Here is a 105794-nt window from a genome sequence, read left to right as displayed (position 1 = left end):
CTCCTGAAAGAACGTGTTACGTACAGTGAAAGAATTTATTCTCAGGTGAATAATTTTTATATCAGCTATTCTTATAAGGTAAAAGTTTACTTATTTTTTATTCATGATGTGATATATGTAATTCTCAGTGCTACTCTTTTAAGAAAAATAAATACTATCAATAATAAGCTTTAAGAACTGAAAATTTAAGATAACCTTTCATTTTGTATACTAAAATGGATTTTTTGTCATTTCGTGTTGATAAATGAATGAGTGACTCATTAAAAATGAAGGAAAAAAACTGGCACTAAAGTTGTTAGCAATTATTTTTTGAGTATCTGTTGGGAGTTTTCAAGTACAGAAGGAAGATTGACAGTTACTTGTGTTTTAATTCACATTCCTATATTTTTTTAATGTTTGAGAGAGAGAGTGTGTATGTGAGCTGGGGAGGGGCAGAGAGAGAGAGAGAGGAAGAGAGAATCCCAAGCAGGCTCTGTGCTGTTAGTACAGAGCCTGACAGGCTCGAACTCACAAAACCTTGAGATCATGACCTGAGCTGAGATTAAGAGTTGGACGCTTGACCAATTGAGCCACCCAGGCGCCTCAGTTCACATTCATATTTTAAGTGTAAACTAGGTATTCTTGTAGATCTTTTCATCTCAAACCTATTTTGTAAAAATACAAGGCAATCACTTTCACTTATGTTTTATTACATTGAACAGACTGAGTTATTCCCACATACTTGACACTGCTTATATATTTATCAGTTTCCTAAGAATTTTTGAATAACTTTGGTTCTCCCAAACACAGACAAGATTTTAAATGTAATGGACAACTTCTTCCCAAGAACCTAAGCTTGCAAATCGAATTAATCGCCTTTTTTAAAATTAAGCAAATAAACTTAATTTCAAGCATCTTAAAAATGGACAGTATACACAAAACTACATGATTAGGTTTGTTCCCCCACGTACATAAATAAATGCAGGATTCCAAAAAGTATCAACACAATAACTTGTAATTTTTTTTTTTCACCATCTCTACACATGTCTGCCCAGGGTTACACATTTACCAGCAAAAGGGTTGTCTCAGGGCACCAAAGTTCACCTCCTGATAACTTGAAATTAAGATGTGGATGCTGGTTAGGTTACTCATTTAATGATTGGAACGGATAACGGGCTATCCATTTAGAAGTCAACTAAATGCTAGTATGAACATAAAATCTGGATCTACCTTCAAAGAGTAAGCCGGCAACTGTCCAGGTGGCCCTTCGTTTATGTTCAAGCTTTGACCTTGAGCTTTCAGCTGTGCCCTAAGTTTCAGGTTTTTGCAACCCAATATTTTTCTCTAAGACAAGATGTCACTTAAGTTTTATCGTTAGTTTTCCCTGAAATTCATAATAGGATTTTTCAAGTTCCATGTTGTGACTGTACTGTGCCCTTCTCAGAGACTAGCTAAATGAATCCCTCACTCGGGTTGCCATTTTATTTTCCCTTTCGGTTTGTAATTCTCTACTAACAGGATGACATCCTTATTTTGGATCCGTTTATCCAATTCTTACCTATTAATATGAAGTCTTTCACATAGTTGTAAGAGAAGATACTGAATGCTAATTCTCTTGTTTATGTATTGGCTAGTAATGTTTTTTCACCAAACTATTCTTCCTGGTAATTATTATGTAGTTGATATTTTCTTTTTGTTGACTACAACCGACAAGGTTAAGTCATAAAATTACTTGGCCAGATTGTGCTGGGCTTGCTGAGAGGGGAAAGGGGCAGTGCCACACGGGAGCCGTAGTACTTGGCCACATACACCCACAGGAGCTAGGAGAGCGTACATTGGACTGGATTCTGAGGATACTTGAAGGAGTGGTGCTGAACATAAAGTTAGATAAGAAAGACTACTTGGGAGCACTGTTCGGGCATGCAGCGTTTTTGACTCCCTGGCAAGAACCCCAGGCGGGGTGAACATGCTGCTAAGATAGCTCCTAGAAACGTTAAAAAAAGCAGCGGCCCATACAATGTCACGTATAAATGTTAAGAAGCCATGGTACGTGATGGAAAAGGAGTGAAAAGATTCAGAAAACTGGGCATGCTTGAGTAGGTTTACGAGACTGAAGACCATGGTAGAGGGTGAAACTGAAAGCAACAGGGAATGTGCTGGTGAGGGGCACACCAACGTTGTTCTGAAGTTAGTGGAGGCTGTCCCGGGAGCTGATGGTCGGCCAGCAGTCACGGCACTACTGGGCACCCAGGTGGCAATATCATGGCAAGTGTACATGGTATCTATCCCCCTAGATCTCCAGAGGGATCTGTGGCCATTAATCCAGGTAACTACACTGGAAAAAGGGGAATGCTCAAATATTTTAGGGTGTATTGGCCACAGGATAGAAGTTGACACAGAGACCCAAAGCATCACGGCACCTGTGGCATAGTTGGGAGGCCCTGGAGGGCCAAGTAATCAATAAAATCCTGGCCTAGATCCAGTTCATAGTCTACTAATCTGTAGGTCCGTCTGGTGTTGATGTCTCTAGTCTCTGAATATATAATTGGAATAGGAGAGCTGGCATAACTCACACATTTCCTTGGCTTGGATAAGAACTATTCTAATGCGTAGTATTTGTTTCCTAAGGCTACCATGACAAAGTGCCACAAATTGAGATGTTTAAAACAACGGAAATTTGTTCTCAACAGTTCTGGAGGCCAGAAGTCCACATTCAAGGTGTTGGTGGGGTTGATTCTCACTCTCCCTCTCTCTCTGCCCCTCACTCACTCGCACTCTCTCTCAAAAATAAGTAAAAAGTGAAATAAGCATTCAGAATTTGATACACTATCTGCAGACTTATTCTTAAGGTCTTTGTGCATATATGAAGTTTTCACTCTGTGCTATTTTGAGTTAATCTTTGATTTTGATTATTTTGTGATTTTTCTTAGTACGTGTTAAGGTGTTTATCTGCTATTCTTAGCCTACTTCTTAATAAGTTCCCAGTTTAGGACTTTATTTTAGGGGGCCATCCCTATTTTCAGGCCTACATTATGAATATTAGGAATGGGTACCAGAGATGAACATAGAAATCGATGAAGACAGAATGACAGATCCTCATATCAGTATAGCTTTGCTTACATTTTCAACTACAAGGTTAGAACTGTTAAAGTTCTGTTTGACTTATGGCCATTAGAATCATATATATTGTTATATGTTGTCTATATAAGATGCAAACCCAGGGTCTGGTCTTGGCCCTCATGCAGTTGAAGATAAAAAGCCTATCCAGCAGACCACTGAGAGAAAAAAGATGAGAACTGAGTTGTATAAAAAGCCACCGAAAGTTTCTTGGTCATTTTAGTCTAACGGAAAGTGAATTTAGGTAACAATTTACAATTTAAACGCAGAGCTCTGAGCTGGGGAAGAATGAATCTCACGTTGGAAATGTGGCAATGCTGAGGGTTTTTTTTTTAATTCAAAACCATTTTATCTCAAACTTTACAATTCAGGTCCAGTCCCCCACCCACCCCCTCCCTCCAGAGGCCATGAAACACAGTTTCTAATCCCGCCAGGTGTGCCTGCTGAGACCAGCACAAAACAAGCTGCGAAATCCTGAACTGCTGAACCCCTCTGGCCGCCAGATGGCAGCGGGGGGCTGTGCCGAAGGGGAGTTTCCCCAGACCCAGGGCAATGGCCAAAGGAGAGTCCAAGTTGGAGCCAGCAAGGCACTGGGAAGTCTGAGGCTGGACTCTACTGAGGCCAGTGGTCATCCCTGTGCTGGTCCATTTGGGAAATAGTGAGGAGACCGCAGGACTCAAGATGTCTGAACAAAGAACAAGAAGTGAAAGGTGAGCTAGAGGACAGTCCTGGCCATCCGTCAAATGGAAGAAGGCAGAGCAGCCAAAGGTTAGAAAGGACAGGAAGTGTGTGCTAGACAGAGACTGAGGCTGGATTGTAAAATCCCTCCTTTTGTTCCTTTTAAGGAGCCACGAAATACGAAATTTTTCAGGTACTCTCCAGAAGGTGGACAAGGAATCCCATGTTATCTCTTCTCTTGGAAGTAGATGTTATGAATAATTGGGAGGGAGATGGGCAGAGATGGTAAAAAGAAACTGCCAGAAAAGGTGTTTGGGGGTGTCATTGTTAATAAAGATACCCAGCCTCTAATCTGATTTTTACCTCTAATTTTGTTTCAAATAGTAAAATTCACGATAGTCACCTATTTGAAAAAATTAAGCTTATTTTTCCCCCCATATAAACAATTAAGAATTTCAATGATGATTCTCAGGTGGGAGAAAGCATCAACATGTGTCAAGACTAAAGTGTCATTTTTTATAGGAGTATTTTAAAAGTAAAACAACTCCTAGGGCATCTGGGTGGCTCAGTCGGTTAAGCGTCCAACTCTTGATTTCGGCTCAGGTCATGATCTCACGGTCCGTGGGTTCCAGCCCCACATCAGTCTCTGTGCTGGTGGCAGATCCTGCTTGGGATTCTCTCCCTCCCTCTCTCTCTACCCCTCCCCCACTCATGTTCTCTCTCCCTCTCTCTCTCTCTCTCTCTCTCTCTCCCCCCTTCCCTCAGAATAAATAAACTTTAAAAAAAAAGCAAAACAACTCTTGCTGTTAGAAGAGACTTGATAGGTTAAGAACTAAGCTTTAGAATTACTAATTGCTAACACATATCGTGGGCTTACTGTGCAGGGCACCGTTCAGTTGTTCTATGCATTTTTTATAGACCACTGGTTTTCTGATCGGCCATGCCAGAATCTGCTGGGCAGCGCAAATTCTCAGGTCATCCCAGATCTACCGGATCAGAAACTCCAAGAGTGGGGTCCAGCCATCTGTGCATTAATTGCACAGAGTTTGCATTAATTGCAAACTCTCCAGGTGATCCTGACACTTGCAAAAGTTTGAGTGTGTATTCACGGGTATTGGATACTGTATTTAATCCTTGCAGCAACCCTAAGAAATAAGGATCTTTATTTTCACCCTCCACTTTATAGCTGGAGAATCTGAGGCCAGAGGTGTTAAATGATTTTCCCAACAACACTGAGTTTCTAAGTAGCACAGATGGGATTTGAATCCAGGCCGTGTGACTTCAGAAGTTGTGTTCCTGATGTCTTCCTTTCAGAGAGAATGGCGCTAAGCCTTTTGTAGGATCTGGCTTCTGCTCTAAGGCACTTACTTATATTGAATGCACTGGTTAAAAGCAATGTCTGTAGAGGGACACCTGGATGGCTCAGTTGGTTAAGTGTCGGACACTTGATTGCGGCTCAGGTCACGATCTCATGATCGTGAGATCAAGCCCCGCATCTAGCTCAGCACGGGGTGTGGAACCTGCTTGGGATTCTCTCTCTCTTCCTCTCTCTCTCTCTGTCCCTCCCCTGCTTGCCCACTCTCTCTCTCTTTCAAAGTAAAGAAATAAACAAAAATAAGTAAAGGCAATGTGTGTAATAGGTAGATCTCTCTGGATGTGCACACACCCCCCACACGCATGTGAGGGTGTGTGTTGCCAAAGGTGGCCGGTAGTGACTGAAGGTTTATTATTTGTCTTGTCTTCCTGCCAAGTCACTGGAGGATAACCTGTCAAAAGTGGTCAGTTGTGAAAAAAGCATAGAGACATGGGATTTTGCCTTAGCTAAACAGTGGTTTTTCAAACTTAAATGGGTATCAGAATCACCTGATTTGAGAAGATCCTGAACTCAGTGAAGCCTGAGGGGTCTGCACAAAAGTTGTGAGTGGTCTAAGGAAGGAGGCAGTTCAGGAACAGACTTTGGAGGGTTGAGCACCTTTCCCTGAGGGGCTTCTGAAAATTAACCCTACCTGATTTCCACTCTAAAGCTATTTAGTCATTTACACCAGAAAAGACAAATCGGTGAAGAGTGCATCATTAGAAGATTGACTTCTTGTGGCAAAGGAGTTTTACATTCTGAGATGTGTGTTATGTTGGGAGAAGGAGGCTGCTACATAGCAGAATGCCCCCGGACTGCCCTGATATTCAGCCGCACACTTAGTGGTCAGTGATTAAAGTCAACATCTTCATTTCTTTTTAAATTCCTGCATTGGCCCAAACACTAGGTTAGGAGTGTGGGTCCAAGGTAAACAATAAAGTCTTGACTTAAAAGGGCTTCTAGTATATTAGAAGATAACAGAGAAATAGATGGGTTGTATTGGTTATCTATTGCCGTGTAACAAATCACCCCAAAACTTAGCATCTTAAAATGTCATACATTCAACGACTCACAGTGTCTGTAGGCCAGGAATCTGAGTGTAGCTTAGCTGTGTGCTTTTAAAATTAACGGCCAAACAAACAGGACAAAAGGCAATTTGGAGGAAAGGGAGACTGTAGAAGGAAATACGAGCTACAAAAGACTTAATTCAGCACCAGAAAAAGAAGCAGGGTGCTATAAAAGAGAACAGTCAGAGGATGAGCTTATATTAGAAACAAGTGGGTTTTATGCCAGGAATTCAACTTCAGAGAGTTGTAAAGATGGTTACAAAACCGATATTGTAAAACTCATTAGTAGCAGATAAATGTGTTGTTTAGAAAATTTTTAAAATTTATAGTTAGAATAAATAATAGTTCAGCAAAGTTCAAATTAACAGGCAGAATTTATAGTGCTTCTGTATACAAGCAACAATTAAGTAGAAAATATATTTAAAAATAGATCCTATTAAGTTAGTAATGGAAATTCTATGCTATGGCCAAAAAAAAAAAAAATTTTACAAAAGACATGAAAGACATTTAAGGTAAAACATACACATTTTACTGAAGGATGTAGAAGGGACCCAGATAAACAGTTTCATCATGTTGGGGAGGGGGGTATTCAACATGATGAAGAAATTCTTTCTCTTAAAATTAAGCTACAAATGCAAAAATCAGATATTCTTGGTGGAGGAGGTCATCGGAAGGATGTGATGACCAGTTGACCTGCTGGCTGACCTCAGGCAATCAGAGGCTCTGCACACCCTCCTCCGTCCTTTGTATGTTCCTCCCCAAACTTTGTGTGTTCCATCAGCTGCCCCCCTGCCCGAGCGGTCTTCAAGGATGCAGCCTTGAGAAAGCTATGTGTTGAGACCCTCTGGAGGGTGTCCACGTCAGAACCTCGTTAAGGCCTCTATATGAACATTCAAGATTCTGGTAGCAGGTTCAGAGATCTGGTCTTGAGGCGCCCAGAACAAGCCTGGTAAGTAAGCTCTCTTCTTAATACTGCCTCCTGCCCATCTGGAGTGGCCTGCCTCTGTCTTCAGTCTCTCCTTGCCTTCCTTCTGTCCACCACACCAGTTTCAAATTTCACCTGGGAAGCTCCCGAGTTTGCAAACCAACAATTATTTCACATACGATTTTTCAAAATTTTAATAATTCATCTAGTGGAAGGTGTTCGAGGAGTTAGGGAAATGGGAACTTTCATATGGTGTCGGTTAAAAGCTGTATTTAAAAATTTTGGATGGCAGGTTGATGATATGAATAAAGATAAAGCTGTACACACGTCATGACCAAGAAATCCCACATCCAGAGCATTGTTCCTACATCTGAGAATTTTACTTCTTTTTTTTTCTTAAGTAGGCCCATGCCCAATGTGGGGCTTGAACTCACAATCCTCGGATCAAGAGTCTGATGCCCTACCAGCTGAAACAGCCAGGTGCCCTCAGGACCTTATACTCTATTAGTAAAATGACTTTGTATCATGCGCTCTTAATGTATGTGTTTCAATTTAATTTTTTAAAGCCTTTTAAAAAAATGTTTTAAGTTTATTTTTAAGAGAGAGAGAGAGTGAGTGGGGCAGGGGCAGAGAGAGTGGGGAAAGAGCATCTGAAGCAGGCTCTGTGCTGACAGTAGAGAGCCCGATGTGAGGCTCGAACTCACAAACTGTGAGATGATGACCTGAGCTGAAGGCAGATGCTTAACCAGCGGAGCCACCCAGGCGCTCTGTAAATTTAATTTTTTAAACTATCAACACTGTGTACGTATTTTATTGTGTTAATATTATTAAAATGTTCACAACAATGAACTACAAACTCGATAGGGTTAGATAAAGATGAAAGCATTCTCGTCAATTACGAATATGTGGTCACACTTTTTACCTTGTAATATGGTATCTAAGAAACTCATACTTGAAGTGCAATGTTCCTATTTTTCACCTGTTTGTGCATTATTAAAAAATTTTGCAATACACGTTTTATGGCTTTTTGTTTTGTTTTTGCAGAAATCCTTTTAAGTCCTGTTGAGGCTAAATTGAGATAGTATAACGTGTAAAGCTATGTAATCGCCCAACCTTATGCGATTCAAATGCTGAGAAATGAATAGATAAATGGATCACCATCAATGCCTCAGCCTTGTAGGGCTTCCCCTCATATTTCAGAAACTTCGTGTAGGCTCCACGAGACATTTCCGATTTACAGGTATACTGATTAAAAGCACCATTTTCAATCCATATATCAAATAGTAGTAAGTCAATATTTTTGGTGAAAAATAAATGCAAACAAGTTCTAATATTTTCTTACTTCACATTAATGCATCTCTGGGATGTGCTCTCTGTACTCTGTTGACCATCACAGAAGGAGGCAGGTGCCAGGAAGTCACAACAGCCTGTTTATAAGAATGAAAAACTATGCAGCCTCAATGACCAACAATAGGTAAGTTTTATTTGAAAAAAATTTTTAATGTTTGTTTATTTTTAAGAGAGTGAGACAGTGAGAAAGAGAGAGCACACAAGCATGAGTAGGAGGGGCAGAGAGAGAGAGAGAGAGAGAGAGAGAATCCCAAGCAGGCTCTGTGCTGTCACCGCAGAACCTGATGTGGGGCTTTGAACTCACAAACCGTGAGATCATGATCTGAGCTGAAATCAAGAGTCGGATACTTAACCAACTGAGCCACCCAGGTGCCCCACTAGGTAAGTTTTAAATTATTGTATTTTATTCATTTTTTTAAAAATTTAAAAAATTAATTAGATCATCATGGATCAACATGGACGTATAAAATAAAAGTAAAATCAAGTAAAAAGGCAAGTTGCGGAATGACGTATACAGCATTATATTATTTTTGTAATTTAAACACCCATAAAATAATGGCATATTCTGTTTAGAAATTCATATATAACTCGTAAAGCAAAAATGAGTGGGAAAAGATGTGCTGGGCTGAAGGAACAGATTAAGATTAGGGAGTTTACTTTTTTTTTTTTTACAAAGGATACTTTAAATGTACATGTAATTCTTTTTCTTTAACTTAAACAGTTTTATTTTTTATTTTGTTTTAAAAAATAAATAAATAGGAGCGCCTGGATGGCTTAGTCAGTTAAGTGCCTGCCTCTTGATTTTGGCTCAGGTCATGATTTCAAAGTTCGTGGAATAGGCGCCTTGTTGGACTCTGTACTGACAGCGTGGAGCCTGCTTGGGATTGATTCTCTCTCTCTCCATCTCTCTCTGCTCCTCCCTCCTCAAAAATAAATAAATAAACTTAAAAATCAATCAATCAATCAAGTAAACCAAATGTGACAAAATACTATTTAAGTTTGAGGAACATATCTATGTATCTGGGATTTTGTTACATTCTGCTGTGTTATCCTATATGTTTAAGATATTTCATAATAAAGTAGAGGAGATAATAATGATGAAAGTAAAAACAAATGAGTGAAAATAAAATAACAGTTTCGATCATTAAAACTAAAGCTGTTCTTTTTGAAAAGATCAAATAAGACGGGGAAGATGGCGGCGTAGGAGGACGCTGGGCTCACCGCATCCCGCGGATCACTTAGATTCCACCTACACCTGCCTAAATAACCCAGAAAACTGCCAGAGGACTAGCAGAACGGAGTCTCTGGAGCCAAGCGCAGACGAGAGGCCCACGGAAGAGGGTAGGAAGGGCGGCGAGGTGGAGTGCGCTCCACGGACTGGCGGGAGGGAGCCGGGGCGGAGAGGCGGCCTGCCGGCCAAGCAGAGCCCCCGAGTCTGGCTGGCAAAAGCGGAGGGGCCGGACGGAGTGTGTTCTGACAGTGAGTGGGACTTAACATCTGGAAAGTTATAAGCTAACAGCTCTGCTCGGAGAACGGGAGGGCTGGAGGACAACGGGAGGCAGAGTTGTTGAGCCCCGCGGATGACAGAGCGCAGCTTGGCGGGGAACAAAGGCACTCGCCAGCGCCATCTCCCTCACCCATCCCCAGCCAAGATCCCAAAGGGAATCAGTTCCTGCCAGGGAACTTGCTCGCACTGCACAAACACCCAACGCTGTGCTTCTGTGGATCCATCCCTCCGGTGGTGGGTCTGACTCCCTCCTGGTGCCGCAGGGCCCCTCCCAAAGCGGATCTCCGAAGGAAAAGCGAGCTGAGCCTGCCCCTCCCGCCCCTGTGCATCTTGCCGATCCACTCCAGCTAATACGCCAGATCCCCAGCACCACAAGCCTGGCAGTGTGCAAGTAGCCCAGACGGGCCACGCCACCCCACAGTGAATCCTGCCCCTAGGAGAGGGGAAGAGAAGGCACACACCAGTATGACTGTGGCCCCAGCGGTGGGTTGGGGGCAGACATCAGATCTGACTGCAACCCTGCCCACCAACGCAAGTTATTCAAGACAGCACAGGGGAAGTGCCCCGCAGTTCCGCACCACTCCAGGGACTATCCAAAATGATGAAACAGAAGAATTCCCCTCAAAAAAACCTCCAGGAAATAACGACAGCTAACGAACTGATCAAAAACAATTTAAAAATATAACAGAAAGTGAATTTAGAATAATAGTCATAAAATTAATCACTGGGCTTGAAAACTGTAAAGGACAGCAGAGAATCTATTGCTACAGAGATCAAGGGACTAAGGAACAGCCAGGAGGAGCTAAAAAATGCTATTAATGAGCTGCAAAATAAAATGGAGACGACCACGGCTCGGATTGAAGATGCAGAGGAGAGAATAGGTGAACTAGAAGATAAAATTATGGAAAAAGAAGCAGCTGAGAAAAAGAGAGATAAAAAAAATCCAGGAGTATGAGGGGAAAATTAGAGAACTAAGTGATGCACTAAAGAGAAATAATCTATGCATAATTGGTATTCCAGAGGAGGAAGAGAGAGGGAAAGGTGCTGAAGGTGTACTTGAAGAAATAATAGCTGGGAACTTCCCTGATCTGGGGAAGGAAAAAGGCATTGAAATACAAGAGGCACAGAGAACTCCCTTCAGACGTAACTTGAATTGATCTGCACGACATATCATAGTGAAACTGGCAAAATACAAGGATAAAGAGAAAATTCTGAAAGCAGCTAGGGATAAACGTGCTCTAACATATAAAGGGAGACCTATAAGACTCGTGACCAATCTCTCTACTGAAACTTGGCAAGCCAGAAAGGAATGGCACGATATCTTCAGTGTGCTAAACAGAAAAAATATGCAGCCGAGAATCCTTTATCCAGCAAGTCTGTCATTTAGAATAGAAGGAGAGATAAAGGTCTTCCCAAACAAACAAAAACTGAAGGAATTCGTCACCACTAAACCAGCCCTACAAGAGATCCTAAGGGGGATCCTGTGAGACAAAGTACCAGAGACATCGCTACAAGCATGAAACCTACAGACATCACAATGACTCTAAACCCATATCTTTCTATAATAACACTGAATGTAAATGGACTAAATGCACCAACCAAAAGACATAGAGTATCAGAATGGATTAAAAAACAAGACCCATCTATTTGCTGTCTACAAGAGACTCATTTTAGATCTGAGGACACCTTCAGATTGAGAGTGAGGGGATGGAGAACTATTTATCATTGCCACTGGAAGTCAAAAGAAAGCTGGAGTAGCCATACTTATATCAGACAAACTAGACTTTAAATTAAAGGCTGTAACAAGAAATGAAGAAGGGCATTATATAATAATCACAGGGTCTATCCATCAGGAAGAGCTAACAATTATAAATGTCTATGCGCTGAATACAGGAGCCCCCAAATATATAAAACAATTACTCACAAGCATAAGCAACCTTATTGATAAGAATGTGGTAATTGCAGGGGACTTTAACACTCCACTTACAGAAATGGATAGATCATCTAGACACACGGTCAGTAAAGAAACAAGGGCCCTGAATGATACATTGGATCAGATGGACTTGACAGATATATTTAGAACTCTGCATCCCAAAGCAACAGAATATACTTTCTTCTCGAGTGCGCATGGAACATTCTCCAAGATAGATCACATACTGGGTCACAAAACAGCTCTTCATAAGTATACAAGAATTGAGGTCATACCATGCATACTTTCAGACCACGATGCTATGAAGCTTGAAATCAACCACAGGAAAAAGTCTGGAAAACCTCCAAAAGCATGAAGGTTAAATACTAAAGAAGAGTGGGTCAACCAGGCAATTAGAGAAGAAATTTAAAAATATATGGAAACAAACGAAAATGAAAATACAACAATCCAAACGCTTTGAGATGCAGCGAAGGCAGTCCTGAGAGGAAAATACATTGCAATCCAGGCCTATCTCAAGAAACAAGAAAAATCCCAAATACAAAATCTAACAGCACACCTAAAGGAAATAGAAGCAGAACAGCAAAGACAGCCTAAACCCAGCAGAAGAAGAGAAGTAATAAAGATCAGAGCAGAAATAAACAATATAGAATCTAAAAAAACTGTAGAGCAGATCAACGAAACCAAGAGTTGGTTTTTTGAAAAAATAAACAAAATTGATAAACCTCTAGCCAGGCTTCTCAAAAAGAAAAGGGAGATGACCCAAAGAGATAAAATCATGAATGAAAATGGAATTGTTACAACCAATCCCTCAGAGATACAAGCAATTACCAGGGAATACTATGAAAAATTATATGCCAACAAACTGGACAACCTGGAAGAAATGGACAAATTCCTAAACACCCACACACTTCCAAAACTCAATCAGGAGGAAGTAGAAAGCTTGAACAGGCCCATAACCAGCGAAGAAATTGAATCAGTTATCAAAAATCTCCCAACAAATAAGAGTCCAGGACCAGATGGCTTCCCAGGGGAGTTCTACCAGACGTTTAAAGCAGAGATAATACCTATCCTTCTCAAGCTATTCCAAAAAATAGAAAGGGAAGGAAAACTTCCAGACTCATTCTATGAAGCCAGTATTACTTTGATTCCTAAACCAGACAGAGACCCAGTAAAAAAAAGAGACCTACGGGCCAATATCCCTGATGAATATGGATGCACAAATTCTCAATAAGATACTAGCAAATCGAATTCAATGGCATATAAAAAGAATTATTCACCATGATCAAGTGGGATTCATTCCTGGGATGCAGGGCTGGTTCAACATTTGCAAATCAATCAACGTGATACATCACATTAAGAAAAGAAAAGATAAGAACCATATGATCCTGTCAATCGATGCAGAAAAGGCATTTGACAAAATTCAGCAACCTTTCTTAATAAAAACCCTCAAGAAAGTCGGGATAGAAGGAACATACTTAAAGATCATAAAAGCCATTTATGAAAAGCCCACAGCTAATATCATCCTCAATGGGGAAAAACTGAGAGCTTTTTCTCTGAGATCAGGAACACAACAGGATGTCCACTCTCACCGCTGTTGTTTAACATAGTGTTGGACGTTCTAGCATCAGCAATCAGACAACAAAAGGAAATCAAAGGCATCAAAATTGGCAAAGATGAAGTCAAGCTTTCACTTTTTGCAGATGACATGATATTATACGTGGAAAATCTGATAGACTCCACCAAAAGTCTGCTAGAACTGATACACGAATTTAGCAAAGTTGCAGGATACAAAATCAATGTACAGAAATCAGTTGCATTCTTATACACTAATAATGAAGTAACAGAAAGACAAATAAAGAAACTGATCCCATTCACAATTGCACCAAGAAGCATAAAATACCTGGGGATAAATCTAACCAAAGATGTAAAAGATCTGTATGCTGAAAACTATAGAAAGCTTATGAAGGAAATTGAAGAAGATATAAAGAAATGGAAAAACATTCTGTGCTCATGGATTGGAAGAATAAATATTGTCAAAAGTCAATACTACCCAAAGCCATCTACACATTCAATGCAATCCCAATCAAAATTGCACCAGCATTCTTCTCGAAACTAGAACAAGCAATTCTAAAATTCATATGGAACCACAAAAGGCCCCGAATAGCCAAAGTAATTTTGAAGAAGAAGACCGAAGCAGGAGGCATCACAGTCCCAGACTTTAGCCTCTACTACAAAGCTGTAATCATCAAGACAGCATGGTATTGGCACAAAAACAGACACATAGACCAATGGAATAGAATAGAAACCCCAGAACTAGACCCACAAACGTATGGCCAACTCATCTTTGACAAAGCAGGAAAGAACATCCAATGGAAAAAAGACAGTCTCTTTAACAAATGGTGCTGGGAGAACTGGACAGCAACATGCAGAAGGTTGAAACTAGACCACTTTCTCAACCATTCACAAAAATAAACTCAAAATGGATAAAGGACCTGAATGTGAGACAGGAAACCATCAAAACCCTACAGGAGAAAGCAGGAAAAGACCTCTCTGACCTCAGCCGTAGCAATTTCTTACTCGACACATCCCCAAAGGAAATGGAATTAAAAGCAAAAATGAACTACTGGGACCTTATGAAGATAAAAAGCTTCTGCACAGCAAAGGAAACAACCAACAAAACTAAAAGGCAACCAATGGAATGGGAAAAGATATTTGCAAATGACATATCGGACAAAGGGCTAGTATCCAAAATCTATAAAGAGCTCACCAAACTCCACACCCGAAAAACAAATAACCCAGTGAAGAAATGGGCAGAAAACATGAATAGACACTTCTCTAAAGAAGACATCCGGATGGCCAACAGGCACATGAAAAGATGCTCAATGTCGCTCCTCATCAGGGAAATACAAATCAAAACCACACTCAGATACCACCTCACGCCAGTCAGAGTGGCCAAAATGAACAAATCAGGAGACTATAGATGCTGGAGAGGTTGTGGAGAAACGGGAACCCTCTTGCACTGTTGGTGGGAATGCAAATTGGTGCAGCCGCTCTGGAAAACAGTGTGGAGGTTCCTCAAAAAATTGAAAACAGATCTACCCTATGACCCAGCAGTAGCACTGCTAGGAATTTACCCAAAGGATACAGGAGTACTGATGCATAGGGGCACTTGTACCCCAATGTTTATAGCAGCACTCTCAACAATAGCCAGATTATGGAAAGAGCCTAAATGTCCATCAACTGATGAATGGATAAAGAAATTGTGGTTTATATACACAATGGAGTACTACGTGGCAATGAGAAAGAATGAAATATGGCCCTTTGTAGCAACGTGGATGGAACTGGAGAGTGTTATGCTAAGTGAAATAAGCCATCCAGAGAAAGACAGATACCATATGTTTTCACTCTTATGTGGATCCTGAGAAACTTAACAGAAACCCATGGGGGAGGGGAAGAAAAAAAAAAAAGAGGTTAGAGTGGGAGACAGCCAAAGCATAAGAGACTCTTAAAAACTGAAAACAAACTAAGGGTTAATGGGGGGTGGGAGGGAGGGGAGGGTGGGTGATGGGTATTGAAGAGGGCACCTTTTGGGATGAGCACTGGGTGTTGTATGGAAACCAATCTGACAATAAATTTCATATATTGAAAAAAAAAGAAAGAAAAGATCAAACAATAACAAGTCATATAATCCATATTAGGGAACAAGAGAGAAGGGAAATGAATTTTTAAAAATATAGGTACTTTTCTAAAGAAATTTGAATGACTCTTCCTTATGCAAGAAATAACCCTGGGATGCACAATGGAAATTAAAAACCTAAACATTGACCAACCCACAAAAGAAGACAATTCAAGAAGCTAACTTTTGGTGTAACCATAAAAGATGAATCTGAGAAGACAGCCAGTTCATCTCTCCAGCTCTACAGTTCAGGAAAAGAACTAAATTCAAGACAAAAATAATGCCCTTCCTAGAGATATACATAAGCCCCTAATTGCCAGTAGGGCTGGGTGATTAAATTGATACTGATGGGGAAGGAGTGAGAGAGATACCACAACAAATGTTAAAGTCTGGACTGTGTATCTAGTGAGAGATGAGAAGATCAAGGGAGCCAAGTATGTTAGGAAGATAAATAGATAGACTTGAGTTTCGACGCGTTGAAATGAAATAGATCAAGTACAAGGAGGTCGTGGGTAGAAACATAGATCTAAGATAAGGCTGAAAGGGTGGATATGTTTATTAAAGGAAAGGCCAAAACTTGAAGTACAAAATGCCAAGGGACATAAATATATTGGGGACTGTTGGAAAAAGAGCAGTCAGCGAAGAAAACAGTACATTGTCTCACAGAGTTCCTAGCACAGAGTCAACAGTGCCAAATGCTGCAGAAAAGTGAAAAAAAAACAAAAAAAACAAAAAAACAAAAAAAACAAAAAACAACAATGAGAGATTGTTATTGAATATAATGATGTCAAGATGTCAGAAGCCATTGGCAAGAGCTGATTTGAGAGCTGTTTCGTGGGAATGAATAGATGGCAAGGAAAACCGTAGAATGGCCCTGAGATGTAAACATTGAGGTGCTGACTGTATCGCAACCGTGGTTGTTATGGGTTAAATTGTATGCCTCCAAAAGATGTGTTGAAGTCCCAACCCCTGTGAATATGATTGCATTTGGAAAATAGGGTCTTTGAGGGTGTAATTAATATCATGATGGAGTAGGGTGGGCACTTAATCCAGTATGACCGGACGCCGTGTGTAAGAAATGGGAACAAAACAGACACAGGAAACCCCACGCGATAATGGAGGCAGGGAAGGTGTTAAATAGCAAAGCCAAGGGAACCACCAGGAGCTAGGAAGACGACACCTGATTTCAGACGTCCAGCCTCTGGAACTGTGAAAGAATAAATTTCTGTTGTTTTAACGCACCCAGTTTGTGATACCTTGTTACAGCGCCCCGAGAAACTAATATCATTGGGATTTGGGCAGTGAATGTGAGATGAGCTAGTTTATGAAGTTTATATGATTAGGTAGCTTAAGAAAGGAGGCAGTGGAAAATATTTCCCTGTATTTAATTATCAGGGGTGTCTTAAAAAAGGAGGGAGGAGAGGGGCGCCTGGGTGGCTCAGTCGGTTAAGCGGCCGACTTCGGCTCAGGTCATGATCTCACGGTCTGTGAGTTCGAGCCCCGCGTCGGGCTCTGTGCTGACAGCTCAGAGCATGGAGCCTGTTTCAGATTCTGTCTCCCTCTCTCTCTGCCCCTCCCCTGTTCACGCTCTGTCTCTCTCTGTCTCAAAAATAAATAAACATTAAAAAAAAAAAAAAAGAGGGAGGAGAGAAGATAACTATGTTAGAAGTCATAAAATAAAGAGGGGGCTGGATTTTAGAGTAGGTTGTAAGACTAGGTTGAGAGACTGTGCGGTGGGATTGAGTTTAGCAAAGACTGGCCCACTTTCCTCTGGGACGTTCACAGGCAGTAGAGACAGTGAGAGGGAAGCTAGTATCCTGTGGTCTCTGAGTTTTCAGCAAAACGGTTAAGTTTACGTACTGAAAAGGCTAAAGTGCAGAAGTAGGGCTGAGGACCCCAGGAGAGCAGGAAGACAAAGAAGTAGATGAAAAGATCCGTGAAGTGTGTGAAGAGGGCCGGGTTGATGTGTGGGCACTTGCAAATCCAAGTTTGGAGGAATTGGGAGCTCAAAGAGGTACTACCCAAGCACGTATCAAGTGCAGAGGTTTGGAACAGAAAAGGTCCAGCCCCCATAATACATGTGGAACAGAGACCCAGGGATTTCATGTCACCTGCCAAGCTGATGAGTGACAGATTTGGAATGTAGGTCTCAGACTCCTAACCTTGTAAACACTTCACTGCACCATATTTTAGATTAAAATCCCTAAAACTGTGGAAATAAATTATCTTTTAAACGGAGTTACTAAGAAGGTGTATGATAGTCTCAGCTTCACTGTTTTCTCTGTCCTTATTTTACATTTTTTTTAATGTTTATTTATTTTTGAGAGAGAGAGAGAGGCACAGTGTGAGTGGGGGAGGGGCAGAGAGGGAGGGAGACACAGAATCTGGAACAGGCTCCAGGCTCTGAGCTGTCAGCACAGAGCCTGACGTGGGGGCCTGAACTCACAAACTGTGAGATCATGACCTGAGCCGAAGTCAGAGGCTTAACCAAATGAGCCGCCCAGGTGCCCCCTCTGTCCTTGTCTCTCATGAATGGTTATTAACTCCTGTATACATCCCAGGAAATGTATCGATGACAGTAAAAAATCATGGAATGAGATTTTCAGGATTGATAAACAAGGATTATTTACAATCTGAGAATGTCCAATTTATGTGCAGCTGGAAAAAAAAAGTAACTCACTCATTCAAGGTCCACCATCTTGCCTAAACTATTAAATTATGAAAACAGGTATTCGATATTTCGATTAACATAATTTTCATAGTGGTAGTTGAGAGTGAGGGGCTGGGATCCAAACCCTGCTGTAGACTCATGTGTTGGCTCTGCCTGTATTTGAACATCTGCAAATAACTTCCACCCTTAAGCCCCACTTTTCAAATCTGTAAAAGGGTTGTAAATATAATACTTCATACTTCATAGGTTTACTTTCAATAGTAAATAAGGAAATTTACTATTCACATACTTTCTAGCACATAGGAAACCAGTCAGTACAAGGAGCCATTTAGCTGAAGTGCAAAAGTTAAGTTTTAGGTGAAGACTCATCATGTGAATTATGCCGATTTCTGAGATGATCGTCCCTCATCTACCCTCTATCTGCCCAACTTCTATTCTTTTTTGACTTGGGTGTCTAATTTTCAATCCTTAAAAGCTCATAGAGACTAACTCAGCACTGTGGGTTTTTCTTCCTTTTAGAATCTGATCATTTTTTTTGTGTGTGTGTGAATGCCAGAAAGAACAATAAACAAATACCACGTGCCATGCTTAGCCAACCATCCATAACTACATACTCCCCACTGAGTAATTGGGCAAGAAACACATGGGAGGAAAAAAAAAAAAAACAACCTATCAAGTAAAAAACATTTGGCAGGATTTTTCCACATAGGCTGTGACCTGTTTTCAGAGGCCAAATGGAATAAAAACAGTTTTAAAACAGGCAAACATTTGCAGAAGAGCTTTTGAAGGATTCTTAGCTGTTCTTCTAGACAAAAAGAGAACAGTGAATCAGAGGTGCTTCTAAGCTCCTCACTCATTGTCCTGACAGTAAGTCAGATTACATTCCACTTTGCATAAGGTAAGTAAGGCGTAAAGTGTACATATAGCCAATGCCAAACATTTTGATTGACATTGTTAAAATTATTTTATTGTTCTGATATTTCTAAATTATTGTATGTTTTATATGGTAGACCTGATGAGTGATTTAATTTTTTAAACTCAGTTATATAGTGTTTTAGTATGATAGTAAAATGGAAGAGAGACTCAGAAGTGTGTACGAATATAATTAATTTTCAGGGGGTCAGCTTCATATGTCTCTGGTTAGCCTTTTGAGAATTTGCTGAGTTTTACTTCTTGGGAGTGTGTTGGCATTAGGACAGGTTATTTTTCCCCGTGGCTTCTTTTTTCTTTTAAAATGTCCTTGTGGGTAGCTTATTGAGCTATTCAAACAGACCTCGAAGATAAATGTTTTGACTTAGAAACTTTCTCAAGTTAGAATTTATAGATTATTTTGATATTTATAGCTTTACCTTTTCTTTCATCAAAAAAAAAAAAAAAAAAGAAACAGAGGAGGTTCTCTGAACACTGTTATTATGTATAACATCAACATTTATTCAAATTAATTTAAACGACCAGAGTTCTGATACTGGCCAAATTCCAATCTCTGGAATTTCACATTGAAAATACAGAAGGATCCCTATTATACATCATGGTGATCTACAAATCAATTACTTCAATAATATCCACTGACATGTTTTTGGTTTCCCTTTGTATTTGTCTTACATTCTTACTACATAAAAGAGGACTCATGAATTTAAGAGGAGAAATTAGCTCTTTGGGTTCTAAGAATGACTATCATTGTTATTCGACTTTGCTTTTCTCAGTGGTTACCTAGATATTAAATAAGCATGCAAAAGTGTGCCATTCGATGTGCAGACTGCTGGTGGGCAATTCTCTGACCAAAAAAAAGAAAAGAAACGCAACCCCCCCCCCCAAAAAAAAAACCACCAAAACTGGATATGGTTTTATTTATTCTTTTTTTTCTTTAAGTAAAGAGCAAAGTGTTTTTTGGATTCTAAACATCTCTAACATCCTATTCCCTGATATACTTTAGATTGTTGTAATGTTGAGATTTGGCAGAAAAAAGTTACTTCTGAGACAAGAGAGGAAAGACCTCCTATACTGCCACCATCATCACTCATTGCCATGAGAGCCTGGAGAGAAATACTTAACCGCTGACAAGATAATTTACGTTTGTTAATACTTAATACTTAAAAACAAACCAAAAACCTGCTGAATGTTTTTCTGCAGTCAAATAAGGCATCAAGTTAATGCACTTGAAGCTATGTTTTCAAAGTGGTCAGAAGCTTTTCTGTAATTGGGGTTATTTTGGTCTTTTTTTTTTTTTTCCTTCTAGTTACTGCTGTGCAATATTTACTTCACCCTCTCTTTCCATGAACAGAAGAAAATGATTAAAAAAAAGATAAGCGTGTATCAACAAACTCAGGCCCTTTTATACAAGAATTTCCTTAAAAAATGGAGAATGAAAAAAGAGAGCTTATCGGTATGGGTCACAATGTCTATTTTCCCATATTTAGTGAATGAAAACCATCATTTAGTATTATGCTGTTTGTGTTGCTTTTTTATGTTCACATTCCACAGGCTAGTTGATTTGGAGTTCTAAATAAAACATTTTGCAAATATTGCAGAATAAGATATAAGATATATTGCAGAAAAGGATAATACTTATGGTGAATTGATGAGATTTAACTGAAGGACTCAGATGATAGCTCCTGAAAAACAAAGTAACGTTTCATTTACTTTGATTTACTTCATTACTTTGATTTATGTTTCTGATTTACTTTGAGCCAACTTCAGTGTTAGGAGGAATAAAATGAAACAAGTTAGGCAAAATGAGATAGATTTTAAATGAGTAAACCATTGTACTCTACGGGGATGTTTGGATTAAGATTCTATTAATTAGGAGGGCTGAGCGAAAAAAATCTATGAGGAAAAATTAGGGAACTCTTTTGGGATCTTTTCAAGACTATGCTTTTTGTAAACACAGAGTGGTTTCAGGGAGCAGCCAGATCGATCTCTGTCAGTATCTTTGCATTCTGTTGAGTTCCTCGCATAAGGGCATAGACATTAGGGTGAAGACATTTGCTAAATGTTACCTTGAGATGTATCTGGGGCTGCCTTGGTCACGTTGAGGCTGTATTCTGTTTAAAAATAGCAAATAACATTTCACCGGGAGTTGGCAGAGTTCAGATCGTTGTTTGCTTTCTCTGTGAGTGCTCTTGAAACAATTCAGTTCTAATATTTCAGCTGCTGTATCGATGAGGGGTACATTTTTGGTAATCACGTCACCAGAATTTTAAAGGCAACTTATCAAAAATGTTTTAAATTTCAAAATGTAGAAATAAAGCCACATCCTATCCTATTGACCCGCAACCCAGAGTTGACGAGGGTTGACCTCTTGGCAACTTTGCCTTCTTTATCTTTGTGTCTCTCCTCTTCAAGATATGGGGCGCCTGGATGGCTCAGTGGTTTGGGCTTCTGACTTCGGCTCAGGTCATATACTCTCACAGTCTGTGAGTTCAGGCCCTGCATTGAGCTCTGTGCTGACAGCTCGGAGCCTGGAGCCTGCTTCCAATTCTGTGTCTCCCTCTCTCTCTGTCCCTCCCCAGCTTGTGCGCTCTCTCTCTCTCTCTCTCTCTCTCTCTCTCTCTCAAAAAATAATAAATAAACATTTAAAAAATCCTTCAGCTAGAACCTACAAGAATTAAAAACCTATTCTACATAACTACTAATACACTTCACAAAATTAGCCAAAATTGCATACGATCATCTCAAGTTCAATTTTCTAAAATTTCCTGAAAAATTCTTTTATAGTTAGTTTCGATAAGCCAGGAATCAATGAGACCATCTCATACCTTGTTGAATATTCATGTTCTGGATCTATCTGATTGCCACTCATGCTGTCATTTAATTCATTCCTTTGCCTTCTACGTTTCTTTAAACAGAAAATTAGGTTGAAAGATGGGATTAGCTTCAGGCTGAGCATTTTTGGCAGGAATATCTCATATGTGATGCTACGCACTTATATTGCATCACGTATGAGGGCATACACTCAATAGTGGCTCACTACTGGGGATGCTGTGTTAGTGGGTTAAGATCAATGGGCGTGTTTGATATGATTTCAAAGTTGTGTATTTTTGAAATTGGTATTTGGGGAAGGCAAAAGTCGGAGAGAGAAATGAAACTCAATGCTCAATGATAGTACTTTCTGTCCTCAAATGTGTTTGCATGTTTCTTGGTATCTGGACCACATCATAACTTGACTCGTTTTTTCTTTTGTGTACTGGAGGAATGGACAATAACATTGCTTCTTGGGCTATATTTTTGCATCTTTTCGGAATTCTTCAGAGCGACCCATCTTCCTGAACAGCCTCCTCGTGTCCTGGGACGTGTGGATGAATTTAATGACTCTGATCTGGTGGTGGCATATACCCCAGTCACTAATATGACACAGAGGATAATCGATAAGATGTCTTCGGCTTCGTTTATGAACGGTGTGTTGCCCAATGACCAGTGTTTCATTATTATGCAATCTGCACATGTTTAACTTGAAGTTTATTGTGCAAATTGAATTTATTTGCCTAGCCTATGGGTCAGTATTTCTCAACTGGGGCAAGGACCTTTATTCTATATGCCATGTGGGGGTTGGTGTAGGGTTACAGGTGAGGGTAGGTGGGTGAGAAGTGAAATCGGCTTAACCTGGGGTTTTTCAAATCACACACACTCCCTTCAGCCCTCTCATCCTTGAAATCTGTGCTGTTGTGGGTCATCATTAGTGTATGTTCTGTACTCCAAAAAGTAAGGTGGGAATAGGAAAACAAGTTTGAAGCATATTCTAGATGATTTCACTTTTTATCCCCGACCACTTTCTTCCGTTTTTTTGTGATTCTTCATGGCAGCTTCTGGATCTCTGACTTCTGCCTGTCTCCCTTACCCACATCGGCCATGTGCTCTGACTGAACAGGGTTCATTCTACCCTGATCTGGTTTTCCATGCCTCCCCTATTTGGTCATTTACCACATCTCTTTTTAACTTGGGAAGCATTTCCAAAAGCCACAGGGATTAGTCTCCCCGCCTGCACAGTGTAGGCTCTTTGCTGCCTTTTTAAAAAATGTTTATTTACTTATTTTGAGACAGAGTGTGTGAGTTAGGAGGGGCAAAGAGAGAGGGAGAGAGAGAGAATCCCAAGCAGGCTCCCCACTGTCACGGGCTCGATCTCACAAACTGCAAGATCATGACCTGAACCAAAATTCAGAGTCAGGCACTTAACTGACTGAGCCACCCAGGCGCCCCAGCTCTCTGCTGCTTTTAGTCCTTGGAGTCTCATGGCCCACTGGGTCCATCTATCCTTTTCTAATAGAAGCCCGCAACTCAGCTGTCGTGCCAGCCTGTTCTGGTCATAGCTCCTCTCATGACACCTCATTCTACATTTGTCTGACTCGTGCTGTTCAGCCCAAATACTCATGTTTGGACCTTGGCATTATTTGTATACCTCTAGAGAAAAGCAGTGAAATTAGCATTGTTCTCATAAAAATTCCACAGCCTTGAGGTACCTGCCTGGGTGGCTCAGTCAGTTAAGCGTTGACCTCGGCTCAGGTCATGATCTCATGGCTCATGAGTTCAAGCCTCACGTTGGGCTCTGTGCCAACAGCTCAGAGCCTGGAACGTGTTTTGGATTCTGTGTCTCCCTCTCTCTCTGCCCCTCCCCTGCTCTCACTCTTTCTCTCTCTCTCAAAGGTAAATAAACATTAAAAAAAAATTTTTTTAATTTCACAACCTTGCTTCATGTTTGGAAAGATGAGTAGTTTTGAAAGATATAGCTACACTATGAAATTGAGTATGTTCTCCTCTTCATGCAGACATCATCCTGAGTGAGCTCTAAGTACTGTGTTAAAATTAGAGAAAATTTTAGAACATGATACATGAAAGTATAAAAAAGTATTTAAATAGGAGATCATAAATTGGACATCAGAGGTTTCCAAATCTTCCACTAGTAATGGATTAATTATCCACCTATTGGATGGATTACTTCTACAGATTATAAACTCATCCCTTATGAACGTTCTGAGCTTAATTCTTACAAACGGTTCTTAACTCCAAAGAACCTGTAGGTGGACTGTAACTACTGGTTTTGAAAAGACATTATGTCATTTACCTCTTTTCACATATTTACGGAGCGTAAAACAATAGGAAAGACTTTCAGTAGGTACTTTGCACCTACTCAGGGATGGTATGTGACGCCTAATAAACAATTACAACTTGGTTTTGTGTTCTCTAGTGACGAGCTGATACGATCCTTTATATTTTTTCATGTGCGGCAGGAAGAAAAACCATTGGGGTTGCTGATAAAGAAATGATGGATACAGTACTTTTAGAAAGCCATCATGAAATGGTGGGAGTTGTGTTTAACGATACTTTTTCATATCAGCTGAAGTTGAATTGGGCATATGGATTTTCAATTGCAGAACACTCTGAATACTCAGGTAACTATAGAAGAATTATACAATCTGTTTTGCAACTTCATCAAATCCCCAGTTGGTAACGAATGATAGAAACATTGATCAAATAAAAAAAAAAAGTAATGTACTTTTTATTCCTGCACTTAGTGATCAGTCTTTCCTGTAGGAGGAGTCCAATGATTGTGGCCACCGTGCACTAATACGCTTCTTTCTGCCAGTTTTGCAGAAATGCTTTAAACATGCTCTAGACTGTATATCCATGGGCTCTGAGTGGGCCTGTAGACATTTCACTCTAGAGCCAAAGTGAAAGGTCTTAATCCCCATGTATTGATGGCATTGCACAACGATGGCATGTTTTTGTCTTTCCTTCAAGAACACTGTTGGGATATGCATGATGACATTTTTTGTTACGTGGCGAGATACTGGCAAAATGGGTTTGTGGCTTTTCAAACTGCGATTAATGCTGCAATTATAGAAGTAAGTGTCAAACTTAAGCGATCTGCTTTATATCTTCGGTATTTTCTATCTGCTTTATATCTTCAGTATATCTTCAGTATTTCCCTATCTTCTTCTGCCTCGCCCCCACACTCTTAAGGGATTGTTCTCTGCTTCTTATTCCCAGAGAAAAAGAAGCTGACGGATGGGAATATCCCCAACTTCCCGACGCAAAGCCTGTTCAACTACAGACCCGCTACTCACAACACCCATCCTTTTCCTTCTACCTCCTCTCTAATGTCTCTCCTCAATTCACAGGCTGAATCCTGTTCCTTCCAACATTATCAGGAAGGCTGCTCAATGGCTTTTCCCTTCTGTCTCCTCTTTCTTCAACTTCCCCCTTTCCTCTAGAGTCTTCTCTTTGGGATCTAAAATTATTAATTTCTCCAAGTATTATCAGGACCTTTCCTTATTTCCTCCTCAGGCAAGTACTCTCTAGCTCCCTCCTCTTAACAGCTAAGTTTCTTGAAAGAGTTGTTTTCATGTAGGCCCGACTCAACTCAGAATGACTTCTGTCTCACACCATACCACCCAAATGGCATTTTCTTAGGTTGGTAACAACTCCCATGTTGATTAATGGCTGACATTTTTCATCCCTTATCTTAATTGATCTTTTAACTAAATAACATAGCCTTTACCTGGTCTTCGTGTACTTTTCTAGCCCTTCCTTTTCAGTCTTCTTGCCAGTGTATCCAACTTCATACTCATGCTTCTTTATATCTGTAGTTCCACACGGTTCTAACCTAGGCCATCTTTCTCCAACCTCTGTCCTTTCTCTAAACAATGTTATTCATTTCCATAACTTTAATTACAGTTTACATGCTGATTAAGTCGACTTGCAAACCAACAAACTTGTTCTAAATTTTTTTTAATGTTTATTTATTTTTGAGAGAGAGAGAGAGAGAAACACAGAGAGAGAGAGGGAGACACAGAATCCGAAACAGGCTCCAGACTCTGAGCTGTCAGCACAGAGCCCGACGCGGGGCTCAAACCCACGAACCATGAGATCATGACCTGAGCTGAAGTCAGACACTTAACTGACTGAGCCACGCAGGTGCCCCATAAACTTGTTCTGTAAGGGGCCAGATCATAAATACTGTAGGCTCTGGGGCCCAACGTTTACTATGGCACGTATTGAACTCAGCTGTTGTAATGTGAAAGCAGCCATAGACAATAGGGAAATGAGCATGGCTCCGTTCCAATAAAACTTTATTTACAAAAACAAGTGGTGGACCAGATTTGGTCCATGGACCATAGTTGGCTAACCTCTGCTCTCGTTCTGTGTATCTGCTTACAGAATATCTCTACTTTGATGCTTCCTAAACAATTCAGACTAGTATGTTCAAAGCTGAATATGAGTGTTTTTCTCTTAATGTGGCCGAGCCTTTCAAAAGTTTTCCTATCTCAGTGAATGCCAAAGCTACCCACCTGGGTGACCAACTAGAAACTGGGCAATTAGAGAAAATTTCCTCTGCCTCACCCATTACATCCAATCTGCCATCTAGCCCTGTTCATTCTAAGCTGAAATCCGTGTACTTAACTCCACCACCAGCACTAGTCGAAGCCATTTTTTGGCTTTCGCCGTCTTTTATCTTTTATCACCTTTTGCCTGCCCTATGGGAGTAGTTTATTTCTTTGGCCCCATCTTCTTTCTCTTTCCATCTTTCTCTCTCCCTCCCTCCCTCTCTCTTGCCATCAGCTTTGCTTCAAGGACCTGTCTCCTGTGCCTCTGACATTCTACACTCCTTTCCTTTGCACATGCTGTTTCCTCTGCCCAGATTTTCTTCTCTATCTTCAACTCTCCCCACGCCCCCCAGCTTTATTTAGGTAAGATCATTATATATATAAATGTCATTTGTTCAGGGAAGCCTTGCCTGTGTTTCATCTCACGGCGCACTCTGCTTCTCTGTTAAGGCAATTGCTCAAGTATCATCAAACAATTGATTGTGCAGTGAGTTATCTGATATCTCCCCTTCCTTCTCGCCCCCCCCCCCATGAAATATAAAGCTTCATGAGAGTGAGGAGTGTTCCTGTGGATCCCTGCTATCACTCCATCACCGATCATAGTATACTATCATAGCATGATAGACATCCAAGCAACTTCTAGAACAGCTCTTAGAAGTAATGTCAACTAATCCCAAAAGTCATCAAGACCGTTCTCATGATATTCATAGTTCACCATATCTTAAACAATGGAAATATGCAAATACTGAAGATGGAAAGAAGGAAAATGTGTCTGGTTTTCTAAGATATTTTTCTTTTTTGCTAATGTATCTTTCTATAGTTAAGGTAATGCATCTGTTTAACATCCCAATTTAGCTCACAACAAATCATTCTGTGATGGAGACGCTGACATCAGTTACTGGAATAAATATGAGGATGCCATCTTTCGTTTCTAAGGGAGAAGTTATAAATACGTGGTTTATTTTTATTTGTATAGTTTATTTCTCCCCTTTTGTATACTCCACATCATTAAACGTTACAAAGGAAAGAAAGAAGCATAAGAAGCTAATGGCAGTGATGGGTCTCCGGGAGTCAGCATTCTGGTGAGTTATGTTGCTTCTTTGCCTGTGTATCACCCCTTAAAAAAACAGAGAAACCCATTAGGTTATAAAAGAAAGTTAGATGTAGTCAGGAATTTTTGTTGTGTGCATTCAATTAAGCAATTCGCTCAGTTCTATTGCATTTTAAGATGCTGGCAGTTGAAAATAAGTAAGGACTGTGCTTATGTTTCCCAGAGTTGAAGAATAGGAAATAGGGTGCTTGTTATCAATTAGCTATTGCCAGAAAAATGCCGTATAACGAAACACCCTAAGGGGCGCCTGGGTGGCTCAGTCGGTTAAGTGTCCAACTTCAGCTCAGGTCGCGATCTTGCATTTTGTGGGTTCAAGCCCCACCTCAGACTCCGTAAGTGCAGAGCCTGCCTGGGATACTCTCTCCTTCTCTCTCTGCCCCTCCCCAGCACACGCATGTGCACTCTCTGTCAACGTAAATACATAAACTAAAAAAAAGCACCCCAAAACCCAGTAACCTCAAACACCAATCATTCATTCCTTCTCATTTGTCTGTGGCATGGCTGGAGGCTGGCAGATCTCGTCTGGGCCTGGCTGGGTGTGGATCCACATTTAGGTCTCACCCAAGTCTTCCCACGTGCCTCTCAACCTCCATGGGTCAGCAGTACAGCGACATATTCTCCTCTAATCGCAAAAGTGCAAGAGAGCAAATCTCACTGCACACGCACATTTCAGGCTCCTGCTCGAGTCATATTTGATAAGATTCCATCCATCAAAGCAAGTCATGTGGACAAATCCAAAGTCAAGAGGCAAAGAAGTATATTCTGCCCACTCCAAAACCAAAACAGGCCAAATAGCCAAGCCCAAGATCAGTGATACAGGTAATATATCCCTTCATGGAAGTGAAACAGGGAAGAAGGGAGTGAAAAATTTGAACAGCAAACTAATTTACCACAATGTTATTAAAACCAATTCATATAGGTGGTCAATAAAGATATTCTTTGGGTGGGACAAAGGATTAGATGAGACAATATGTTTAAAGTACTTAGCACAGGAGCACCTGGGTGGCTCAGTCGGTTAAGTGTTCGACTTCGGCTCAGGTAGTGATAGCACAGTTTGTCGGTTCAAGCCCTGTGTCAGGCTCTGTGCTGATAGCTCACAGCCTGGAGCTTCAGATTCTGTGTCTCCCTCTCTCTCTGTCCCTCCCCCCATTCATGACCTGTCTCTCTCTCTCTCTCTCTCCCCAAAATAAACATTAGAAAAAACTTTAAAAGGGGCGCCTGGGTGGCTCAGTTGGTTGAGCGTCCGACTTTGGCTCAGGTCATGATCTCCCAGTTTGGGAGTTTAAGCCCCGCGTCAGGCTCTGTGCTATCAGCACAGAACCTGCTTTGGATCCTCTGTCCCACTCTCTCTCTCTGCCCCTACCCCACTTGCACTCTCTCTCTGTCTCTCTCCTTCTCAAAAAATGAATAAACATTAAAAAAGTTTAAAAAATAATTAAGTACCTAGCACAGACAGTGTTGGTGCTTATAAGGCACAAGGCGCATAGTAAAATGACTCTCTGTCTCCATTTATCTATTGACCCTTTTCCCATACACTTTGAGATAGCGTATAATACAAACAGTCATAGCAGCAAACATTGAACTTAACATATTCCAGGGATCACTCACAGTTCATAGTGCTATGATCCTTATTCACAAGTAAGAAGACCAAGGCACAGAAAGGTAAGATTTTTACCTAAGAAAAATCCCTTCTTTTAGCCACTATGCTACATAAGTCAAAAAGATTAATAAAAGGAAATTAGTGACAAGGTGATATTTTTCCCTTGATAGAAAAAGCTGTTAGTGAAATGTGCCAACAGAAATGCATATCATATTGTCTTTAGTGTTTTTGAAAAAAGAAAAAGAAAAACGTTACGTATGGATCCAACTTTCTAAGTGCCTCAAATGGAGAAAAAACACAGCAGAAGGTTTTCCTGATATAGAACTGTCCAGGTTAGCAGGATTTACATTGGCTAGAGATTTTTAAAAATTGGCTACTCTTGTGTGCTATTGGGGAGAATGTTTGTGAATATGCTCTTCACCCTGGTTCTCATCAAAGATAAGGAAAAGAGATTTTTAAAATGAAATATTATGAATTAAAAAGTATGGCTTTGACAATCTAACTTCCAAGAGAATACCATTACCAAATGCAGGCATCCCAGTTATTGGAGTAAAACTGATTTATTTCTTATAAAGTCCCCACATTCTTGTATATTTTACACTCTTACGTTTTCTCCCTGATTACACACAAAATTTGCTATAATCTACTTAACCCAAATAAGGCTCAAGAATGCAGATTTTTCAAAATATGTGCAGAAATTTCAAAGGATCTCCAGAGTAATTTCTTCTATAAAACACTGTGAATAGATCATGAGAATTATTTACAGCACTCTCTTTATAACCATACATATCTGTTATATGAAATTCTAGCAATTTCAGTTCTATGAGCCATAATTATCTTAACAATTAAGAGAATTTGGTTTAAATAATACATGAATTATGATTAGCTCCTATTGGGACTAATTTTTTTTAAGAGGGTAGAACAGGGAAACAAAGGGATAAAACAAATGATTGAAAACAGAATTTTTTGCTTGATTTTTTTCCTTTATTAGATAATAATTAGCTGTTCCCCTAACATTCTTCAAAGATGACTGATTTTTTAAATACCATTAAAAACTCATGGATCTGAATATGCCTAATAGGATTCAAGCCACTATAATTATTATTCTTATTGAACCCTAAATTGTCCCATCTTTGGCCAAAGAGAGTCAAAGGTTAGTTTCAGATTCTTTTTGACAAGATTCCAAGTGGATTTTTTAAAAAATAAATTTCTTGCTACTTTGTGTGGCAAGATTTCTTTTAGTTGGCAAAAGTATGTCAAGAACGTTGCATACTGGGAGCGCCTGGGTGGCTCAGTCAGTTAAGCGGCCGACTTCGGCTCAGGTCATGATCTCACGGTCCGTGAGTTCAAGCCCCGCATCAGGCTCTGAGCTGTCAGCACAGCTGACACAGCACAGCTGAGCCTGCTTCAGATTCTGTGTCTCCCTCTCTCTGATCCTCCCCCGTTCATGCTCTATTTCTCTCTGTCTCAAAAATAAACGTTAAAAAAAAAAAAAAAAAAAGAACATTGCATACTAGAAATATTTTTTGGATATTTATTGGATTGGTCATTGTTTCTAGCCTTTGTCAACAGAAGAGATAGAATAATGATATGTATTCTACATTTTCATATAGAATAACACACACACAATTAAAGATAAGTGTCTTATGAATTCATACTGATAATTACAAGTCAAATATAGTTGAAAAGCATTTACTTAACCTCTCCCGTATTTCTACTAGGTCTCCTTTCCTTTGCACTGAGACATACAGAGAAGGTGAGAATTAGAATATCCCTAATTATTCATTTGTTTTATCCAGAAATATATATATATAATGGGTCTAACCATACGAATAGTATTACTTCAATACACTAACTGAAAACAAAGTACTGTTTTCCAACAGTCTCTCCCAATCCCCCCCCAATTGTTTATAGTTTATGCATCTATACTGACAGAATACAAAACACACTTTCTCCTTTTAAAACATCGTGTAGGGGTGCCTGGGTGGCTCAGTCGGTTGAGCGTCTGACTTTAACTCAGGTCATGATCTCGCGGTCTGTGAGTTCGAGCCCCGCGTCGGGCTCTGTGCTGACAGCTCAGAGCTTGGAGCCTGCTTCGGATTCTGTGTCTCCCTCTCTCTCTGCCCCTCCCCTGCTCATGCTCTGTCTCTCTCTGTCTCAAAAATAAATAAAAACATTAAAAAATAAATAAAACATCGTGTAGTCTTAGTTCTACAAGTAACTACAATTTTTTCTAATTAAACATTTCATTTGGAGTGGATTCATACTCAGTTTTTTCCAATTTTATTGTAGAGAGAGAGAGAGTGAGCAGGAGAGAAGGGGAGAGAGAGAGAGAGAGAGAGAGAGAGAGAGAATCTTAAGCAGTCTCCATGCTCAGCTCAGAGCCTGTTGGGAGGCTCAGTCCCATGACCCTGAGATCATGACCTGAGCAGAAATCAAGAGTCAGACACTCAATTGACTGAGTCACCCAGGTGCCCCGATTCATACAAAGTTTTAAAGAAATTTGTAATGTATATTTATTTTTGAGAGAGGGGGAGAGGGGCAGAGAGAGACAGAAACACAGAATCTGAAGCAGGCTCCAGGCTGTGAGCTGTCAGCACAGAGCCCGACACGGGGCTCAAACTCATAAACCGTGAGATCATGACCTGAGCTGAAGTCAGACACTTAACCAACTGAGCCACGCAAGTGCCCCCATACTCAGTTTTAAGAAACACATTGCATGTCCTCTTTACCCAGTTTCCCCTAAGGATAACATCTTGCAAAACTATCGTATCATATCATAATACAGTTAAATTATGGACATTGATATAGTTAAGATACAGAACAGTTCCATTGTTCCATTATTATAGCCACATTCAACTCTCTTCTTTATCCCCCAACCCCTAACCCCTGCTAACCACTAATCTGTTCACCATTTCTATAATTTTGACATTTCAAGAATGCTGCATAAATGGAATCACATGGTTCATCACCTTTTGGGGCCTTTTTTCCACCCACTAAGTCCAATTTCCAAGTACAATTTCCAAGCACTTCATCCAAGTTTGTATTTATCAATGGTTCACTCCTTTTTCTTGCCGAGGACTATTCCATTGTAGCAATATCTCTGTTTGTTTGGCCATACCTCTGTGTAGCTGTTCAACCTTTGAAAAAGAGAGGAGTTGTTTCCGGTTTGGGAGTATTACAAATAAAGCTGCTATGAACCTTGATGTCCAGCTATTTATATGAACATAAGTTTTCATTTCTCTGAGGTAAATGCCCGGTGGTATGATTTCTGGCTTGCATGGTAATTTAGTTTTATAAGAAACTGCCGAACTGGTTTCCAGAGTGGATATACTATGTTATATTCCCACTCGCGATTTATAAATGACAAAAGCATGTATTATAGGAAATAATTGTATTTGAGTTGGTTCATGCTTTTATACATGTATTGGAATTTACATACATCTAATATTCTTATTAACTCATTGAACGTAATATTGTCCATTGTCTCTCATTTCTTTTCTTTTTAACTAATCGTCATGTTTCACGTTCTCTTTACCCCAATCTATGACCAGCTCTTTAAAAAAAAACAAATACTCTTAAGTATTAGGAGTAGATGTTTCCATGTATGAAGATTTACCCTGTCTTCAAAACTTAATTGAATAAGATTGTTAGGTGTTTAGTCTTATAAAAGATTTTTAAAATTTCAAAGCAAGTAATGAGAGCATGAGAGGAAGACTATGATCTTGTTTATTGAGATATAATTGATATTTAATATTATATTAGTTTCATGTGCAAAACATAATGATTCAATGTTTGTATATATTGTGAAATGATCACACAGTATGTCTAGTTACCATCTATCCCCCACACAGGTTTACAATCTCTTTCTTGTGATGAGAACTTTAAAGATCCACTCACTTAGCAACTTTCAAGTAGATAATAGCATGTTATTAACTATAGTCACTAAGCTGTGTATTACAGTCCCATGACTTACTTTATAACTTGTCCGTCCTTTTTGGTCACCTTCACCCATCTCGCCTGCTCCCCACCCCCACCTCTGGCAACCACCAATCTGTTCTCTCTGTATCTATGAGTTTGTTTTTTGTTATGTGTGTGTTTCTTCTTTTAGATTCTACATATAAGCGAGACTATGTAAGATTTCTCTTTCTCTGTCTGACTTACTTTACTTAACATAATGCCCTCAAGATCCATCCATGCTGTCGCAAATGGCAAGATTTCCTTCTTCTTTCTGGCTGAATAATATTCTGTTGTGCGTATCTCTGTATGCCTATATAGATATCTCTCTTACCTATCACATTTTTTTGTCCTTTCATCCATTGATGGACAGTTAGGCTTCCACAGCTTGGCTATTGTAAATAATGCTGCAATAAATGGGGGTGCAGATCTCTTTTTGAGTTAGGGTTTTAATTTCCTTCAGATAAGTATCCAGAACTAGAATTGCTAGATCATTTGGTAGTTCTGTTGTTAGTTTTCTGAGGAACTTCCTTGCCGGGAAAGCTATAATCATTTTTTTCCCTCAGATGGTATTTAATATTAAGTCATGTTCTTTATATGTTTTGGATATTTTTTTTAAATATAAGTTATTATCAAGTTGGCTGACATACAGTATATAAAGTGTGCTCTTGGTTTGGGGGGTAGATTCCCGTGATTCATCACTTACATACAACACCCAGTGCTCATCCCAACAAGCACCCTCCTCAATGCCCATCGCCCATTTTCCCCTCTCCCTCACCACCCATCAACCCTTAGTTTGTTCTCTGTATTTAAGAGTCTCTTATGGTTTGCCTTCCTCTCTGTTTGAAGCTATTTTTTCCCCTTCCCTTTACCCATGGTCTTCTGTTAAGTTTCTCAAGTTCCACATATGAGTGAAAACATGATATGTCTTTCTCTGACTGACATATTCACTCAGCATAATACCCTCCAGTTCCATCCATGTTGTTGCAAATGGCAGGATTTCATTCTTTCTCATTGCCAAATAGTATTCCATTGTATACATAAACCACATCTTCTTTATCCATTCATCCGTTGATGGACATTTGAGCTCTTTCCATGATTTGGCTATTGTTGAAAGCACTGCTATAAACATTGGGGTCCATGTGCCCCTATGGATTAGCACTCCTGTATCCTTTGGATAAAAGTCTATAATCATTCAAGCTTACCTTTCGTATACATGAAAATGCTATTCACCAGTGATAGTAACAACTTAATTTATGTACTACACAAGATTATAAAAAAGGATTTCAAATACATTATTTATACAAAGTGCTGAAAGGTCTATGTAAATATAAAAGGTACTTGGCAGTTTATTAGTATTTCATGAAAGGCCAGTTTTCAAAAGCGAGAGCTATTTTCGTGTTTAAACATACCTTTCCATTTTTTTCCACAAATTTTCACAAACAACCATGCTTTGGCTACGGTGATATAGGATCACCATTGTACAGCGCTAATGCCCGTGAGACCTTTTGCCTTATTTTAGTTCTGTGCTTCCTAGGTGCACTGTGGTCTTCTAATTCGTAAAAGCAATGTGCTGACTGGTTAATGTCAAAAGTCACAGGAGGACAAAAGAAAATGATTAAAAAATGAGCTTTACTTAAATATGAGAGATTTCAATTAAACATTAAGAAAAGTTTTATACCAAAAGGAAGTTTAGTATAAGGAAGTTTAAATGTGAGATTAATGTATTTCCATTTCATATTTCTTTAGTCACTTGACTGCAAGAATCAGATTATACATCGTTATATGAATGTTTCAATTCGTTCAACAGTTGGGAAGTAATTATAATAACAGCGAAGCTTAAGGGTTCATGCGCAGTATCTTGTTTAATCCTCGAACGGCCCTTATGAGGCAGCTTCCATGTTTCACTCCCTTTCATAGATGAGGATGAGAAAGGAAAAGTCACTTGCCCATAATCACATGGTTAGAGAGTGCACAACCACAGTTTTGGAGTGAATTTGACCTTGGTGTGTTTGCTCTCAGAACTTGAACTCACAACCACTGCGCATGTTCTATTGCCTCTTCAAACATTTGTATGTGTGTGATATTCTGAATTAACAACTTGTTTCTACCGTAGGCTCTCCTGGGGATTAATGTATGCAGGCTTCGTATTTATCCTGTCCATTGCTATGGCTCTGATCATAACGCTGAGCAAAACTGTAGTGATTGTTGGCTTCCTGGTGATCGTCACACTCTTTGTCCTATATGGCCTGTCCTTGGTGAGTGGACAACACGTATCTCTTTACCCGCTTCGCGTCTCAGATATGTGAACAAATGACATTTCTTCAGGATGTTGGTATGGCATAGTCACTAATTTGATATCATGTTTTCTATATGTTTTGAGAGAGTTTGTTGACAATGGGAGCAACTGATTAATCGAAATGATTCCCAAAGGGAAAAAAAAATACCAATTGGCACTCTTCTTTCTTCCTTCAGATAGCATTGGCTTTCCTCCTGAGCGTGTTGATAAAGAAACCTGTCCTTACCAGTTTGGTCGGGTTTCTCTTCACTACATTTTGGGGATGTCTGGGATTCACTGTATTGTACAGACAACTTCCTTCATCTCTGGGATGGATCTTAAGTCTTTTTAGCCCCTTTGCCTTCACTGCCGGAATGGCTCAGGTAAAGAACACAATGATTTTACGGTTTTACTTATTAGATTTTCAAAATGGAAGAGTTTGGTACTTCATGAAACTTAGTGACCAGTCACCCTCTATTTCAAGAAGTTCTGCTGTATTCTGTTGTCAGTTCTCATCAAAGTAATAAACAAGGCACATGGATCATTTGTAAAATCCTAGAAAATATAAAGTAGAAAAATAATTGCCTGGTATCCGACCACGCAGTTTTACTGATGTATGTCCCCATTTAAATTTTTTTAAATGTTTTTATTTATTTTTGAGAGAGAGAGCTAGTGAGGGAGGGGCAGAGAGAGAGGGAGACAGAGAATCCCGAGCAGGCTCCGCACTGTCAGCACAGAGCCCGTCGCGGGGCTCAAACTCACCAACTGTGAGATCATGACCTGAGCCGAAGTCGGGCGCTCAACTGACTAAGCCACGCAGACGCCCCTGATTTGTGTGCCCATTTTAAAGAGGCAGTTAAGTGTGGAGGTTATGAGTAATAATGAGTAATAAGTGGAGACCGAGTGCAGGAATCAGGCTCAGCTCTGCCCACGTACCAGCTGGGTAACCTTGCTTTCCGTAGCTTCCCTTTCTTCATCTGTAGAATGGGGATGTGAGTAGAAGGCACCTCGATCTGTAGAATGGGGATGTGAGTAGAAGTCACCTTTATACATGGGGGTAAATGTGAGGGCTGAGCGTGTTATTGTACACGCATAATGCTAGAGCAGTCCCTGACACATGCTGTGGGAATGCGAGCTATTATCTTTATTATCTTCAAAATTAGTCTCTTCGAGTCTTCAATATTTGTTTGATCCTATAATGTTTCCACAATATCTTATCCTCAGCATTTTTATATTTCCTTTAAATGTCTTCTAATTTCACTGCCCACTCTGAGTTTCTCTTCCTAGAATATGTTAGTTTTGTCCACTTCTCTAAATCTCCTTCTTCAAACCTTCTGTGATAATCAATTAGTCCGTCAAGTTTCTATTCTTCGGTTGTTTGACTTTCTTCTATAGCATTTCCCACTCTTGTGACAATTTTATTTGTAAAAAGCAACACTACTAACAAGTTCACTGTGCGTGTTTGAAAAAAAGGCTATTAAGATATGAATTATATTTGTCTAGGCAGCACCATTTAATTAAAAAAACCTTTAGCTTTATGGGTTCATCTAACTGTTATTTTATTGTTTTTAATGTCAGATTTCACACATGGATTATTACCTGATGGGCATTACTTTTCCTGATCCGTCTGGAGAGTCACACGTAATGATGGTTACTTTCTTCATTTTGGCACTTGATACTCTTCTCTATCTGATACTAATGTTATATTTTGAGCGAGCTTTGCCTGGTAAGTAATATTGTGGTTAAAGCTGAATTTAGAGCAATTTTGCTTCTTGTAAGGCAATGTCTTAATATTTGTCTACTTGTGATTTAAGAAGCCTTTCTGATGGCAGAGAAAAGGAAAAAGTTTCAAAAGAATAACATCTCCTCGCTTTCATCCCACTATTTAATGGTCTGACCAGAATTAGTTGGTTAAAACATTTTGGTTAAAAATAACTTGTATTTGTTTTGGGTTTTAATTTTTATAAAGGTAGGGTGTGTGTGTGTGTGTGTGTGTGTGTGTGTGTGTGTGTTGTAGGTGGGAAAGAGAAAGAAATAACTATAACAGCTATTGATTATGATGATGCTTTTTAGTGCCTGAATTGAACTAATGGACGATAAGATAGTTCATTAAACAACTCTTGCTAATATTTGGCTCTAGGAAACGTGTTCTTCTGCATCTCAAGAATATGAAGGAAAAAACACAGTTAAATAAAGTTAATGGATGACCTCTTCTTTTCCTTCTTTTCATGACCTTTTTAATGTTTATTTTTAATGTTTCTTTATTCTCGAGAGAAAAACAGAGCATGAGCAGGGGAGAGCCAGAGAGAGAGAGGGAGACACAGAATCTTCAGGCTCCAGGCTCTGAGCTGTCAGCGCAGAGCCTGACATGAGGCTTGAACTCATGAACTATGAGATCATGACCTGAGCCGAAGTCGGACACTTAACCGACTGAGCCACCCAGTCAGTTTGATTTTGTTTTAATGTTTATTTATTTTTGAAAGAGAGAGAGGGAAAGCATGAGCAGGGGAGGGGCAGAGAGAGAGACACACACAGAATCTGAAGCAGGCTCCAGGCTCTGAGCTGTCAGCACAGAGCCTGATGTGGGGCTTGAACTCACTGAAGCTGGAGATGATGACCTGAGCTGAAGTCAGATACTCAACTGACTGAACCACCCAGGCACACCTCTTTTTATGATCTTTTACAATCAGGCTAATGAGAATGCTTTTAATGGTGTTACAAAAATTAGTAAAATAAACTCTACAAATGACTTTTAAATTATTATCAAATTATTACCAAATTCCTACATAGAATGCATATATAATCCCAGGAACTAATATACTTCTATTCCCTTTTGCCCACATAAAATCCACAAACTGTAGTCATCCATAATTCCTTCTCATGTGTCAGAGTATGAATAGGTCTGTCCTTTTCAAACCCTATTATTATTTTTTTTAAGTTTATTTATTCATTTATTTAGGGAGAGAGAGAGAGTGCCCAAGCAGGGGAGGGGCAGAGAGAGAGGAAGAGAGAATCCCAAGCAGGCTTCACACTGTCAGCGCTGAGCCTGATGTGGGGCTCGAACTCACCAACTGTGAGATCATGACCTGAGACGAAACCAAGAGCCAGAGCCTTAACTGACTGAGCCACCCAGGTGCCCCTCAAACCCTATTATTTTGGTGTCTTTCTTTACCTCGTTTCTAATCCAGGTATTCTATTTTTAAAATATTTATAGATTCCTTTCAGACTTTTATTTTTCCTGTTCTTCACCTCTATTGCACTATTATTTTAGGATTTTATCCCCTATGCCTTTTATTCGTGCCATTAGTATAATTTCATTTTAAAATTTCATCATCTATCATTTTGAAATACTGTATTTCTTATGCATTCAGCAAATTGCCTTTGAAATTATTTGGCAAAATTATCCTTGTAAATAAACAAGTTCTTAAAATTAAATGAGATTTCTTCTTTGAACTAAAAGTAGCATATAGCATATGGAACCCCTGAAAACCAAGGTAATATGTGCCCTTGCCTTGTGCAGGTCACAGTCAAAAATTGGCTGATTCTAGTGTCAAAATAATTGGAGGGGCACCTGGGTGGCTCAGTCGGTTAAGCATCCGACTTCAGCTCCGGTCATGATCTCATGGTTCCTGGGTTTGAGCCCCGTGTGGGGCTCTGTGCTGATAGCTTGGAGCCTGCTTCGATTCTGGGTCTCCCTCTCTCTCTGCTCCTTTCCTGCTCATACTGTCTCTCTCTCTCTCTCTCAAAAATAAACAAACATTTAAAGAAAAGAGTAATTAGAAAAATTTACTGTCATTTCAAGCCTGCAAAATGGACCTTAAACTCCCAGATCTGCTCTCCTGATGTCTACACTCATGACAGTGGTTTTAAAAATTCCTTTCTGCGGAACTCTTCAAAGCCCCAGCTAAACTGGGGCTAGGCTCTTCTCCATTTTCTCATCATCTTTTCTCCTTTGGAATTTCTTATTTTCTCCTTTACCCATTGTTTATCGAGTCAATTTGTTTTTAGCCTGCCAGGCCCAGGAGCCTCGTAGATAAAGTCGGAACTCCGTCTTGTGAATCCAGGGAGACATCGTTGTTAATGCTCTGAAGTTAATTATCCTGTCACAACTCTGTGCCGTATTACCTATTTGTCCTCAATTTTTGTGTTTTTTCTACATTTAAAATAATTTTGGGGGTGCCTGGGTGGTTCAGTTGGTTAAGCATCTGACTCTTTGGCTCAGGTCAGGATCTCAAGGTTCGTGGGCTCGAGGCCTTCCTAGGGCTCTGTGCTGACAGTGTGGAGCCTGCTTGAGATTCTCTCTCTCCCTCTCTCTCTCTGCCCCTCTCCTGTTCATGCTCTCTGTCTCTCTGTCTCTGAAAATAAATAAACTTAAAAAAATACTTTTTTCTCTGATATTTCCATCTAGAATTTAATTTGTATTTTAATAGGTAAATATCTACTTTTTTCTTATTAAGTTCTCTATGCATTCATAATTAGCTTACTTTTTCTTTTCAGGTACTCCCCTAGCCTCCATCTTCCACTACGGGAAGGCACAATAAGTAGGATTTATGTCCAGGAAAATGGAATTCAATTTTTTCCCTTTCCTATGTATTAACATAACCAGAAATTTTTAGCAGTCAGTATTTAGTTCAGCATTTGGAACAGGCCTCACATCTTAGAGAATGCCAGAACAGTGGTCGGGAGAGGTTCTATGACTGGTCCAAGAACAGAGTTAGCAGGACTTGGATTAAAACTTTGAAATTGACTGAACACCCCCCTTTGATTTTTTGGTTTTGCTTGGTGTTTGGTTTTGTTTTACCAAAATTCAATATTCATTATGTTTATTGTTTACTTCCTGTCTTTTGTGTCTAGAATGTAAGTCCTCTGAGGAAAAAAAAAAATGTTTGCTTTTCATTACACTGGTATCTCCAAGCGTCTAGAGTAGTCTTTGTCACATAGTAGGTACTCAATAAATTTCTGGTGAAATAAATAAATGCATATGTTTGTCTTCCTATTTTAACTTTCTTCAGGATAAACAATGTGTTTTTCCTTCTAGAGACCAGCTCGTGCATAAGAAGTTCTCAATAAACATAAGATGAAGGAATACGGGAATGTCCTCTTTTTTTTTCCTTCAGCTTCCAATGAAAAACCTATTTCCTCTTTTCCTTCTTCTCCTTCTCCCCACCCCCCCATCCGCTTCTCCTCAGCCTCTTCCTCTACCTCCTCCTTCTCTTCCTCCTTTTTTTGCCCCATAAATTTGATTCAATCTCACTTCCCTTTATTTGGGTACTCTATGTTTCCTTTACTCCAAATTTCTATCAACATCTTTCAAACCCACACTTTGAGAGGAGGTTATATTTAAATGTTTTTACACTTATACTTCTTTTCCTATGCCCAAATATCCCGTGAAATCGAAACGAATGAGATATCAGGTTTCATCTGTGTACCTGTTTAGCACATAACTGCTTATTAAAATTTATGTGGGTCAGCAGTCTTTCACAGTTAGCGCTGGAAACGCTTCTGTAAATTAGTAAGTAAAAGTAGCGTAGGAAGCGTGATAGGAGAGGATAACACAAGGTTCTCTGATGGGGTAAGTTCTAAGGTTGGTGGGTCACGAAAAGGTTGGAGGAAAGAATTTCAGTTGCGCTTCAAGGATAAGAAAGTTTACCTGGTGGACAAGAGCGCACAAAATTTTGTGGAGCCTAAAGGAATAGTATGTGTGCCCGGCAATGGGAGACAGCCGTAGTGGAGGGGAAATTAAAAATCGTTAGGTAGAGCCAGTGCATAGATTGGCTGTGAGATGTGGTTTTAGGGTAGGGATTAATAGCCAGCTAACAAGAAATTGGAAGCGGAGATTTTCTCCAAATACACACGTCTGTGCACAGCTATACACAGGGCGATATGACACGTAAAGATCCCGAAGATGCTGAGGGTAACCTCCGAGGAAGTCCCTCTGTAGGTGTCTGTTCCTGCCACCTCGAGAGGTCCTGTGCAGAATTTGGGATTTGGTTCTCCAGAGCAGTTCCGGTATTGGTGGTCATGCCTGACCATGTTTTCTCTTGTTTTTGTTGAAATGAGAAATCATGCGAAACTTATTTTTGTCCCTTAATTCTTCCTTTGGAAGTTGTCTTCCGCGTGGTGAGATTATAGCCTTTAAATATCCATATTTTTGCAGTGAAAATAGGTTTTTCTCTTTTGCAGTGGCGATCATAGCAAGATAGAAGGTTTGTAACTGTCCTTAATGAATGCAATATATTTACTTAAAAAATATTATTTGCCCAGGAAATCCAAGAGCCTTAGAACCTCTGGTGCAGGCAATAGATTGATCTAATTTCTATAGGACCTTTCACTGATAAGATTTGTGTTTTAGGAAGATCACTCTGGCAGCTGTGTGGAGAATGGGCTCAAAGCAGGTGGACATCGTAATAATCTGTGTTAGAGAGAGAGGGAGACCAAAAGGGAGACCAGTGTAATATAGAGGGGAGGACAGATTCAGGAGATGCTTAGGAGAGAGAAACAATCTGATGTGGTAGTTAATCCTGTATGAGCTGGAGGAAGTGAGAAAGGGAGGAGATCAGGGTGGCTCTTGTTTCTGGTCTTGGCTACTGGGGGAGTGGAGAGAATGCCACTTAATTAGGACAGCAAAGCAGGAGTACCCAAAATTCATGCAACTACGGACGTATTCCTTTTAAATGCCATGATTTCTATGAATAACATGAACTTATTTCTCAGTTTTGGTTCCCCGCATCTTGAAAATGTTTCCTTTGCTTTTCCACAGTATAATTTCCCTTTCTGGCTACTTCTGCTCTAGATGTTTCCACATATTTTCACTCTTGAGCATTTCTGCTTTCCCACATTATATCTCTAGAACCACAGCATGTGATTCTTTTCATTTCTCTTTTTGAGGACGTTCAAGTTTCTAGAGGTACCTTCCCCATGTATTTTTCTGTATGTCTCCAACATTGTCTGTTTTCACACTTCTAGAAGTTGTGTCTTGTATCTCCTCCCCCCTAGCTTTTCTTTCCAGTGGTAGGTGCTCAAGTTTATCCCCTTACATTTGCCTCTAGTAATAGCTTGTCGTGTAACATGATGTGAAGATTCTCTTCTGTTTAAATTATCCTGTAGTCTCTGAGAAATCAATTACATTTCCTCCTTCTATCACGAATAAGTTCCCATCTTGTGGCGACATCATTAAAATGCCATCTCATTTTATTTACTTCGAATCTTTAGATCCAGAGCTGAAATTCCTATTAATTATTGCTCTATTCTTCTTTCTTACCATTAAAATGTAAGTCCATTTGAATGTCCAACAATTTTTAGTCAATTATACATAAAATCCATTTTGCCTTGGAATGATATGAACCGCCTTGATGAAAATCCTTGTGTAATTTCATGAGGCCATTAAAAACTTTAAGGATTCTCTTTCTGGTTGCAAAAAGATTTTTTTCTATAAAATCAAATAAATGAAACATGTTGCTTTGTATTTCTTTCATTTTCCTCATAGGTTTTTAATATTTCCCATCTTTCCACTTCTTATCCCTTAATTTTAATTTTCTTCCTCTTTACCATTTTCCTATATGCCAGCAAATATCCAGGCTTTGGTCTACCTCTCTGTTCTTAATAACTATTTTTTCTGTTTTGTTTTATTCTTCAGGCTTTGAAAAGATTGGCTTTGGATTTATAGTGACTAATATACTCATTATTTTCAATGTTCATTTTTCTATGTTATAAAAATACTTCTTCATATACTATGGCAGGAATCAGTTTACACAACTTCTCTTTATAAACACCCAAGTGTCTGGAAATCCCGAGAATGAGGAAGTCCTTGATGTTTCATATGATTTCCAACAGCTACCACTTTATCTTCTTTGACAAGCTTTTTTATTTTGATGAACTAGAGCTGAGACTTCATCAAAAGCCAAGACACTGTCGTAACTTAAAATCCTTATAACACTTTAGGGGTGCCTGGGTGGCTCAGTTGGTTAAGCAGCCAACTTTGGCTCAGGTCATGATCTCACTGTTCATGGGTTCAAGCCCCGTGTTGGACTATGTGCTGACAGCCCAGAGCCTGGAGCCTGCTTCGGATTCTGTCTCCCTCTCTCTCTGCCCCTCCTCTGCTTGTGCTCTGTCTCTCTCTGCCTCTCAAAAATGAATAAATGTTTTAAAAAAATTTTTTTTTTAAGCCCGGAAAAAATAAATCATTAATGTATAGAAAAAACTGGCATCAGGCTTCACTAGGACAAATGTCTTTCTTTACTGATGTAGATGATTGATTCAGTGTATAACAATATGTGCCTTGATTGATCAGATGAAGGTGGCCACCCGTGTTCACCACTGTTTTTCCTAAAGTTTTCATTTTGGTCCCAACATCGAAACACTCATCATGAAGTCTTTGAGGACGAAATCAATCCCGAGCATTACCCTGATGACTCTTTTGAACCGGTGCCTCTGGAGTTCCATGGAAAAGAAGCCATAAGGTAACTAACCAATTATGTACACTTATAGGTAAAATTGTAATGAACTAAGGTAGAAGGGACCAACCACAGGTCAAATGTTAAAGATGATGTGCTTTTGAAAGTTCCATTCTTTCAGGTATTTCTGCCATCATTCTAAATTTCTTTCATTCATCATTTTAAAAGGAAGTACTGGGGCTCCTGGGTGGCTCAGTTGGCTGAGCGTCTGACTCTTGATTTTAGCTCAGGTCATGATCTCACTGTGGTGAGATCGAGCCCCGTGTCGGGTTCTGCACTGGGCGTGGGGCCTGCTTGGGATTTCTCCCTCCCTTTCTCTCTGCCCCTCTCCTGTTCTCTCTCTCTCTCCTTCTCTCTCTCTCTCTCTCATTCTCTTTCTCTAAATAAATAAATAGTTAAATAAAAATAGAATTTTGCTGCTGATAGTGTCAGCAGCAAAATTCAGCAGCCCTAGTTATTTTCTTATTTGACGCAGAGGGAAACATTAGTAAAGGTTTTCAGGGAAACCCAGGAAGATGCATAGACAATGACTTCCTGATTCCTAATTTCATCATGTTTTAGTGCCTGCTTTTCTAGGTGTTTGCTTCTTCTACTAAAAGAGGTTACTGAGAAATCCTCCTAAAAGACATTCCATTCTTGTGAGGTTATTTTTTTAAAAGTGTTTTCTGAGAAGAAAATGGAGCATAATGATTACAATGTGGTCCGTGGATTTAAACCACCCAATTTGAATCCTGGCTTTGCTGCTTGCTAACTGTGTGATCCCAGCTAAATGACTTAACTGCTCTGTGCCTCAGTTTCTGTATCTTAAAAATGGGCATAACACTGGTAGAAAGTTTGCTATGAAGAGTAAATGAGCTACCATGTGTAAAGATTTTAGAATAGTGCCTCGCCCAAAATAGGCATTCAATGACTGTTTGCAATTAGGAATATCCAAAAGAAATTCAGTCAGATATGCTTACATCAGTTCACTTATTCTGAAACAGTTAGGTCAACGGTGACTGGCAAATATATCTTGGAGAAAGGGACATGAGCAGGGAGACGACAGAGAAAGGAGAAAACTAAACCTGACATGGAAACATCAGGAAGAAAACCCTCTACTTCCTGGAGCTGGAACTTCTCAAATTCTGCCGTTGCTAGTCATCTTTTCAGCCCGTGCACCTGTGTGAAAACGTATATAGCCATTTCAGGTTATCATGTCCCTTACCATGAGCTTCCAGTAGCTGTGTTGACACAAGAAATTTTACCTGGATTAACAAGTTAAATTAGGGCTGAGTTCCATCAGTCAGGCCAGAAGCTCATCTTTCAGCAACGTGGTTCAGTAAATGCTCAGAACCCTAACCCTGACTTATATTCATCCAGGGGGCAACGAAGATGGGTATGGTTGTGTGGCCATTCACTTCTCCTAAGTGGATGCCGCCAGCAATTCTGTCCCGTGGTCTGAGATCCAGTTTGGCATTAATACTCTGACATGAACTGAACTCCGGGGGACATACGAGAGCTCTAGCCTGTCTAAACCTGCACTCCCCTGTCGTCTACCTTGACAGCTCCTCCTTCTATAGTTGGTAGCCCAACGTGCCTCAAACCAGCCCCTCTGATCGTTCGGGGTCAGACTGTTGCTGCTGGCAAATTAGTTACTTCATTCATTTGCTCACCATCAGTTAAGCCCTCTGCCAGATCTAGGATTCAAAGAGTAATGACGGCCGTCAACCTCAGGACAGGCACAGCCCAGGGGAAAGCAGGCAGTTATATAGATAATTAGTAAAAAGATTGGTAGAGTTGACTGCAGAGAATAACCCATCAGAGAGAAGGATCATTCAGCCCAGCCTAAGGGTGGTGGGAAAGGTCAGAAGGAGATGACTATTGAGGTGAGCCTTACGGAAGGAAAAGGTCTTGGTCACAGAAATTGTGGTGGGGCATGTGAAGGTTCTTCCAACCAGGGAGTATGATGTGAGCAACATAGCACAGCAAGAAACAATGTGTGTGTGTGTGTGTGTGTGTGTGTGTGTGTGAAGAATGACAAGAAAATGACATTTCAGAGCTCAAAGCACAAGGCTAGAAGAAGGAGGAGTAAATCGTGAGCGGTATGGGCCAAATCAGATCACATAGGGTTTTGTCTGCCAAATTAAGAAGGACAGGCTGTCCTGTGTAGTGTGGGAAATCACCAAGTAATTTTAGGGAGGCAAATTGGACAACCAGACCTTTGTTCGACAGCTTTATGGATTGGATTTGAAGGCAACACAGCTGGAGAAATGGAAACAGGTCAGAGGTTGTCAGTCTGGGGTTGGTCAGGAAAAGGAGTTGCTGGAAATACCGTGTAAGTAAAGGGATTTGGTATGGGGATGAAGAATTCATAAAAGTACTAAAGATAGAAGAGGAAGATGCAAGAGAGTTGTAGCCAGAAAGTCAGGGGCATAGCCGCTGAGGACCTTATCCTGATGTGTGGAAATGGGTGGGTTTCGACAAGTTTGCTGGTAAACCACTGTGAATGGGGGGATTCTCTGGACAAATGCCCACCGGTTTTCTTAACCTGCGGCAGCAAAACGGGGTTTGTCAAGAAGTCTGAGCAGCTGCTACAAATCTGGAGTCTGCCCATGTGTCTGCCCCCATGACCTTCAGGGAACAATGGCCTGTCTTCACTTGCCCAAGGTCTCTTAAGTCCAATACAGAGAAGGATTTCTGAGAAATGTAGTCCCTGGTGTGCCCTCTGCATTGGAGACAAAGGTCTAGGCTGAGGCGAATGGATAACTGACCATCAAGTTCGGAGGTCGAGGTGAGAGACGGCAAAAATCTGGACTGGAAGGTCACGGACAAGTGACAAAGGGATAAATTCAAATAAAGTCATAAAGTTACATTCATAAATCCATAAGGTTAAATTATAATAATTGTGTGGGCCACAGGTGGAGGTAAGAAAGAGGTAAAGAAAGAATCATGGACGTTTCTTAGGCATTTAGTTCGTATTCCTGGGTGGATGCTGAAAACACCAAAGGACATAGAGAACTGAAGTGGGGGTGGTTTAGAGGGAAAAAATAACTTACGCTGTGTGGTTTTGAGGTGAGGAGATACAGCAAAAAACTGTACCTTTGAGGGGCGCCTGGGTGGCTCAGTCGGTTAAGCGGCCGACTTCGGCTCAGGTCATGATCTCGTGGTTCATGAGTTCGAGCCCCGCGTCGGGCTCTGTGCTGACTGCTCAGAGCCTGGAGCCTGTTTCAGATTCTGTGCCTCCCTCTCTCTCTGCCCGTCCCGTGTTCATGCTCTGTCTCTCTCTGTCTCAAAAATAAATAAGTGTTAAAAAAAATTTTTTTAAATAAAAAAAAAAGCTGTACCTTTGAGACTTTGAAGACAGGCATAACGACACAAATCTTGGAATCATTAGAATCTCAGTAAGAGTTGAAGCAGTGAGAGTGGGTAATATTGTATAGCAGAGATTTGAGAATAAGAAAAATAGTGGAATAGTGTGGAATCCAGTTTAAGGAATCCATAAAGTATGCTGAGCAGAAAAGTAAGAGAATGATATGAAAATCAAGAAGGTAGAAGCCAAAGAAATAAAGCCTTGAAAGAAGAAAAGAGCAAGTAGATATTTAATACAGCATCTATTTTTTTTAACGTTTATTTTATTTTTGAGAGAGAGCATGTGAAAGCAGGGTAGGGGCAGAGAGAGGGAGACAGAGGATCCGATCCAAAGCAGGCTCCATGCTGTAGCTCAGAGCCCCACGCGGGGCTCGAACTCATGAACCGTGAGATCATGACCTGAGCCAAAGTCCGATGTTTAATTGACTGAGCCACCCAGGTGCTCCATTAATACGGCATGCATTCAACAATGACTGGAAAATGTCCATTGGATTCAGTAGAATGTCATTGGTGTCTTTGCTGAGGATAGTTTCAATGGAGTTGTAGGGTCAGAAGCTATGTTGCTTTAGGTTGGGAGTAAATGTGAGATACAGAAATGGAAATAGAGAGTAGAGACTATATTTTGATAAATGTGCCCGTGAAGGAGATGAACAGTTAACTAATAGCTGGAGAGGGGTGCAGGACTGAGGGAAAGTCTCTCCCCCCTCCTCCCTTCTTATTCCTCTTCTTTCCTTCCTTTCTAACAATAGTGGCTTTTTCTTCATTTGCAAACTGAGGACAACAACTGGAGTACATGAAATGCCCAGTTTGATAAGGGTATGAGCAGGTCCGGGCAAAGCTTTTGGGGGGCGGTATGAGCTTTTACCACTGCCCTCCTTGGATCCCATTACGAAGGCAACACCCTACCTTGTGAGGTTCAGGTGCAATTGCAAACTGTATTATTGGCAGTTAACATAATCTATGTTATCCAAAAATGTACTTACCTCAAAGTTGCTTAATCTTCTTTCAGAATCAGAAATATTAGAAAAGAATACGATGGAAAGCCTGAAAAAGTAGCATTGCAAGGTAAAGAGAAAAACTTCATTGTTTTGATGACGTTTTTTTTAAATTTTTTTTTTTTTTTACATTTATTTATTTTTGAGAAACAGAGTGAGACAAAGCGTGAGCGGGGCAGGGGCAGAGAGAGAAAGAGACACAGAATCTGAAGCAGGCTCCAGGCTCTGAGCAAGCGGTCAGCACAGAGCCTGATGCGGGGCTCGAACCTGTAGACTGTGAGATCATGACCTGAGCCGAAGTCGGACGCTCAACCGACTGAGCCACCCAGGCGCCCGATGATGTTTTTAATGAAAATAATTTTTTTTTTGCTTCCTGAAAATACAAATAGTCATAGTGCAAAATCAGAGGATGAATATAGATAAAAAGAAAAATTTTTAAAAACCACATTTCTGCTATGAGGGATAGTCCTCGATAATATATTTACATATAGTATTTAAAAAAACAAGACTGTACTAATTATGCTGGGTTTTTTTCATTTTATTTAAATTCAAGTTAGTTAACATATAGTGTAATAATGATGTCAGGAGTAGAATTTAGTGGCTCATCAGTTACATATAACACCCTGTGCTCATCCCAACAGGTGCCCTCCTTAATGCCCATCACCCATTTAGCCCATATCCCCAGCCCCCTCCCCTCCAGCAACCCTCAGTTTGTTCTCTGTATTTAAGAGTCTCTTACGGTTTGTCTCCCTCTGTTTTTACATTATTTTTCCTGCCCTTCCCCATGTTCATCTGTTTTGTTTCTTAAATTCCACATATGAGTGAAATCATATGATATTTATCTTTCTCTGATTGACTTATTTTGCTTAGCATAATACCCTCCAGTTCCATCCACATAGTTGCAAATGGCAAGATTTCATTCTTTTTGACTGCTGAGTAATACTCCATTGTGTGTGTGTGTGTGTGTGTGTGTGTGTGTGTGTGTGTGTGTGTGTGTATACCACATCTTTATCCATTCATCCATCGATGGACATTTGGGCTCTTTCCATAAATTGGCTATTGTCGATGGTGCTGCTCTAAACATTGGGGTGCATGTGCCCCTTTGAATCAAGCTTCTTGCATCCTTTGGATAAATACCTAGTAGTACAATTGCTGGGTCGTAGGGTAGTTCTCTTGTTAACTTTTTGAGGAACCTCCACACTGTTCTCAAGCGGCTGTGCCCGTTTGCGTTCCCACCACTTAGGCAAGTTTATAATCTGTGACTTAGATTTGTTAAACGGAGCTTGAAGTATCACCAGCATTGTTTTTACTTTCAGAGAACTTTCCATCATCTGTTTTGGGCAGCGGTTTGCCTGGTTTTTATATTCTCTGACAATAGAATTCCATCTGTTGTCAATCTTTAGAGAATGTCTAAAAGTTCTAGGATGCTAATGGACCTCTATTGTTTCTCCATGGAGTCAGATAATTTTTCAAATATTAAAGAAAAACACGATCAAGTCCTAAGCACTCATATAAAAAAAAAAAATGCCTGTGACATGTCCTGGGTCCCAGCAGACCCCCTCTAGAGGCCACGTCCATACTTTTGTCATACGGAACAGAACAGTGACCAGTGCCTGGGGAAACTTTACGATCCTCTCCTCAACTGGTCCACCCTCCCTCTAAATATCGAATAAATACCCCTTCCCTCTATATCTGGCCCTTCTGTCTCCGCTCTGGGAGCCTCTGTGGAATGTTCTTCCACACCGCTTTCCTTTACCCAGGAAGCAAATACTCTCTTTACTCTGCTTTATTCCTGGTAGCAAAGGCTATTCTTTAACATCAAATTGATATATTCATTGACACTCAAAGGATTTGGGCAGGGAGAAAGGCAGACATTTATTTCTCAGTCTTGATCCAATTTCTCCAGAGAAATTAAGGTTTTTTTTCTTCATAGACACAACTAAATACGTCATCTTACAGGGGACATCTCCGAATACCAGTGAAATGAAGTGCTAAGATACATTTGACTCTTGTGACTTTTTTAAGGTCCATTCCATCTGAATATGGTCCAAAGGCTACTTTTCACCTTTTATCCTAAAACAGGCATATTTCTTGACATATATGAAGGACAAGTGACCGCAATCCTTGGACATAATGGCGCTGGTAAATCGACACTGCTGAACATTCTTAGTGGGTTGTCTGTTCCTACGAAAGGTAAGGAAATAGTTTCACAAGTGGCTTATTAAGCAGGCTGTTTATACAGTTGCGTAATTTAGAATAGGAAATATTTATTTCATATTTATATAAATTCATGAGAAAGCTTGTATCTCCGCTTTGCTATTGTTTGCCATTCCCTGTATTCTTGGCATTGCCATAGACCCTGATATTTGTGTTGAGAATAATCTGAATTTCTGAAATTAAATAATCTGAAATTAAATGTATTAATTATACAATTATAAAATGTGAGGTTTCTTCAACTAGTATCCCATATTATCACTCTTCACAGAGTTACTATCCTGGTGGTGAATAAAATTTCTAGGGGTGCCTGGGTGGCTCAGTTAAGCGTTTGACTTCGGCTCAGGTCATGATCTCACGGTTCATGAGTTCGAGCCCCACATCGGGCTCTGTGCTGACATCTCAGAGCCTGGAGCCTGCCACGGATTCTGTGTCTTCCTTTCTCTCTGCCCCGCCCCCGCTCACTCTCTGTCTCTGTCTCTCAAAATAAACATTAAAATAAAATGAAATAAAATAAAATTTCTATTTTAGGATCAGCCACTATTTATAATACCCAACTCTCTGAAATAACGAACATGGAAGAAACTAGAATGAACATTGGATTTTGTCCACAATTCAATATTCAATTTGATTTTCTGACTGTGAGAGAAAACCTCAGGCTATTTGCTAAAATAAAAGGGATTCAGTCCAAGGAAGTGGAACAAGAGGTAGGTGAACATATTCAAATTGGTGGCTTTGAAAATACTTTACTTTGCTCTTGACCATATTTTTAGAATTTTTTTATGTTTATTTATTTTTGAGAGAGACAGAGATAGCACGAGCAGGGTTGGAACAGAGAGAGAGGGAGACACAGAATCCGAAGCAAGCTCCAGGCTCTGAGCCATCAGCACAGAGCCTGATGCGGGGCTCGAACCCACAAACCGTGATATCATGACCTGAGCCGAAGTCGGTCGCTCAACTGGCTGAGCCACCCAGGCGTCCCTCGTGACCATATTTTTTTTAACTATTACTTTATTTTTTCATAAATAAAGTTGATGAAGTTCTTAGAATAGATTTCTCCTGATTATTAGAAAAACTGATTGAAGTAAAATATTTTGTATTATGTAGATGGGTTTTTTTTGATAGGTGAAAAGAGTCATAATGGAATTGGACATACAAAACACTCAAGACGTTATTGCTAAAAAATTGACTGGTGGACAAAAGAGAAAACTGACACTTGGGATTGCCCTTTTAGGAGATCCTCAGGTAAGAGGGAAAAAATTTTTTTTGAAATTAATTTGTACTGAAGGATATCAAGCTATCATTAAAGTCTAAACTCTACCAAATATGAGAGGAAATTTGTGATAGGGGGCCATACAAGCCTCTGGGGAATCCTGTGGAAGGCTGTATTTGAATCTAGGAATTATATGGGTTTCCATGCAACTTTCTGAAGGTCCTCACTTGGAACTGAAAGATACTTTCATACTCTTCCTCGTCTGTAGGTTTTGCTGCTGGATGAGCCAACTACTGGACTGGATCCTTTTTCAAAGCACCAAGTTTGGAACCTCCTCAAGGAGCGGAAGACAAACCGTGTGATCCTTTTTAGTACCCAGATTATGGATGAGGCTGACATCTTGGCTGGTGATTCTTGGCTTCTTTCTTCTAACTAGTTATTTAAGGACTTAACATGAGAGATATTGTCTATAGTCTTTTTTTTTTTTTAAAGAGAATCTTGCTTAAAGTCCATTTGAGTAACGACATTCTAAAGATGCACTTTGCTTCAGAGGGATGCTGAGCTCCCCATGAGTTCTTAGCATATGTGTCGCCGAAGCAAGCACTCCCCCTGAGTTCTTAGACCTGTGCTTGATGTATCTTCTTGTCTGTAACTTTTTTCACTGTCTACATTAATCACAAGTACATTTAAGATTTTTTGAAACTCCAATATTAACTTTCATATAGTTTTTTGTTATTGAGTAGAAAAAACTTTTCTCTGGGAAAACTTTTTAAATTTACAAGCCTTCGTTGCCTTCTTAAGAGGATCTTTGTTTCACTAATCGAGGGTACGAAGATGCAGTATTGGAGAATGTTCTGCCTAAGACATAGTGGCAGGTGGAGGACTAGTTTCAGTGAGCCAGAAAAAGGTATGGAAGAAGAATCTGGAACAAATTAAGTCAGAAACGGACGCCGTGAAAAGAAGAGAAAGTTTACTGTCTGACGTGCAGTACGATCCTATACTAAGTTTCCTTAAAATATACTTGACTTCCATGTCCACTACTTCCTGCCTCAATAAAGTTATGAAACAAGCCATCCCCAAACATAGTGTCTTGAGTCAATAAGCATTTATTTAGTGCATAAGTTGGAGAGTTGGCAATTTAGGGTGGGCTCACTTAGATTTTCCCATCTTTGACTGGGTTCACTTAGGTCTGGTAGTTGAATGGCCATTGGCAAGGCCCGTTGGATAACCTAAGGTGACTTAGGTGACAGCCCCACTCTAGATGTATTTCATCTTCCAGCAGACTACCCCAGGCATTCTCATGGCAGGGACTAAGGCTCTAGAGACCAAGTCCCAATGCATAAGCCCATTTCAAGCCTCTATTGGCCAAAGTAGGCAACATGGCATTGGCCAAAGAAAATCGCATGGTGGAGGCAGATATCAAGGGGTAAAGCAGATCTCCTTGATCATGGTGAGAGAACACTGCAAAGTTACATAGTAAAGTATGTGCACGAAGGGAGAGTTGAAGATTGGGCCTCCTTGTAATGTTTTATGCCATTGGATAACCCGTGAGGGACGTAGTGAATTTCTGAGTCCTGCTTCAAAGTAGGCATGGGGATGAGAAATGGTGCTGTACCCAGAAGCTCAGTCATATGAGACTACATTCATACTGAAAAACCCATTCAGTGTGTTGGTCTCCAGAGCAGAGAATATACCCATATAAGGAATTCACATAATTTATTCTTTCTTTCTTTCTACTCAGATAGGAAAGTGTTTCTGTCTAATGGGAAATTGAAATGTGCAGGGTCATCTTTGTTTCTGAAGCAAAAATGGGGTATTGGATATCATTTAAGGTAATGTATTCTGGGAGTAACTTTAAAAAAATTTTTTTAATGTTTATTTATCTTTGAGCGACAGGGAGACAGAGTGCAAGCAGGGGAAGGGCAGAGAGAGAGGGAGACATAGAATCCAAAGCAGGCTCTAGGCTCTGAGCTGTCAGCACAGAGCCTGATGCGGGGCTCCAACTCATGAACCGTGAGATCACGATCTGAGTCAAAGTCGGACACTTAACTGACTGAGTCACCCAGTCGCCCATGGGAGTAGCTCTTTAATATGACTGTCGATACAAGGGGTGGCATTTCATGTAATCCTCTAGAGGTATAAGAAAACCAACCTAATATTTGGTGGAAATTGATTTACAATAAACAGTACAATGTATCTCCCTCATTGACATGTTCCTTGTTGGTTGTTTCTTGGTTTAAAACATGTAGATTTCCAAATGCTTATATATCTTTCAATAAAACATTTCTTGGCTAATATATAAAAATTTATAATTATGTTTTCAAAAAGCAAGTAATTTAAAAGAAATTTTAGTTTATTTTTTTTTGAGAGAGAGAGAGAGAGTGGGAGAGACATAGTGTGGGAGGAGTGGGGGGCAGAGGAGGAGGTGTGGAGGGAGAATCCCATACAGGCTCTGCACTCTCAGTGCAAAGCTCTACGTGGGGCTCAAACTCACAAACCATGAGATCATTACCTGAGCAAAAATCAAGAATCGGATGCATAACCAACTGAGCCACCCAGGCGCCGCCCCCCCCACCCCCCCACCGCCCAGAAAAAGCAAGTGATTTTTAGTGAAACAATTGGCCCTGAAGGTCTGAAATTGTGTTCCAAGTCATCTTTATGCGTCAGAATCAACTTTGATGTCAGAATATCACGTGGGATAATTTAGAAAGCACAGCATATCAACAAGCAAGTTATTAGCATGAATAGAAGCCATTTGCTACAAAAAAAACAATTATTTATTAAAGACCCTATTAATTTTTTAATGATCCAAAAGTAATGTTTCATGTACTTTACATCCTATCATGATTTTATATATACATATCTCAATATATATTTTATTTATTTATATATAATATGTATATTATATGTATATATAATATGTATATGTATATGTATATGTATAATATGTATATGTATAATATGTATATATAATATGTATAATATGTATATATATGTATATATACATATATATACGTATATATATGTATTTACATACCAGCCTGCTGTCTATCTATCCATATCATATGTATACTGAAATTTCAACTTACTTTGGCTACATTTCAGGAAGTTGGCTGGGGGTTTGGAATTGACATGTAATATCTGTATTTTTTCCCATTTAAAATAATTCAAACGAGGCTACCATTTAGCACTTGGAGGTAGAATATCTGATTTCTGGGAACCTGATTCCTGAAGTTAGCAGGAGACGCCTGTAATATATTCAAATTATTTAATAGAAAACTGTCTTGTGATGAGCCATGGTGTTGGAGAAGAATTCAAAAGACTTCTGCTTCTTTTGTAACCTTAGTTTACACAGGAATGAAATGTGTAATCTGGAGAGAATCACATCCCTCATTAAGCGGCACGTCCCTGATGCCAAGTTAAGAGCAGAAAGTGAAGAAAAACTTGTGTATCTTTTGCCCTTGGAAAGAACAAACAAGTTTCCAGGTAACTTACTATATGGTCGCAGAGACTACAGCTAAGTGTCCATGCATTCTGTCTTCTGTCAGTTGGATTTGAAAGCTTATACCCATGAAAATATTTATTCCTAAGAGCTCTGCCTCCTGTTTTCAACATAATGAAGTGTGTTATCAGATACATGGTTTTCATGTGAGATCAACTAAAATTTCCATGAATGTATTTCACTGAAAAACCCAGATTTGCTTTCTTTGTCAGCATTCAATGAAGCTTTGAAATATCTCTTTTCTGAAAGAGCAAAAACTTTTAATTTCTGTTAGAGACACAGGTTAAATAAGGCCTTATTATTTTTTTATTTAAAAAAAAACTTTTTAACCTTTATTAATTTTTGGCAGACAAAAAGAGACAGTGTGAGTGGGGGAGAAGCAGAGAGAGAGAGAGGGAGACAGAATCTGAAGCAGGCTCCAGGCTCTGAGCTGTCAGCACAGAGCCCAGCTCGGGGCTTGAACTCACGAATCACGAGATCGTGACCTGAGCCAAAGTCAGATGCCTAACCGACGAGGCCATCCAGGAGCTGCTTGATGACTTTTTAAGTAGACATACATACTCACACATGGCCATGGTGATACAAGAAATGTTAAAGCTTCTGAAATAAAAAAGAGATTTAAAATAATAAAATTGATTTGAAGGACCAGAGAACATGGGGATGTTTTTATTGGATTATTGTGGCAGCTTTAATTTGAAAATGCTTTTAGATTTATCTATTCTGAGTGATCTTTGGGATTTCAGTATATTTATCAGCAATTTTAATTGCATTAATTTATTACCTTCTTCTTTTTAGATCTTTACAGGGATCTTGAAAAGTGTTCTAATCAGGGCATAATGAATTATGATGTTTCCATGACAACTCTGAATGAAGTCTTCTTGAATCTAGAAGGCAAATCAACAATTGATGAGCCAGGTATAATAATGCATGTCTAGCAGAAAATTAAGAAAGAAAAAAACAGAAAATGACCATGTAGTGTCATATTTGTAGATTTTTATGTGGAATTCTGCCTAGAATGTCTATTAGGTATAAAATAGGGTTGCCTGCTTTTAAAAGAATCATAGTTATTTTATTTTTATTTAAATTTTCGTAGTGTTTATTTATTTTTGAGACAGAGAGAGAGAGAGCACATTCGAGCAAGTGGGGGAGGAGCAGAGAGAGAAGGGGACAGAGGATCCAAAGCGGGCTCCACACTGACAGCAGAGAGCCCGATGCAGGGCTTAAACTCATGAACCACGCGATCATGACCTGAGCCAAAGTCAGACGCTTAACTGACTAAGCCACCCAGGCGCCCCTAAAAGTATTGTAATTATTTTATATCTAACATTATCAGACCTGGTGCTGGGTAATTACTTTGTAACATTTGTCTTCCTCTTATGGCAGTAACACGTCCCTTTGCAATGCCCACTTGTCCTTTATCATCAATAGCTTCCTGCTAATGTCATGAGTCCTGGCTTTGTCTCTTACCTGCCATTCTCTATAAAAATGTCCTCTTCCTTAGCTCGTAAATTAATTCTCATTAATGTATTAACAACAGGTAACTCGATAAGATGATATGTTCCCTTAGTTCGGTTTGTAATAATAATCATTAGAGGCATTTCGGGGCTAACTATGTGCCAGCCATTGTGCTCAGCTGTTGGATTACGTTGTTCTTCATTCCCATCATAACTGTGTTATGCAGGGAGAACACTAAGATTTGGAGAAGTTGAGTGATTAGCCAAGACATAACAGCTGCCACGAGGCATATGTGGGATTTGAACAAGAGGTCTTTCATGGACTTTCTATTCCTTAAAACCAGTGTCTTGAAATAGTCACTGGGGTGTCAGTCATCAGTAATTCTGTGGAGGAGCTCCAAATGACAGAGCAGACCTTTTAAAAACTCAGTTACATACATTTATCCTCGTGTTTTCGCATAAAACTCGCTCTGCAAAAATCCCTTGGTAATACGCTGCTATTGGTTTGAAAGAATAAATGCTTCCCAAGAAGCCTAACCCAGTCTCAAAAGTTAATTTACTCACTCATTGTAATCCATTATATTTGTCTGAAGGACACATTTTCAATGTACGAGTTATGGATATCGGTAGCTTAACTTGTTAAAAGTACTGTTTCAAAATATTCTGGTGTCGTTTTCAAAGTTTCTAAAGAGAAAGTACAAATGGTGTAGCCCGTTATAATGGTTTACTACATGGCTACAGATGTTGGCATTTGGAAACAGGAGAAAGTCGATGAGACAAGGGATGCTGGAACTGAGTCTGAAATGCAAGAGGCTCCTTGCTCTCTTCCTGGATTGAGAAAGGCCATCAGTACCAGAACTCTCTGGAGACGACAGGTGTGTGCAATGGCAAGGCTCCGCTTCTTAAAGTTAAGGCACGAGAGGAAACTTCTTTTGTCCTTGTAAGTATCAGATGGCTTTCTTTTCATTGAGTCTACTTTATTTATTTATTGTGAGAGCGAGAGAGAGCAAACAGGGAAGGGACAGAGACCGAGGAAGAGAGAGAATCCCAAGCAGGCTCTATCTACACTGTTAGCACAGAGCCTGATGCGGGGCGCAAACTCACAAACCGTGAGATCATGACCTGAGCCGAAATCAAGAGTTGGACACTGAACCAACTGAGCCACCCAGGCTCCCCAGTATCAGCCTACTTTAAATCTCTCAATATGAGCCAATATGAGTCAATATGAGCCGAAAAGTTCAAACGTGAAGAAAACAAGTCTATTAATTTCTTCATGTGTTTAATAAATGTCTTTCCAGTGCCTATAGTACTATCCTACAGAAGTGAGTACAACTGAAAAGGCCTTTAGACTTATATCGTGTGGGGGAGAAAAATACTAATTAAATAATTACCCGATAAATATGTTAATCATTTATTATGTCACAAATCCTTATTGAGGCTTGTTATGTGCTAGGCATTGTTGTAGGTGCTATGGTGTTTACCTTCTGGCTGGGAGGAAAAGATAACAAATAACTAATATAGAAACTAAATAAATTATATGGTAGGTGACACAAAATAGACTAAAGGGATGGGAAGGGCTGGTGGGAGTTAGAGGTTCGTTATAGTTCCAAATAAGGTGATCAGTGTTGGCCTCTTTGAAATGATCACATTTGAGCCAAGACTGGAAAACGTGAAGGGATTAGTAAATAGGAGGGAGAGAACCCCAGTTTAGAGCAGAAAGCATCAATTGTATTTGGCAAAAAGGGAAGTCATGAAAGGTTTTAAGACGAGAAGATCTGAAAATAGATAACTCTTTCGAGGTGCTTGGCCATGGAGGGAAGTAGAAAGATAGGTAATAGCTGAAGAGAGATTGAAGTCGGGAAGTTTCTTTTTTTTTTCTTTGTTGTTGCCTCCCCCCCCCCCCCTTAATCAATGGGAGACATTAGAAAATGCTTCAGCCATGGTAAGAATATGCCAGTAGGATGAAAACAATGAAAGATGAGCTAACAAAGCAAGGTGTCAGGGTGGGTGGCAAAGGTCTGGGTTCAGAGCAGTATTGAGAAGAACTGAGCTTTGGTAGTGAGCAGAGATAACATCTAGTACAGCAGAAGGACAGACTGAGGGGATGGAAATGTTTTCTGTCCTTGGAGGGGAGGTGATAAGATCAGCGAGAGGTTGGACTTCATTTTTCCCCTGTGAAGGGAGAAGGTGGTAGAGCCTGAGGTCTGATGCGAAAGAAGTCGTTGCAAAGAGTGGAATCACCAACTTTAATTAGAGAAACAAAAGGATTACTTGAGAGATTTCCAAGTGGTAGTTTGAGCTGGAAGAATGCATTCTAGGACCTGAAAACTGTGCATTAAATATGGCATCTAGTTTCATGAAAATTAAAGTATACACAAAACAACAGCTGATGCAAGTTAAAATGGTACTTGAAATTGTACACATTGCAAGTTTGAGGGCAGTGTGAAATAAGGCTTCTTTCCCTTTAAAACTATGTAGATAGGCTGTTAGAGGCTCCTGATATCCCATCCAATGTTTTCCCTGTTGTCCTGATCAATCAGCACACCCACCAGAGGAACCCACTTGGATTTCACCTTCTCTTTTGATGCTCTTATTATCTTTGGAAATCTCGCAGTGTGATATGATTTATGAAAAATTTTGAGCCCTCTTTCAGATTAACGCCATTGTCCTTTTATGTAACTAACCGCCATATTTATATGTTGAATTTCCAAAAGTTGGCATTTCTATGGCATGTTTTGTGACTTAAATAGTTGGCGGGAAGATGTTTTAGACTTGCATTTTAATTTTCTTTTACTTAGGTTACTGTTACTTGGTATTCCTTTAATCCCCACCATTGTTGTGAAGATAGTGGTTGCGTTATCTCATTCCACTCATTGTCGGGAGCTCTCATCCAGTATGTATTTTCTTTCTCTGGAACAACCCTCACAGACTCCTCTTACCAGTCTATTGGTCATCAACAATACAGGTGAGAAATAGGGATTAAATCTACTCTTGGTTTTTATCATCAAAGATCTTTTGAAACACAAACCCGAGCAGCAAAAAAGACCTATATTAAAAATAGCTTGAGCGGCAAGGGGGAGAAGCGGTGTGTGTGTCCAGAGCTTGCTTTGTTTTCAAATTAAGGAAATTGATAACATTTTCAAACCAAGAAAAGTAATGGACATAATGGATAATATCAAATTACCTTCATCTCATGAAGATGTCTTGAACGGGTCCCTCGGACAGTAAATATCACTGCAGAGTTGGCCACATACAACAGGTTAGATAATGAGTAGGACCGATTTGTATCATCAGTAGAACGAGCCTAGCTTAGGAGGTATGTATTTTGTATATAGTATTTGTAGCTACAAACATTACAGACATCTGGCAGAGTTTATAAAAATCGCTAATAAAAAGTTTTATTTCTGTGAGAATTGCAAATCTAGCCCTCAGGAATAAATCCTTTTCCCTTCATAAGAAGTACAAAATCCGCGAACATATTTCTGAAAGGAGTCTGTTGCACTCAAGACAGTAGACCACATTTCATTGTCCCAGCATCGGAATTAATCTCAGGATATTCTCAGAGAGTGAAGGTCCTTACCATGTTATCCTGGGCATTCCTTAACGTGAGGAGACATCTTTGCTATTTTAAAGCTTAGACGTTGGGTTCCTTGATGTTATTCTGTCTTCCTTCGTTGATTACATTAGGATCAAATATTGAAGACTTTATGCAGGCACTGAAGCGTCAGGATATACTTCTGGAAGTAGATGATTTTAGAAATAGAAATGGCTCTGATGATCCTTCCTACAATGGAGCCATCATAGTGTCCGGTGACCGGAAGGTATGTTTGCATCCACGTACTGTTGAATCATGAATGGGGTCTTGCCACCTTCTAATACTTGAGATCTATAGAGAAGCAACTCAACTCTTGAGTCCTTGTTGAGTTAAAGTATGAAACTGTAATCCTTTAAAGAGCACACGTTTCTATCTCTTAAAGGGATCATCTTTTATTCGTGATTTGTGTTTTATTTTTTAAAGTTTATTTATTTTGAGAGGATGGGGGGAGGGCCACAGAGAGGGAGAGCAAGAAAATTCCCACGTAGTCTCCGCATTGTCCGCACAGAGTCCTATGTGGGGCTTGAACTCATTCACTGCGGGATCATGACCTGAGCCAAAACCAAGAGTCAGAAGCTTAACCAGCTGAGCTACCCAGGCACCGTTATTAATGATTTGATTTGTTATAAAAGCAATGCATGTTTTACAACAGCATGGATAGATCTTGAGGGCATTAGGCTAAGTGAAACAAAACAGACAGAGAAAGGCCAATACTACGTGGTATCACTTATAAGTAGAAAACAAAAGTCAAGCTCCTAGAAGCAGAAAGTAGAAAAGTGGTTGCCAGGGGCTAAGGGTGGGGAAAACAGGGATAGGCTGGTAAAAGCGTATAGGCTTTCAACTATAAGATAAATAAGGCTTGGGGCGCTTCAGTGGCTCAGTCAGTTGGGCGTCCGACTTCGACTTCAGCTCAGGTCATGATCTCACGTTTTGTGGGTTCGAGCCCCGCGTCAGGCTCTGTGCTGACAGTTCGGAGCCTGGAGCCTGCTTCAGATTCTGTGTCTCCCTCTCTCTCTGTCCCTCTCCCACTTGCACTCTGTCTCTCTCTGTCTCTCTCTCTCTCTCTCTCTCTCTCTCTCTCTCAGAAATAAATAAACATAAAAAAAAAGATAAATAAGGTTTGAAGACCTAATGTGTAATGTGGAAACTATAGTTGGTAACACTGTATGGTATAATTGTAATTTGCTGAGTGGAACTTAAATGTTCATATATATTATATATAAGTGTCCATACATATAATATATATGCACACACATATACATTTGAGGTGATGGAAATGTTAACTAGTTGGGAGGAATCTTTTCACAATATATATGTATGTCAAATCAGTTATGAACTACATTTTAAGTAGATTAAAATGTTGTTTGTCAATTACACCTCCATAAAGCAGGAAAAAAGCAACACATTTTTAATAGGGAAATTAAAACATTACTGGGATATGTAATACAGAAGGGAAAATTCTCTAATTTTATTTCTTTATTTTCCCATATTATATTTCTAACTGTTGTTTGCTAAATGTCTTCTACACAGTTTTCCTTTATAAAAATACATTATTTATAGAACAATCTCATATTCTAAGACATATTTCCTAAATTGGAATTGTATTAGAAGGCCCTGAAACTCTTTCTGTCACATAAAATATAAATCTTTGACATCCTTTCATGTTAGTGAATGTTCATCTATTTCATTTACAGAATAAGTCATTTGGATTACCAAAATAATGCATTCTTATGACAATTCAAAAAGATTGAAGTGTCAAAGAAAAACTAATAGTCTCCTTCTCACCCTAATTCCACCCTGGTCCTTTATAAGTTGTACAGAAAGTATGATTGCTTTAAGAATTTAAAACTTATATTTGTGTGTCTTTTTTTTTTTTTTTTTAAGGATTACAGATTTTCAGTTGTGTGTAATACCAAGAGAATTACTTGTTTTCCTGTTCTTATGGGAATTGTTAGCAATGCCCTTCTTGGAATTTTTAACTTTACCGAACTTATTAAAACAGAGAGAAGCACATTTCCTTTTGTAAGTACAGTATTGACTTATATAAGAGACTATTTAATGAGGGATAAAGGGAGAGAACTCTATAGCTTACCACCTGAGTTTGAGTCCTGTTTCTGCTATTTATTAGGAACTTTCTTAGCCATTCCTTGCTTTACTGTCTTCGTCTATAAAATGGGGAATATAATTGTATCTACTATATACAGTTATTGTGAGGATTAAATCTGTTTCCTCAGTGCCTAGAACAGAGCCTGACCTTTTTCATTCATTCTACAAATATTTCTTGAGTGTCTACCTGATACTTAGACTCGTTTTATCACTGGCCTCATCCTTCCAGTCTAACATTTTATCTAATCGGGGCGTTTGGGTGGCTCAGGTGTTTGAGCGTCCGACTCTTGATTTCTGCCCAGGTCATGATCTCATGGTTCGTGGGGTCGAACCTGCGTCGTGCTGTCGGCACGGAGCCTGCCTGGGATGCTCTGTCTCCCTCTGTCTCTGCTGCTCCCCTGCTTGCATGAGTGCTCTCTCAAACTAAATAAATGCATTGAAAAAAATAAAATAAAATCTTGTCTATTCAAAAGTATCCACAGCTCCCCAAGACATAGAACATTAAAAGAGCCAAGATCCGAAGGACACTGAAAACTGTAAAATAATAGAGAAAAATAATAGGTCTGTTAAAGAATCTGTCTTGAATAACTCTTCACACTTAACTAGGTACCTAATACATAGTTTCTAAAATCAGTGAATGAATGGACTTGCTTAGAAATCTAGAACACTTACAAAGCTTCAAATGCAAATCCTTAATCTTACATCACTTCTCCCTAGGGGAGTTTATTGAGTATGTGATATACATTGATTAAAGCAAGTGTAGAAAGTATACACCACATCCACCCTCAGCCCCCAATCCTGTAGTATCTCATTGGGGTCCAGGCTTCCTCCACCAGGCATGCCTCCTCCTGGGTCCTCCCTCCCCCCAACACCACAGTGCTGCCTCCTAGAATGCTTCCACCTGGGATACCCCCCAGCCATGCCCCCACCACCTGTGTCTCCTGGAGCTGGAGGACTTGGCCCACCATCAGCAGGAACCCCACGGGCTGGACATCCTGGGCATGGACACTCACGTCCTCACCCATTCCCACCAGGTGGGATGCCCCATCCAAGGGTGTCTCAGATGCAGCCAGCCCACCGTGGTCTTTATGGCTTAGGACACCCCCATGCTGGGCCCCCAGGCTCTGGGGGCGGGGGACAGCCACCATCCCGATGGCCACCTGGAGTGCCTCATCCCGGACCTATTCCAAAGGGCATGCCCCCTCGAGGGCCTCCGTTTGGATCTCCCATGGGTCACCCAGGTCCTATGCCTCCACCTGGGATGCGTGGACCTACTCCAGTGATACCTCCTCGTGGATATACTGAGCCTCTGCAACCCCCACCCAGTGGCTACCAGCGGGGGCCCCTCCCTCCATCCAGACCCACCCCCCGGCCTCCAGTTCCCCCTGGTGGCCCACTTCAAGGCCCTCTTCCTCAGTGATTTCTCATTCTCTTGCCTCCTGTTCTATTTTCCCGATATTTTTTCAATTCCTTGGACCAGTCACAGTTGCTGTAGCTCCCTAGGGCTAAGGCACTAATCCCTCTTAGGCCTTTTTTTTTTAATGTAATTTTTTTTTCACAGGAGGTTTTATTTTTTTTTAAGTGTATTTATTTATTTCGGCGGGGGGGGGGGGGCAGGGAGAGCAAGAACAAGTGGGGGAGGGGCAGAGAGAGAATCCCAAGCAACCTCCTCGCTGCCAGCACAGAGCCCAATGTGGGGCTTGAACTCACCAAGCGTTGGTCCTAAGTGTTTTGCAAATGCACAGAGAAAATAAAACTAAACTCCTTGTTTAAGGGGGAAAAATGTGGAGAGTAAATAGACAGATCACACTGAAATTTATGAGAATATACAATCCAACTCTAAAATTATGATTATTTAACAGTTCTGTGGTGTTTTCTCTATCATTTTATTTTACTTATTTTTTTGAAGTTTACTTACTTATTTTAAGAGAGAGAGAGAGAGCACAAGCACAGCCCGTGATTTCTGGCTTGAACTCATGAACCATGAGATCATGATCTGAGCCACATCAAGAGTTGGATGCTCAACTGACTGAGCCACCCAGGCGCCCCATTTTTTCTCTTTCGTTTTAAATTCTGAAGTGTCCTTTTGGGTCTTGGCTCTTTTCTGTTTTGTGTCTTATGAGATACAGTGCAGTTTTTGATTATATACGATTTTAATAACTGTCCTCAGCCTTCAAGTAGTTCCTAACAGGTGTGTTTAGTTATTGTAGATAAAAAAGGGAAAAATGGTGGAAATTGGGTGAATGTTTGCAAGTATATGCATAGTGGTTGTAGAGAATGAAATTTTTATAGTAAGAAATTAATATAATGGCACCTCTAGTTTTTTTTTGCCTATGAAATAAGGCCATTTCTGTACTCTTTTTTTCTTTTTTCCCAGTCCATTCTTATAACTGTAATACATTACCCTGTCTGGAAAACAACTTAGATTTATAGTAAGACCCTTCCAGGCCTTAAAGATTAATTTAAATATTTCTAGATGTCCAGAAGTGTTTTACGCAGGAAAGATTTGCTCTCCTCTAATTATATTTCACAGGTAGGGACACGAACAGCTTCAAGTTCAAGAGTTTTAGAGGCTATTATCTATAATTCATCTACTTGGAAGTAGGGAACCGGAATAAGCAGTCTGTCTGCTTCAGAGACTATCAGTGCAGCTCCAAAGAGTATATGTCTTTGCTTAACAATTACTAGATGTAAATATGAAAAAGAACCTGCTCACGATCTCTCCATACATGCCTATGAATTCAGATTTTGAATTTCTGTTGATATCGTGCAGTTCCTGGGAATGGAGCCTGCTATTTAGGGTAGCAAAACATGGCCACTTCTGCCTGTGTTTGCTTTTTTTTTTTTTTTTTAATGTTTATTTAGTTTTGAGAGAGAGCACGAATGAGGGAGAGGCAGAGAGAGAGGAGGACAGAGGATCGGAAGAAGCGGGCTCTGCGCTGACAGCAGACAGCCCAACAGTCACAAACTGTGAGATCATGACCCGAGCCAAAGTCAGACACTTAACTGACTGAGCCACCCAGGCACCCCTGTCTGTGTTTGCTTCTTAAATTAGGTATATGCTTCCATTCTGAAGTTCTCACTATCTCATATCTTACAACTATGTTTGATTGCATGATATGTAACAATTTCAATAGCTTACAGGTGTGTTTTGAACTTCCAGAATGGCGTCTTAGTGGAATTTGGTTTTGTGAATGGGCCTTTATTTTTGTTGGTCCTTGCAAACTGCCTTTCTCCTTACATTGGCATGAGCAGCTTCAGCGATCGCAAAGTAAGAGGGGGTGTGGGAGGGGAGGAGGACAAAGATGATTTTCTCTGACTTCAAAAATTAGAATTTCACTGCTGTATACACACAGGATAGTTCTTCAAGAAAAATGTGTCTACACGTAAATTATGTCGTTGTTCTAGTCTCATTATAGATTCTGTCAAATGGTTAATCACAATGTCAAAGGAGTCAGAAAATTCACTATTCAACACCATGAAATTGTCTCACCTTTAAGGGAATCCTACTAAATCAACTCTAGAAGTGAAAGTGTGGTGCTTCTTGACCGTGTGTTGTTATTTCACAGTTCCAAAAGGAATGTGTGTGTGTTTTTTTTAAATAGAGCGTCAAATATAAGACATACCATGTTTCTGAACTTTTAACAACACTTTTGTAAATCAAGCTTTAAAATTTTGTTATCGTCATTTTCATTTATCTACATCAAAGAGTAAATCAACTCTACAAATAATCCAGACTTTTCCTGTTGAGCCAATGGCTGTATATTCCCATATTGGACATCAGATACTTAGAGACATGCCCTTCTCCAGTCACAGTGACACGGTGTTTCTCTGGGACGGTATTAGTTGCCTGAGGCCTGATTACCTAGACCTGGGTTAGAAAGTTACTGAAGCTCAGATTCACTATATAAAATAATACAGACCAAAAAAATTACAACATGCTATTTCTAAAATGTATTAAAAGTTTGTATTTTCGCATAAACAAAATACCTTTTTGACCCAACATTTCAAACCCTTCTGTATCCCTTCTGTTTCTTTATCAGCAAAAAACTCAGTCTCAGTTATGGATTTCAGGCCTGTGTCCTTCGGCATACTGGATCGGACAGGCTCTGGTGGACATTCCATTATACTGCTCGATTCTTCTTTCAGTGTATTTAATGAACTGCTTCATGGTTTTGGAAGTCAGATTCCCACTGGTGCTCATGTTTGCTCTTGTAAGTGATCATTTTTTTCACCAGGCCAAAATATAATAGAAACAAACATTCACTTTCATTAGCATTGTATCGTTAACGAAAGGCGTGTGTGAGAAAATGGCCTTACACAGCCTTATGGTCTCATCATCTCCCTGTTCCCCGTCCCATACGTGACCTGCATCTCTAATCTTGCCACTAAATATATTGTTTGCAGGTGGTTTGCATAGTTGGTTGTGCAGCTTCTCTTATATTCTTCACGTATGTGATTTCATTCATCTTTCGCAAGAGAAGAAATAATGGCCTTTGGTGTCTCGGGTTTCTTATTGTAAGTATCTATGCATACATATGCACATTTATATTAAATTTTTTTAAAGCTTATTTTTAAGAATTCAAAGTTAAGTATAAATGCTTAAAAATTTTTAAATGTTTATTTACTTTTGACTGAGAGAGAGAGAGAGAGAGAGAGAGAGAGAGAGAATGACTGGGGGAGGGGCAGACAGAGAGGGAGACACAGAATGTGAAGCAGGCTCCAGGCTCTGAGCTGTCAGCACAGAGCCCAATGCGGGGCTCGAACTCACAAACCATGAGATCATGACCTGAGCCAAAGTCAGGTGCCCAACCAACTGAGCCATGCAGGCACCCCTAAATACGTTACTTAGAAGAGAATGGAATCACTTCTTTTGTACCTCTTTTGTACCTCCATGGACTGTGTTCATGGTTTCAGTATTTCTTGTTCATTTTCTCTCTCCTATTTCCATCTGTTCTTTGAGGTTTCTCTTTTATATCTCTGTTTCTTTGGAGAGAAACAAAATATCTGTAGAAACCCTGGCAGGGCTCACCTGAAAGACTAGATCACTTGGGACAGTCCCCTCATTTTACAGAGTGGGAAGAACTTAAAAGAATCACACCTGAACCCAAGCCTCTCAACTCAGTGTAGTTTTTCTCCTGAATAATTCTACTTATTAAAAAAAAAAGTGCGATAGGTGACCATATTGACTAGTAATGTAATCAAACAAACATGGAAAAGTTTGATTAATAAATAAAAACATTTATTACATTAGGCACTCTCTGCTGTATTCTCTTCCCTATGCCTTGTTGACATCTTGAGCAGATATCATAGCTTTCTGACCATTTCAGATAGTAAAATAGCTCATTAAGATTCACTTAAAAGGCCAGCCAAGTCCAAATCATAGCTTTAATCTCAAAAGCTCCATCCCCAACCCCACCTCAGGCATGCCCTTAGTTTGGGGACCAGTGGTGAGAAAGGGAGCAGGGTCTACCCTTTTAATTTTTCTATTTGTTCTGTTTTTCCCCTTCTCCTGTATGTGGGGACAGGGCAGAGGGTTTAGGGTAAAGAGAGCCAACATCTTACTTCTTTGGGGCTGGTACAGTCACAGTGGCTGGTCTTTGTGGGTAATATCCAAAGGTTTGGATTTAGTGTGGATGGGAATGTCACAAATACAGCCAGTTGGAGAATTCAGTATGCCGGCAGAGATCGTAAAGGCTATTAAATTGCTTCTTAGTCTCTAAGTATCCTCCTTGCAGTACCCAATCATATCATTCGTTGGGTCGATTTTATAAGTGGTTGTGCTACAATAGTCAAATGCCGTAACGAGGTAACGCCTCCTTAACTATTGGAATTAGTCCTTGATCTGTTTGGTTTTTCTCCCCTTACTCATCCCAATATAAAGGTAGTTTTGTCTGTTTCATCCTCTCATTTAATCAGTTTTTGCTTTATATATTTTGAGACTACAGGTGACCCTTGAACAACATGGGAGTTAGGGGAACCAGCCCTCTGCATGGTCGTGATTATGCGTGTAACTTTTGACTTCCCCCAGATGTATACTGTTGACTGGAAGGCTTACCGATAACATAAGCAGTCGATTAACACATATTATTATGTTATCTGTATTACATACTGTATTCTCACAACAAAGCAACCTAGAGAAAAAAATATTATTAAGAAAATCATAAGGAAGAGAAAATACATTTCCAGGACTGCATTTATTGAACAAAAAGTGCATGTATACATGGGCCTGCACAGGTCAAACCCATGTTGTTCAAACCCATATTTGATCATTCAAGTCTGGAATCATTAGGTAGTGGCCCTATTTATTCTCATAATGGCTTTTGGTCATAAAGTCGATATGTCAGATATTAATATAGGAATACCAGATTTCTTTTATTTAGCTTTTGCCTGGTAAATCGTTTTGCCATGGGTTTACTTTCAACCTTTGGGTGTCATGCTTTTGTGTCTGTTTGTTGCCAACTGAATATAGTTGGATTTTATTTGCTGTCATTTTTAAATTCAATCTGACAATCTGTGCATTTAATTTAATGAATTTCTTGTGATTGTTTATACACTTCAATTTGGTGATATCATTTTTTACTTCATGGCTTTGTATTTGTGATGTGCATTATGTGGTGGCTTATAGATGGGCATCATCTCTCAGAGACTTCCTGTGATCTTGTGTGTGTGTGTGTGTGTGTGTGTGTGTGTGTGTGTGTCTGTCTGTCTGTCTAAATTTCCTCTTATTAGGACAATAGTTACATTGGATTAGGGCCCACCTCCATGACGTCTTTAATCTTAATGACCTCTTCAAGGACCCCATCTCCAAATACAATCATGTTCTACTGGGCTTAGAACTTCAATATGTGAATTTCAGGGGACAAAACTCAGCCCATAATATCCTTGATTTTCTTTTCCCCATGCCAAACTTAATGGAGCCTAAAGTTAATATCCTAATTACTTCCAACACTGTATTTTGGAGACTTTATGATCAATAATTGCCCACCCTACTTACATGATATTCTCTAGTGTTTGGTTCTCTCATTTTTAATCTCATAAATAAACATTATTATTTTAAGAAGTTAAAAAATATTTGTAGACACTTTTTGTTGACCGTTTGTCCACTATTCACACATGTAACTTTGTCTTTTTATTCTCATTAGGGCCATTTTTCAGTCTCATTCTTAAAAGTTAATTTTACTGCATATAAATTTCTTGGCTGACAATTATTTTCTCTTATCACCTAAATTCACTAACCTCTTGCTGACCTTTTTGCTATTGAGATGTATTGCTGTCTGCCATTCCTTTGTAGAGGATTCATCTTCAACTACTTTTAAGGTCTTTGACTTTCGCACCTTTAATTTCATTACATTGTTTCTAGGTGTGGATTTCTTTGTAGTTATCATTTTTTTCAAATGAATTTTGCCATCTGAATCTGTGAATTCATTTGTCAGTTCCAGGAATTTCGCTGCCAGCACCTCTTTAAATATTACCTCTCTTATGAAAGTGCGAATAAAATATTTATTTTTTGCTCCCTGGACTCTACTGAGATAGTATTAGTGTTATTCTCAGTCTGTTCTCCACATCTCTTAGCATTTTGCTCCAACTTTCTATGTCCTTGTCCTTGCTGCATTCTGGGAAATGCTTCAGACTCTCCTTCCAATTCACTTATTTTTTGATTCAGCTATTTCTGAGTTACGCTTAATCTTTGATCAACTTTTTAAAATTTCAACTTTGTTTTCTAAAACGATTTGGCTCTATTTCAGATATGTCCAGCGGTTTCTCGTGATCTCTTGTTACTTGCTTTTGTGTTCTTTATTCCACACTTGATTTACTTATACATTTAATTAAAATAATATTTGTACTTGTTCTTTGACAATGATAACAGTCTTCAAATAGTTATAATCTGTTGTTGGTTGTCCCCCCCCCCCCCAAACTCCAACCCCCCCCCCCAGCCACTTGTTGTGGCTGGCTGCTTTGTATATTTGAATGTATGTTTGTTTGTTTGTTTGTTTATTTATTTTAGCTGGGTGCACATATTCAAGATCTTACGCTGGGGATATTTTCATCCTAGAAGAATTTTCAATTACTTTTGCAAGAAGTACAGTGTAGAGCCCATGTAGGGCATTCACCATCTTAGAGTGTCATGCCTTAATGTGGGGGTTGCAAGGAATACCCCTAAAGAGGGTTATTCATTCTATACTTATTCTATCGAGGGTATTTGGAGGGAAGGACCTCTCAATCCCTGAACTGGAGTGCACATTTGTTCCCTGGTTGCTCAGATTTAGTGTTTACTTAATAGTCCAAGTTAGGTTTCAGACTTTGTGTTTCCTGTCAAAGAATTCTCTCACTTTTTCCCCTGAGACTAGCAGTGTATTTAAAGGACATGTGTTTTAGATGGCACGGGTAAGGTCTTTCAGGATATCTATTCTTCTATATTTCTACAGGGAGAAGTCCACAGCTAACTTTTAAAACTTCAGTTTTTGGGGCGCCTGGGTGGGCTCAGTCGGTTGAGCGTCCGACTTCGGCTCAGGTCATGATCTCGCGGTCTGTGAGTTCAAGCCCCGCGTCTGGCTCTGTGCTGACAGCTCAGAGCCTGGAGCCTGTTTCAGATTCTGTGTCTCCCTCTCGCTGACCCTCCCCTGTTCATGCTCTATCTCTCTCTGTCTCAAAAATAAATAAAAACGTTAAAAAAAAATTTAAAAAAAACTTCAGTTTTTTACAGCAGTGAATATAGAATCCAGTTTATAGCAGATGGAAGAATAAATATAGAATGGGGAAGTAGAAATAGGAAGTGTTTTACAACTCCTTTAAATGTAATGTTGTTGGTATTGTTTGCCAGAGGAAAGATCTAATGGAAGGATTCTTTTTATTTTTCTGATGTTTGGGACAAGATAGATGAGGTAATTAGTGCATTAAGGGAATAAGAGAAGAGAGGTAGGGTTGTCAAAGATAAGTTATTTAATTGCATTCTTAGAATTAGAAGGTTTAACTTCAGTTTTTTATAACTGAAGATATATTGCTGCATACTTTGTTACAGCAGAAACTTTATTACTTATAAATGGCATGAACAGTAAATCTTCAAGGAGATTCTGATATAAGGTTATAAAATAAACTAGTGAACCTGTTTCTGTTTATATTGCTTTTTCCTCCAGAAAACGTTTCTGGTGCTTGTGGAGGAAACATTATTTATATGCGTTTTTGTTCTATCATCTGTTTCATATGTATCATGGCAGCCGACGTCATGTCCACTGACTTGATGTATGGCCGGTTATCTTCCTATAAAAGTATAGCAGTTAAGAGTTTGGGCTCTAGAGCCAGACAGCCCCCGGTTTGAATCCTTGACCTAGCACTGAACAGCTGTAAGACACTGGGCAAGTCAATTCATTTATCTGACCCTCGGAAAATATATATAATAACCATAATACTTTAAAGGGTCAGGACTGACTTTTTCAAAGCACATTGACCATCACAGTGCTAGTTAACTGCTCATCAAAGTCCTTGGTAAACAGTAAATGCTCAGTAACAGCTTCTAGCCTTTTCTTGTCTTTCACCCGTTTTTATTCCTACAACTGTGGTAACTATAATACCACTCCACAAAGTGATTTGCATAAATTGAACCCTTAATATGTATCTTTTTGGGGACCCCTGGGTGGCCCAGGTAGTTGAGCGTCCGACTTCGGCTCAGGTCACATCTTGCTCACATATCTTGTGCTGACAGCTCGGAGCCTGGAACCTGTTTCAGATTCTGTGTCTCTCCCTCTCTCTCTGCCCTTCCCCTGCTTGGGTTCTGTCTCTCTCTCTCTCTCTCTCTCTCAAAAATAAATAAACATTTAAAAACTTTTAAATATGTATCTTTTTTGATTATTTGGTGAATAAAAACATAAAGATAGAAATCCTCCTGCCTTTCCAATATTCACTCACTCATTCATTCATTGATATTTATTGCATTTCTCTGTTACAAAGTGCCAGACACTTTGCTCGAGCAAAACAATCTTTGCAATCAGAGGACTTATATGGAATATGTAAAAGAAAGTGATTCTTATCCAAACCAAACCAAATCCTTCTTCAGAATGCCCCATGGGTCTGTGGCGAAAGGAGAACTGGGTCCAGGGAGTCCATTTAGGAAACCACCAAAGTAGTCTGACTTGGGAATATGGGCTGCCATGTATGGTGCTGTCCATATTACTTTTCTCTGAGTTTTGTTTTGAGTATACTTGACACAAGATGTCACACTGGTTTCAGGTGAACACCATAGTGAGTCCACAAGTTAACGCGTTACGCTATGCTCACGAGGGTAGCTACCCTCTGTCACCATACATCGTTATTACCTTACCATTGACTATATTTCTTCCGCTGTGCCTTTTATCCCCTTGACTTATTCATTCCTCCCAGGATGTTTTCAACCTTTCACTATTCCTACCTTAGTGTCAAAATGGATAATTCTCATATCTTTCCTATTGCTTAAATACGGCAATAAATACCTCAACGTTTATTTTGTCCTTTTGTCTTTTAAGATTCCAAGTCATATCATTAGTTAATTCTAAATTATACGCTGGTGCTAAAAGCATATGAGGATTTTGGGTGATGAAAAGGGTAAATAATGTAATATCCCTTTCTTTTATTGTTACTCTCTATCCATATCAGATAGTGCGAAATCTTCTAGATATTTAAAAGATATTTATCTTTTAGATATTATAAACTTGTGTTTCAGTTGTAATGATAGTTTCTTGCTTCCTAAAGAGGAAAACCTAGCAATATTGCTATATATAAAGTGAAAATGAGAATATCTCCTAGGAAAACAGATTATTCGTTTAAAAAGCTTACAATATTATATCCGACTGAGAAAATTAAAATACCTATGGATATTTTTCTTCTAGATTTCAATATTTTTACTCATCATCCAATCATCAGCCAAACCTGAAGACCCCAGTTCAATTCTATGCATGATTTCAATACCTTTCTACACTTTAATTAGATTTTTCATACTTTTTATGGAGGTAAGCAATATTACCTACTGTGTGACTGACCTTAACCATGTAGCCCATTAATGAAATCTTTGCCCAGTGTTGAAACAAGTATAAAATTTAGGAGTTATTCGATGCTGGTAAGTTCTGAAACTAAGATTGCAAAACTGAATAAAGTTGATGACTGTGCTTGAGTCCCTTTTCCTAAATATCAGATCACATGGGGGATGTGACATATTGCGCTCTTTGATTGCATGCCACTTAGTGTCAATAAATTGCTTTGGAGATGTGATTGGTAAGGGAAGGAAATCATGTTGCTACAAGCACTTCTGGGAGAAACCAAGCGCTGCTGAGAATTTGGGGGCAACTGTTGATAAATGTCATCTACATCACAGTTCTGGACTTTATCACTCCCACTATAAAGAAATTTGCAAGTGCACTCCTTTTGTTTTTAATGTTTATTTATTCTGAGAGAGAGAGAGAGAGAGAAAGCACATGCGCACATGAATGGGGGAGGGGCAGAGAGAGAGGGGGAGAGAGAGAATCCCAAGCAGGCTCCCAACATGGGGCTCAATCCCACCAACCATAAGATCATGACCTGAGCCGAAATCAAGAGTCAAACACTTAACCGACTGAAACACCCAGGCGCCCTGTGCAAGCACACTTAATGAGCACCATGTGATGTATGAAACTATTGAATCACTGCATTGTACTCCTGAACCTAATATAACACTGTCTGTTAACTAACTCAAATTAAAATAAAAACTTAGGGGCACCTGGGTGGCTCAGTTGGTTAAGTGCCCAGCCCTTGATTTCAGCTCAGGTCATGATCTCACACTTCATGAGATGGACCCCACATTAGGCTCTGTGCTGGCAGCGTGGATCCTGCTTGGGATTCTCTCTCCCTCTCTCTCTACCCCTCCACCATGGTACACGTGTATGCTCTCTCTCTCTCTAAATAAATAAATATACATAAACATTTAATAAAATAGAATAAAATAAAAACTTAAATAAAAAATTTAAAAATCATTAATGCTAAATACTTCTTTTTTTTAACATTTATTTATGTTTTTGAGACAGACAGAGACAGAGCATGAACGGGGGAGGGTCAGAGAGAGAGGGAGACACAGAATCTGAAACAGGCTCCAGGCTCTGAGCTGTGGGCACAGAGCCCGATGTGGGGCTCGAACTCACAGACCGTGAGATCATGACCTGAGCCGGAGTGGGATGTGCAACCGACTGAGCCACCCAGGCGCCCCATTAAGTAGTATTTTTAATAGGAGGCAGCTAAAAAATATTCATCTGAAGAACGAATCAGAATTGCAAAACTATAGTCAAGGGTATTTTATTATAAAATATCTATTATAAAAAGATTAAAATAATGTTTGCTCTTAGAAGGTAATATATGTATTCTGCCAAGCCCAGGATCTCACATAGTGTGGACACTCACTAAATGGTAGTCATTTTTAAAATATCCCTTTTAGCATTTATTGGCAGAAAAAATATTAGATTCTTCTGAGAACATTCACTTTTAGTAAAATGAATAATGAGCATTATATACTCCCTCTCGTTTACCTATCTTATGGAACTGAGGGAAATGCAAAACTAAATGCAGTGCTTAACTTCAATAATTATCTTATTCTAAGACTTAACACGTCTATTTCTAGGTATTTTACAATTGTGAAAAGAATACGTATTTCTAGGTATTTTACAATTGTGTAAAGTCGTATTCTAAGACTTAACATGTCTATTTCTAGCTATTTTACAATTGTGAAAAAAATACCTATTTCTAGGTATTTTACAATTGTGAAAAGTCGTATTCTAAGACTTAACACGTCTATTTCTAGCTATTTTACAATTGTGAAAAAAATACCCATTTCTAGGTATTTTACAATTGTGAAAAGTCGTATTCTAAGACTTAACACGTCTATTTCTAGCTATTTTGCAAAATAGCTCCCGCTATTTGGGGTTTAGCATTCTGATCAGTGTCGGCTGGCTTTTAGAAGGAGGTGAGGATAATGATGACAGAACTGTAACCAGAAAGAACACTGCAAGGCCTCTCAGTACTGAGAATGTTCATAGATGTTAGCATACATCGAACAAAATATGTAATATTTATGTGTCAAAAATAAAATCAGTCTAGATGAAAAAAATAGAAGAAGAAATCTGCCAATCCCTACCACATACAATTGGAAGGCAGAAGGTGTTGGAGATTACAACCAAGGAAGGATGTCAGCTCATCAACAGACTTTAGTAACAGAGAACAAATTCAAGTTCAACGTTTGCATATTTAGTGCACAAATTTTATATGCATCAAGCAGAGGAAACTTCATTTAACTCTTGTGTTTCTTCAACAGGTATTTTATGTGTATGTGAGAAACTCGGAAAGTGTGAATGATGAAATAAAGGAAGGCAATCAGAGCATTCTCTTAACAATCTTAATAGTAAGAAAAATTTTCTACCTGAATGTGTATTGCCTAGGATTCGTAACTGTGTAATACACTTAGTCTTATTTAAATAACGGCAAATTTAAGTATCCTAAAAATACTCGCTCTTACTATATTCTGTTATATTCTACATTCAAATATAATGACAGTAAAACATAAGGATATTTTTCTATATGGAATCAATGACAGTATAATATACACCAGAAATACTAAAGGCTTGGTTGCTGTTCAGAAATACTAAAGGTTTGGTTGCTGTTATTTTTTTTTTAATTTTTTAAGTGTTTTTTATTTTTGAGAGAGAGAGAGAGAGCACAAACGGGGGAGGGGCAGAAAGGGAGGGATGCAAAGAATCCGAAGCAGGCTCCAGGCTCTGAGCTGTCAGCACAAAGCCCAACCCGAGGCTCAGACTCACGAACCGTGAGATCATGGCCTGAGCCGAAGCTGGACTGTTAACCAACTGAGCCACCCAGGCGCCCCAGCTTGGTTGCTATTCTTATACATTATTGACATGATATGTATCCAAAGACAATTTGGATTGCCTGTGGTGATTTATAAAGAATGCTATATGGCCAAAAATCATTTAAGTATGGATGAAAAAATAAACTAATTTGAATAATGAAAAAGAAAGGTGAAAAATTAAGTGGAATTTTATACTGGGAAAAGATACTGAGATAGAATATAAGTGTTATTTCTGTGCATATGGTAACTGAGGCAGAAAAGGGAAACAAAATGGATTACAGATCTCTTTTTTCTCTTTAATGGCAGAAGAATAGTTTCTTGAGGGAGAAAGTTTCCCAAGTTTTTATAAATTTATAAAATTATATCCATTTCCACAAGAGTCTTTGTATATTGAACGTGTATCTTTCCTATTTTCTAAATATATGCAGAGATGTTACATATTCAATTATTTTTTAATTGATCACTAACAAATCCTAAAGTTATACAGTTGTTTGGTTAAGACATATATTCATTAAAATGTGCAGCTCTGAGTGACACAACACAGAAACCCTGGGACCTAATGCTGTTACTGGCAGGCATCCTTCCATTGTTTATGATTTTACTTGGAAACATCTTAGTACTTAACGATGAAGCATTCTATTAACTGTGTAAAGTATTACATGATCCCTAGTTTACTAGAGGTTTTAGTCTTCGTTTGCTTATGTATTTATCAAGAATGAATCTTGAATCTTATCAAAGGTTGTGTGTATCAAGAATAATCAAATAGTTTTACTAAATCTATTAAGATAATTAATGAATTTTATTTCATATTTCATATTTAAGAAATCTGTCCCTCTCTGAGGTCATTTAAAATTCTTTGGTGTTGTCCTCTAAAAGACTTATATTTTCTTACCCATTTATGTCTTCAGTCACCCGCACTTGATTTTATTTCTGTGTTGTGAGGGAAGGGTCCTATTTCATTCCTGTCTTTAAAGATACTCAGTTGTCCAGAACTATTTATTGAAAAGCCTGTGCCATTCCATTGATATTCAGGGACGCCTCTGTTCATATATAAAATGCCCATGTATATAGGGTCTGTTTCTGGGATATCTATTCCAATTTGTATGCTTCTGCCAAATTCTTTGGATAGCTACTAGTTTGGTAGTGCTTTTAACTAAATTCCAGGCTTGGGGGCCTGAGTGGCTCAGTTGGTTGAGCATCTGATTCTTGATTTCGGCTCAGGTCGTGATCCCAGGGTCGTGGGATCGAGCCCTGCATTGAGCCCTGCATCAGGTTCCACACAGAGCAGGGAGCCTGCTTAAGAGTCTCTCTCTCTCCCTCTGCCCCTCTCCCCGGCTCATGCTCTTGCTCTCTAAAGTAAATAAAAATAAATATTAATTAATTAGTTAATTAATTCCAGGCTTGAGGTGTTTTGGACCATTCAGATGATGTGAATTTGGGCTACAAATATGTGCAAAAGCTGGCTTCTCATTCTGTTTCACTCCCCGTGGTTGACACTCAAGGCAATTATCTTACAAACCTCCTGGGTGTTCTTCATGTCCTTCCCTAAGAGTAAAACCCTTTGAGGCCCGTGCTTTATTAGTGAAAAGACCACCTATTCTACTCCTTGCTTGGAAGAAAACTCTAGAGTTGTGTACTTTCTCCTGTCTTCTTCTCCTGGACGTGCCATGAAATCTGAAGTTTGAAAACTAACTCCAGGAGCAGAGATGCTTTGATGTCAAGCCTACCCCCTACATCCACTGAGATCGGGCTTAAAAAGCCCTTACTATCTTTTTTCTTTTTAATTGATTATTTTTGAGAGAGATGGTGAGCTGGGGAGGGGCAGAGAGAGGGGGAATCCCAAGCAGGCTCTGCAGTGTCGATGCAGAGCCCAACGTGGGGCTTGAACTCATGAAACCCTGAGATCATGACCTGAGCCAAAACCAAGAGTCTGATGCTTCACAGACTGAGCCACCCAGGGAGCCCAAAAGTTCTTACTATCTTTAAAAAAAGTCCCTACTATCTCGTCAGCTTTTCTGTGTGTGTGTGTGTGTGTGTGTGTGTGTGTATGTGTTTTAATTTAATGTAGGACTTTTAGGGTTTTTCCTGCTCCCCTATTGGAAGGGTTGGTTTGGATAAACTCCTGTCCGAAGTATTTTGTAACATTTTTGTCAAATTTGTAAGAAAATGATCAAATCGGGGCGCCTGGGTGGCTCAGTCGGTTGAGTGCCGACTTCGGCTCAGGTCACGATCTCACAGTCCGTGAGTTCGAGCCCTGCGTCGGGCTCTGTGCTGACAGCTCAGAGCCTGGAGCCTGCTTCCGATTCTGTGTCTCCCTCTCTCTCTGCCCCTCCCCCGTTCATGCTCTGTCTCTCTCTGTCTCAAAAATAAATAAACGTTAAAAAAAAAAAAAAAAAAGAAAATGATCAAATCTTCCATAAGGAAAGGCAAATATTGTTCACTGAATCTGAATCCCATGATGATGCTAATTCTAATGTTCCTTCTTTACTTTTTAGCCATACCTTCAGAGTATCATTTTCCTTTTTGTCATAAGGTGTCTGGAAATGAAGTATGGACAAAAAACAATGAGGAAAGACCCAGTCTTCAGGTCAGGAGAACATTTCTTAACATCTGAGTATAATTTCAATATTTAATGTTGGTGACAGTACATTTAGCATCACTTTATTATGATAGATTTACTAGTCAGTTCTTAGCAGGGCAAACTGGACATCGTTATTCTGGGGAAAAAATAAAAACCAAACCAACCCCAAACCGCATTAGATTGAATGCAGGCATGCATAATTTCTGAGTCCTGGGTCTTAACAGATTTTAGGCAAGTTGAGTTTTGTTTGTTCTGTGCCTCTCTCTTAGCAGTGGGGAAGCACCAAAGTTTGTTTTTCTCCTGCCGAGAGCAAGTATCAGTCCCCGAAGAGGAGACATGAGAATGAGCTGGTGCGTTCAGTATGTGGGTGGACCGTTTTGGAAAGGGAAGAGAAGCCAGTTCTGGCGATCACTGATGATGTAATGTGAGCACAATGTGGATGAGGCAGACGGGAAACACTGATGAGTGTGCATCTGAGGGAATTTAGAGAGCCCGTTGACAGATGGAATAGAAGGTCTTAAAGACAATAATCAAAGAAAATATTTCAAGGGACTTGGCTACCTACAGAAGGAATCTTGTCGGTAGTAAATTACTTTTTTTTTCTCTTAAAGCCAAGGATAGTCATTTAAGTATAGAGGCTTACGTACATTCTCTTGATAAGGTGGTACAGCTAGAATCGAATGGTATGTTATTTCATTTTCTCTGTAGGATCTCCTCAAGAAGTAGGGAAAATCATCCAAACCCAGAAGAGCCAGAAGAAGAAGATGAGAATGTCCAAGCTGAAAGAGCGAGAACAGCAAATGCACTCACTACTCTGAACCCGGATGAGGTGACAAGTGTCTTGACCCTTCACAAAACTCTGAGCTCGGTAGCTTGTCCTGGAGAGCTGAACTCCTGGTTTTTCTTTTCGCATCTTGGTTTTGTTTCTGTGACATTGCATGTGTATGTCATATTTAAATCGCATCTTTTGCAGTACGTATCTTATCATGACTCCTCTAGTTTTCTCTTCTTCGGTTTTTTGTGGGTCTTCACCGGCCACGTCTTCATGCGTCACTGCAATTCAACACATTCTCCGATATTTTTATCAACCTTAACAAAAGTTCGCATCTTCTGCAAGACTTGCAGTTTCATTTTGCCTCATCTCGAATTGTGACATTAGTAACGGTAATCAGCAGGTGAATTTACACCTAGTTCATTTCAATAAGAAATGAACCAGAGGGGCGCCTGGGTGGCTCAGTCGGTTAAGCGACCGACTTCAGCTCAGGTCCTGATCTCACAGCTTGTGAGTTCAAACCCCGCATAGGGCTCTGTGCTGACAGCTCAGAGCCTGGAGCCTGCTTCGGTTTCTGTGCCTCCCTCTCTCTCTGCCCCTCCCCTGCTCACGCTCTGTCTTTCTCTGTCTCAAAAATAAATAAACAAAAAAAAATTTTTTTTAAAGAAATCAACTAGAAATTAGTGCCAAGGGCATAACGCAAACACAATGAATTTGATTACGAATTGGTTTTCTCCGTGGTTGATAAAGTAATCTTCATTCATGAACGTACATTTAGGCATTTCATTTGAAAGAAAGAGGCTGAATTATCACTGTCACAAAATCTGGTTAGATTCATAGCCTAGGACATGAAAGATAAAACATGCATGCACAAAATATCTGAAATTTAATGGGAAAATCATGCTTTGTCATGTTTTCCAGAAACCACTCGTAGTGGCAAGCTGTTTACACAAGGAATATAAAGAGAAAAAGGAACATTGCTTTTCAACAAGAAAGAAGAAAATAGCTATTAGAAACATCTCATTCTGCGTTAATAAAGGTTTGGATAACGTTCCCTTTATTAGAATGTTCCTTATTATTTAGATTTGGGACTATGAAAAGGGGGAAAATTTCCATTCTTTGAGACTGTTCACCTATCTTGGTTAACAGATAATTATAAAGATACTTGACATGTTGGCAGAGAAACAATTTCTGTTTCAAAATCATGTCCCAGTTCAAATGGTGAGAAACCCCATCTTGGATCAGGAAGACCAAACCATTCTACTATAAATCCGAAGTCTTTCCATTCACACTGTAATATAGAAAATTACAAAGGGGTTGTTGGAAGATGTTCTTTTGTTTCGAAATATTACTAAGCTAAGTGAATTTAGGCTGGTCAAACTTTGAAGTACAAATCATATCGTCGATGACGACTCTGTCTTCCAGGTGAAGTGTTGGGGTTGCTGGGACACAATGGAGCCGGTAAAAGCACTTCTATTAAAATGGTAACAGGAGACACAAAGCCAACTGCAGGAACGGTACGTGACAAGCTCATTGCCAGGGGAAATTTCATTTGCAGTGTCAATATCGTCCTCCTATTGTTCTTTCAGCAGATCAAATGATTTTTGAGAAAATGAATAAATAGATGATTTATTATAATTATGTATAATTATAATAAATATAATTACAATTAAATGTTATTAATTAATTATTAATTAATATATCAATATATTAATATATATTAATATATAATGATATATATTATATTATATTATTATATTAATATAATATATAATGTATTAATTTATACATTATATTAATATTTATAATATTTAATATAATATAATATATATTCCATTATATATAATATATAACGCTATAATATATAATATATAATGGAATGTATATTTAATATAATATATATGTAATATAATATAATATATTCCTTTATTTATAATATATAATGCTATAATATATATAATATATAATGGAATATATATTTAATATAATATATGTATTATAATATATATTATAGAATATATAATTTATTATATATAATACACAATGTAATATATAATATAATATATAATATACATAATGTAATATATAATATAATATACAATTTATTATATATAATATACAATGTAATATATAATATATAATGTAGTATATATAATATATCTAGTATAATATGATATATATTCCATTATATATAATATATAATGCTATAATATATATCATATAATGCATTATATATTTAATATAATGTATGTAATATAATATTATATATATTCCATTATATATATTATAGCATTGTATATATTATATATAATGGAATATGTATCTAATATAATATAATATAATATGATATAATATATATTCCATTATATATATAATACATATAATGATACAATATATATATTGATATATATATATCATTCATCTGTCCTTTCTTCTTTACCCATTCATCTATCAATGGATACTTGGATTGCTTCCACATCTTGGCTATTGTCCATAATGCTGCAATAAACATGGAGGGAGGTGTATATCTTTTTGAATTAGTATTATTGTTTTCTTTGGTTAAATACCCAGTAGTGGAATTACTGGATCATATGATAATTCTGTTTTTCATTTTTCGAGGAGCCACTTTTATCTCCTTCAGTAGAGGGAGGATTGGAGCCAAAGCTGGATGCGGATCTGACTTTCCTTGTTCGATGCAGGTGGTTTTAGAAGGCTACAGAACATCTCCAAGGCAACCGGAAGATGACACCGTCAAGTTCTTGGGGTACTGTCCTCAGGAGAACTCACTGTGGCCCGGTCTTACGGGGAAGGACCACGTGGAGCTATACGCAGCAGTGAAAGGAATGAGCAAACAGGAGGCTGCTCTGAGTACTTCTCGGTACAGAAGGAAGCTTTGTGGAGGGAAGACGGGAGGAACGTGTCATTTCCTGATTATATATGGAAAGGAGATCATAAACAAGATCTTTTAATTTTCATGCAAATTAAAATGACTGAAAATCTGAATAAGAACCAAATCATAAGTTTATGCATTTGTGATGATGTTAATGGTCCTTCAATCTACTGTTTTCAGGTGGATGGTGCTAAGGTTTTCTATATCGTTGGTGTAGGTAGGAACATGTGCCTTGTGTATAAATCAGTGTCGGGTTTTTTTTGTCAGATTGGTGGAAGCTTTCAAGCTCCAGGAACAACTTAAAGTGCCCGTGAAGGACTTATCCCAAGAAGTAAAGAGGAAGGTAGGTGGGGGGCTGAGTGTTACTCTACGCACCCCACGGGTCGGTGCCAGACACGCTGTTCCTCTCCTTCTCGTTCCAGCTGTGCTTTGCACTGAGCGTCCTGGGAGACCCATCGGTGGTGCTTCTGGATGAGCCATCCACAGGGGTGGACCCCGAGGGGCAACAGCAAATGTGGTGAGGGACATCAGATTACATAGTATGAGTCTGGAGTTAATATTTTTTCTACACTTGCTCTATTTATCTTTGATGCTCACATCGTCTATTATTTAATTCAGTGAAACTTAATGTAGTATTCAAAATTCCCCAAGGAAGGAAAAATAGACACGTTAAGAATCGATTAGAATCTTGAATGTCTTCGCTTGGATTTTCTTTTTCTTACTCTTCTTCCTCTGCCTCTTTTTTCTTTTATTTTTCAGTTGTTGAAAATCCCACAATGTGATGTTTCTCTGTACTCCAGCTTTTTTATTTTTTTTTATTTTTTTTTATTTTTTATTTTTTAATATATGAAATTTACTGTCAAATTGGTTTCCATACAACACCCAGTGCTCATCCCAAAAGGTGCCCTCCTCAATACCCATCACCCACCCTGCCCTCCCTCCCACCCCCCATCAACCCTCAGTTTGTTCTCAGTTTTTAACAGTCTCTTATGCTTTGGCTCTCTCCTACTCTAACCTCTTTTTTTTTTTTTTCCTTCCCCTCCCGCATGGGTTTCTGTTACGTTTCTCAGGATCCACATAAGAGTGAAACCATATGGTATCTGTCTTTCTCTGTATGGCTTATTTCACTTAGCATCACACTCTCCAGTTCCATCCACGTTGCTACAAAAGGCCATATTTCATTTTTTCTCATTGCCACGTAGTATTCCATTGTGTATATAAACCACAATTTCTTTATCCATTCATCAGTTGATGGACATTTAGGCTCTTTCCATAATCTGGCTATTGTTGAGAGTGCTGCTATAAACATTGGGGTACAAGTGCCCCTATGCATCAGTACTCCTGTATCCCTTGGATAAATTCCTAGCAGTGCTATTGCTGGGTCATAGGGTAGGTCTATTTTTAATTTTCTGAGGAACCTCCACACTGCTTTCCAGAGCGGCTGCACCAATTTGCATTCCCACCAACAGTGCAAGAGGGTTCCCGTTTCTCCACATCCTCTCCAGCATCTATAGTCTCCTGATTTGTTCATTTTGGCCACTCTGACTGGCGTGAGGTGATATCTGAGTGTGGTTTTGATTTGTATTTCCCTGATAAGGAGCGACGTTGAACATCTTTTCATGTGCCTGTTGGCCATCCGGATGTCTTCTTTAGAGAAGTGTCTATTCATGTTTTCTGCCCATTTCTTCACTGGGTTATTTGTTTTTCGGGTGTGGAGTTTGGTGAGCTCTTTATAGATTTTGGATACTAGCCCTTTGTCCGATATGTCATTTGCAAATATCTTTTCCCATTCCGTTGGTTGCCTTTTAGTTTTGTTGGTTGTTTCCTTTGCTGTGCAGAAGCTTTTTATCTTCATAAGGTCCCAGTAATTCACTTTTGCTTTTAATTCCCTTGCCTTTGGGGATGTGCCGAGTAAGAGATTGCTACGGCTGAGGTCAGAGAGGTCTTTTCCTGCTTTCTCCTCTAAGGTTTTGATGGTTTCCTGTCTCACATTCAGGTCCTTTATCCATTTTGAGTTTATTTTTGTGAATGGTGTGAGAAAGTGGTCTAGTTTCAACCTTCTGCATGTTGCTGTCCAGTTCTCCCAGCACCATTTGTTAAAGAGACTGTCTTTTTTCCATTGGATGTTCTTTCCTGCTTTGTCAAAGATGAGTTGGCCATACGTTTGTGGGTCTAGTTCTGGGGTTTCTATTCTATTCCATTGGTCTATGTGTCTGTTTTTGTGCCAATACCATGCTGTCTTGATGATGACAGCTTTGTAGTAGAGGCTAAAGTCTGGGATTGTGATGCCTCCTGCTTCGGTCTTCTTCTTCAAAATTACTTTGGCTATTCGGGGCCTTTTGTGGTTCCATATGAATTTTAGGATTGCTTGTTCTAGTTTCGAGAAGAATGCTGGTGCAATTTTGATTGGGATTGCATTGAATGTGTAGATAGCTTTGGGTAGTATTGACATTTTGACAATATTTATTCTTCCAATCCATGAGCAGGGAATGTCTTTCCATTTCTTTATATCTTCTTCAATTACCTGCATAAGCTTTCTATAGTTTTCAGCATACAGATCTTTTACATCTTTGGTTAGATTTATTCCTAGGTATTTTATGCTTCTTGGTGCAATTGTGAATGGGATCAGTTTCTTTATTTGTCTTTCTGTTGCTTCATTGTTAGTGTATAAGAATGCAACTGATTTCTGTACATTGATTTTGTATCCTGCAACTTTGCTGAATTCATGTATCAGTTCTAGCAGACTTTTGGTGGAGTCTATCGGATTTTCCATGTATAATATCATGTCATCTGCAAAAAGCGAAAGTTTGACTTCATCTTTGCCCATTTTGATGCCTTTGATTTCCTTTTGTTGTCTGATTGCTGATGCTAGAACTTCCAGCACTATGTTAAACAACAGCGGTGAGAGTGGGCATCCCTGTCGTGTTCCTGATCTCAGGGAAAAAGCTCTCAGTTTTTCCCCAATGAGGATGATGTTAGCTGTGGGCTTTCATAAATAGCTTTTATGATCTTTAAGTATGTTCCTTCTATCCCGACTTTCTCAAGGGTTTGTATTAAGAAAGGGTGCTGGATTTTGTCAAAGGCCTTTTCTGCATCGATTGACAGGATCATATGGTTCTTCTCTTTTTTTTTGTTAATGTGACGTATCACGTTGATCGATTTGCGAATGTTGAACCAGCCCTGCATCCCAGGAATGAATCCCACTTGATCATGGTGAATAATTCTTTTTATATGCCATTGAATTCGATTTGCTAGTATCTTATTGAGAATTTTTGCGTCCATATTCATCAGGGATATTGGCCTGTAGTTCTCTTTTTTTACTGGGTCTCTGTCTGGTTTAGGAATCAAAGTAATACTGGCTTCATAGAATGAGTCTGGAAGTTTTCCTTCCCTTTCTATTTCTTGGAATAGCTTGAGAAGGATAGGTATTATCTCTGCTTTAAACGTCTGGTAGAACTCCCCTGGGAAGCCATCTGGTCCTGGACTCTTATTTGTTGGGAGATTTTTGATAACCGATTCAATTTCTTCGCTGGTTATGGGTCTGTTCAAGCTTTCTATTTCCTCCTGATTGAGTTTTGGAAGAGTGTGGGTGTTTAGGAATTTGTCCATTTCTTCCAGGTTGTCCAATTTGTTGGCATATAATTTTTCATAGTATTCCCTGATAATTGTTTGTATCTCTGAGGGATTGGTTGTAATAATTCCATTTTCATTCATGATTTTATCTATTTGGGTCATCTCCCTTTTCTTTTTGAGAAGCCTGGCTAGAGGTTTGTCAATTTTGTTTATTTTTTCAAACAACCAACTCTTGGTTTCGTTGATCTGCTCTACAGTTTTTTTAGATTCTATATTGTTTATTTCTGCTCTGATCTTTATTATTTCTCTTCTTCTGCTGGGTTTAGGCTGCCTTTGCTGTTCTGCTTCTATTTCCTTTAGGTGTGCTGTTAGATTTTGTATTTGGGATTTTTCTTGTTTCTTGAGATAGGCCTCGATTGCAATGTATTTTCCTCTCAGGACTGCCTTCGCTGCATCCCAAAGCGTTTGGATTGTTGTATTTTCATTTTCGTTTGTTTCCATATATTTTTTAATTTCTTCTCTAATTGCCTGGTTGACCCACTCATTTGTTAGTAGGGTGTTCTTTAACCTCCATGCTTTTGGAGGCTTTCCAGACTTTTTCCTGTGGTTGATTTCAAGCTTCATAGCATTGTGGTCTGAAAGTATGCATGGTATAATTTCAATTCTTGTAAACTTATGAAGGGCTGTTTTGTGACCCAGTATATGATCTATCTTGGAGAATGTTCCATGTGCACTCGAGAAGAAAGTATATTCTGTTGCTTTGGGATGCAGAGTTCTAAATAGATCTGTCAAGTCCATCTGATCCAATGTATCATTCAGGGCCCTTGTTTCTTTATTGACTGTGTGTCTAGATGATCTATCCATTTCTGTAAGTGGGGTGTTAAAGTCCCCTGCAATGACCACATTCTTATCAATAAGGTTGCTTATGTTTATGAGTAATTGTTTTATATATCTGGGGGCTCCGGTATTCGGTGCATAGACATTTATAATTGTTAGCTCTTCCTGATGGATAGACCCTGTAATTATTATATAATGCCCTTCTTCATCTCTTGTTACAGCCTTTAATTTAAAGTCTAGTTTGTCTGATATAAGTATGGCTACTCCAGCTTTCTTTTGGCTTCCAGTAGCATGATAAATAGTTCTCCATCCCCTCACTCTCAATCTGAAGGTGTCCTCAGATCTAAAATGAGTCTCTTGTAGACAGCAAATAGATGGGTCTTGTTTTTTTTATCCATTCTGATAGCCTATGTCTTTTGGTTGGCGCATTTAATCCATTTACATTCAGTGTTATTATAGAAAGATACGGGTTTAGAGTCATTGTGATGTCTGTATGTTTTATGCTTGTAGCGATGTCTCTGGTACTTTGTCTCACAGGATCCCCCTTAGGATCTCTTGTAGGGCTGGTTTAGTGGTGATGAATTCCTTCAGTTTTTGTTTGTTTGGGAAGACCTTTATCTCTCCTTCTATTCTAAATGACAGACTTGCTGGATAAAGGATTCTCGGCTGCATATTTTTTCTGTTTAGCACACTGAAGATATCGTGCCAAGCCTTTCTGGCCTGCCAAGTTTCAAAGGAGAGATCAGTCACGAGTCTTATAGGTCTCCCTTTATATGTGAGGGCACGTTTATCCCTTGCTGCTTTCAGAATTTTCTCTTTATCCTTGTATTTTGCCAGTTTTACTATGATATGTCGTGCAGAAGATCGATTCAAGTTACGTCTGAAGGGACTTCTCTGTGCCTCTTGGATTTCAATGCCTTTTTCCTTCCCCAGTTCAGGGAAGTTCTCAGCTATAATTTCTTCAAGTACCCCTTCGGCACCTTTCCCTCTCTCTTCCTCCTCTGGGATACCAATTATGCGTATATTATTTCTTTTTAGTGTATCACTTAGTTCTCTAATTTTTCCCTCATACTCCTGGATTTTTTTATCTCTCTTTCTCTCAGCTTCCTCTTTTTCCATAACTTTATCTTCTAGTTCACCTATTCTCTCCTCTGCCTCTTCAATCCGAGCTGTCGTCGTTTCCATTTTGTTTTGCATTTCGTTTAAAGCGCTTTTCAGCTCCTTGTGACTGTTCCTTAGTCCCTTGATCTCTGTGGCAAGAGATTCTCTGCTGTCCTGTATACTGTTTTCAAGCCCAGCGATTAATTTTATGACTATTATTCTAAATTCACTGTCTGTTATATTATTTAAATCCTTTTTGATCAGTTCATTAGCTGTTGTTATTTCCTGGAGATTCTTCTGAGGGGAATTCTTCCGTTTGGTCATTTTGGATAGTCCCTGGAGTGGTGAGGACCTGCAGGGCACTTCCCCTGTGCTGTGGTGTATAACTGGAGTTGGTGGGCGGGGCCGCAGTCCGACCTGACGTCTGCCCCCAGCCCACCACTGGGGCCACAGTCAGACTAGTGTGTGCCTTCTCTTCCCCTCTCCTAGGGGTGGGATTCACTGTGGGGTGGTGTGGCCCGTCTGGGCTACTTGCACACTGCCAGGCTTGTGGTGCTGGGGATCTGGCATATTAGCTGGGGTGGGTAGGCAAGGTGCATGGGGGCAGGAGGGGCAGGCTTAGCTCACTTCTCCTTAGGTGATCCACTTCAGGAGGGGCCCTGTGGCAGCGGGAGGGTGTACTCCAGCTTTTTTAAACAAACATTGTTTTACTCACTATTTCCCAACTTTTCATGCTATGAAGCCAATGAATGTTGTAATATAATTACATAATGCAGTACAATTTTTATTCTTTCTCTCTAGAGCAAAGATTTTTTTTTTTCTTGTGGCTGAATACGGAATTTTCTATTTAGTCTTCCTATTTCTTTCTGTTCATCTACTTTCCCAAATTACTTTTTCTTTTTTTAAAATTTATTTATTTATTTACTTACTTATTTATATTTATTTATTTATTCATTTATTTATTTATTTAAATTTAAATCCAAGTTAGTTAATATGCTGTGTAGTAATCTTGGCTGCAGGAGTAGAACCCAGTGATTCGTCTCTTACATATCCAAGTTACTTCCTAAATGTGAACAATCCCATCCTTTATCTGTAGGCAGGCAATTCAGACCATTGTTAAAAACACAGAGAAGGGTGTTCTCCTGACCACCCACTCCATGGCGGAGGCTGAGGCTGTGTGTGACCGCGTGGCCATCATGGTGTCCGGAAAACTGAGGTGGGTGCCCATCCTTGACCACACTCGGCCCCCAAGTTCCTCAGGGAGAATTGCAGTTCACTGTGACAGCTTGTATTCTTCAGCGCCTTGATCTATGATCGAATATCTTTTGATCTATGATCGAATATCTACCTCTGCATTTGCAGTTGAGGAAGAAATTAAAAGATAAGTGTTTTGGTTTTTTTTTTCCTTCAACTCTTTTTTTGTCTTCCCTGGATTAGGTGTATTGGTTCCATTCAAAATCTGAAAAGCAAGTTTGGTAAAGATTATATTCTAGAAGTAAAAATAAAGGACCCCACTCAGGTGGAACCTGTCCACATGGAGATTCTGAAGCTTTTTCCGCAGGCTGCTCGGCAGGAAAGGTAAAGAAATTTTTGGCTCGGGTGGCAAGTGTATAGGTTTTCCACTACACATAATTTAGTCTAGGATGAGTCTGGAGAGGAAGAGAAAGGTGGAACTGGCTTATTTATTACAAAACAAGTTGTTTGGAGGTCACTTGGATATATAGAAAAAAGAGCAATTGAAAAGCTATTTTCAGTGGATGCTTCATATCTCAGAAAAGGTGGGTGGGTGTGTGTGTGTGTGTGTGTGTGTGTGTGTGCATATGCATGGATGTATAAATTATGCAGTGGTTTGAAAAATAGGAACAGAGAATGAACTAAACCATGAATTTAATTTTTAATAGACAATAAAAATTATATGTCAACCTATGTAGCATTTTACCGAATATAAAATTGCATCTAGAGCTCCAATAACACACACATACATATTCTTGAGAAAGATTGACTCAATTCTAAATTAATTGATTATAGGACATTTAATCCTCTCTATGGTTCTTTGAAATTTGTGTGTGGTGAGCTATGAGTTACAAGCACGGATAACCAAACCCACGTGAATAGCAGAATGAAGCTGAGTTGAATTGAAATTTGTACAGGGTTGGGGTGCCTGGGTAGCTCAGTCAGTTGAGCATCTGACTCTTGATTTCAGCTCAGGTCATGATCCCAGGGTTCGTAGGATAGAGCCCTGCAGTGGGCCCTGCACTGACAGCCAGAGGTCTGTTTAGGATTCTATCTCTCCCTCTCTCTGCCCCTCTCCTCCTGGCACTCTCTCCTTATCTCTCAAGATAAATAAATAAGCATTAAAAAAAGAAAGAGTTACAGGGTTTTTTTAATATATTTATTCTATTAATTTCTTAAAAATAATACTTACTGAATACCTACTATATGCTGGAGACCATGTATCGAGTAGTCAATAAATAGAGAAGATTCTTATGGTGCTTACCATCTTTGGGGGATGAGGATATTAAGCAAATGAAGATACAAAGAAATAAGGAAATGACATTAAGGTAGGACTTTAAAACTGAGCAGAGTTTGGCTGCTGAAGAATGGGAAGAAGAGAACACAGAATGTGTAAAGAACTTAAGTCAAGAATGAACTTTATACCTGCAGAGTGGGGGAAAAAGCTCATATCGTTGATGTGTAAAGGGTGGCATCTCCAAGTGGAGATGCCAAAATACTGAGATGTAGCCCTGTGGCTCAGAAGAAAAGTGAAAGGTCATTGAGAGATTTGGTCTGGCAATCATCAATGATGGGCATTTTTACTATATAGAAGACCATTAAGTTAGGAGAATGGGTGAAGTCAACAGGGGACATAGAAAAGAGAGAAGGTCTAGGATGAAATACCAGGAACTCTCTGTGTTGAGATTGGATTGAGGAAGAAAAGCTGGTGGGGAAACTACCACCACCACCACAACAGCCATTATGACAAATTATTAAAGTGTGTCTAAAACAGCACTATCTTGGGGCGCCTGGGTGGCTTGGTCGGTTGAGCGTCCGACTTCAGCTCAGGTCATGATCTCATGGTCCGTGAGTTCGAGCCCCGCGTCGGGCTCTGTGCTGACAGCTCAGAGCCTGGAGCCTGTTTCCGATTCTGTGTCTCCCTCTCTCTTTGACCCTTCCCCGTTCATGCTCTGTCTCTCTCTGTCTCAAAAATAAATAAACGTTAAAAAAAAATTAAAAAAATAAATAAATTTAAAAAATAAATAAATAAAACAGCACTATCTTACCAAATTTCTGCAATGATGGAAATGCCCCATATCTGTGCTGTCCAAAATGGTAGCCAATACCCATATGTGGCTATAGAGCACTTCACACATGGCTAGTGTGACCAAGGGATTGAATTTTACACTTTATTTATTTTAATTAATTTAAATTTAAAAAATCCTTGATGTTTATTTATTTTTGAGAGAGAGAGAGAGAGACAGAGTGTGAGCAGGGGAGGGACAGAGAGAGAGAAGGAGACAGAGAATCTGAAGCAGGCTCCAGGCTCTGAACCATCAGCACAGAGCCCGATGTGGGGCTCATGAACTGTGAGATAACAACCTGATCTGAAATCAGAGGTTCAACCAACTGAGCCACCCAGGCACCTCAATTTAAATTTAAATACTACATGTGGCTAGTAGCTAAGATATTAAATAGAACAGGTCTAGAAAGTTAGAAAGAAAGTCACAGATATTGGTTGTGTAAGAAGCTGAGAGAGAGTGTGTGTTAGTTTTAAGGAGGATGTCTACAACTGCATTTAATGCTTTTGAGAAGTCTAAAAAATAAGAACTAAAGAATGTTCACTGGATTGTACAACATGGAGGTCATGGACGAACTTATTTGGGAAAGGGGAAGCTGGAGGTCAAGAAAAAAAGTTTTTTAATAGGAGATAGTTTGGCGGGTTTTAATATTATAAGAGAGATTGGAAATTAAATGCAGGGGGGAAAGTTTTATGAGAAGGTTCCAGGGAGCATATTCAGGTATTGGCATTAATACGGTAAGAAAGACGGCACAGGCTGAGTATGAAAGATTCTTTATCAGAGATATTTTTCAGTATTTATCTTAAACATTAAATTTAGAGCAACCAGATTTTGGTTGTGACCAGATTTTTATGACTAAAGATAAGTTATCGGCTCAGATTCATGCACTATCAAATTAAACTACTTTTACTCAAAGAAAACTTTGAAAATTTATTTTGGCCATCAATTTCTCCCCACTGTTATAACACTGTGATAAGTGGGACTCTTTCCTTCCCCCAGATATTCCTCCATGATGGCATATAAACTACCTGTGGAAGCAGTTCGCCCTCTGTCTCAGGCCTTTTTCAAATTAGAGGCAGGTAAGTTTAGACATACTTAGACTTTATCGTGCATATTTTTACATGGAATGTATACTATATGAGTTCAAGTGGAAAGATTGTATAATCAGCCAAAACTTAGACAACCTCCACTGGACTAGTCTTACAAACCCTGACGGAAATTCAGTGGTGGCTCTAGAATCAGGTTTACTCCCCCTGATTTTTCCTCTGCTAACAAGGTAACTCAGCTGCCAGGAAGCCAGAATGTTCTCTCCTGGTTCCATTGCATAGTATTGGAGGATAATTATCAACATGTCCCAGAGAATACTGAGGGAACCTTCTTGCATCTCCATGTTTATCATAGTCAGAGGGGTAGGGAGCAAGAATGTGGAGACAACGAGAGGAGGCTCAAATGAAGGTTGGAGAAGGATAGTACACAGGGCTGCAATGTGACAAGTTAGGATCAGTTGGGGGGTGGGGGTTGAACTGGTTCTAGAGACACTGACTAGAGGTCACACTGGCTATTGATGAGGCCTTGATGTGTAGAAATATGGGATTGACTCAAATGGTACCTGCATGCAGGGTACTCCTCCGTAGGTTCTTATAAATATAGAGACCCAACAATACCCAACAGTCGATTTGGAGTCCAATAATACATATGTAGGAATCAAAAGGCGGAATACCGAAATAGGACGCGAGGAGCTCTTTGAAGAAAAAGTCTGTGGCAATTTATGTATTCATGCATTACTCTTCTTTGTTGGGCCATATCGACATTTTTCTTTAAGTTAACCTTCCAAAAAATTTAATGACTTGGCCTGTATCTTCAAGTGTCTCATGGACCTGAGGTTACTGCTTATATTGTGTACTTTGAAAACACTTTTGGTGAAAAACATGTAAGCCACTGATGTCAGTCCCTTTGAAATGCAGTGAAACAGACCTTCGACCTGGAAGAATACAGCCTCTCTCAGGCTACCTTGGAACAGGTGAGCTTTCTTTAAACCAGGGAGCATCATCTGGGAGCCTTTGTGTGAAACTCTGTGTGTATCCATCTTTCAGAAACACCCTGACATGTGTTTCCTTATTTATTTTCTCCCACTTAGGTATTCTTAGAACTCTCTAAAGAACAGGAGCTGGGAAATCTTGATGATGAAGTTGATACAACAGTTAGATGGAAACTCCTCCCACAAGAAGAGCCTTAAAACCCCGAGTCTCCTAATGTTAGGTTTTAGGTCCTACTACATTATTAGTTTCCAGAATTCTAGAACGATCTGCCATATTACCACAGGTAACAAACAAACAAACAAAAACATTCAGTAGTTTAAACAACCAATAATGATTAAGAATTTAAATGGCTTTCAACATTCTAGAATGGAGGGGAGAAGCAAAGATAGGGAAAGATAGTGAGTGTAACATAATCAGACATTATACTAATCACTAGTAAGACCTATTTTGTGCTCAATATTAATTCAAAAATCATAATGTTAGCCCACTTTTTTATTATTTCCAATAAGGCTGGATGCTGAACACATTTTATGAATAAAACATTGTATTTTTTAACCGAACTTTAAATATATCAGCTCTTTTTAAAGCATTATTTACTCAAATACCAACTTAATGTAATATTGACCATAAGATGATCTAATAAGTTGGTGGATAAAATGACAGTATAACCTTTAGATATAATTAAATTTTCTGATTATAACATAAGGATATGTTCATGTAAGGATTTATAGAAATTATATCGACGAAGATAATAGTAATCTATAGTAAAACACCAGCATAAGTATTTTAGCTACCTATCATCAATGCTCTTTTTATGAGTACCTTCTCAAAGTTGACATCAGTGGGCATGGTGATTTCCTATGTTTTTCCACTTCACGGTTCATGAACATTTCCCATATCATTGTAATGCCTTTGGGTTATGAAATGGCTGCATTGGATTCCTTTGATGTACTATCATGGTTTTACTTAACTTTTTTTACTATTATCTGACATTTTTGGTTACATGCTAGTTTATCTCTTATAAATAAAGCTGTGACGAACTTCTCTCTAGTCTTCTCTTATTACAGTCTTGGGTAAGTAGTTCCAATATCAACAAATAGCTCTCTGCTCTATGAAATCTGGGTAACTTTGTTCTCTGACCAACAGAAAAGTTCAGTACCTATCCTAAGCTTCTGAAACCCCCACAGGACCTTTTAATGTCGTGCTAATCCCTGACTCTGACTTCCTTCATCTGCTGAATTCCTGTTGTCTGGTCTGTGGTTTGTGTCAGTTCCTTAACCTTCACCTTGGCCTTGACTTAAAGGTAGAACTTGGCCCCTTGCCTTGATTCCTACAAACAGCCATTCCACGGGTCATTTATAAAAGAGGCACATCCTCCTACCTTGTAGGAGTGCCTAAAATTAAATTAAAATGCATAAAAATTTGGCATTTTTTCTGTAATGTTCTAGTTTTCTTAAAACGGAAATTCCATTCAATTAGTTGCATCATTAAAACCAACAAAGAAATATATTTATGATTTCAGTAGATGAGACATTTTCTATCCCTAGATTACCACACCTCTTCAGTTGCTTTAGTTCAATGGTTCTCAACTGGGGGCAGTCACCCCTGTCCCCCCCGCCACACACACACACACACAGGGGACAATTGGCATTATTTGGAGTTGTTTTTGATTACCTCAACAGGGGGTTGCTACTGGCATCCAGGGGGTAGAGGCTAGGGATGCTGCTAAACATCCTACAATCCACAGGACGACTTTCCACGAAAAAGAATTATCCAGCTCAAAATGTCAATAGTGCCCATACTGAGACACTAATTCCGGTTAACCCTGTAAGCTCATCCTCTAGGTTTGATTATTCACCACCCAGCATCTGAGATTGTCTCACGACCCTATGTCATCTGTGATCCTCCAGGGACTTTTTTTTTTTGTATGAGTCTTTTCTTCCAGGTCCTAATGGCTCATCCAGAGAAGAAGGTGGTACTTTCGGGCTTGCTTCATATCTGGGATGGATTATCACAATTGGTCAAAAAGAGAAGCTTGGTAAAAAAATAACACCTTCCACTTTCTACCCATGTCCTTACTCTGGTCAAACAGTGATTTGCTTTGACCAAAAAGGATACAGCAAGGTTCTGTGATGTCTTCTGATGCACCTGTTTGGCAATAGGTGCTGCTGGCTATTACATGAAAATACTTCCTCTAACAGATTTTCTTTAGCTGCTTTGAATAGGCAGGCATTCTGGACTTTAACTTTGTAAATTTCCTGCTTCTATAGGTGAAAATCATTCAAGTGTAGTATGTTTCATTCCTTAAAGTTTTGCTTTGCAGTCATTGCTCGTAACTTCAACTTCTCTGGCCACATGCTGTGACTACCAGGAAAACATAGTTTTGGAATGGGTAGGACCTCTCAATGCTTTCCATCCATAGTGTCTTAACTAATCACAAAAGGTCCACATAGTTGGTGATTTCCTATTTCACAAAGCCTCATTCCTGGTAGTGATTTCTGTATTCCTTGGATTTTCCAGCTTGTAAGAAATGGAATCATAGGGGCGCCTGGGTGGCGCAGTCGGTTAAGCGTCCGACTTCAGCTCAGGTCACGATCTCACGGTCTGTGAGTTCGAGCCCCGCATCGGGCTCTGGGCTGATGGCTCAGAGCCTGGAGCCTGCTTCCGATTCTGTGTCTCCCTCTCTCTCTGCCCCTCCCCCATTCATGCTCTGTCTCTCTCTGTCTCAAAAATAAATAAACGTTAAAAAAAAAAATTAAAAAAAAAAAAAAAAAGAAATGGAATCATGTACCTTAATCCAGGTAACGAGGGGCTTGTTGTAATCCCGGCCTATCCAAAAAGAAAGAGAGTTCTGAAAGAGACAGCTTGAAGGTTACTGTGGATTCAAGACAACCACAGGACTCTTTAGAAGAGTGTATTGTATTAGCTAAGCCAGAAAAATACATATAAGAGTGGAGACTGGATTTTACTCTACCCATGATACTCAGCTTCTTGTTCAGCTCTGCCTTTCCTGAAATATGGGCTTCTTCCCCCAGTTAGTTTTCTCAACTACTTCTGCGTACTTAAAGCTGTGACTTACCTGTATCTTTAACTTATCCCATGGCCTCCATTGTCCTTCCTACCTCATTGCCTTTCTCTGTGCATCTGTTTAACTTCGCCTGTATTGCCCGGCTCCATTTCTGGAGAATCAAAGCTTGTGATTGGCTTTGTCTCTATTTGAGCTGAGCTGTTTATAACCAACAAAACATAGGCTGAATGTGCTATCGTCTGGCACCCATGATACAAATTATGGTCAACTTTACATTAAGAACAGCCTGGGCCCTCATCCCTCAGGAAGGCAGTTTCCAAGAAGCAGCAAGAAGCTGGTAAGTACGATGCTTGGCACATTCCATAAAACCGATAGAGTTTAACCCATACATAGAATTCATGTCTTTTTTTTTTTTTTAACGTTTTGTTTATTTTTGAGACAGAGAGAGACAGAGCATGAACGGGGGAGGGGCAGAGAGAGAGGGAGACACAGAACCGGAAGCAGGCTCCAGGCTCTGAGCCATCAGCCCAGAGCCTGACGCGGGGCTCGAACTCACAGACCGTGAGATCGTGACCTGAGCTGAAGTCGGACGCTCAACCGACTGAGCCACCCAGGCGCCCCGAATTCATGTCTTTTAACACAGATTCTCCTCACATTGAAAATGCCTTGGAAGATCTGGCAGGATTACTCTGGATTAGGTTAAAAATACCAATGGTTACTGGACACCTGGGTGGCTCAGTCAGTTGAGCGCCAGACTCCTGATTTTGGCTCAGGTCATGATCCCAGGGTTGTGGGATCAAACCCTGTGTTGGGCTCTGCACTGAGTGTGGAGTCTGCTTAAGATTCTCTCTCTCTCCCTCCCCCCCTTCCCCCTCCCCCACTTGGGCACTCTCTCTCAAATAATAATAATTTAAAAAATACCAATGATTGCAAGTAACACAAATGGGCATTTATTGCCCAGAAATTTTCCATGTCTCCATTCACTTGATCTTTTAAAAATATGGTAAAATAGGGGCCCCTGGTGGCTCAGCTGGCTAAGCATTTGACTCCTGACTTTGGCTCATATCATGATCTCACACTTTGTGAGTTCAAGCCCTGCATTGGACTCTGCACTGACAATGCAGAGCCTACTTGGGATTCTCTCTCTCTCTCTCTCTCTCTGCCCCTCCTGCACACTCTCTCTCCCCCTCTCAAAGTAAATAAACTTTAAAAAAAAATGCTGTAAAGTAAATATATATAAACACATGTATAACATAAAATTTGCTTGAAATAAACTAGATACAAATATTGTATGAATATGAACACTTATATGAAATATTTACAGTAGGAAAATTCATGGAAACCAAAAGCAGATTAGAGGTCATCAGGAGCTGAGAGAGTGGGTGAATGAAGGATATTGTATAATAGTTTTAAATTCCTGTTTAGGGTAATGAAAAAGTTTCAGAATTAGATAGTAATGATGGTTGCAAAGTATTATGAATGCAATTAATGTCACTGAATTTTATATTTCAAAATGGTTAAAATGGCAAGTTTAATCCATTTAATTTTTAAAAGTATAATTTAAGGGGTGCCTGGGTGGCTCAGTCAGTTAAGCGTCTGACTTCAGCTCAGTTCATGATCTTGCAGTCCGTGAGTTCGAGCCCCGCCTCGGGCCCTGTGCTGACAGTTCAGAGCCTGGAGCCCGGAGCCTGGAGCCTACTTCGGATTCTGTGTCTCCCTCTCTCTCTGCCCCTCCCCCGCTCATGTTCTGTCTCTCTCACTCTGAAAAATGAATAAATGTTAAAAAATTTTGTTTAAGTATAATTTAAAGTAATTTTCACATAGTACCTGTTATTTGAAAGAAAATCATACTATGTTTACATGTCTAGAATATAAAAGGTTTTTCCGGCTAGGCTAATACATTCTTGTATCATTCACTCATATTCACACCACAGGAAATATTATACCTACTGTTTCATATTTGTCTTATTTAATAACATACTATGAGCATCAGACTTTCCCAGTTTATTATATATCTATGTCATTTGTTTGCAATCTATGTATTATTTTAATGTTTGAATGTACCAAAAAAGTTATAGTTGAAAAATCAATAGAGAGATACATAGATGGGGGCACCTGGGTGGTTCAGTCAGTTAAGCATCTGACTTCGGCTCAGGTTACGATCTCACAGTTCGCGGGTTCGAGCCCTGGTTCGGGCTCTGTGCTGATAGTTCACAGCTGGAGCCGGCTTCAGATTCTCTCTCTCTCTTTCTGTGTCCCTCCCCTGCTCGCGCTCTGTCTCTGCCTGTCTCTTAAAAATAAATAAACTTAGAAAAAAAAAAGTAACTTTGGACTTTGCCCCTGGACTGGTGCAAGAGGCATACAGGCTGGCCTTTTCAGATCTAGAATAATTGTGCTGTCATATTAATGAAAAGATTAAGAATAAACTCCATCATTAGGAAACTGTGGCCAAGAACCTACCTTGAAGACGATGTTAAATGAAATAGGAGAGGAGATCATTGTAACAAATGGGCTAATAAATAACTTGGAATTGGAAACTCCATGTCAAGAACAAACTGACAGTTCGTGGAAGGGGCTCTGTGAATCCCCTGAAGAAGATTATAAAGATATGGAACATCTCAAAAAAAAAAAAAAAAAAAAAATAGGCGTCCCCATTTGCCTCAAGTAACATACCTAGAGCTGTATTAAGAGATCAAATCTTGACCATGAAGAAACAAAGTTGAGACACCTACAGCCACAAAGAAGCCCCCAAATGAACAAAGGAACGAAAACAGGAAGATTAAAGAAATGCCATGAATAACTCCTGATGAGTTCAGTGGTACTCCTAAGTATATGAAATCTCACTTAACTGACTGTAAAATGCATGATGTTATTAAAGAAATCAACAAGGCAGCTGCCAGTAAACACAAGATGCTACACCAACCCCCAAAATCTATGAGTTCTGAGGCCATAAATAGACCACAGATTTATTGACGAAGAAACAAAAGATACCAAAGGTCATTATTTTATAGCGGAAGCTGACATAAAGGAGTCCATAACTTTGAAAGCTTACCCAAGGGTTAATGTGATACTGAATATTTGACAAAATTGCCAGAGGCTATCGGAGATTGAAGGGGCGACTTTACCCATTATGTTATAACCTAAGACCCTTGTGAACTTTGGAATGGGCCAACAGTAGGGTTTCTGTTGAGACGCTATTCCTATAATTTTTTTTTTTTTAAAGTTTATTTATTTATTTTTGGGAGAGAGAGAGAGAGAGAGAGAGAGAGCGGGGGAAGGGCAGAGAGAACGAGTGAGAGGGAGAATCCTGAACAATCCCGATCTGGTAGCACAGAGCCCGACGTGGGGTTCTCTATAATTTCTTTATATAAATATTCTCTTGAGCGGTTTAATTTTCTTTTTTCTTGTTTCTTCTCAAAATAAAACATTTTGGAATGAAATATGTACATTTAAACATTTACTTCATTTCGGAAAATATTTAACCACCTACCATATGAGCCTTTGCGGTAAATACAGAATGCAACTAAAAAAAAACGTTCATGTCTAGCTTTTGTGTTTAGCGGACAATGCTGCAGACCCCATAAGGGAGGTACAGACGTAGTAACGGAAGGAAAAGGTCAAGAAAATAAGGTCAAGGATACTCAGGCCCTTTGGAATTAAAGGTCACTAGTGTCTAAATTCCATCAACGGCATTTCGGTCTACAGGCAAACTTCCTAGAAACTGGAATTGGGGCCAGTTTATTCATCTAATTATTGTACATTCCCTTTTGACATTAGGGTAGACCTTACATGAAATGCATTCAGTGTAAACGAGTCGGTAAACCTCTATCTATAATGAAATTGTACTAAAAGTGTCCTGAGACGGAAAAAGATAACATGTGTGAGCAGGTTGGTAGTGGTGGTGGGCATGGAAAATGAGTGCTTGGATTATAAGAATTCAACCATGTTTCTCCTCTGCATGTGGGGACACTGGTCCATGTCGGCACCATCTACTCTGCAGGTTTATCTCAAGAGCAGAGAGGGGAAAAAAAAAAAAAAAGCGTCTCACCAGGCCCCGTGGCCTGGTTAACACTGTCAATGTGACGATCACACAGTACGTTAGGGGCACCACACCACAAAAGGTTACAAAAAAGGTAACATTGACCAAATCAGTTGCCACGAGGGTCCACCAACAACCCACCACTGTGCTACGTGATCTAGACCCCTACAATATGTGCCATTAGTGGAAAACATCATCAGTCAGATGAGAAGAATTGGACTTCGGAACAGACTGAACCTTAGTAGAATCATCAGCGAAGTTTTCTAAAGACAGAAACACAGAGAACTTCAGAAACAGGAAGACCTTAAAATACTATTTCGGATTTTGCTTTAGTTACATTTGGGAGTGCTTGCTGAGCTTCTGACTTTCCTTTTTCTAAGGACAGCTTTGTCTCTTTTTGGCAGCTCCTGAGGAGATGGGGGTGCCTCTAGCAGCTGCAGCTACATCATGGGATTCCAAACTAGCGATTACAACAGATGAGCCAGAGCAATACCAAATCCAGCCAGGGACCATTTGAGTTCCGTCCCAGAGGTCTGAGCAAGAACAGACATGGCTGGCACCTGGCGCCTCTCTATGGAGAGGTCCACAAACTCTTGGTGCTGAGATTTTGTTCTAGAGTAATGCTGGTCTCATCCCAATAGTGGATTCTAGCCACTCTGCCCACAAAATGGGTATTTGTATGTGTATTGGGTACACGTACACAATGGGTACTTTTGTGTACACAATGGTTATTTCTTCACAAAGCAAATGATCAACATAGAGAAACTAATAAGAAGAAAACATGCAAAAGGAGAAGAAATGGAAAGGTAAAATTACTGGGGTACCTGGGTGGCTCACTCGCTTAAGTGTCTGACTCTTGATCTCAGCTCAGGTCATGATCTCATGCTTCATGAGTTTGAGCTCCGCATTGGGCTCTGTCCTGATAGGGCAGAGCCTGCTTGGGACTCTCTGTCTCCCCCTCTCTCTGCCTTTCCCTCTAGTTCTCTCTCTCTCTCTCTCTCTCTCTCTCTCTCTCTCTCTCTGTCTCAAAAATCAATAAATAAACTTAAAAAAAAAAAAAGAAACCTGAAAGTACTGCTGTAGCTAAAATTCCAGAGAACTTGTAGTTCAAGTTTACTTGAAAGTTTTCTTTACTTAGAAAATGAATCATGAACTACATATGTTTCTGTTTTGTTTTGTGTGTGTGTGTGTGTGTGTGTTTACCTCAATAAAGCTTTGTTATCATCTTAGACAGCCAAGCTTCCCCAAGTTCACAACCTTTCAGGACACACTGATTCAGCTCTCTGCCATCGATTTGAAAGTATAATCTGGGAGCTAATGGACCAAATACAGTTGGCAAGAAAGAAGAGGCATCTGCCATCTCCTCTTAGGAAGCTAGAGCCTTTCAAGAGAAAGGCTTACCTTGGCCAATAGCCACTCCCATATATACACCATCAAGGCCTGATCCTCTCACTCTTCATCATAATTGCCTGGAAAAACCCCAATCTTGGTTTTAAACCTGTATTAGGGAGACGAACATTGGTGGAGAGTGCACAGGAACAAAATAACTAGTCTCACTTTAAATGAATGGCTACAACCCGTCTTCGAGCGGAGCCTTAGTTCTACCTGGCAACTGCACTTCATCCCCCTAATCTGTTCACTCTTGAACTGGGTTGGAGGACTAATTAACCTACTTGTCATGTCTTCTTGCTTCTCAGACTCTGACATCTCCCTCTCTCTCTCCCCGCTCTTACTTTCAGCAGAAGACCTTGCTTCCCACTTGACTATTGACGTGTAAGCTATTAGAAGTGTTTTCATGAGCTTTCACAATTTCAGCAACCAACCAGGTTTCAATGTACCCCATATACTCTAACTTTCTTCTCATTACTGTGAATGAACAACATTCCTACATAAGGCCAGTATTCACACCTGTCCACGTGATGCCATCGTCATCCCCCTCCCCTGCTTATGAACATACTGTCAAATGCCTGCCCCTTACCTGCATTATCTGTAAGATCATGGCCCATAAGGACTGCTTCTTAAATGAAATGGGAGGATTTCTTGTGACCAAGAGTTGAGAAGGACAGTAATCCCGATAACTTTAGGCTCCCACAGCAAACTCTGAGAAAACCAATGGCATAGTACCCATGTGAAAGTCACCAGCATTCTCTGCTCCTGTGCCAATCTGTCTCTGTTCTTAACTAGCAATTAAAGCTCTGCAACATTATAGACACCTCTAAGATTCCATTAACAGAGACTGAAGAAATGTATAGGTTGGTGGGAGGTTCTGCCTCTTCTTCCACAAAATATTGTGTACAGTCAGTAGATAATTAGTACTGGCAACTTATTTATAAACACTTCTGAGACTCAACACTTGCTGTTTTCTTAAAATTGTCTTATTTTTTTAATGTTTATTTTGTTTATTTTTAAGAGAGAGAAGGAGAGTGAGTGGGACAGGGGCAGAGAGAGAGGGAGAGACGGAGAGAGAATGCCAAACAGACTCTGTGCTGACACCAATGTAGGGCTGGATCTCAAGATCATGAGATCATGACCTGAGATGACATCAAGAGTTGGACACTTAAACAACTGAGCTACCCAGGCGCCCCCAAATCATCTTATTTTTAATGGAAGTACATCTTCTAGTTCAGCCAATTCTCACTGAGATCTTTATTCCATGCACATTTAGCTGAGTATAGAATTTGAGGTTGACCGTTCATTTTCTCTCAGCATTTTGACATTATTCCATTGTTTTATGGCATCCTTTGGCTAACTGTTGATCTTTAACTGATAACTTGTCTTTTCTACTTTATTGTTTTTGAGTATTTCTTTCTCTCCATTTTCTTTCATGTTTTGAAAGCTCACTGCAAAATAGTTAGTTGTTGGATTTTTGTTTTTAACTCTTCACAGGACACATTATGGTTTTTTTAAACCTGAGGGCTCATATCATCAATTCTGGAAAATGTTCATCCATCTTCTCTCCTATTTATTCTCTTTCTTTTCCTTATTATAAAATGCCTATTAGACATGTCTTTCATGTCTTTTAATTTGTTTTCACTATTTTTCCATCTTGTTCTGTCTTTGCACTAAACTTTATAAAATTTCTTCAGATATATTTCTGGCTTATGAATCGTCTCCTCAGCCGTGCCTGATCTGATATAAAACTTATCCATTATGTTTTTAATCTTAACTTTTATTAATCCTTTTAAATATCTATAAGTTCTAATGGGCTGTTTTCCTATTAGTCTTCCTTGTCATTGCTTCCTATTTTAACTATCTCACATTTCTTTTTTAATACTTTAAATATATATTTTATAGACTCTGTCATAATTTTTATTATCTTCAGTTATTACGGTTGTTAATAGTAACCCCCTCCCCCCTTTTTTTCTGGCCTGCTGATTCTCTTTCATGGTGGACTTTTGATTATGGGCTTAGCTGCTAGGAGGAATCTTTCTTTAACGATACTGGTTTGTGCCCTGAATCCTGGACATATCTCTATAGAATTGTTTGCATCTTCTCTGTGGGGCTCCAGATTTATAGTAATAGTAAGAGGAGGAGGAGGAGGAGGAGGAAGGATAGGAGGAGGAGCATTATCAGAAACAAATAACATTTTTTGAGTTTTTATGATTTTCCAAGCATTGTTTTATGAACTTTACTTGTACTAATGAATTTAATCTCTACAGTAACTATACATACACACACACATACATATATACATACATGCATACATACATACCCTGTTATTATCTCCATTTTAAGGGGGGAGGGAAGGTTAAATACCTTGTGAAAAGTCACATAGCTGACACGTGGTAGAGCTAGAATTCAAACCCAAGTTTGGCTTCAGAATGCAACTAACTTCTATGACATTTGTTATATTCTAGACATGTTACCATACAGGAAGAATAAATTAAGATTCTCTCCCCCATTTCCTGTATCTGGCATGTCCTACATGTTTGGGTTTTTCATTTTCTATGGAGTATATATATTTTTTAACCCAGAGATGGGGCTAAACATACACATCCTTGCTCTTCCTTGGGGTAATAGGTGGTTTTGCTAATTTCTGTTTATTTCTAGCACTGAGCAGTCCTGTGAAGCTTCTGGATTCATGCAGAGATATGAAATCCAGCTTTGTAAACCATCGAGTCTAGGTCACAAGGTTATTAAAACTCCTCTTTGGACAGCTGATTGCTGGCATACCATTCATAGTTCTGGTTTTAATTTCTCTTTTCATTTTTAATACCTGGGGAAGTACCTTCCTTTCTTATTGTTTCTTCCATTGTTTCCTGGTTTCTTTCCTTTACCTTTTTCTTTTTTCTTTTTAAACCTTGGTTATATATCTGACTTTATATATATATATATATATATATATATATATATATATATATATATATTTTTTTTTTTTTTTTTTTTTTTTTTTTATATTTTACCCACCATTTCAATATAGCCAGAGTTTGGGTACTTCATTATATTAGGTTACCATTTATGGGGAAATCTTCAGGCTTAAATAAGAATGACCTCCTAAATAAAAATAAATCAGAGTAAATAGGTCAAGAAAGAGGAACACAAAGCATATATAAGAAACAGTGGTAAGAACTGAAACTAATAAAATATATTTAATCAACATAATTATTGATATTGTAGTGTGAATTTGAATGCATTGTAAGCAAAGTGAAAATTCCTAAAATAGATTCCTAAAATAGAGTACATAGGGTCTAAAACAACAATGACAACAACGACAGCAAAATTAATAAAAACTTGAATTATATTCCAGGTGATATAAAAGAAACAGAATTTTTGTTTGGATCATTGGCCTATTATTGATACAAAATTTTAGCAGTGTTTTTGACCCTCTACCCTCCCCTCCATGAGACCTTTAGTATCTTTATTGTCTTTGTTTTTGCCAATTTTTAATGTAAAAGACATATGATATTTCACTGTTGACTTTAAAAAAAAATAGAACTAATTACCAAGGAGAGAAATATACATATATATAATACCATGGCTTAAATATTTTTAAATTATTCTCTTCTTTTCCAGAACAACTCTCAACTTTATGATTATTAACATCTGTGGATTCGGAGCCATGTCAAATATTTGAGATTTCCCAATTCATGGACTTTGGCTTCCTGTTTTGCCATTTACTTTGGCAGGTCAAGAAAAGTTTGCAACTCTTTACTGAGATAGACTACGCAAGGGGAATTGAATAAATTTTATTTTTTCCCCAGTCTTCATGCATAAAAATTGACCTGAATCTTTTTATATGTTTTTTAGTCCTTGGCAATCTGCTTAATTTTATTTTGTTTATGAGCCTTCTGAAATCCTGCATTCCCTATGAACAGAGCAGGAGAAAGGAATTTGTTCACAATTCTTCATTTGTCCAAATTAGGTGTTTCTCTACGGCAGACTCTG

The 105794-nt window shown here is 39.3% G+C and overlaps 1 protein-coding gene and 1 pseudogene across 1 annotated transcript; both read left to right on the top strand.

The window, feature by feature from the left end:
* The first annotated feature begins 19143 nt into the window (after positions 1 to 19143).
* On the top strand, positions 19144 to 94347 carry ABCA10 (ATP binding cassette subfamily A member 10). The gene is made up of 39 exons (XM_042916820.1): positions 19144 to 19152; positions 20491 to 20637; positions 22444 to 22648; positions 24476 to 24637; positions 24987 to 25090; positions 27428 to 27654; positions 35357 to 35498; positions 35716 to 35901; positions 37097 to 37244; positions 43809 to 43977; positions 48329 to 48384; positions 50397 to 50507; positions 51060 to 51235; positions 51654 to 51773; positions 52010 to 52148; positions 53483 to 53573; positions 55088 to 55227; positions 56039 to 56158; positions 57439 to 57637; positions 59496 to 59662; positions 60385 to 60518; positions 62177 to 62314; positions 65562 to 65669; positions 66442 to 66612; positions 66806 to 66916; positions 73261 to 73380; positions 75705 to 75791; positions 78749 to 78840; positions 79543 to 79663; positions 80528 to 80645; positions 81032 to 81123; positions 82306 to 82484; positions 82764 to 82839; positions 82919 to 83013; positions 89104 to 89223; positions 89445 to 89585; positions 92303 to 92382; positions 93268 to 93323; positions 93441 to 94347. The coding sequence occupies exons 2-39, from the start codon at positions 20542 to 20544 to the stop codon at positions 93537 to 93539; spliced, it is 4896 nt and encodes a 1631-aa protein (XP_042772754.1). The 5' UTR covers positions 19144 to 19152; positions 20491 to 20541; the 3' UTR covers positions 93540 to 94347.
* Positions 94348 to 96618: 2271 nt separating this feature from the next.
* On the top strand, positions 96619 to 99514 carry LOC122205893 (annotated as a pseudogene).
* Positions 99515 to 105794: the final 6280 nt, after the last annotated feature.

The sequence above is a fragment of the Panthera leo genome, chromosome E1, assembly GCF_018350215.1.
Source record: "Panthera leo isolate Ple1 chromosome E1, P.leo_Ple1_pat1.1, whole genome shotgun sequence".
Lineage (NCBI taxonomy): Eukaryota > Metazoa > Chordata > Mammalia > Carnivora > Felidae > Panthera > Panthera leo.
The sequence above is the reverse complement of the archived record's forward strand: the minus strand, read 5'-3'. Positions and strand labels throughout refer to the sequence as shown.

Coding starts and splice junctions, on each gene's coding strand:
- ABCA10 (XM_042916820.1), top strand. CDS start 20,542: ATGATTAAAAAAAAGATAAGCGTGTATCAACAAACTCAGGCCCTTTTA. Junction 35,902..37,096: donor TCACTGCCGGAATGGCTCAG/GTAAAGAACACA, acceptor TTTTAATGTCAG/ATTTCACACATGGATTATTA. Junction 62,315..65,561: donor AGAGAAGCACATTTCCTTTT/GTAAGTACAGTA, acceptor TTGAACTTCCAG/AATGGCGTCTTAGTGGAATT.